Here is a 140,579-nt window from a genome sequence, read left to right as displayed (position 1 = left end):
TTCCTTTTAAACCTCTGTTCAACAGCTTTTCATTGGCACTTGATTAGAGCCTGGGGCAGCAGTGAGGCGCCTAATGAACCACTTCCAGGAAGGAGCGAGCTGGGATGTGCTCACCCTCCTGGTCGGGGTGAGAGGGTTTTCCCTGCCCTCTTGTAAATCAACTCTGCCAACATAGCAGCCCCACCGTGCAGGAATGGGGCCATGCTCCGGCAGGGGTTGGGTGGCTCCCGGGCCACCAGACCTGATGGGATGGGCTACAGGACACCAGGGAGTGATGTCACAGCTGTCAGAGAACACGTGCCCCATGGCGTGGCACGATTTTGGGGTGAAAAGAAGGAAAAAGCATCTGGGAATTCGCAGCCAGGCCATGCTGCTCGCTGTGGAAGCCACCACTCATCCCTGAACGGCTCTGCTCCATTCCCTGGGAATTTTACCTGTGGAAAGGTACTCGCATGAAAATCCTTGGTGAAAGGTCTCCCCAGAGTGCTGTCAGTCCGTCTTTATCCCATTTCTGTCCCTGCTGGATTCCATCCAGCCAGGGAGAGTGCACCTGTATTTTCTCTTCGGTTGGTTTTGCTCATGATTCCACCGCTTCTCCACCGACCCCTGACTCCCAAAGCTGACACCGCGCCCCAACCCCCCCTGCGCATCCTTCCACCCCATCCCCTCGCTTTTGGCACAGCAGCCACCCTCCAACGCGGTCATTGTCACCCGGCTCCCAACCCAGCATCTTTATTAGCAGGTGCTAAATTGCCGCTCCAGCTGCTGAATGGTAACAATTAACTCAATTAACATCTAAACAGATGCAATTTTTGAGGAAACGAACAACATTAATAACAACCAAAAGGGGAAAAAGCTGCAATTACAAATGTGGAAGGGAAAAAAAAATAAAAATAAAAAAAACCATCCGGCGCGGCTACAGACGAGCGTGCGGTGCTCTCGGTATCCTCTCTCTCGGAGGGCTGGCAGGACGTGCAGCTCGGAATACCCATCCTTCTTCCTGCCGCTGGATGTGTCAGGGATGCAGAACCACTCGAGCTCATCCAGGCTCCTCCGCAGCCTCTCCCGCTGGAAAGGCGATTCCTCGAAGGCAGGAGCTGCGAACCGCGATTAGAGCTCATCTCTGCCTTGCTCCTGCTCGGTGACCTTTGTCTGCCAGGAGTGACCTCCTGCCTGAGCTCCGTGTAGGACACAGGGACATCTAATGGCAGGAGAACAACACTGCGAACGGCGCAGCTTAAAAATCACGGAGGCGGCAGCTAAAAAAATTGGGTGGAAACCGCCAATTCCCAGCCTTGAGCTCGGGCTGTGTCCTTGCCTGCACCCCTCCAGCTCCCAGGTCCCAGGAATGGCTATGGAATGGGATGTTGCTGCCCCAAATCTTCATGGAAAGAAAGATTTGTCGCTTCCAAAAATGCCTTTATTTTGATATGCAGAGCTACTCCCTGTCAGCTCGAGCCTCCAGGCATGTTTGGGTTATCACAAAGCAGCTTCCATAGAACCATGGAATCACAGCGTGGTGTGGGTTGGAAGAGACCTTAAAAACCATCCCATTCTCACCCCTGCCATGGGCAGGGACATCTTCCACCATCCCAGGTGGCTCTAAGTCCCAATGTCCAACCCGGCCCTGGACACTCCCAGGGATCCAGGGGCAGCCACAGCTTCTCTGGGTACCCTGTGCCAGGGCCTGCCCACCCTCACAGGGAACAATTCCTGCCCAATATCTGTTCATGGACCCCTTTTCCCAGCCAGCTGTGCTCCCTACAAACCAGGGACAGGGCCCCTTTTCTGGGACCCTCTGCACCCCATAGAGAGCAGGGCCAGCAGCAGGCAGAGCCCTCAGCACAGCTCTCTGCTAGGGTTAATGTTCGGATTAAATTTTAAAGAGCATTTAATTGGCAATCACTCTGCTCTCTCCATTAATGCACATCTCCCTGGGCTGGTGCTTTTCCACGGGCAGAGGGAGAAGAACAGGGTTTGCAGAGAAACTGGGTAGGTCTCCCCTCAAAGCCAAACCCCTCCGCTCCGAGGCTGAGGAAGTTCTGTGTTGATTTGTGACAGATTTGCCTTGATTTTGTGGGTTTTGGAGATCAATTGTTTATGTGCATTTGCATCTTGTTCCAGATGTCAGCATGAGGGGAAGGCAAAACCCAGACTTGGGCTTTCCATGTTCATTTTCCTTGCATTCAGGAAGAAAATAAAATGTGCTGGGACAAGCAAGAACGTTCCCTTCTTTTCTTTTTCATTCCAGTCAATTATCAAAATTCTGCAATTACCATTTAGGTCAGGGGTTTCTAAAGAAAGCAACCCCCAAATTCCCGTGGAAGGGAGGACTGTGACATTTCGCTCTGTTTGCCAATAAAGCAGGAATTTGTCCCAATAATCCCTCCCCAAGAAAAGACTCCACTTTGGCTAAACAGCAAGAGACTTGGCTGGAAAATTTGGGGTTAAGGATACACAAACAAGCTAGATGGGGTCTATCCCCAGGTTATCCCTGTCCTTATTTTGGTGTAAATTTGATTTCCGGAGCGATGCTCTGAGTCCTGTAGCCCACGTCACAGCCAATTGTTGACAAATCTAACCCACTGCTCACTGCCATCCTCTCATTTAATTCTTCATTCACTGTAATTAAGAGCTCTACTGGAAACAAGGCAAATGTGGGGATAAAAACTGCTCAGGGCTTGGTGAGGCAGTACTTTCACCCACGATTTATCCTGGACAAGGCAACTAAAAGACACTCAAGACCTTTCCCGACGCAAATGGGAGCATCAGTCTCCATTTAATCTTTATTTAGTCTCCTACTCAGCTTAAGTGTTATAGACTGGACTGGCTGTTTGCAAAGTGCACTCCCAGACTGTGCTCCTGCTGCATCCTACATTCCAGGATCTTCAACAGCATCCCAGGATCAAGGGATCTTCGGCAGCATGCCATGATTCAGGGCTGCTGTGCAACTTTTTAGTTAGCACACATTACAAAACACACGTTGGCACCTGTGCTCCAGGTGATTTGGATTTGTTTTTTTTTTTCAGTGGCAGTGGGCAGTAACGTTTGTGCAGTTATTTATCTCCAGGCAAGGTTTGGGAAGGGCTTTGCAGGGCCACAGGTCCATCCTAATTTCCTTCTGGATGGGGGAGGTGGAGCCTTACACCAGGATTTCCCAGGGCAGGCATCAGCCTTCCCCTCCAGAGTGGCAAACCCCAGCCCTACCCGGTTCCCCTCCCACTGGAATATTGACTAAGGAGCTGCAGAACCCCACAAGGTAAGAAATGCTGCTTGGTGGGGGCTGAAAAAACCCAGGAAACACTGGGATTTGGATTCTCCAGAAGGAGGGGGGTCTCCCTGCTGGCCCTACAGGCAGGAGGTGCAGCAGCATCCTGGGCATTGCCTGGACACAGTGGATGAGTTCACCCCTGGGGCATCCCAAGCTCAGTCAACCTGCTGGAAATAAATCAGTAAGTGGAAAGGAGGGAAGACTTTTTGGCCGGATAACCCCACACACATCACCAGCTGGGTGTGGAGCTCCCCTAAAGCCTGTGGGCCTGATGGGGTCACTCTGCTGCTCACCCACTCCAAAACACATCAACTTCTGCATTTTCCCCCCAAAACCTGCTCCCAGTGGAACCCAGGAGTGCTGAGGAGCTGCTGGGTTAAAATCTGGATAATGCAGGGAGTCTCAGCACAGTGGTCTACACAAACACACTGGTAAAAATCAGGTGCTTTTTCAAGTAATCATGAAAGTTGTGCAGGATATGAGCCAATTCCCACCTCTTTTAGCATCCACTTACTCTCCACGACAAAGCTTTTTGGAAACCCTTAACTGATAGCTTTGAAGCATTTGGGGAAAAATTGGTTTCCCCTCTTCATTGATGTACTGTCTCTTTTTTCTGCCAAAACCCACTTTTTTTTTTGCCAAAATAAAAACCCACTAGTGTATGAAAGCAGAGCTCATCCCCCAGGGAGGGCAGAGCTAGCAAGAGCTGACAGAAATAGAAAAGCTTCCAGGAAATATCTTCAGTGCTGTTTTATCTGCTCCATCCTCCTGCAGTCGGGAGAGATTTTACCAGAGTCCAGATGAGCCCAATTAAAGCTTTCTAATTTTCACAGACCTCGCCAGAAAATATGTGGTGTACAGAAGTCATGCAGACCTCGTGGAGGCTGTGTTGGTGCTCACTCCCTCCTCTGGTGACAGTGACAAGCCTGGCTGTGCTTTGCTGTGCCACATACTGAGGTTTATCCCAGGACCCACATTGCCCTCAGGAGCATGGAGGTTTCCACCAGACCATCAAACATCTGCAAGAAATTAATCAGCTGTCTGTAGCTCCTTAGGGAGGGACAGCATACCTTTCCTGCCTGGTTTGCAGAGCAGGGCTGGTAGGATTGACCCTGTTTGGCTGGAATTTTTGAGGCTGAAAATCAAGCACACTATGGATATCCAGCTCTCCAAGGTCCAGCAGGGCTCACCAAGATTTTTTCACCAAGGGGGCAGAAGGGAAAACCCCAAAAGAAAGCCCCTTCCACAGGATCAGGGGGAATCACTTTCCTAGTGACTTGAGGGCTCCAAGCAATCACAGTCCTGGTTCCCCACAGTCCTGGATGCCCATCCCAGCACATCTGAGCTCTCCAGAGGAGACAGACAGGCAGATGCCTGGGAGGTGTTTGCCATCAGCTCCTTCCCAGAGGTATGGCACACCAGAGAGAGCTTTGCCTCAAGGCAAGAAGGGCCGGCTAAAAACCCCAAAACAGCCCCAGCCCAACTTCCTTTGAGCCCACAGCTTCCTGAGGGTACAGAGGCGACTTTGTGAGAAGGGGAATGGAGCCATGGGGACACTCACTGGCCTTCTGGCCCACTGTGGGTGTGCAGGAGGGTGGCACAAGCCTGGGGACACTCCAGTCAGCTCAGCACATCTCCCAGTCCCCTGACACCAGGGTGGGAAATCTCCCAGCCTCAGCTTTCAATTAACCTTTCCCACAGAGAAACCCAAAGGTTTCCAGCTTCTCCCTGAGCAGAGACTGGGAAAAAGCCTGGCAAGTCTGACTTAGAGATGCTGCTGGCCTGATTTCAGAGGGTGCCAAGTTTGCCCCTGTGCCTGGTGCCCAGGGGGACGCAGCCCCTCTCCATGGCAGCTTTCCATCCTGAGAGAGGCTCCTTGGGGACATGGGCAGCAGGTTGGGCTGGGAAAGTCCTGCTAGGACACACGTGCTCCTTTATGGCTCCAAAGGGAACATTTCTCATTATCTCTCCTCGCAAGTTAATTAATCTGCATTCAGTAATGAACCTTGAAATTTCAATTAAAAATATCATTACTAATCAGGACAGGATTCAAAGCAGTCAAGGGCTCTTGACAGCTTTGCAGTGGCAGGAAGTTTGGGTTGGTGTACTCGTATCTCTTCATTTTGGACACAGACCCATGGTGGTTTGCCTCTCCTCTGGCACTGGCAAACCCAGACACAGGAGGTACAGCTTGAGCTCCCTTTCTGCAGAAAACCACGAGGCTCCAGAATAAACCCACAAATGGGGGAGTCACCCAAAAAAATTAGCAGGACAAATAAGCAAATCGAGTCTCTCATCGTTGCCTGCACATTGTCCAGCCATTACAATCTGGTAAAAGGGAGATCTGCGTCTCCTCAGCCCATTAACGAGGCACTGGCAGCAAATCACAGCAGCAGCCCCGGGAATGTCAGAACAACCTGACCCGATCCAGGCATCCCTCCCCATGCCCCGCAAAGATCCTCCTCTGGCGGGGCTGGTCATGCCTGCTGCTCTCGAGTTTGTCCTTCCAGGGCCAGCACTGGAGCATCACTCCTGGAGCTGTAAATCCTGAGGAAATGTAGCCCTTCCCCTGGCTCCAGTAACAACTGGATCATGGTCATAAATCCTTGAGAAAAATAGCAAAAGTAAGCAAGGTAGGAAGGGGCAAAAGAGAAATGAGTCCTGTGTACCCCGAGTCGCCTGTGTTCTTTAGAATGGAAAAGAATAATAAATATATTCACTGGAAGAGAATAAAATTAATATTTTTGGTTGGTTTCAGAGGAAAGCTACACCTCCAGCAAGCTTGCAGAAGGATAAGGAAAGCTGGGGGGAGGGAGATGCAGGAATGCCAAATATCCTGGCAGTGCAACCTTCAAAGGGAAAACGAGACAGAGGAAAGCAAAGCTGGGTTTTTTATCAGCTCCCCCAACTTCTGGGCTGTGGTTTTCACTGCACTGCAGGTGTGTTATTTCCCAGACCCACAATCCCATGCTGACTGTAGCCCTCTGAATGATCCCACTCGGGAGGTGTCTGTGGGACAATGCTCCCCTGGTCTCTGGCACTGCACCAGCCCAAAGGCCCTTCTGACCACCGAACTCCCATGTGGGAGCACAAACACCGATTATTCCCTGAGGCCCTCCACAACCAGTTCAAAACTGTGAACATGGAGAGAGGAGGGAAGTTTGAGCACAGTTCTGTGATATGCAGGTGAAAGCCCCATCACCCCAGCTGCCTCTCAGAGGAAAAGGCAAATGGAAAAGGGTAAATGGCAACTCTGGGATAAAAACCCTGCTTATTCCCTGTGCTGTTTCCAAAGCCCGGCCAGTCTGCAGCTGGGATAATTAGATTTAAGCCACAGAAGTAAAATTCACAGAATAAATTATTCATCACAGGTTGTTTGCCCAGGATGGAGTGAGAAAGGAGGGAGTATTCCAAAAGCTCCATGAGGCAGCAGCTCAGCAGTGTTTGTGCTGCATCCCCAAAAGGTGAGGTGCAAGCACAGGCACCCACAGCGCCAGGATATTCTCCTCATTCCCTCCTCCCTGGGTTCACACTGGGGTGGGGAGATGTCCCCTCCGGGTTCAGGGGGCTCACATGCCCAGATAACAAGGGATGGAGTGACGGGACAAGGGGAATGGGTTGAAGAGAGGTTAAGGCTGGATTTTGGGAAGAAGGGTGGGCAGGCCCTGGCACAAGGTGCCCAGAGCAGCTGTGGCTGGCCCTGGATCCCTAGAACTGTCCAAGGCCAGGTTGGACACTGGGGCTTGGAGCAACCTGGGCTAGTGGAAGGTGTCCCTGCCCATGGCAGGGGTGGAATGGGATGGGCTTTGATGTCCCTTCCAACCCAAACCATTCCATGATGACCAGCACAGTAATGCCATGGCTATGGAGAGAACAGGTGCCTCCCAATCATCTCCCCAAAAACCCCAGCTGGCACACCCTGAGCATGGCCCTGGTGGGGGGAGGGTTGTCCTGTGCAAGAACCACTCTGGAGCCTCTGCAGTTGCTTTGTGCCTTTGGTTGTGGCCATGTTTCATTTCCCCACCCTTTTTGTGAGCCTGGCTGGGCTCAGGGCTGAGAGATGTTCCCTGGCACAGAGCGCTGGGGTAATTTTCAGTGGGGCCCACACCCAGGATTACAGCTTTGAAAAAAGAGGAAACACGGGAGCTTGACTCAAAGGAACACGCTAATTACCTGAGCAGGAAAAAAAAAAAAGAGCCTTTTCTTTCCTGGTAGAAAGCATCTGATAAAAACCTGAGACCAGTGGTATTTATATTAGCAGATTTTACATCCTCCTTGTGTGTACTTGGATTGTGAGATATAAATCAAAGCAGAGGCTCATTCCAAGAACAGTTTATTTTTATCAGAGAAGTATGTGCTGGCAAACCAGATATTGGTATGTTATTCTGTTGGTTAGGTGTGATTTATAATAGTTCCTATTGTTTTATGGTGTATTTCTCTTAATTTATCTGAGCCGTGGGTTTAGGGTTTTTTTGTTTTGCTCTATTTAATGTATATTTTCTTACGGGTGGTTTTGCATTTTAGCAGTTGGCTGCAGTGTTGGAGCACTTTAATGCAAAGGAAGAGCCTGAAATCATGAAAACAAATCCTAAATGGGTTTGCAATCAAACATCTCCCTCTCCAAATGGATCTGTGTGGGGTGGAGAGCAAAGCAGCACAGAGTCAGGAGCACTCAGCCTGTCAGTGCTCCTTAAGCAGGGCGAATCAGCAGCGTTTGGGAAGGAGCTGCATCCATGGGAGCATCCAGAGGCTGAGTTCCCAGGAGGCAACTGCAAGCAGGGGAGGTAAAACCACAGGATCACGGAATAGCCTGGGCTGGAAGGGCCACACAGGGATCATCAAGCCCAGCTCCTGGCCCTGCTCATCCCAAGAATCCTCTATGAATGACCAGCAAGGCAGCAGCTCAGAAAAAGGCTGGATTCACTCCACCCAGGTGTGACCAGCACCCCCTTAGCTCTCCCTGCAGCTTAGAACCAGGGTCCTTGGGAACCTCTGCAGTGGAATTTCCGGATTTCAGCAATTCCCTAAGCCTGGGCTCTGCTGGCAGCTCCATGGCATGGAGAGTGTGCCCTGTTCCTTAGCTCAGTGCCTGCGGCTGATAATTAAAGCAGGGAACGAGAGAGAAGATTAAAAAAAAAAAAAAAGGGCAAAATCACCTTCTTCAAGATTTATGAGAATATAAACTCAGAGCTGAGATGCTCCTATCACCACCTACGAGGCCCAAGGGACAGCTTTGCCTTAATGCAGAGTCAGATGTTTATCCCAGCGATGGATTTGGAAGGTGAGCAGGGAGAGCTCCAAGAGGAGCACACAGGAACCTCGGGGCTGCCAGGTTCTGATTTCCCCAGTGCCTATCCAGCTGATGGCAGGCAGTGAATGCCCCCCACCCCTGGCCAGGGGCAGGTGGCCCTGCTCTGATAAGGAATTTGTGCCTTAGGGAGAGAAAGGAAGAGCAATGCTTGGGGCTGTGCTGCCCCAAGAACCCCAAAGCCATGACCAGGAGGAATCCCATCGACAGGCACCCCAGAACCTTTTACCTCTGAATCAAAAAGAAAGGTTAAACAAACAAACAAACAAACAAACAAACAAACAAACAAATAAATAAAAACAGTGCCAAGGAGGAATTTTTCAGAACACATAAATGGAAACATACAACTTGAAGAGTCCGTATTCACTCCGGAGACAAAGCTTCTGTAAGCTGCTGCAAACTTCCTGTAAAAGCAAGGAGAGCCTTTCCCATTTCAGGTTTCCAACTCTCCACGGGGAGCCTGCCCACCCCTCGGAGTGAGCACCAACTTCACTGTGGAGGAAAGAGCCACATCCATTCCAGTTAAGGTAATCTCCTGCCTTAATAATTCATGGGCTACTTTCAGGAGAGCTCGAAGCTCCGAGGAAAGCTGAAAGCTTCTGTGCACATCTGTCAGCAGCACCAATCAGTGCCTGCCTCTAGAACAGAATAAAAATCAGTGAAAGCATTTTGATTAAGCGACAGGGTCATGTATTGGCTCATTCCAAGCTACAAAAGTCCCCCGGCAGTAGCAGCCATCAGAGTGGCACAGGCAGAGCAGCCTTTGAAGTTCATGGGAACTCCTCTGAGATCCTCCCAGGAGGTTTTCCCTGCCAAGATCCATCTCCCAGAGTCCCTGCCTGAGGACAAATGCCAAGCTCCTATGAATCTCCCAAGCTTCCAGAGACCTTGACTTGCTGTCTGCTAACCCCTGCTGTCCCAGCCAACGTGGGATTTCTGGCAGCACTGGGATAATTGTGTCTAATTACACCAAAAGCCTCCACAAACCTCTCGGTGTGGCTCTGACTCCATGTCACACTTGCAGACGCTGTACTTTTATTTCAGGCAGCAGAGAATCATCCTGCAGTCAATTACTCCCACTTTCGGCCTTTGTACACTGCCAGGTATTTCAGACAGCATGAAAGACACTCTTAAAATATTCTGAATGACTGCTCCAGGCTGTTGCGAGCAAGCACTTTAATACAATGCACAGGGGGAAAAAATAAATCTCTCTTTTCACTGAAGGAGTCAGTGGGCTGCATCTGTGATGAGGCAGGAGCTGATCCTGCCCAGCACTTGGGCTGGGGAATGAGGGGCTCAGCACAAGGGGTCAGTGCTGCTGGAACAACATCCACTGACATTGCACAGGTCAGGCTACACTGAACCAATCCAGTGATGATGCTCCTTTTTAATTTCACCTGCAGCAGAGGAAGAAAAGGAGCCAGGACAGGAACTAATAGCTCAGAGGCAGCCAGGGCCAGAGTGGGGAGGTGCAGAACCCTGTGGCAATAGCTCCCATAAACACTGATTTTTATTTTTCCAGGCAGCTAATATCACTGACTTCCTTTTCCAGCAAAGGCAAGGACACACATGGCCCCACACAGGATAAGCAAGTCACAAATGCAGAGGCACAAATGGCTTTTTTAGCAGAAGGTGCAGTGTTAGCTGGTTGTTTAGCACCTGTGTTCCAACCCCACTGCTGGGAGCCAGCAGAGATGGTGAGGCCACTGCTGTGCCACCAAATCAACCCATGCTGCACCAGCATCCCATCCAGTGCTCTCTCCATTGATCCCTACTGCTCCACCACCTGCTGCTGACACAGATGTTCCAAAGCTGGGCTGGGGATGCAGGAGAATGGGATTGGTCACACAGGAGCTGCCAAATCTCCCCTTTCAGACCTGACACCTTTTCCTATCTGCTCATGATGAGGAGAGGGACCAAACGTGTGGTGTCTTGAACCCCAGCCAGGAGCAGGCCTGACCCCAAATTATCCTTCAGCCCCCAGCCCCCCAAACACACAGGAGGAAACTCCAGAAAGTCAGCAGCAAACGAGGTCTTTGCTTTTGAAGGGAGGTGGGAAATTTCAGAGGCCTTTCAAAGCAAGCAGAAAATGTCTACTTTGAATGCCTCTTGCCATCACTTCAAAGAAAATATTGAAGTGTCAGCTCCACCGGCTGGGTGTGCAGATAACCTCTCTCACCATCAAAACCTTTTGACTCCCACTCGAGAATGCTATAAATAGCTGTGTGCACAATTAGCAGCTTTCACGGCAATCTACAGAAAATCATAATCCACATCAGATCAATAGGATCAGCTTTCCCAGCTGCAACAGCAAAGGTCAGGGGGAGATCCAAGCTGCAGGAGATGTGGCCCCTGGGACTGGTGGTGGTGGCAGCTCTGCAGCCTGGCAATGCTGCGGGGTGCCTCTGCTTCCACGGGGTGATGCCAAGGCTCTGGGTGCTGGGCAGCACCTCCCCAGAGCCTGCAGCACCCTGCTGCAGGGCACTCATGCTCCTCTGGTTAAAAATGCACAGCAACCTCCGTAGCCAGGGCTCCCCAGCCATGCATTTAATGTTCTATCCATGCTGGCTGCTGGACCAGAGAGGATCTGCTACTTGTCTCTCCAGCTCAGCTGCCCCAGAGCTGGGATGACACAATCTGACAAGGAGTGTTCTCCTTTCTCGCCCCTTCAGCATCCAGGACATGCAAAACTGACTTCACAAGCCAGAGCTTGCTTCAGGCTTTAAACAGCGTGGGGACCAAAAGCAGCCATGGAGGCTGAACTACAGAAACACAGAATGGTTTGGGTTGGAAGGGACCTTAAGCCTGTGATATATGTTATAAAGTATTTTGTGTTTTGTGAAAGATAAATCATGTTTGTAGAAATAAAGAATTTAATAAAAAAACTTTAGGAACGCTGAGCCGCAGAGAGGAGAAAGATTGCTTCACCGGATTCCAGCGCTGCAGATGCTGACAAAGCAACAATTAGCAAGTTAATACAACCAGCCCCAACGGAGGTGACTTGATTTGGGACAGGCCAGGAGACTCCCCTGCTGTGAAGACTTGATAATCACCACCAATCAAGATAACCAGGGTCCTGAGGAAAACCTACATTTCAATACCCAGTTCCAGTAAACCAAAATCTGCACACATCAAAATTCATCCGCTGTGCCGAAACTGTTTTTGTCCAGTCCACACAGTAATTTCACGATTATAAGCCGCACCATTTTGACTAAAAATTTGGTCCCAACCCAGAAGTTGGGACTTACACTCAGGAGCGGCCAATATATGAACAAATTTCGGAAATTTCCCAACCCGGAAGTGCAAGCCCGCAGCAGCCCCAAGCTGAGCCAGCAGGTTTAATAAAAGTGAGTGATTTTTCTCTGTATATTTTAGTTTTTAGGCTGCGTTTAAAGCCTACCCCGATCCATGAAAAATGTTTGCAAATTGAGCACCTGCCAGTAAACCCTGCGATTGTGCAATTGTTACTAATTCATTACTTTGTTGCACGCTGGTCCTCACTGCGAACAAAAGTGCAGTTTATAATCTGTTGCAGTTAATAACTGTGAAATTACTGTACATGAATATGGGAATCCACGGCAGAAACAAAGGGACTTTTGCCCCAGACCAGAAAAACTGTGTAAAAACAGACTGCCCAGGACAGGCATTTGTGAACACAGGGGGATCTGATGCGATAGAGGTCAGATCAATGTGTGTGTTCATCCAGCACCGAACCCGGGCTCAGTGTTGTCTTTTTGGTTGTGGCTTCCCAGGACTGTAATTTCGCTCACAAAAATAAAAATTGTTGTTTTAATATTTTTAATTCAGCTCGATTTGTTTATTACTTATAACAAGCCCATCTCATCCCACTCCTGCCATGGGCAGGGACACCTTCCACTGTGCCAGGCTGCTGCAAGCCCCAGTGTCCAACCTGGCCTTGGGCACTCCCAGGGATTCGGGGGCAGCCCCAGCTTGGCAGCCACAGCCACCCTGTGCCAGGGCCTCCCCACCCTCATAGGGAATAATTCCTGCCCAATATCCCATCCATCCCCATCCTCTGGCAGTGGGAAGCCATTCTCTGTGTCCTGTCCCTCCACCCTTTGTCCCCAGTCCCTTTCCAGCTCTCCTGGAGCCCCTTTAGGCACTGAGCTCTCCCTGGCACCTTCTCCTCTCCAGCCCCCTGTGCTGGAACATCTCAGTGCCTTCTCTGTACTCTCTCAAGCAGCTCATATCCTTCTGCTTTGATTCCAGGGCTGGAGCAGCTCTGTAGGCGGGGGGTCTCACCTGAGTGGAGCAGAGGGGCAGAATTCCCCCTCCCCTGCTGCCCACGCTGGGGAATCAGCCCAGGGCATGGTTGCTTTCTGGAGGTCAGCACATGTGGCCAGGACATGTCCAGTCTCTCATTCACCAGCACCCCCAGGTTCTTCCTGGCAGGGCTGCTCTCTATCCTTTCTTCCCCCATCTCCTACTGATCCCAGAGATTGCCCCAAACCCCTGAGGAACTCCCTGTCCATGGGAGAGACCAGTGCAGGCCCGGCCTACTCTTCCTCTTGAATCTTGGTTGGGATAGGGAGATGGAGCCTACAGTGTTGATCAGGAAGGAGAGGGAAGCACTCAGGCAGCTCCTGAGCAGCCTGTGGAGTGTGCTGGCTCGCTCTGGGGTGTGTGCTCCAGATAGGAGCACGTTCCCCACATGCCCAGCAAGGACTGTGGCTGTGCAGACCCAGGAGTGACGATGCCTCCAGGATCCAGGTCAGAGGGGCCAGACCTCAGCCCATGCTCTGCTCAAGGTCCATCAGAGCTGTTGTTCTGATTGAGAAATAGAAGACAATTATTCCAGAAATTCCTTCTCTCCCTCCCTGAGATGGCTGCCCATTGATTGCCCATTGATTTGAACGGCTCACTGCTCTTGGGGCCGTGCAGGAGCTCACCCTGCCAGCACTTCCCTCAGGGCAGAACTTCCCTTTACAAATGTCACTGAGGGAGTTGTTTCCCTGGGAGGTTTCCTGCTGATTTGACACAGAAAGCCCAGCGTGTTTTTTCAGAAGGGGACATTCGGCATTGGAAGACACTGGGGAACGGTTTGCAGAGGTGAAAGCCCAAATGTAGGAGAGAAAAGGCCCTATCCAGGCAACACATCAGGATGGGATGATTTCCATGGTAGGTTGTGATTCTTCAAGTTTACATTCCCCAAAAACCAGAGGACTTTGCTGTGTCACATTGGAGCATTTTGAAGGTAGTGGATGTTTGTGCAAAGAGCAATGCTGTGCACAGAACCTCTTGATAATCAGGTGCTTTATTTTGGGTGGGATGATCTCTTTTGTTGCTCCATATTCACGCCATATTCACCCTTGTCTTTCCACACCTTTCATCTTCTCACCCTTCCAAATAAGCTGTTTTCCCTTCAAGTGTCTCTATCCTCTTCCACCCAAAAATGTATCAACCTAAAGACTAATGAGCAATTAATGCTCATTGGACTGCCACAGTTGACTCTTTTCCTCAGAATCACTCAGGACAAAAGGCACTTTACCCTGTCCATTTGCAGGTTATTATATCTTCTGCAGTTTGCTGTTTTTTTCCGGGTGAACAGTACGAGCTCAGCCTCATTTCTGACCTCTGGTGCACACATCCCAGTGGAGCATTTCATGAAAAGAGTGACCCGCAATCACAGGGAGCAGATGCCTATTCCCTGGCCAGAGAGAATTACCAGGAGAGGCTTGAGCCTTTGATAGTTGGAATAAATTGTCACACAGAAAATTGAACGTGGAGAGGCTCATGGTGAGCAAAGAGCAGAATGCTTTCTTCTGGTGTCATGATGGGCACAGCCCTCTTGCCAGGAGATGCTGAGAAGCTCTGGTTGAATACAGGCTATGAGGAGGTGTTCAGACTTGTGATGGAAGGTTGGGAAGTGGAAAATGAGGTTCCCTTACTTGTCTGAGGTTTGTCTCATAATGGGAAGTCACAAACTTCCCAACGCTCTGGTGTTTCATGTGTCTCATGCTGGGAGAGGCAGCGTGGCAGACAACTAAGGTCACGACAGAAAACAGAGCTGGGTCATCCTCTTCCTAAACCAGACTTGCTCCAAGTCACCGTTTGGTATTCCCAGAATTTGGTTGCTCGCTGTTTAAGCCCCTTAGCAGAGTGACAATGAGCTTCACTTAGCACAACTTCTCCAAAGCACTGGCATCGTGGGAAGGTTCCATTTTGAAAACCACCAATGTGACTTTGGAGCTGCAACCTGGCATCGAAAAGCCTTTTAAACAATCAGCATATGGAGACATGGACACAACACTATTGGCCAGGTCCACCAGATGTGACACCTCCCTGTGAGCAACTCAGTGTCCCCTTGCTGAGGGGGTGACAGAGGCAATGCCTGCAATTCATGCAGCAGGGAAAAGGAGGATAGAGCTGTACATGTCTGCTCCTGTGCTCCTGAATCCCAGACTGGAAATGTTCACGACAACACAAGACAAACACAGCAGCAATAAATACATATTGCTGTACTGGGTACTGCACGGAGCAGGGAAAATGTGGACGTGGTGGCACTTTTCATCAGAGATTCATGAAATGCAGGAATTTTCCTGTGGATAGACTGGGAGCCTGCAAATCTAAAGACAATGGGGACAACTGCTGTGGGGTACAAATTCTAAGTGTTCATTTTGGGGAGGAGATTTGCCAATCTGTATATTCCTCCTATTCATCAGCTTGGAAAGATGACCTCTTAAGGGAAAACTTGGAAATGTGATTGCTTCTACATTTTTAAAATAGGGGAGGAAAGAAAAAAAAAAAAAAAAAAAAAAAAAAGGAGGGATGTGAGGAAAAAGAAAACACAACCAAAGGGAAACAAACAAAAAAAAAAATCATAGAACCATTTATTACCATGAGCCATATCTTCAAAATGTGGGTGTTCAGCACCTGGTAGCCTATTTTCCAAGGATATACAGCAGCACAAGGCAGGATTGGCTCCGGAGCCTCTCGAAGGGGAGTGTCAGGACCAGGCTGCTCTGCAAAAAAGGGAGAAGAGAAAGGAGAAAATGACAGGGAAGAATGGCAGGGCGTCTAACACTTTGCATCTAATGCCTCCACATGGCTGCAAGTGCCGTGGCAATTTGGCCCTGATAACACGGATGGAGGGATGTTGCTAACATATTGCTTCCTTGTCAAATGTCTCACTGGTTTTGCAGCCAAGTCTCCTGCCAGAGAGGCCGAGGCCGCAGCAGCGCCTCTCTGCTACTTTCATATGCAAAGAGGTTGTTAACTCAATTGCCAATAAAATTCTAGTGGGTGGAGAGGAGGACATCTGCCTGTCTAGTCCTGTGCTTGCCAACATGGTTCTTTTATTCCTCCAGAAGCCGCGAGCTCCGGCTCGAGCTGGTATTTTGACAAGCATTTCTGTTTTCCTGACACAATGGGCAAAGCGGGCATGGATCTCGCGTGCCACTCAGAATATGTTTTCAGCACATTCCGCAATTTGCATCCCTCCCCGGGTGCAGCAGCCTGGACAGTGGGGTTTGGTCTGACATGGAAATGTGCTGGCCATGTGAGGACAACGTGGGGACGATGCTCTGCAGGGGCCACGGGGCCCAGAGGGGCTTTTTTGGAGGAGGGAGGAGAAGGGACGGGATGGCGCTGAGGAAAATGAGTTGTCACATCAGGAACCACGCGATCCCGTTTGTGTTCATGACACAGCTTTGGGCTGCTGCAACCTCAGGGGCACAAATAAGCCAGGCTGCAGCCCCCTGAGGATGCTCCTCCAGAGAAAACGGGGCTGATGGGGCATCTGTGCTCTTGGTACAGCTGCAAATCTACCCTTGAGTGATGCTGCAGCCAAAAATGAAAAGTACCCAGTGACTGGAGGTGGCAGCCTGGTCACCAGGAGCGGGGTAGGTTGGCCTCATCCCCTGGGACTCATAGCCAGATTTTCCCAGTGCTTTCCATGGCCTAAATTCCAGGTAATCTCTACTTTCCTGGTGAAGGATGAGCCACTCCCTTTGTGGTGTGGTTCAACCTGCCAGAGGAGGCTGTGGAACCACAGGGATTTCTGTGGGAAAGGCTTAGGCACATCAGACTGTACAGATGGCCAGAGCCAGAGCCTCTCAGGTATCACACAGGGCACAGTCAGCTCTCCTCCACCCTGCTCTTCCCTCGGCTTGCCCTGTGTGCCAACCCTGCTGCCAAGCCTCATAAATTATCCCTCAGCTTTCCGAGCACCACTCCACGGAGGGTGAGGAACCATGGTCCAATTGCTCCTGCAGCTGCCCAAGGGCACAGCATCCACACTGCTGCTCTGCCTGCACCCCCAGAACCAGACTCCTCCCCTGGGGGGGACCACAGACCTAAAGGATGGCTAATTTCACGCCTTTTAAACCAGATTCCCTTTAGCACAAGAGAAAAATAACAGAGAAGTTTCTTATCTTCCTGAGGAATGTCTCGAGACTGGAGCTGTTTTATTATCTGGGTTAGTTTGACATCGGAGAGGAAAAGATTGTGATCTGAAATCTGCAATGAGAAGGGGGTTAGTCCTTCCCTGCGTTCATAAATAAATGACCAAAAAGAGATATGTGTCACTTTGTTTTCATTTATTGGGCTGAAGGTTCATCTCGAGAACAAAAGATCAGGAATTTATTGTCTTGTTAACTGTCTGGAGGCTTTCATTAAGGTGCTGTGTTACTCTGACCATCTTACCGTTCTGTAATTTGATTATCCAGACGTTCTGGTTCTTAATTGATAATTAATTTGAATAATGTGCAAAGAATTGAATGATTGAAGGGAGAAAGAGAAACAGATGGTTGGTCTATGAAGCTAGAAAACATTTAACAGGGAAAAAAAACATCGCATTTGGAGCATAACAATGTACTTTGTTCATCTCTGGGAAGAGACAATGGCATATGCTGTGGCTCATGTCTTCAAACTTCTGCCCTGATAACAGAAAGGAAGGGGAAGACATTGCCACTGCAGCACGAGAAGGTGGATAGCAAAATATGTGAGGCTGGAGAGCCGGCAGATGTGGAATCTGGCACTGCCATCCCTGGGAAGGAGAGACCCGGGCCAGGCGCTTTGTTGGATGTGGTGCTGGTGTGGACAGCCTCAGATTCCAGCTCTCCTTTAATGCCAAAGACTGCAAGACGTAAAGCTTCAGCATCGGGGGCTCTGTGTGATTGTTTGGAAGGGATCTGTGTATTTTATGTTCTCAGATTAATCCCTTGCCTCTGAGCGTGTTACAGAGAAGATGCAGCTCCAGGAAACAGAGAGCAGGGAAAATGGCACTGAAATGCCACCATTTTCCTTACTCCCTGCAACACCATTCCCGTAAAGCCTCACTGCCCCTCCCAGCCCCTTATTCCCACCTTCAAAATTCCCACCAAGGAGCTGTGGGCAGCTGCCCCTGACCTTCTCCCTTCACGCCCCAACATTCCAGGCTCCTGACTGGGTGGTTTTCAAGCCAGGGCCTCCAGAACTCTTCCTTCTGGGCTGAGGCTCTTTCCACATGGCCAAGGCTCCTACAGCTATGAGCTTTATGAAAGCATCTTATCCTGGAACACACACCTGCTTTTTTTTTTTTTCCCAGAAGGGATTTATTCATTCCTCCTTCAAGGGCAGACTATACTTATGGAGACAGCAAAGAGTTATGGCTGAAGGTAATTCAGATGCCAGAAGGGAAATAAGAACAAAAAAGCAATGTATTTTCTCCCATCCACCCACAGATGTCAAAGGCCTAAAGCCCTTACCTCACTGGAAAGATGAATCAGGAGCCCACAGACACATTTGCTTTATTCTATGGACAGTGCCACAGTGGTTCTGGGTCTGAAAGTAGCAAAGCTCCCTGCAGAGTGCTCTTCCCTGCCCTCCTCCAAGCTAAATCACATTTTGCATGTGGAAGATGTGCAGGAGAATTTATCCCCGCAGCCTTACATCCAAACCAGTGCCCAGTGCTCGGCCTCTGTTCATGAGCTGGAATTTCAAAAGGGGTCCAGTCGAGGTGAGCAGGATGGCAGGGGAACGCCCAAGGTCAAACATCAAACGCAATCCATTTTGGTAGGGCCTACAGAAATAATTTCTTCCATTTTTTTCTGGCTTTCCAATCCCTCCAGCAGAGTAAGGAACCAAAAAAACCTGATTAAAGAGGCTCTCATCAATGCAAATAGATTGCCACGGTTTTTAAAGGAGTTAAATTTGCAGCCTGAACTACTTGGCAAAATCTCCGAAATCATTATTCTTTTATTCATAGCAGTAATAAATAATAATAAACCTAAACATCCCAATGGTCCCCAGACCTCCTGCATCTCCCTAGCTGCAGATCTTGAACATGAATAATAATTACAGCTTATCAAATCAGCCCATGATTAGAGACAACAGAAAGACATTTCATATTGTTAACTTCCTTGCACAAGAGGGGAAAAAAAATCAGGTCATAGGGGTATTAAAAATTTATATCATAGCATTTGACTTGACTCATCTCTTAAAAAGGAAAAAAAAGCCAGCATGTATTATGTATTTGGGCAATTCCTTTTAAACCCTCTCCCGAATGAGCAAGAGACAGGCCAATAACTTGATAGATGGATGGCTCCATCCAGCCTGTGTGCATATTTTATACACACACAAGCACGTGCAGACACTTACCAGGCACTCACACCTATATAAAACATCATAGACATACACAGAGAGAGGTATAGATCTATTTATAGCACTCAGCTGAAGGCAGATGTAGAGTTAATATTTTCAAAAGAAAAAAAAAAAATCCCTATGCAGACATAGCATCTTATTTAAATCTGGCAGCTTTAGAAGAGCAACATTTTTGCCAATTTTTTGTGGTGTCGCAGCAACCTCAACAGAACTTGGTTCATTAGCTGCCTGATTCCTGTTTGTGTTTGCTGTTTGTGTTGGTTTTTTCTCTTTCCTTGGGCCATTTTTCTGGTTTTCGTGGTCCAGAAAATATCTTGACAAGTTAAAAAAGCAAGTCCTTGATGCCATGGAGCACAGAGGAAAAAAATCAAGCAAGAGGCTGAATTTTTGTCTCATCTCTCAGGAGACAGTGAGATGGAACTAGCTCCTGCTTGGATGATTTTCAGGACCCACATCGTGCCCTGTTCACCTGCTGGGGCTGCACATTTGCTCTGGGCAGGGGAGCCCTGCAGGGGTCCCTGTGGGCAGGTTCCATCCCATCCCATCCCATCCCACCCCCTGTCCTACCAAAGATGTGCTCGAGCACCTGCCCAGTTCAAGGGGAAAATGAGCAATTTCAGTCAAAGCTGCCCAAGGCGGCCTTGATCTTGGCTTCTGCTCTGGTTGATAGAAGAAGAAGCCTCCAAATCCCTCTGGATGCCTCCTGGTTCCTTAGAGCCTGGCTCAGAGTTTTCTCCAGCCCATTATAACTGTTCTAAAACCCGATCAGAATCCTCACACCACTCAGAGAAATCCTTCCATATGTTTCCATGCAAAAATTCCATTTTCATGAGAGATGCGGTTCCATGTCCAAGGGTGTCAGCACCACATCTCTCCAAAATGCTGCCAGAAATCTTGGAAAGGCAGAGCCCACAGAGTGCTGCAGCAAATGTCTCTGTGCACATGCCCTAGCACCAGCCTGCTCTTTTCAGGAGAGGTCAGCACATTTACATAGATGTTTTAATAGAGCAGCCACCAAAATCTCCTCTAAGATGTTTTGAAAGAAAAAAAAAAAAAAAACCACAGAAAAAAATCCTCAAATATATTTTTTTCAACATCTGCAGTCAATGAAAGGAGAGATGCAAATCTGCTGTCATTTGCATGCAAATTTTTTTACATCAAATCAGTGACAGAATGCACAATAAACACACTTTAAATTGAAATATTCCACGTTCACTTCCTCATAGCCTTGCCTGCAGCTGGGATTCAATTTTCATGCACAGCCCCACACAGGTGACCGTCCTCCAGCAGCTCTGAAGCCAGGAAGAGTGTGGGAAAGATGGAATTACAGTGGCAAAGTAATTGCAACCAGCCCATGACTCAAAACCCAGCTGTCATGAGAGAGAGTAAAGATGAAGGTTCTTCAGAAATAAATGCTGTTGAAAGAGTCTGTATCTGTCTCAAAGCCTAAAGCATCCTTTATGATAATCACTAACATTTTGATCACAGGGAAATATGATAATCGTTCGCCTCAGAGTCCACGCAATCAGGAATAATAGCAAAGATCTCTGTAAGGCTTGTTTGCTGCAGGCTTTGAGCAGCTCAGCCTGTGCAGGGGATGGCAGTGCTCCCAGCGTCACTGCAGGGCTGGGCCAGGGTAGGCAGCCAGGGAAGGGGCTGTCTTGGGCCCTGTGGGAAGAGCAGCGGGGCTGGAACACAGCTGGGCTCCCCCCAGGGCCCACAGCCACCCCTGTGTGTCCCATGGCCAGCCCAGTTCCAGCCCCAGGCTCATATATCCCCATTCCCCATCTATTTCCATCTTCATCCCCTTCCCTGTATCAAGCCACAACCCCATCTCCATCCTCGTGTCCATCTCCATTTTCATCCCCCTCCCTAACCCCATTCATGTCCGTTTCCATCGTTAACTCCATCTCCAGTCCTAGCTCCATCCTCATCCCCGTCCCCTTCACCACCCATACCCAATCCCATCTTCATCCCTATCTTCATCCCCATCCCCATACACTTTCCATCTCTATCTCCATCTCCATCCCCAAACTCATCTTCATCCCCATTCTTCATCCTCATGCACTTGCCCATCCATCCCTATCTCCATTCCCAACTCTATCCCCATCCCTGTCTTCATCCCCTTTCTCCACCCATCTTTACCCCTACCTCCATTCGCAAGCTCTTCTCCATCTCTGTTCCCATCTCTTTTCCTATCTCCATCCCCATCCACAACCTCATCCATCCCCATTCCCATCCCCATGTCCACCCTCATCCATCTCCTTCCTCCACTCCCTCTCCATCCCTTCTGGAGCTTGCTGGTTTCAGCAATGTTCTTCAAGGTCTAGCTGGTGCTTCACTTTTCCTACCAGCGAAAACCCTTCCTTCTGTCTGCCCAAACCCCTCCCTGCTGGAATTTAAACCCTCTCCTTCTTGTCGTGTGTGGCCAGCTGAATATTTGTCTCCAGCATCTCCCAGCTCCGCCCATCCCCATCCTGGCTTTCCTAGGGAGCGCCCATTCACCGGGAGGGCAAACCAAAGGAAATGCTGGGAAATCAATCCTCTGTGTTTTAACAGCCCAAGACCAGCTGGGAAACCTTTGGATGCCTCAGCGTGTTGCTGCCTGATGCTGTCAGAGCAGGGAGGATTGCCAGGGACCCGTGGCTGGAGGGGTGGGAATGTTTGGAGGTCACCTGGATCTGTCTCGGCCCCTCAGCAGCCACAGCAAAGCTTCACGGATGTTAAAAGCCACATTTTCTCCCAAATTGCTCTACCCCACTAAGGCTGCAAAGGCTTTGAAGGCCGGTTAGGGAGATGCCCCTGGAAGTTAAGCACAGAATCCAACTGCCTTTGAGGAACAGAAGCTTTGTGAAATCCAGCCTTGGGCACCTCTGACACAGGACAGCGCAACAGAACTGCACGAACCTTCCTGTGCTCACTTCTGCATGTGTCAAAGCCTCCGAGCCTGGGGAAGCATAGAGGGCACACACCGGAGAAATCCCAGAGCAATTCCCCCCAAAACCCCATTACTGGTGCCCACTTGTTGAGCCACTGCAGATGTATTTTGAAGGGAACTTCTCCATATTGTTGGAATTGCTGAAAAAAAACCCAGCCTTGAAAGGGTCCCAAATGTACCTGATTGCTGTTTTTGTGCAAGAGGAAATGTGCAGGATAGAGCAGTGGGGTGTGAAGGAGTCTCACCTGCCTCTGTGGGAATGAATGTGCTCTCCTGTGCAAATGCTATCCAAAGGCCATTTAAAATACAGAATGGTTGAACTGCTTCTTTTATCCTTTTTCTTTTTTTCTCCCAAGAAATTAAAAGTCCTGCTTGAGACACCCTTATCTGGCAGGTGAAGGGATAATTGGAAATGCCCTGGCAGAGCTACCACGTCCAGAGATACAGCAAGGAGCAGCAGGAACATCTTGGAGACATGCACAAACTTAATAAATGCTGGGAGGGGAAATCTAATAATCACTTTGCTGTCTCAACAGCTCCTGAGTTGATAGAAGAGACACTCATTTTTCACTGCATGTCCGCTGTTCTTTAACCCTGTGAAAGCTCCCATAAAACACCCACACTCCGACATGTCCTGAGTCAGCAGCACATCTGCCCAAGGTCTCCTTGGCAAACCTTGACAGCTGCCTCTGGAAAAGCCCAGACGCTGCTGGCTGCGGGTCAGCCAGAAAATATTTCCTCTGGCTTATGTGCCCAGAGGCTGGAAAATGCTATTTGTAGCCATCTCCCCGCTTCTCTGTTAAAAATAAAGCTGAGCACTACTCAGGACTTTCTGGAAAACCATCAGGAAAGCGCTGGCACTAAGAATTTGGAGGGAAGCAGGCAGTGTCCATCAGGTGCTTCACTCCCACTTCCATTTCCCCTAACATTTGTTGGGCAAGAGCCTCCAAGGCTGAAATCTAGCATCTGGGTGCAAGGACAGGTTCCCATCACACCTGTCCTTGCACCCAGATGCTGCCAGCACGGGCAGTTACTCTGGACGAGGCACCATAAAATCATTTCCAGCTCTATTTCCTTGTGCATGAGCAGGTTCCCCCGCCCTTTGACCTCCCATGGAGTCTGCATTTTTATGGTAAAGTTTTTGAAACACATGGTTGCACAATCTCGGGCATGGGCCCCTGGCTGGTTGGGGGTGGCGAGGCAGGTTATCCCACAGAGGCTGTGGACAACTTCTGGATGGATGTGTGGAGGATGGACACAGAGCCACACAGGCTCTCCCACCACTTATGGAGCCACCCTCCACGATGGATTTGGGGTCACCAGTGGAGATATTTTGGCTGAGAGGTCCCCAGCCTGTGCACAATGCAGGCTCATGGTGGGTGTGCTCCCATAGAATCATGGAATCATTGGTGTTGGAAAAGGCCTTGAGTCCCACCATGAACGAGCACCATGTTCACCAACAAACCGTGTTTCCAGGTGCCACATCTAATTCCTCCAGTGAGTGGTGACTCTATTCCTGGTCCTGCACCATGCCTGACTGCATAGCCCATGGACGATAGGGAAGAGGTGAACCCTGGAGTGGAGAAATCCAAGCAGCTGGAGCAGAGGAAAAATATTTGCCCTTTTCCAGGAAAGGGTTTGCAACCTGATTGCTCTTGCATTTGTTTATTAAACACAGGTTTGGGGAGGAAATACCTTGCTGCAGTAGCAGGCCGTGTTTCCAAGGTTATCGGAGCACAAGGCAAGACAAGAGCCATTTTTCATCCCCATAATTAGCAGGAGCATGTTAGCAGATTAGCATTAAGCAACATTTACATACTGTGATGTGGTCCTAACCAAATTAAGGGCTTTCTCTTCCACTCTGCACAGCACCTTGCAGCAGGCAGGACTGTGCTCACAGTCACCAGATTTCTGGAATTCACTTTCCCTGCTTCTCATCGTATCCAGTCTCTTCCCAGAGGTAAATTTAGGAACAACCTCCCTCCACCAGCCAGGTCTCCTTGGGTTGGCTCATCACTGGCAGCAGCTCAAATCCCAGGCTGGGATTCCTGGCAGGGACTGGGCATGGGATGGTCACAGAGCATTCCCAGGTTCCTCAAACCACCTTCCACGAAATGCTCCACCTCCCCTTCCCCCCCCCCCCCCCCCCCCCCCACCAAAATTCCAGCCTTGAGCCCAGCCACTCCCAGCTCCTCCACAGCTATTTCCCAGGTTCCCAGACTTAACTGCCGAGGCTGCAGACACATTTATTATCTTTTTTTGCCATGCCATCTGGCATTTGTGTATCAGAAGAAGATTATATCTATGTCAAACAGGGGGGAAAATATCTCTCCCTGTAACAGTTGTAGAAGCAGGGGGAGAAAAAAATACATTGAAAAAAAATTAAATCCCGTGGGCCATATGGAAGATTTTTTTCTTAAGTGATCTATCTTGAGCAATTAGGAGGTGTCACAGGGTATGTGCAGATCCTGGGCTCGCTGGGAGAGGAGCAGGGTGCCAGCGTGGGGCTACCTGAGTCACTGACACTGCCACTGCCTGAAATAGCCCGTGAACGTGAACTACCCGCCTCTCCTCTCCTCTCCTCTCCTCTCCTCTCCTCTCCTCTCCTCTCCTCTCCTCTCCTCTCCTCTCCTCTCCTCTCCTCTCCTCTCCTCTCCTCTCCTCTCCTCTCCTCTCCTCTCCTCTCCTCTCCTCTCCTCTCCTCTCCTCTCCTCTCCTCTCCTCTCCTCTCCTCTCCTCCCCTCCCCTCCCCTCCCCTCCCCTCCCCTCCCCTCCCCTCCCCTCCCCTCCCCTCTCCTCCCCTCCCTTCCCCTCCCCTCCCCTCCCCTCCCCTCCCCTCCCCTCCCCTCCCCTCCCCTCCCCTCCCCTCCCCTCCCCTCCCCTCCCCTCTCCCAAAACGGGGGCAGAGAGGCAAGCGAGAGAGGAGAGGGAACAAAGCAGAACAGCTTGCGGCACGCCGAGTGAATCAGAGCAATGGCCTTTCTTTGCCTTTCGGGCTTTTATCATCGCGCGTCTTGCGAAAGCGAGAGGTGTGAACCCGCCGTGGAGCCCGGCCAGGTTTGCAGTGCCTGCTCCGTGCCTCCCCGTGCAGGGGATAGTGGAAAATTACCGGCTTCTCCTCCCAGGGATGCCACACGTGCTTTGGCAGAGTGAAGGAACCAACCACTGGCACGGCCCAGTGGGCACCGAGAGGAGCCAGCGCTGCCACCGCATCCTGGGTGTGCCCGGGGGACTGGGGTGCACCATGAGGACTGGGATGTGCCGTGGGGACCGGGGTGTGCCCAGGGGACTGAGGTGTGCCATGGGGACTGGAGTGTGCCATGGGGACAGGGGTTTGCCCCGGGTGCCCTTGGCTCGGCAGCATGGGCACAGCCCCTTGTGGCTTGGCAAGGTGGCTCCATGGCCACCTCGTCACCAAGAGCATCCTCTGCAGCGCTCCGGCTGCATCCTCCAGCTGGGAGAGCACGGGGAGATGAAGCACAGCCAGCAGCACCCGGTAAAGTCCTGGGGGGAAGGTGGAAGTACCAGCAGGGGATGTGCAGGTCCCCCTTTCCCCGTTCGGTGCGCTGGGGAGCAGCTCCCGTCGGGGGAACGTGGGCACCGCCGTTTCCAGCCTGGAGCCGGGTGGGAAAGCGGCTCCTGCCACCCCCTGGCAAAGCAGACGGGCTCAGAGCGACACGGCACAGGCAGCCCGGCCCCATCCTGCTGGGACACGGGGTAAACAAAGGAAATACCACAAAATCAAATAGCATCACTGCCCAGGGCACAGCCCGTCTTCCCGCGCTCCTCTCGGGAAAGGCTCCTCACCTCCTCCCTTTCTTCCCCCTTCCACCATTGGTGCTCTTGCCTCTGGGAATCAGTTCGGCCCAGGATTTATTCTACCCCCACCCTCGCCCCCACATTCCCCCTGGGTTTTCGCAGAGCCAACCAGAGCCATTCCCTCCTTGCTGTGAGCCGCACTAGCCCAAGCAGATGTTTGCTGATGTGGTGGCGGGAGGGAGTGAAGCCCCAGCTGCTCTACACTCTTCCTGCTGTGAAAGTTTATGCCGTGGAGTTATTTTTATCAGGAAATCCAGCTGTGGTCAGAGCTCTTCTGTCAGCTGCCCAGCACTGGGGGTGAGGAGCACCAAAACCCACAGGGAGGTGCTGACCTGCCTGCCGGGTACCCTCCCTCTGCCCCCCACCTCCCCCACATCAGCATCACTGCAGAACATCCGATGGGGCAGGGACATTCCAGTGGCTGCCCCTAGAGCTGCTGTCCCTGCCCATCCCACTGCAAACAGACACAGTGGCACCTCTGTCCTGAGCCGTGTGCCACTGGCAGCAACCAGCAGGCCTGAGTCACCCAGTCTGTCTTGCTGGGGCTTGGCCGTGTCACTCCGGATTTTGGGGAGAGGGGGAAAGCAGCCAAGGGGCAGAGGGGCAGCTGAACAACATCAGGATCATTTAAAGGGCTCCAGCCTCCTCTGCTCTGTCCCAGGAACAAAGCAGCCCCACACTGAAGGGTATCTCCACCTCAGCCCACCGTGGCCCCTGTGCTTACAAGGACACAGAAGTCAGCCAAGTGGGGCAAAAATTCCCATCCTTGTCTTTTCATCGTAAAAATCCTTTTGGAAAGTAAGAAGAAGCATGAAAGTCCTACTACCAAGCCAAGACTGGTTGTGATCCATGCTGTACCCAGGGAGAGAAGATCCCTGCTGGGATGCACCCTGTTAGAACTGCTCCCTGCAGGTCTGGGGCTGAGGAAGGGGGGCTGCAAGGTTGGCTTAGCAAAGCTGATAAGAAAACCCTCAAAAACAATGTGACAGAAAACATGTCCCAGCAGAAATGTTTCTGAGGTTGCTCGTAGTTTGCTTGTTTAGGCTTCCCCATCCTCCCCAAGGATGCACCTGGAGCCTGCTCCATGCTCCAAAGCCCCCTCTTCAGGGTCACTTGCAAAGCTCTTACTGTGGGGAACAGGACACCCATTCCTGCCTTGACTTCTCTTCAGAGGCTTCTCCAAACTCTCTCATTCCTCTCTTGGGTTACCTCCACAGAAGTTTCTGACATTTCCCATCCCCAGTTTGCTCTGGCTGCCCCAGCAGTGAGTTTCCTGCCCTTCTGCATGCAGATTCACCTTCTCCCACCTGGCCTTTCATTAGAAAAGCCCTCTCCTCTGGAAAATCCCAGGCTTAAAAATCCCTGACTCCAGCTCCTCCAGAACCTCTCTATCTCTGCAGGTTTGGGCAGGAGGTCTCTTTCTCCACCAGCATCCTTGCTCTGCATTGGACCTCCCCATCCTGCACACCCAGGAACTGAACCCCAGACCTGTGAGTCCTTGCCCTGTGCAGCTGCTGTTCTGCAGGGATATAAGGGGATGAGAGAAATGAAGAGGGATGAGGTGAGGATGGATGTCAGCTCGGGGACATCTGAATGGAAATGAGAGCTGGCAGTGAGTGAGGTTCCCAGTTCTTTATCTGTTATCTGTTTCGTTAGATTTTATTTCTGGTCTGGGAAAACTGGGGTGGGGGGAAATGTATCTGAAGTCAAACAAAATGTTTTCTTTCGCTAAAAGGGAAGGACTTCATCTCTGCCTCAGCATTAGAATAATTTCCATTTCAAAAGTGGGCTGTGATTTTGAAATGAAAATTGAGACGGTCCCATCCCCAAAGGCTGAAGTGAAATGTTTTGACAGACCTTTTCTTTTTTTTTTTTTAAGCTCTAGGGTTCTTTTGCCTGGAATCAATATATCCATGCAGCGAGCTCTGCATTTGACAAGCAGCAACTTTTCACCAGCTAAACATCCCCTTCCCTTAAATCTTCATCAGTCGAGGACAAGGTGCAGAGGTGCAGCATCCTTTCCCTTGGATGCAGTTTCTTCCATCCTCACCAATTCCTCGAGGATGTCACCTGGCAATCCCCACAACTCATTGGCACTTAATACACAGTGAGAGGAGCTGGTACCTATTCCTCCCATCCAAAATGATCTCCCAATGTTTGGAAATAAACAGCAGAAATATGTCCCAGCAGGTGTTACCTCTTCAATGTTGTCTTGTTTGTAGCCAGTCACAAGACAACATTCCCATAACACCAGAGGTAAGCAGATGGCACTTATTAATTTACATCGTAAATACTCTCTAATGTGTATGCTGAGAAGCCACTGCTGTGGGAGGCAGCTCTACCTGGCTCACATGGAGCATCAGAGCCCCAACAATTCACCTGAGAGCGGGAGCAGAGCTCTGGTTCCCCTGGTTCTGCCTTTGCACAGCGGAACCATCGTGATTCTGGAGCAGCCACAGCGATCTGCAGCCCCCCTCTTCCCACAGCTGCCAACAGCAGCCCCAGGCACCAAACAGGAGAAAATTACACCCAAAGTTATTAGAGGCAGCAAGACTGCAGGCAGCATCAACACAGCATATGTCCCAAAGTAAACAGATTGCATGGAACGTTCCTGAACATGCTGAGGGGCCGGCAGTGCCCAAACTGCTCTTTCTGAAATGTGGAGCTGCCTGTGGGGCGAGGAAGGAACTGTGTGCTCCCCCCAGGCTCCAAACCTGCAGCTCCACTGCTGGCTGTCCCAAAGCATTGCTGACCCACCCCATGCTGGCATGAGCAGCTGGAAAATCATGGAAGGTTCTCTCCTGGCCAGGCCACCCAGCACAGCCAGTGATGATCGGGGCTGGATGGAGAATTATTGATGCAGATGGGTATGCACTAAAATAGCTTTGTCCCATCTCGCCCTCCCAGCCCTCCCCTCCTCTCTTCTGCAAAGTGACAAGGTGAAAATTGGTGATGTTTTAATTTTTTCAAGATTTCCTTTTTTTTTTTTTTTTTTTTTTTTTAATTCTGGAAAGAGGCACAAATGGGCAGCCAAGGGAGCCCAGCATCTACAAGAGATCTCACAGGTGTAACTTTTTTGCTGAAGGTGGTTCTGAGCTGGGGGAGCAGCAGCCCACCCTTCTTGCTGTGGAAACTGTGGCTGCAAAGGGCTTTGGCATGGGAGAAGGAAGGACACCTCAAGGACTGCAGCATAGCCTCCAACTCCAACCTGCCAAGAGCATCCAGCCTGCCTGGAAATCCCTGTCTGTGTTGCCTGGTGCAGGGGCTGATCTCAAATCCAGCTGCCACCCATCCTGCCTGGAGACCTTAGGAATGCTGCTCAGAGGCCTTGTCCCTGGTGTCACCTGCGCCCAGCAATGGCTGTGAGCACCGAGGGTAAAAGCCCAAGCAGAGCACATCAGAACGCTCTGATAAAAGGCCCACGGCATAATGTCAACCCTGCAGGACTTAAAATCTACATGCCATCAGATCTGAGCAAGGGGAGCCCCACATCTGGTGCGGCACCTGCCCAGTGCCCCCTTCTCCTGCAGCCACCCCAGAGCCCACGGTGAGGGCTGGATGCAAGGGAACATCACCCACACTGCAGAGTCTGCACTGGGGAGAGGAAATTTACTCCAGCTGCCAGGTCTGGCTGATAAGACAATCTCCTTTCATCTCTTATTGCCTCTCACTCCACCCCTTCATTCTTTTTTTGTTTTTTCTGGTTGCACCCAGGGGCCTCGCTGCCCTGGGTGCCCTGCGTCACACTGACGTCAGGGAGGCAGCCAGGGCCACGATCATGGGGCTTCTTTCACAACCTGCCTGCCCTGGGGACTCTCATTAATCAAGATCCGCAGATAAGGGCCCTGCAGATCTACTGCCAGCAGTCCCCAGGGAGCCCACACTGGTTTTTCCACACAGCCGCCCTGGCAGAGCGGAACGGGCAAACACGCTGGGGAAGGAGGCTGGGAAAGGGCAGCTACAGGGCTGGGGGGACTTCAGGTGTGTGCAGCACTGGGCTTGGAGAACCCAGGTCCTGTGGAAGGTGTCCCTGTCCGTGGCAGGGGTGGGAAATGAGATGAGCTTTAAGGTCCCTTCCAACCCAAACCCCTCTGTGATTGCTCTAGGGTTGGCACAGGACCTTCTGCATCCACCCTGGGGCAAAACAGTAATGGCTTTGGCCACAGGTCTCTGTCTTGGGCAGTCCTTATTTATCCATCCCATCCTGCTGGCTCAACACTTGGCTGTGGATATCGAGCATCAACCCCACCAGGAGACATCAGAGTCACCCCTCATCCACATGGCAGTGAGAGGAACAAGTCTTCAGGTTTTCCATTTTATCTTCTTAGAAATCTTTAAAAAAGAAAAGGAAAAAACAATGTAAGAGTTTCCCAGTCCTACCTCCTTCTCCTTTGTGCCTGCTCCCAGCTGAAAAACAAGGATTACCTTAGCTGCTGGATTTCTCTTGCTCAAGGATGGTTATTTGCAATCACTCCTGGTATGGCTTTGTGCTAAGTGCTGACGGAGCCCTGGTTTTGGGAAGAGGGCATGAATTTAGGGCTCATTTCAAGCCACAACCCTCATTTTCAGAATGTGACCCCTCCTTCCTGCATAATGAAAATCCATTCCTTGTCTTGGAGGGTTCATTATAGGCAGAGGAGACTAGCGTGGTTTGCACATGGAAAAGAATTACTATGAGACACTTCTTAAAACATTTTTTTTAATTGATGTGCTCCCAGTCTCCTGTTTGCTGGTGGGTAATTAAGTCAATTAACAAGCATCTGTTTATTTATTTCCCTCATTGATGGATGTAAGCAGTTTGGGTAGCAGTTTGTAACAAGGCCTGCTGCAGCTTGCCCGCCGATCCATGAATATTCAGGCAATCGCTGCACTCCATCTACAGGACCTGCTCCTCCACCTCCAGGAACCTGGGAATGAGCTCCAAGGTGGGCAGGGATGGCAGAGACTGTCAGCATGGGGCTTAGATCCTGCCCTTGGCTGGACAGGGCTTGGAGCAACCTGGTCTGGTGGAAGGTGTCCCTGCCCATGGCAAAGGGTGCAACCAGATGGGCTTTAAGATCCCTTCCATCCCAAACTAGTCTTCATGATTCTAAATTCCCTCCTAATCTGCACTTCGGCAAAGTCCCTCAGACACTCTTAAAGTCCTCTTGGGGCTGTTTTTGAAGACCAAGTCTTCAGGATCCTCAGAAAGCGCCAGAGGGCAGCTTGTGGAGGCTGGGAAACAGCCCCTGCCTGCCCTGGCCCACGGGGAGATGGTCAGATTTGACTCCTCATCCCCAGCGTGGCACTCCTCTCCTCCCCACATCCCTGTGCTTCCCAGAGGGCTGGGGAGGAAGCACCACCAGGACAGCAGCAGCTCCCTGGGAATTTGTCTGTCTTGGGATCATCCAGAGGGATCTCTGGATGGGCCTGCTGACCATCCCGGGAGTGTCCCCAGTACCTTTTTGGGGTCACCCAAGGCTCAGAGCACTTTGGGGTCGCACCCTGGACAGCACTGTCCCCATCCCTGTGTGAAACATGCTCTGCCCTCCCAGAGTCAAAGGCCAGCAACATTCCCACGTGGACCAAACAACTCCCAGCACCGCCTTCAAAGAGCTATTTAATGACAGGCAGCACAATTAGGGAGGCCTAGGAGCCAGAGAAAAAGGGATTAGCAGGCTCTGGGCAGAGCATTCATCACAGGAGCAGTTTTGCAGGGGCACATCTGCTGCTGACTCCTCTCCTGCAGACGCTCCGGTTTTCCTGCTGCATCAGCACCAGGCATGTTTGCTCCCTCCTGCAGCCAAAACTCTGCAGCGCTGAGCACGCTGCTTTTCTGCAAGCTGGGGGGAAAGGGGTGCTCCCAGACCATCAGGAGGCTGCACTAGAAGCAGTTCTGGGGCTCCCCACCTCTGCTTGTGTGCCTTGGAGAAGGGAGGGCAAGGCTTCTAAACACCCTTTCAAAATTTCTCATGTTTGGTAAATTAATTAGTTTAAACGAGCAATTAGAGCTCGATTTAGCACTAGCTCTTTGCAGCTCTGCTGGATGGCTGCATCTTCCCCTCTCCCACTCTTCAAATGAGAGTTTTGGGGTTTTACAGGAAAAATCATTAAAGCTGAAAGTGAAATCAGGCATGGAGGAAAACAGGGATGATAGTGGGTGAGGGAGGGCACAGGAGGGAGGGTCATCTCCAAGGTACAGGGAAATGGCCACATTTCTCCATGGCACTGGACACTTGGCCAAATCCTGGTGTTGGACATCTCCAGGATGCAGGTCGGCCTCATTTCAGAGCTCACAGAAATTTGCCATCCAGTTTTGAGACAACTCAAAAAAGCCCAATGAGAGTCTCAGGAACACCCTCCAATTTACAGCGGAGCAGGAGGCATCATAATAACAATAATAATAGTAATGATAATTGGATGAAAGTTTGCTGTAATGAACTGGCTGCAGCCCAAAGCTGCTTAATAGGCTCAGTTTCCGTGTGACAACTGAGTGAAAGCACCAGAGAAATTCACATCCCATGGCTTTGCTGATAAATAAAAGACCCCTTCAGGGCAGTGCAGAGCTGGCACCTTTCTTCCACCCACATTGACCCCAGAGAAGTCACTCTCAGTCGTTGGTGCCCCTGGATCCCTGGAAGTGATCCCCTGGATCCAGGCCAGGCTGGATGGGGCTTGGAGCAACCTGGGCTAGTGTAAGGTGTCCCTGCCTTTGGCTGGGGGTGGAATGGGATGGGCTTTGAGGTCCCTTCCCACCCAAACCAGTGTGGAATTCCAAAATTCCATAATAATTGCATGCTCTGAGCCCTCCTTTAATTCTTTTTAGAGCCTCTGGAATATAACAGATGAAGACATCATTTTCCTGGGCAAACGAAATTATGTGCTTCCCCCCCGAGGAAATAATTTCTGTTCTGCACCTTTTCCTTAATTCCACACAATTTGAGAGACAGTTGATTTATAGATTTTGGAGGCTCTCTTTTCTCCCACTACTGCCAGAAAGGAAACAGATCAGGCACATCCCACCCTGGCCGAGGTCTCAGTGCTGTGTCCCCCACAGACAGGGCATGCAGGGATGAGGCAGAGGAGGATTTCAAACAGCACCTGGGGCTCCAGAGGTGCATGGAGGGGGCATATCCTGACCACAGAAAGGGGTACTTGATCTGAATTCCAAGGAGGAGAAGGGAAAAACATGGATGGTTTTGAGGACCTTTACAATCCAGCCCAAACAGGGTCACTCTCACAGTTATTAATAATTACCTCTGCCTGATGTCCTCCTCTCCCAAGCCCTTTACACATGGAGCCAACACAGAGCAGTAGGGGAAGGATCCAGCAAGGATGAGAATCCTGGAAAACACAGAGGAAGGCAGAGAGAGGGGGTGAGATATCTCATCACTGCATCTGTGCCAAACCCCACTCCCTGAAGGTGCAGAGCTGCATCCTGGTATTCCTGGGGAGAGAAACAAACCTCAACCAACCTACCAAAACAAACAAACAAACAAAACGCCTGCTCCCCCAGACAAAACAAATAATTAAAAACCCCTAAGTCTCCCCCTACAAAAAAACCCCCAAACTCTAGCCCCCTCAAAAGACAGTACTGGCAAAGAAACAAACAAACAAAACCCCAAAACAAATGAAAAACAAACAAACACAACCCCCTCCCCCAGAAAACCAGCCCTCCCCCCCAAAAAAAAAATTTAAAAACCAACACCTCCCAATAAAAAATCCCCAAAAAAGAAACCCCCTCCCCAAAAATGAAGCAAAAAACCCAACCCCTCCCAAAGACCCAAAAAACCCTAGAAACAAATAAACAACTGCAAAATGAAACCAAACTCGACCCCAAAACCCCCTCAAAAATAAAAAACCTCCTCCAGAAACAACCCCACTCCCCAAGACCTCAAAAAAACCTTCAACACCCTGACAAAACAGGTTTTGGGTTGAACATGGAAAACTCCCTGCCGGGAAGGGAGATGCTGCTATCCACATCCATCCTGAAATTCCCAACAAACTATCCTCAGCTCTTGCCACGGCTTTGGGGCAAACTCACATTCCATTGTGGACAGTGAAGACCTTTAGGACTAAATGGAAAGCATAAAATCATGGAATACCTTAGGTTGGAAAGGATCTTAAGGCATCATCTTGTTCCACCCCTGCCATGGGGAGGGACACCTTCCGTTATCCCAGGTGTCCATAACCCCATCCAAACTGGCCTTGGACATTTCCAGGGATGAGGAATCCCCAGCCTGGACTTGCTCCCTGCTTCCTTGGTGCCCATAAATTCTCTCACAGAAAGTACAGACTTTCACTTTGAATCAGCACTGCCATGGACACTCCTCTCCCAGAGAATTCCACCAAATCTGCTTCTGCTGCAAAAGGTTCTGAGGCTGGGCTGGCAAACACACTGAGCACTGACATGGGTGAGCTCAGAAAGGGGAGAGCAGAACTGTTGGCTTTCAGGGTTCAACAAACAGAAATTCCTCTGATATTCATATGTTCCCTAAGGCAAAAAAAAAAAAAGAAAAAGATGTTGAGAATGCCCCATGTCAGCACAGAACTTCCAGAACAGCCCTTGCAGTGACTCTGGCAGGGATGGTAGGTGGGAGTATCAGCCTCCAAACATCCTTCCCAATTCAGTGCAGACCTGATTACAGGAGTATCTGGGACACATTCCTGGAGGTTTTGAGGTCTTGTCTCTTCTTACCTCTGCACTTTGTGGGGAGGGATCTCCCAGCACTCCTTCCTTCTCCTCTAGCTGGGAGCAGGGGCTGATGCATCTCTTCAGTACACTGGGTGCTCCAAGCTCTCTTCTTCATCCTCACAGGTGAGCTTTGTGTCTGGTTGCAGCCTTCAGTGCTTCGGGGTTGGGTCACAGATCAAAGAATCCCAGAACAGTTTGGGTTGGAAGAGATCTTAAATCCCATCTTGTTCCAACCTTCTTCCACTGATCCAGGTGGAGTACAACACTGTCATGGTCCTTCCTCACACCAGTCCCTGCAAATGGCGAGGGATGGCCCAGCCAAAACTCAGGGAGAAAGGGAAAACCTCCCAGGAGTGCTGCCAGGCCTGTAGTGCCCAGAGCAGGGCAGCCATACAGTGGAGGGATTACAATAAACCCATAGATCAATCCATGGAAAGCAGGGACCATAAACACCCCCATGATACCTGAATACACAGGGAAGCGGACTCATAAGCAGAGGCAGGAGTTTTAATAAACACCCATTCCTGGGGAAACTCTGCCTCTGGCACCAGCAGAGTGGAAGCAGTGGGATGACTGGTGCCCCATGGTCACGGAGAAAGGATGGGACCTGTGACCACCTGCCTGGCACTGGGGATGTGGCTGATGTGACTTGGAGGAGCCTGGGATAGTGGAAGGTGTTCCTGGCCATAGCAGGGGGTGGGACTGGATGGTCTTTAAAGGCCCTTCCAACCCAAACCCTTCATGCACGAACACGTGTTTTTGGAACTATGCCCACTTCACTGTCCTCCCTCCCACCCCACGCTGGATTTAAGCCAGAACAGCACCTGAAATGATTGCCCTGAACCTCCCTCCCAGCTGCAAGCTACATTTTCTGGGCCACAAGCCCCTGACAGCCCACTTCCTGAAGGATGCAAGGAAATCTTCAAATGTGATGAGACAGCCTTTCCTTCCTTTTTTACAGGCAGCACTTCCTCAGGGATGAACCATGTATTTATGCCCTTGGCTAGAGGATGTTCGAGCAGGCTCCAGCTTCAGGGGGACAGGCAGCATCTGACTCCATTCTCCATCTCCCTAAATCCCTGACTCTTCCAAATGCCCCATGCCTCCAAACCACCCTGCAGGGAAGCAGGCCCAGGGTGAACTCCAGCCCCCTATGGCCACAGAGGCAGCTCTTCCCCTGCAGCTTTCTGCTTGCTTAAGCATTGCTTCTGCTATTAAATTCAGAAAAGCAATAACATCCCCAGCAACAGATGCCACTCACGATAGCTCAGGGAGCAGATAAGGCTCCCAGAAATGTGTTATTCCTGTTCAAAGCCTTGGTCACAGTGACCTCCACAGACACTTTAAACTCAAGCTGGTTCAGATTTGGTTCTTTGTTTGTTTGTCACTGCATCCACTTTTTAAGGGAATTTTCAGTGATCCTAAGCCCTGCTCATATCTGCTGTGCTCTGATTTCTTTCTTCATTTAATGAGGCAAAGGCTAGTTAATTAAAAAAAAGATCTCCATCTCCCAGCTGACAGATTGCCCTTGGCTGGAGCAATCGTGCTCCCACCCCTCTCCCTCCTCCCAGGAGATGGGAACCAGCCCTTTGATGGGATGTGCTGACACCTCACAGAGACCCAGTAAATTAAAAAAAAAAAAATTAAAAAATAAAGAAACAGAGTCAGTTTGCTTTGAACTGAACCCCAAAGCTGGGGCACATTGCTGCCTTAGGATGCAGCACGGCGCCGCGGCATTCCCACACTGCATCCCTGTGCTGGCCCTGCAGAGGATGGGACCTGCGCCTCTCCCACTTCTTCTGCTGAGGTGTCCATCACCAGCAGGAGATGGAGGCAGCTCCAGGCCCCGACCCTGCCCCACAAACCTCTGCTTCAGGCTCCTGAGGCTCGGGTAGGAATAAAATGGGTTTTTTCCCAAAAAGACTCCTTCCTCCTCTCGGATGACAAGGCTTGTTTGGCACCCCCAGGTCTGCATGGGCACAGCTGTCTCCTACCAGGGGCAGAGACCAGAACAGCCAAAGTCAGGCAGGCTGGGCAGCTGAAGGCACAGGGGATCGGGTGGTTCCATGGAGCCCCACATGGAACAGCTCCCCTATCCCTGTCCCCACACCATTTTCAACGCAGAAGCTGCAGACACACGTGGCTGCATCCCAAACTCCCTCTGTAATTACAGATCCACTGTTTCTTCTGGGCTTCCACTTATTTAATCATCTTTCTCATCTGCCTCTAATACCCTGAGCTCTGTCAGAGGGCAAAAACTCAGCCTTTACATCCAGAAGGACAAGAGTTCCCTGCAACAGCTGCTATATTTAACAGAAAAAATACACTGGGTTGCCACAGCAACCCTGGTTTCTATAAATAGCCCTGCCATCTCCAGCCCAGCCCAGAGCACTCAGTGCTGACGGAAGCTGCTTTCCCCGAGCACTGGGGAATGCAAGTAAACTTTTATTCCTCGCTGGAATCACCATGGAGCAAATCGTGCAGAGAGGAAAAAAAAAAATTAATTGCTAATTAAAGCCTGGGGCGAAGGATCCCCACTTCCCTCAGCTTGAGGATTGGTCTCTGGGATCAAAAGGGTGCTTTGGGAATGGGGGGCAGGGCTGGAGCCAGCGGGATGGAGCTGGAGTGATGGTGCTGGATGTGGCTGGTTCTCCTGCTGGCACCAACACACTGGGGCTCGGAGCGGCCAAGTGCCCACGGCTCTGGCATCAGGGTCACCCCCAGCCAGCAGATCTGGCTTTGGACACTCACAGGGGCACCCAGCCTCGCCTCACACGTTTTAAATGACCTGCAGAGAGCGTTGGTGGGGACACACAGCTTTCCAAAAGCCTTTTCCCCCTGTTCCACCAACAAAACCAGTTCTCTGGGCATTGAGTCAGGAGCCTCCTCCTTCCCCACTGGAGCACAGACCCTGTCACCCAAATACACCCCGAGCTCCCTACAGCCAGAGGCAGCTGAGCATCTCCCCAGATCTGATTAGCAAGGCTCAGTAGTCACAGCCTGCCCAGGAACAGCAGTTGCTTCCCATCGCGCTCCAAGCCTCCAGTCATCTCCCTAATTCTCCTTGACATTTCATGCTCCGAGTGGAGGGCGTGCCTCTGAGAGCTCACAGCCCCCAGCCTGGGATGGCAGTGCCCTCCAGAGCTCTCCCCAGCAGCCCTGGCTTCCAGGAACCCTTGAGCACGGAGGTGGAGGGCTGAGTGCCTGCTGGAGGAGGCATGGCGCTGCTTGACTCCTGCTCTGCTCCCGGCAGGAAGGACTCTTCAAGAGGAAAACACTTCACGCTGTTGTAGCAGACAGTGTGTGTGTGTGTCTCTGAGTGTTCTTGTCTTTTTCTTTTCTATCCCGCACTTAAGGAAAACCAGATTGCCAGACCTGATGTAAACCTAGGGCAATCTAGTGCAATATTTCCTCTGGTTCATGGTGGGTACCAGCAGCCTCAAAGCAGAGTCCAGAGGAGGATGTCCTTGAGGATGCTCAGGGAGCCAGGCTGGGAGAGCTGGGAGTGCTCACCTGGAGAGGAGAAGGATCCAGGGACACCTCAGGGCAGTTCCCCAGTGCCTAAAGGGGCTCCAGAAGAGCTGGAGAGGGACTGGGGACAAGGGATGGAGGGACAGACACGGGGAATGGCTTCACTGCCAGAGAGCAGAGATGGATGGGATATTGGGAAGGAATTGTTGCCTGTGAGGGTGGGCAGGCCCTGGCACAGGGCCAGAGAAGCTGTGACCAGTCTGGGCTCTCTTGACTCATCTCTCACCCGTGGTGGTCACAGTGACATTGCCTCCCCTGCAGCAGCTGCGCCTCTGGGCTTGCCAAAGACACTGGCAGGGCACAGGAGATGCCCCAGCACAGCCTGTGACCCCAAGCTGGACAAGATGGAAATGCTGGAGCAGGACACTCGGCTGAGAAAAAATAAAATAAAACAATAAAATATAAATATAAAATAAAATAAAATAAAATAAAATGAAATAAAATAAAATAAAATAAAATAAAATAAAATAAAATAAAATAAAATAAAATAAAATAAGCACCACTCTGCCCTTGTGCCCTCAGCGGGCTGGGCTTGCATGAGCATCCAGCTCTCTGAGGGGCTGGCAGGAGAGTGCTGGAGCAGGGAAAAGTCTGAGAGCATCGGCACAGGCTCGGCAGAGGGGGAAGGGGCCTCGCTCAAGGACTTCAGGTTCTGTTTGCTTCATCCCACTTCATCCTGACCCAGTTCCTGGCCAATCCCAACTGTTCATGAGCTCACTGCAGAGAGGACATAAACACTGGGTGTTTCTCTGGCTCCCTCCACCACCTGTGATGTCCTGCCACAGCTCCTGCTCAGCACTTTCCCCAGCCTCTGGAAGCAGAGCACACTGATCCTCCTCTATTTTATGTCATGCCTGGCCCACTTTTACACCTGGCCCACTTTTACACCTGCCCTGAATCCCTTTCCCCCCTGCAGTGCCCGGAATGGTGTTTCTGCAGCTGATGGCAGTGTCAGCATCACAGCAGCACCTCCTTGTCACTGACAAGGGCAGTAAATTCGTGCCCAAATACACCTCTACCTTTGCAACAACGTGTGAAAGGAAAGGCTTCAATGGTGAATAAACTCCCAAACTGGCCAAATGGAAAGGGGAGTGGATGAGATTCACACTCAGTGCCTCAGGGTGATGACAGGGAGTGCAGCTCCTCTGGCTCAGCTCCGAGAGGATGGAAGGAGGGATGTGTGCTGCTGGGGCTGCTGCTTTTAGAGCAGGGCAGGGAGTTCAGTGCATGGAGCCTGTTGCTGCTAACAGTGTTTGTGTTTAGAGCCTAAACTCAGACCATGAGAAGATGATTTAGAAGGAAATTCTTTAATATAAGGGCAGTGAGGCCCTGGTACAGGGTGCCCAGGGAAGCTGTGACTGCCCCTGGATCCCTGGAAGTGTCCAAGGCCAGGCTGGACACTGGGGCTTGGAGCAACCTGGGATTATGGAATGTGTTCCTGCTCATGGCAGGGGGTGGAACTGGGTGAGTTTAAGGTCCCTTCCACCCCAAACCATTCTGAGATTTTATGAAATAGATTTCACCAGGGCATCCTTCCCTTCCCAGGAGAGTTTCCACCACTCCATGAGGCCAGACCAGGTGCAGATGTAACAGCAGCCTGCATGCCCAGACCCAGCCACACCGTGCTCATGTCCAGGTGGGTGCTTTCCCAAGGAAACCTGCCTCCTGACAGCTCTGTCCCAGCCCCAACCCGCTGCCATGGGCCACAGGAATGCAACAACAGCCCTTCACAAGCCCACACAGACAGGTGGAGCACGTGGTCCCCACACGGGCTGCACCCTAAAAGTTAAATGTGAGAGAGGTCATGGAAGGTGCTCAGGACTTACAAGAGATAAGGCAGAACAAACACAGTAAGATGCTTAATTTCATGTGGATTTTAACAGATTTACCTCAAAGGTTTGCTGGGACTCCTGGGAAAAACTTTGTAGGTAGAATGTTCCCAGACCCAAAAAGAGTGAGACACATCCCAGCAGAGCCAGAACAGCAGCACATCCAGGCTGCAAATGACTGCAAACAGGAGGTGAGATCCCAGAATCCTGCATCCCTGGATGTCCCCCCATCACAGAGCCTCAACTCGCTCCTGGTTTCATGCACAGGTTTGTATTCTGTCCTTGCAGATATCCCTGATCCTACACCCTCACTTCTAGCAGGATATAAATGAGAAAAATCACAGCAGGACATGTGTTTGATCAGAAATCCATGGAGAGCCAATATTACAAGCCAAGGGACACCTTGGCTACATTCAGTCTGCTGGAAATTCTGGTTCTTGGCTCCACTGCTGTCCCAGACCATAGAATCCCACACTGGTTTGGGTTGGAAGGGCCTTAAAGCCCATCCTGCTCCCCCCACCCAGCCATGATCAGGGACACCTTCCATTGTCCCAGGTTGCTCCAAGCCCCAATGTCCAGCCTGGCCTTGGACACTTCCAGGGATCCAGGGGCAGCCACAGCTTCTCTGGGCACCCTGTGCCAAGGCCTCATGGTGGCTTGTCCAGCCTTTCCTCCAACAAAACCTGATAAAACCATGTTGAATTTTGCCTCAGGTTTCCTTTCTTTGCTCCAAGTCCGGCTGGCGCTCTCTCCAGGAGCCAGGAATTAGGTAGCACAGCTATTCCAAAGTAAATTGCCCTACAATTGCTTTTCCATAGCAAGAGGGCTTTTTTCTTAGGGCAAACCACTTTTCTTCTTGAGGAAAGTGTCAGCAGGAGGAATAGCCAGGGAAAACTTGGCCATGCTGCTATCCTGGAGTTACTATCAGGTAAATAAAGGCCAGTGAGTTTCCCCTCTACAGTTTTTGTGGCCAAGTTCTTTAACTTTCTCTCAGCTTAGCTGAGGATGTCAGAGCTGGGGTTCCCTAGAAATGCTCTTAGCCTGGGCTGGGGAGAACAAACTGAAAGGGCACAGAAACCATGGAGCTACTCCAGCCAGGGAGAAACGTCTGTAATTAATGTAGTGGGAAAATTACACATTTATATGGCCCCCCCAAACACAAGAGCAGACATCATTTCCTGCAGGGCCGTGGATGCCTGCCAGCCCGCAAATAAATCACAAAGCCACAAAGCCAACAAGGAGGAAAAGAAAGGGGAATTATCACAGAGGATGCAGCAGCCTTTTGTACCAGGAAAATCATCAGCATCTCCACCAGACATCTATTGTTTATCAATAATATTCCCTGATGCTTCTCACCATTTGGGACTGAGATGGGGAGGGATATTCAAGCAGAATGAGAGAGGTCTCCTTGCATTTTGCAAGCTCCAAAGGCACAGCCAAAGGTTGGCTTGGGAGATGGATTGACCTGCCCTGGAGGCATTTGTGGACCAAATCCAAACAAACCTACGGCAAACCTGATATTTAATAGGCTTTGGCATGGGTGAAAAAATGGAATAGACCCAAAGTTGCTGACTTTCCTCCAGGAAGAGAGTGTCTGGAGGCAGGGATGGAGCACTCAATGGTCTGGCAGCAGCTCCAGAGGGACTGTGTCCAGTGATGCTGGAGATTAAAAATAAGAGAACAAACAGTTTCAGTGAGGACTTGTAGTCCTGCTGCCATGCATTTTCCCTCCCCTTGCCTGTCCCCGTAGAGGTTTGATGGTCTGGAGCACCCTGGAGTCACTGAGAGCCTCTCCATTGTCCATTGCCTTCCAGCTGCCCTTGGCTCCAGCACTGGGATCATGACAGCAGCTTTACAGCTTCACCCACGGCCCATGAAGCTTTGTCAGCATCAGGAGACGGTTCCATCAGCGGGGTTCTGAGGGGCAGTTCCTGTTTCCTGCACTATCCAGGGCTTGTAAATGAACCATGGGTGATGCCATGCTTCCCAGGATATATTGTGGCCACAGCAACCCTGGCCAATGCATCATCAGTGGGTTTTTCTTCCTTTTCCACTTTGAGCTGAAGTGCTTTAGGGGGCCGTTGAAACCATCCTGTGCTGCTCACAGAGAAGCTTCTCCACCATCTTTTCCCCGCCACAGGAATCTCACGGATTGCCAGGGACCCTAAAGGCCATTCAGTTCCAAGTAGACCAGGTCGCTCCCAGCCCCTTTCCACCTGGATGAAGTGGGTTATCTCCCTGAACCCCTGATTTCACTGCCTGGCCACCAAACCTCCACCACAACCAGGGACATCTGTGATGAAATTCCTCCCCTGTTCCAGGCTTGCCCATCCCAAATGCTCAGCCCTCCTGCTCATACCCTGCAGTGGGGAAACACAACTGGCACTTTAGCAAAGCCAGGGAACAGAGCAAAATGCTTCCCTGCACCTCAGGCACTTCAGCTCACCTCAGGCACTTCAGCTTTTCCTCCTTTTCCTCGGCTTGTTTAACAGGAAAAAAAAAAAAAAAAAGTGACAGAGAAATTGATTGCATTTATTCACACACACAACAGTGAAACATTTGTTTTGGAGAAAATCTCACTGATTCTGGCTATTAATCCAGAGGCAGAGAGAACAGCAGCCTTTAATGTCTGCCTGTTCCTCAGTGATTTGTGCTTTTGTGCTTTGAGCAACATTCCCAATTCTGATAAAGGTATTAGTGCATTTCTTGGGGTGAATTATAAATTATGAGGCACAAAGCCTTCAATTTATGCACTTCAGTGCTGAGAACTTACATGCAAAACAAGATACTGAAGCTCTCCATGTCCCCACAGCAGCTCTCTCCACTCTGCACAGGCAAAGCACCCAAATTATTTGGCTGTGTTTATGAGAGACACATTTCAGGGATTAGGGCAGGAATAGACATCCCCTGGATGTTTTCACAATACTTTGCTCGGAGCAGTGGCTCCTGCAGCAATATCCTCTGTCCAAGGCAAGCTCCCTCTTTGAGCTCGGCATGACCAAATGGTACACAGGATAAGGACATTCAGGATAAAGACATCTGGAAGTGGCTCTCTACTGGCAAAGAAATGCTTATTAACACACTTTCTTCAGATTAAAAATGGAGCAAAACTAAAATGCGGCAAGCACAGATCTGAGTTTTTGTCTGGGGAAGGAGGGCAGGGGAAAGCTGTCCCCAAACCGGAGCACACCCAGCATTGCAAACAGCAGATTAATCCTTTTTTATTTGTGTTTCCACTTCCTTTTAACCAAAAGAATCACAGAATCATTAAGGCTGGGAAAGACCTCCAAGATCATCAACTCTGACCATGAATTCAAGAGCACTAAACCATTTTCCTGAGCACCACATCCACATGCCTTTTGAACATTTCCAAGGATGGTGCCTCTGAGCAGCCTGGTCCAATGCCTGACCAACCTCCCAGCGGGGAGATTTCCCCCAGTTTCCACTCTAAACCTCATCAGGCACAACTTGGGGCCATTCCCTCTTGTCCTATCCCTTGAGCTCCAGAGCTTTGCCCAGCTGTGTTCCCTTCTTAGGACACTCATCCCAGGAGGAAAAAACTGAGAGGGAGCTGCACCACCCCAGGGCAGAGCTTTTTCCCTTCATTTTTTCGAACAGGAAGAAAAAAACCACTTTGAAAAAAAAAAGGAAAAGCTAGTTTAGGCTACTCCTAAACCAAAAGTTTATATTCCTTAGTTAGATTTTGAAAAAAAGTTTGCTTGACCCAAAGTGTTTCATTTGACCTAAAAGCTTTTGCTTTGCTTTAAGTTTCTTGGAAACCTAGAAATCAGAGGACTGAATAGCTCATTAAAAAAGGGGGGAAAAAATAAAGCACTCTCCCCATCAGGGTTTGAGGAAGGTGGCAACAATAAACAGTGATAAAAGAGTAGCAGTCTGTATTCACAGAAAATGTCTCAGCTTGCCCATGTGCCCACAAGGATGCATCAGTTCATGTTGTCAAAACCGAATATAATTTCACGATTATAAGCCGCACCATTTTGACTAAAATTTTGGTGCGAACCTAGAAGTTCTTATAATCAGATGCGGCCAATATATCGACAAAGAACGAAAAGTTGCTGTTTTAGTTTGGAGGACAGGTGTCTGCTGAGAAAGGCAGGAACTTCTCTTTGAAATGGAGAATGTAAACCCCCTCCCTCTAAATCATTATAATTTTGAAATCAAACGGCTCTCAGGCAAAGATATGGGAATTAGGAATAACAGTTCTTTACTAGGGAAATTAAAATAAAAATACAATACTACAAAGAAACAAACTCCAAACCCTGACAAAGTCAGAGTACAACCTGACACCCCGTCAGGCAGGGTGATGGTAGCAGTCCCATTAAATGGTGGCTGCATCCTCCTGCAGTGACAGATGTGGCTCAGTTGGAGCAGTGCTCCTGCAGAAGGTGCAATTTCCCTCTAAAGGTCCAGTGGTGATGTGGAGAAATCCGGTTTTCCTCTGGAGTCCAGTGGAGAAAGGGGTTCCCTTAGTGTCCCCAAACCTCTGTTTTTATCTTGGTAAGAAATGTTGGGCCCTTCCCCCTGGCTGGAGCAACTTCCAATGGGATGAAGTAATTTTATCAGTCATACAGTGGGACTCAATGGGCCATTAGCAGAAAATGACTGGCTGGAGGAAGGATGGGGTGTGAAAAGATAAATAACAATGCCCTGCCTGGTTTCAGTGGATGGCCCATTAGCAGAATATCTGCCGTTGAGATAAGGATCACTGTCCCCACCCTCAACAGATGGTGATAGAATAGATACCTTTTATCACACTCTGTATTGTAACCCAAGGTAGTTGCCGACACCCCGACTTGCGGCTTATAATCAGGTGCGTCTTATAATCATGAAATTACTGTAATTAAATATTCCCTTGGCCAAATAGAAAGAGGGGGTGATGTCTGGGCAGGAAATGGAGCCAAGTGTCCCAGCCAGGACTGCTGAGGTGTCCTGGTGAGGGGAGGCAGACCCATGTTCTGCTCTTGCCCTGCACCACCAAGTGTGTGCTGTGGCCCCTGGGAGCTCACACTGAGCCCTGCGCCGTGCAGTCACAGCAGCCCTGACCCAGAGGGCAGAGCCATGACTGTTTTTTCAGGAGAAGTCTCTGCTCTCATAGCTCTGCTTCATCTCCCACGCTGCAGTTTGCTTTCAAGCCCTTGCAGCACCCCGGACATCAGCTCCTCGCTTCCCCTGTTCCCTACCCATCAGTATTACTCAGAAACTGCTGTGGGTGCATGCATCTGCCTGCAGCTCCAGCTGGCAGGAGCAGCTCCTTGTGCTTGGGTTTAGGAACGCTTCAGGAGGGCCCAGAGCCCGTCCCCCATCCATTTCATACAATCACAGAACCACTAAACTCAAGACCTCCATCAAGCCCAAAACAGTGTGTATCCTTCCTTGTCCTCTTTCCGAGGACTGAAATATCCTTCCATTTGAGATTTCTCTAACAAACCCAGAACATGTATTCACCCTCATTAGCAGTTTCCTGGGGTGTTTTTCTAGGCCTCCAGTGGCTTCAGGAGTAGGCTCTGGGCAATAGAATTTTTGTCTGACACACAGACAAAATTGTGGGGGCAGCTGCCTGAGCCTGCTGTGTCTGAGACCATTGCCCTAAATTCTTGCTGCTCCTCTCCATTTTCCCAGCCACCATCTGATCCCGGGGGGAATTCCACATTCCCTGCAGCTTCCTCCAGTGCCCAGCAAAGCCTCGAGAGAACAGCAGCTTTTTTTGTATTGCTACCCTCTGGATCTGAAGGATACCCCTGAACTTTAGCCTGGCTCTTGCTCCTGGCCCCTCTCCGAGGCCTTTGATCCAAGGAAGCCTCTTGGCACATTCCCCAGTTCAGCACTGCAGCATCTTGCATTGCAGATTATTTTTAGGGATGATCCAATCGAGACAGATAAAAATAAGAAAGGAGCTGGAGAATCTTTGCTGGAGCTGACTGTGAAGTGCTGTGGCTTACCAGAGCCTTGTGAGGCTCATCCCAGAGTGGGATTCCTGATCCAAGATCACATCCCAGAACAGGTCAAGGGCACACCCACAGGGCTTGATGGCCCAGCTGTGCTGCTACCAGTGCCCGACAGGACAGAAAACAGGGATCACCACAGATACCTGCATGTCAAAATATCCAAATCACATCCAAATTTTGTTTCAAAGTTGAGGAAACACCACCCATAGCTGCCAAGAACATCCTAGTGAGCAGTGGCCAGCCAGATTGATGATGCACTCTGAATTTCACTGAAAGCCCTTAATAAATTACCAGACCTTTAATAAAATCAGCTGGGCTGTGGAACCACAGCCCTCACCGTGGGGCTCTTCACTGAAAAGAAGAGCAGAAAGCAGTGAGACATCTCCCTGTGGCATATGCCCAGACTCCAGAAAATGTTTGAGGTGAAATTCCAGAGCACAGTAAAGGACAAAAACTGATTTTTTAAATTTTTCTTCCCCCACAGATGTGAAGAAACAGGATTTGCTCTCAACTGGTCAGTATTGCCTGGGGAAAGAAAGTTAAAAAAAAAAAATTAAAAATCACCCCTGAGAGACGGCAAGTCTAAACCAGTCACTTAGAGGTACTTATTTTTTTAAGAAGGGAAATTTTCCCTTTTTTTTTTTTGGTCAGGGTGATTATTGCCAACAGTATTTTAGCATCTGCTGTGCCTGCTGACCTACCACATTTAGCCTACTTACACCAATTAAACTTTAATTAAGCTTATTAGATGCTCCTCTAACATCAAAAGTAAGGCAAAGGCTCTGCAAAGCGAAGGTCTTGGCATGGCCAGGCAGTTTGGGTTTACATAATTTTATTTATACATTCATAACAAAGGGGAGGGGTTTGAAGTGCAGGTCACTTCTGACCTACTCACCTGACCCTTCCAACACCTGCTCTGCAGTTTTATTCTGAGCCAGCCTCATGAAGACCAGCACTTCTTGGGGTATCAGACAGCTCAAGGGACTGATGAAAATTTTGGGATGCTCCCATGAGTCCAGGCCCTCAGGCACCTGAGATTTCTCCTCCCAGGCTGCCAATCAGGTCTGGAAAAAAAAAATTAAAATAGATTAAAAAAAAAATTTTAAAAAGGACTTTGCTGCCAGCCCACCCTGGCAGTGCAGGGTGCAGTCTCTGCACAGCTATTTTCCAGTCAGCCTCGCTCAAACAGCTCCAGCCAAGATTTCCGACAAGCCAGTTTTCCTCTGCTCTCCGCCTCCAAAATAAATTCCCTCCCATCCCAGCAAAGGTGCTGCCACCGAAGGCTTGGGAAGGGAGGGAGAGGCAGCACCAGGAGCTGCTTGTGGCACCTGGAGCATGGGTGATTAAAAACAAAACCAAACAGCGGGAATTAATAACAAACCCTGAGTTCTCCTCACCTCAAAAGATCCACAGAATCCTTAGGCTTGGAAAACACCTCGGAGATCTCTGAGTCCAACTGTTAACCCAGCACTGTTTTCCCTAATTTCAGCAGAATCAGCTGGGAAAGCAAAAGCCAGCTACACGTGCTCGCTTGAAGGATCAGCAGTCGCATTGTTGGCATCCAGAATTGTCCTCACTCCATTCTCACCTTCAGCAAAATGGCTCTGCCTTTGATCCTGGGAAAGCCACTGATTTTAGAGCTATTCCTCTAAAACTGCTTGAGCAAGACTCCCAGGCTCCCTCTTTTTTTTTTTTTTTTTTTTTTTTTTTTTTTTTTTTTTTTTGTCAAAGCAAGCAGGAACTTTAAAAAGATGGTTTTTGGAAAAGGGTATTTTGGCAACAAACCTCTCAGTTCAGTGTTTGGTAGGCACCAAGCATTTAAGCTTTGAAAAATAAAAACTTGTTCAGAGCTTCGGAGTTTTGCTATTTTTTTGGCCTTTCTAAATGAAAGTACAGGTTGGCGCTGTGAATAGGGAGGTTCTGACGCACACAAAAAAAACCCCCAAATCCCTCAACACTCAGGGATTTCCAGTGATCTTTGCATAAAAAAGGTCTGAGTCCAAGTCCAAATTCCCAGGAGGACCACACATGGATGCATGGAGTGATTTCCCTGGAATGACAGCTCCCAGGTAGCATTGAAGGGTGTTGGAATCATGGAATGGTTTGGATTGGAAATGACCTTAAAACTCTTCTTTCCCCCTCCTTTCCATGGGCAGGGACAACTTCCACTGGACCAAGTTGCTCCAGCCTGGCCTGGAACACTCCCAGGGATGATCCAGGGGCAGCCTGTTTGAGGGTGTAAGGGAATATTTATTGTTCCAAACAATAAACCACCTATTTGTGGGGGTTTGTTTTCAGTCAGTCCAAGGAAAAATGCTGCTGGTGAGTGTTCTGTGCACAAGCAGGGGCACAAACAGATGCACATCCTGGATCTATCTCAGCAGCCCTGCAAAGCCTGCAGCCAGCCTCCTTTCCTGGGATCCTGAAATGGCTTCGCTTCCAAACTCTTTTGCTTCACGGCACAAAAAAAAATAAAAATTAAAATTAAAATTAAAAAAAAAAGCAGAGAGGTAAGAAGAGAAACATTGAGGAGTGTTTGGTAAATGTGTATTAAACTTCACACAACAAACCTATTAGTTCAGGCCACCCCATCTCTATGGTAACCAAACAGCACAAAAACAAGGCATTAACACCTAAATTTATTAGTGGGCAAGTGCTTAGCTTTTATGGTTCCAGGGGTGTATTCCCTCCCCAGCTCACTGGGGTTCCCAAAGAAGACAGTTTTGGTTCAAATGCCAAGGAAAACATTGGAACACCATTTACAGAAGCCGAGCCGAAGCTTTCATAGTTTCAATCACAGTTTGAAAAACAAACAACAAAACAAAACCGAGGAAAAAGAGGCTGTGTGTAGGGGAGTTACCCAATTTCCACTCTGCTCTGCGAAATTGTTAAAGGTTTGCAAGTCACTGGTAAGGGGCGAAAAAAGTATTATCCATCCTATCCTAACAGCTCTGTGAGGATCTTCATCAGGAGGAGGAATGGGGGGTATAAACTGGTTCTCCCAAAATAATTTCCATTTTAAATGGATATTATGAGCCCTAGGAAAACGTGAAAGCCAATCTCCACTGTGCCACAGGCTCTGGAGGAGAAATGGGGCTGTTTGGATATGTTCACTCCAGGAATACACAAGGGCTTGGGGATAAAGATGTTGGAAATTCAAATTTAAATGCTTCCCATTGAAACCATCTTCCCCTTCTGAGGGCCCTGGGTAAACTTCAGTAGCCCCAAGAGCATAGGCCATGCTGGGATACCTTGGAGAAGATACCAAGGTGTCACATCTCTCTCTGCAAGTATGAGTGAGGCAGGAGAACCAAGGATGTGTCTCAGCCCAAGGCTTCACATTTTCCTAAGTGCTCACTGAACCTCCCCTTTTATCTTTGCTCCAGGGTTTAGAACAGCCTTCACTAGGAATGAGGATCTGGCTTTCTTGGGATGGATAGTCTTAAAGAACTTAATCCTGCTCATTGTCAGAGACAGGAAATCTCTGCCCAGATAGCCTGTGGCTGCCCCTGGATCCCTGGAATTGTCCAAGGCCAGGATGGACATTGAGTCTTGGAGCAGCCTGAGTCAGTGGGGAGGTGTCCCTGCCTGTGGCAGGGGGTGGCACAGGATGAGCTTTGAGGCTCTTTCCAACCCAAAGCCATTCCCCCTTCTGTCATGCACAGCTGTTTCCCGGTGAGAGGAACCTTGTCCTGGGGCTAATTCAGACCTAATCACTAAACTTTCTGTGTCTCCACACAATGATGAGCAAGGAGAATCCAGTCTACACACTCAGAAAAAACATTCCTTGGGAAAAGCAACACTGCACCAGGAAACAATGCCTTAAAGAAATGTCAAACCCATCTTCTCCTCCAGCATCCCCGAGGCTGAATGGGAAGATCACCTCTGTTGCCACCAGGCAGATTTAGCCCATCACAGTGCAGAAGGTCTGATGGCCAATTCCTTGTCACCTGATTTCAGCCATGAGACCAGCAAGTGCTTAACACAGGGGCTGGGATCCACTCACCACACTGCCATCAGCAGCAGCACAGCCCAGCACTAATATCCATCCCTCCTGAAAGCACACTGCCAGCATTTCAGCTGACCAGGGCCCTGCTTCCCAAGCCCTTCAGGCAGCTTGGAAGAAAGAAAATTAACAGGTTGAAACCCTGACAATTTGCTTCTGAAACAAGGTCACAAATCCCTAAATCCTTAACTGGCTGGCTTGCTATCAGCTCAAAGGCATTTCAAGAACATAACCACCAGTGCCAAAAATATCTGCGGCAGGGGCAGGAGGAGGATGGGATGTGATTGCAGTGTCTGAACAAGCAGGAGGATGGGGGGGCAGAGATGTCTGGGAGCTGGTTTTTGAGGTGTCTCCACCATTGGGAAAGAGTTTTAAAGTCTCCTGATAGCCAGAAGTAACTCCACCAACATGAGGACCTGATGGTTCATAGCTGGACTCAAGGCTCTCAAAGCTCATTTCCCACCTTAATGATTCCACATTTACCTCTGGGAATAGATCTCAGCGCACAGCAGCAAAGACAACTGGAAACAAACCTTCAGAATGCCCGGTTCCCTACAAAAGATGCTACAAAAAATGCTTGCCGACATCAACTCAGTGGTTTTCCTCTACTGGAAATTTTTTTTGCCATCTCCAGTCTTGCCTTACAGTCTTCTCAAAATGAGAGGCTTTTGGGCTTTACCAGTGAAATCATTGCCATGAAACAAAATTCAGTAATCAGAACAACATTCAGCAATTGTAACAAGAACCATACCTGCAAGCTTCAGTACAAACTCAGCTCCAGATGGACCTGCAATAAGAGATCTCATAACCCTCTTTCACAGCATTCACCATTTTATTTTTGGATTTGTTGTATAAATTAATAATTTAAAGGCCTCCATGCTGAGTCTTGGGGCTTTTCCCCCCAAAGTCCTTCTGGTTGATATATCCTTGGATCAAGGTGCATGCTCTGCTCCTTGTCCATGTGAGCACAGACCAGCTCTGACTGCTCTTGTCAAACACAGCAGCATATCTGGGCACAGAGGCAAATGGATCTGGCAGAAGGTGCCCAGAGAAGCTGTGGCTACCCCTGGATCCCTTGAAGTGTCCAGGGCCATGTTGGACACTGGGGCTTGGAGCACCCTGGGATAGTGGAAGGTGCTGGCAGGGGTTTGGGACAAATGAATGTTAAAGGTCCCTTCCAGCCAACCCATTCTGTGACCTGACCCCTGAAATTCACATCACCAGACCTCTGTCTGATGGGCAAAGCCACCCTGGGGCAGATGCAGATCCCTGGGAGCAGCTCCTGGTCGCTGCTGCCCTCGTGGCACACACGGAGCTGCAGATTGTGCAAGAGCTCCGAAAGCCGTGTGGGCCCCGCGGGGCCAGTGCCATGCTGAACACATTAGCTGTGCTAGGAACAAATGAATGAACCCAAGCCAGTTTTGTTTCTGTGCTGGGGGCAGAGGAGCGAGGCACGGAGCGGCAGAGCGCGGTGACACTGCTGTCGCGAGGGGTACAGACCAGCCCCACACACCACCCAGAGGTGCCCAGAGCCAGACCTGAAGGCTGTGGCTGCTGGAGCGTGGTTTTTTCAGCCCTGCTTCCCTGCCTGCATGTTCCCAGCAGGAGGGGACATAAACTGGCCCAGCCATGCCTGCCCAGACCTCCATCCCCTGCCACGCGCCAAAACTCTTCTGCTCACGCTCGTGCGAAGTCACAATTCTTGGCAGGGAGCTCAGCTCCTTCTCCCTTCTCCCTTCCCCCATGCTCCTGGTGAAATATGAAAACAGCCTGCCACCTGCCATTTGCCTGGCCTGCTTCTCTCTGTCTGCCAAAAATTAGCAACCATGCCCCAAAGTATAATTGGAAACACTGCACTGCACTGCAGGGGTCCCATCACTGTTGCATAGAAGAGGCTTGACAAAAAGCCAATTTAATTTCCAGATTCCCTGGGCTACGTGTAGCTGCTAAGTGAGGAGGTTTAAAAAAAAATAAAAATCCCTTTTATCAGGCCAATTCCTATTAGTAGATTCAGATCTTTTAACAAGCCATGCCTTAGGAATCAGTGAACTGCCACTGCCAGCAGATTTAGGGCATCATTTCTTGTAACTGGAGTCATGTGGGAGGTCAAGAGGTAGAAGCTGGCATTCCCAAACTTCAGAGCCAGCAGCTGGGGTGTGCCAGGTGCAGCTGGAAGTGGCAGAGGGTTCATGAGGGCTGATTTCAATCCTGAGAAGGAAACTGCCCCACTCCCCCTCCTCCCCAGCAGAACCTGCAGAAGTCCCAGGGGTATCCTCGCAGGAGGCATTTGGGTATGACTCGCATACCTCAGCGCTCAGGGCAGCTCTGACAGCAAAGCACAGCACCAGTGGTGCTGCCCAGGCTGCAGGCCAGCCCTGCAGAGCCAGCAGTTATCTCCTTTCTGCAGGAAAAGGGCAGGACAGGCCAGTAAGAAAATATAGGGCACCTCATTCACACCACACCTTGGCAGAGAGCTCGGCCAGCAGATTTGTGAAACCGAAAAGCAACATTTCACCCCAAAAGAGCTGTTTATGTTGTCAGGGTTGACTTGCCAGGCTCAGAAAAGAGCTGTGCCAAACTGGCTTATTATTATCTCCCTTCCCCAAAACACTCAGGGCCTGCTTCTTTGTTACAGGATGTCTGCATCCATGGAGCTGTACTGAAATCCAGGTGCCTCGGGGACACCTGGACACACAGACACAGGGCACTCAGCCACTCTGCCAGCAATAAAGATGGATACTGGGAAGTAATTGTTCACTCTGAGGGTGGGCAGGCCCTGGCACAGGGTGCCTAGAGAAGGTGTGGAGCCCCTGGATCCCTGGGAGTGCCCAAGGCCAGGCTGGATACTGGAGTGACCTAGGACAGTGGAAGGTGTCCCTGGCCGTGGCAGGGGGTGGAATGGGTGAGCTTTAAGGTCCCTTCCAACCCAAACCATTCTGGGGAATGAATTACCAGGCTGGAGCCAGAGCCCACTGACCTTACATTTCCCCTGGAATTGTGCTCCCTCCTCGAGCTCACGCCGAGGCTGTACAGTACACTCAGGGGATCCAAACAGGAACAATCCTTCCAGAATCCCACCCTGTGCCTAAGAATGCTGTGTTTAGGACTGGGACTCAGATACCCAAACCCCCTCACAGATCTGCTGCCATCTGGGACTGTGGGTTGCCTTAATTTTAGCCTCAGAAGGGCAGGGCAAGAGGGGGCCCTGAGGAAACTCCACATTCCTTCTCATCAGGCTGATTACTGAATAGGCTTTAACAGAGCACGGAATGAAGAATTTGGTTAAGTCTAAATAACTGCTTTGAAATTCTTCAAAAATAGATTTCTTTTTTCTCTATAGCGAGCATGCTATGGACTAATAGGGAGATGACCCCACGTTTCCAAAAACTAAAACAAAAAAAGTCATCACAAAATCCACAGCTGCTCCCCATTTGCAATAAGCTGTTTAAAACAAAATAAACCAATATATTTTGCTCCAAGAAACACCCATTGGGCACTGGCAGCTTGCTTCCCTCATTCCTCTATCCCCAAACACTTTGAATGGAAGGAGAGGGAAATCTTGAAGTGATACTTGTGTGAGAAGCCCTGAGAATAACAGCTGCTCCCCAGTTGACTCCAGAGCTGTTATAAAACTCAAGGTTCCCGTGCAGGTGGAACACAGCTGGAGCAGCACCACCATCGGGCTCTGAGAACAGCAGCAAAGGCCAGATTTCCACCTACAAATTCCTGGAAGTTTGCAGCCCAAAGAGCAAAACAGCCTAGATCCACATGGGCAGGCTCAGAGGGATGGCATCACAGAGACCTCCTCTCCAAGAGGAAAGTACCAGCAGGCTAACCCTCAGATCAGGGGGAGGGAAGCCTGCTTGGAGTCCAGCATCCCCATTGTGTTTTTAAACTGAATTTTACTCACAACGAGGTGCAGTCAGTACAAAGTTTTGTCACAGTACAAAGTACAGCAGGTTTGTCACACCACGGTGTATGGAAGCAGCAGGGTAGAGGAAGCTGAGAGTTGTTTGCAACGAGCTCACAGCTCTTGTCCCTTCTGAAAATGAGGGGAAGAATGGGAGGGTGCATCCTGCACTGGGGGTGGCTCTGAAGGTCCCTTTTCCTAGGCTTTGGAAAATGAAGCTTCTCGTGACACCCACAGCATGCAGCTGTTCCCTCTGCTTCCCCAGACATGGAGCTGACCCATGGGAAATAATGCCACCAAAGTTTCCTCTGAGCTCAGAAGCTCAGAGATGTCTCTGAAGCACTGCCTTCAAATGACGCCTTCACCAAGGGACACCACAAGGGGAAGGAGCAGCCCAGCCCCACTATCCAAGAGAGCCTCGCCCTGGGCAAAAACCAGAGATGAGGGAAGAGCTGAGGGAGGGCTGAACCACTCTGTTCAAAATCAGCTCTTCCTCAGGCATCAGGGACTCAGAAAAGCAGGTGAAGGAAGGTTTCAAAGGCTGCCAGAGACACACTTGCAGCCCTCAGCAGGCTGTAGCTCTGTGCCCACATCAATCTCCTTTCAAAGGACACACACAGGGGACATCTCACAGCATTCACAGCAGATCTCACCTGGGCCGTGCATCAAACACCTCTCAGCTGCCACTGGATTCCAGTGCCTGGTTCCCAGAGACCCCTGACAAACTCCCAGCCCTGCATTAACGACATCAAGCCCAGCAGTAGGATCTCTCCAATACAACAATACCCCCACTCCAAGATTTACCTGGAGGCACATTGCTCTGAGTCACCTCTTCTCCAACCTGATGTTCCCAGAATGGTTGGGGAAGGGACCTTAAAATTCCAACCCTGTGCCATGGAGTGGGACACCTCCCACTGTTCCAGGTTGCTCCAAACCCTATCCAGCCTAGCCTTGGACATGTCCAGGGATTGGGGAGCATGGGAGACTTCCCAGGAGTTTCAGATGTGAGGAAGCATCCAGGTTCTCCACTGAGTGCAGGGATGCTAACACATCTGTCCAGGAAACTTTTCATCCCAGATGTTCTGGATTTGGGTCTTGGGCTGGTGCAGTCTGACCTGTCCAACAGAGAGAGCCAGGCTTGGCATCTGCCACTCCTCTGACTTTTGTCACAGGTAAGTGGAAGCATTTGAAATTTAGAGTAGGGATAAAATGATCCATCAGCATTCCTGCACAAAGGCAGAGGGGAGCCACCCTCCCTTTCCACAGGCTCTCAGAGCCAGTGGTCTGCAAACAGCCTGGTGACAACACTGCAAGCAACATACACAGGGTATGAAGAGCCAATTAAAGATTCATTAAGAGAAGGTGTGCAGGAGATGCTGACCTGGATCCAGCTGCACCCTTCTGGGGGGACAAGTCAATTGGAGCTTTCAGACCTTCCACAGGGAGACCAGAAACTAACAGTCCAATCAAACATGAGGATGTGGTGTCTCACAAACCCCTCTCCCTGCCAGCTGTACTCCAGCCCCCCAGATGCATCCCATCCTTTGCTGCTAAGGACATCCATCACAAAAGCTCATTGCACTTTGTGGAGACCTGAGAGAGAGACACCTGAACTGGCTGAAGCCAAGGTGTGAATAATACAAATCAACTGCCAAGACCAGGCTGTAAATCCCCTGAGAGTTCTGTTGGAGCCCAAACTGGAAAATCTTTTGATTTTTGCTGCTTGGGTTGGATCAAAAACATTTAAAGAGGCAAATGCAACATCTGAAGGGAGCTTCAGGAGAAACCCTTGTCACTCCAAGGAGTTCCGTTCTCTCAGGCAGAAATTCTTCCCTGCAGAGGTGCCCAGAGAAGTTGTGGCTGCCCCTGGAAGTATCCAAGGGCAGGTTGGACATTGGGGCTTGGAGCAGCCTGGGATAGTGGAAGGTGTCCCTGCCCATGGCAGGGGGTGGCACAGGATGGGCTTTGAGGTCCCTTCCAACCTCAGCCATTCTGTGATTCTCTCATTTGGGTGGGGTTTGATTCTGTACAAGGTCTGCATGCAATTCTCTTGTTCTCCCTGCCCTCCCTCCTGCAGCTGAGCTCTGACATGTGGAGACGACTCTGTGCCTTCCCAGATGGCTGTGCAGCACCTGGCACAGGACTTCTCCTAAGCCAGAGAACCTTCAACCTGGAACTGTTCTGGAGACCTTGGAGCAGGGTGATACCTCTGCTGATGCAGACAATATGGAGAGGCTCAGAGCTGACTTAGGTACCACAAGTACCTGTGCCCTGCCATCCTAACCCTGCTGGAAGGCAAAAATCCCAGGAGCTCTGCTGCCAGCGAGAGCAAGAACCTTTTCCACCGGCATCCCAGCAAAGCTGCTTTCACAGGCAGACTTGCCAGGCCTTCTGCAACATTTCCTCCAGCCAGGCCTGTCCCCTGCCTTCCCCAGGAAGGAACATTTTGTTCAAAGACAGCTAATGACCCATTTACAAGTGCCTATAAAATGATGTTGGGTTGTTTGTCCCTCCCCTCCCGCCTGCTGGCCTGCAGAGCTTGTCAGGGCAAATTATGTTGGCTTCTCCATGGATGGAGTTTTCCTCTTCCCATGTGTTTTGTGTTCAAGGCATAGCAATGTTTCAACAGGTTTTTGAAGCTGTTGTTGTTGTTGTTCCTGACAAGAACTGCTGTTATGAAACACATCCTCAAGGCCCCAGCCAAGGCAGAACCAGCTCCCTCTGACGCAGGAGCAAATTGAGACCATTTGGTACTGGGGGGCACTGGACATCTTACTCCATCTGCAAGGGAGCTGCGAGAAGCACTGAGCTTCTCCTCCCTCCCCTTCCCTTTCAGTACACTCATTTATCCCTGCTGAAACGCACAGTTTCCCTTCCCTAATTGTATCCACATGCCATCGGGTGGACATGGAAAATCACCTGCCTGTCACTCCCAGCACACCCCTGGGACAAGCCCTGAGCCCTGGGGACACGGTGCTGTCCCTTGCGCCCTTTAGCCAGGGGTGAAGCTCCGGGGATGGCAGAGCAGCTGGGGTCACAGCCCAGGGCAGGAACCCGGGAGGGATGCAGGGAGGTGCTGATGGAGCCAAGCTGTGCAGGAGCTGCACAGGGGGACCTTCTCCCCGACACCGAGGGCCCCACGCTCCCTGCTCCCCAGCCTTTGTCAGGGAGAGGTGCCAGCAGCAGCCGGGGAGGTGGGAGAACTGGAGCACAGCTGTGCTCCCAGCAGCCTCTCCTAGCACCATCCCAGCACCACTGAGGATGCAGAGGTACCTGGGCAGATCCCACCTGATGGGACAGAAGGGATGCTCTGTGCTGCCAGCTGCAGGGAGGGAGGTGACCACAAACCAGCCCTGCACAGAGGGTGACAGGGTCCACCAGCGGGCCCTGGTGCGAGGGATGGAAGCACAGCCTCCCCTCCACCTCCTACCATCTGGGACACCTCAGGGCATTGCCCCAGCAGAGAGGCTGCTCCCGGCAGGATTGCCTCACAACCAGCCTGGATCACTGTGCCTTTGTCCAGCCCTCAGCACTGCAGGGCTCTGAGCTACTCCTGGACACCACAGAGTGGCCCTGAGGAGCCCTTGCAGCCCACAGGAGTGCAGGCACTGGTTTGATTAGGGAAGAGACCCTGTTTTACCACTCACACTGTCCTGCCAGTCCCAGAAATGACAAGCCATCCACTCAGGAGATGGCGGCAGCAGCACCTTCACGCCTCTTGGCCTTGCCTGCAGAAGACACCAGTGCAAAGGCTGGGTTGTAAATCATTTTCACACGTTAATCCAACTGGTTTTGCCAGGAAAGAAGGGAACTACATGTATCATGCTTTTAAACACCACATAATGGCTTCAGACTGAAATGTAGTAACTTAAATTGTATTTTGGGAAGAAATTGTCCCCTGTGAGAGTGGGGAGGCACTGGCACTGCCTAGAGCAGTGCCACCCCTGGATCCCTGGAAGAGTCCAAGGCCAGGTTGGACATTGGGCTTGGGAGCTCTGTGGGACAGTAGAAAGTGTCCCTGCCCATGGCAGAGGTGGAATGGGGTGGGCTTTGAAGTCCCTCCCACCCAAACCCTTTTGTGGTTCTTTGTTTCTATGATAAAGGAGCTCCAGGAGCCCTTCCTTTCCAGGCAGGATCTGGATGTGCCTGTTGCTTCCTCCTGCCATGGATGGGAGCAGCTTTCCTTGGACAAAGGTCTCCAAGGATGCCCACTAGCACGGCTGCCCTGCTCTCCCTCAGCCAGGAAGCTGGCCTGGCCTTTCAGGGGAAGGCTCATTAAGGAGGAGGTAGAGTTAAGTGACAAAGCAATCAGGCTTATCAAGGTCCAGCTCAGGGTTTGGGAGGAAATGCAGCTGCCAGAGCACATGCCAATATTGTTAATGCCTTTTGGGGCTGCAACTGAGGCTGGGTTTGTTTTGGCAGCTGCAAAGCCTGATATAAAAACATGTCCTTGCTGCACAGACAGGTGGAGAGAGCCAAGGCTGCTGAGCAGGGCAGCACAGGGATGCTCCTGCAGCATAACCAGAGCCTCAACTGGCAGGAACCCCCCTGGCTCCAGCCAATCCATTCACACCAACAGAGCAGCTGGACCCAGTTGTGTTTGTTTGTTTGTTTGTTTGTTTGACATCTCCTTGGGGCTTCTCCTGCTGAATCTCCGGAATGGTGGGGTTTAGATGCCTCAGGGCTGTCATCAAACCATGTCCTGCAGTAGTTCAGCAAGGTGTGACGGGCTCTCCCAGAGCCAAACCTTCCTTATAGCATCAGGATGGCTTCCTCAGCTCGGACACCCCCAAAACTCAGCAGGGATAAGGCAGTTCAAACAGTTCCAAGAGCAAAAACTGGGAAGTGAGAGGTGTCTGTTTGTCAACAACCATGCAAGTGAGTTTTTCCCCCTCTCCTGGCACTTATTCCACAAAAACATGGGTTTAGAGGGCTAAAATCAGAACTAAGGGGGTCTCTCCTGGTTCTTGGGCAGCAGGTGACAGTGACTCCTTGATTAGTCAGTACAATTAGAGACTTGGGTTGATGACCAAATCTGAAGCTCATTTGCATCCTGCAGGCCAGAGAGGGATGGGCCCAGTCCTTGAGCCATCAGTGCTGGCATCTCAGAGGTGTGCTCTTCAGCAGGATAATGGATCACAGGATGATACCTGTGCCTTCCCTGATGCCACCTGAGGCCGTTCCCTCTCCTCCTGTCCCTGTTCCCTGGAGCAGAGCCTGACCCCTCCGGCTGTCCCCTCCTGTCAGGGAGTTGTGCAGAGCCACAGGGACCCCCTGAGCCTCCTTTTCTCCAGGCTGAGCCCCTTTCCCCGCCACTGCCCATCGGCTTTGAGCATCCCGGGGTTTTTTATTTCAGCAGCAGAGCTGCACCCACCGTGCTACCATTGGTCGCTCTCTCCGAGCTCCCTCCACTTTTTCCTCCTGCCGCCCCCACTTCGTTCCACATTTTTCACATTACTGGGGATTGTTTTTCACCTCCCAGCGCTTTCTGGAGCACGCCCAACAGAAATAAACGCAGCCTGACCATCGCTGGTGGGGCGAGGGGCAGGGGGTTACACTCTTGGTAAATTTAGCCCCTCACTGACAGATTTATCTTCCTTAATCAGAACCAGGCGTAGTTAGCGAGGTTTGTTTTTGTAGACTGAACTTCCCCAAAGTCAGCACGCACTCACCTCCCCCTCCCTGCCTCCCCAATTACATAAATGCTTTTAGTTAAGAGCTAATTTCCTGGAGTGTGTGCCAGTGCTCTCTCCGAGCAAACAAAGCAAAGACGACACTGCAAAGAGCCCGCGTTTGGCATTGAAAAGGAAGATTATCCTCACAAAAGGTGAGGAATGGGGTCGCAGGGTCTCTTGCCGTTTCTCCTCTGTTTGCGACAAACCGCAGGTGGGGAGCACCTTCCCAGCCTGGAAACTCGGGAGGGCTCTGGCAGACCAAGGTTTGGCCAGAAGCTCAAACGCGCCTGCAGATCCATCCATCAGCTGTGCCATTTCCATGCAGGCTGCCTGCTCCCGTCCTGTGCTCACCCCAAACCCCCAGGCTGGCACCGGAGCATCTCATCCTGCCGCAGCTCGGGGGCTGAGCCACGTCTGGCTCCCGCATCCCCTCTAGGGAGCAATCCTGGAGTCTGTGTGGTTGGAGAGACTTTGGGGACATCTTCCCTGACGGGCTCCTCCTCTGCATCTGTCCACGGTCTTGCTTTAACATTCCCCTTTCCTTTTGCTTCCTGCCACGCCATTAATTAAGAACATTCCTAGCACGTGCTAGCCTGGAATGTGTTGTGATGACCATTTATTTTCTTCTGTTTCAGCTTAAAGAATTCTTTTTACAGAGTTCAGTCGCTTTCCCAGAGATTAGGAGCCAGGATGGATTTTGGGAAGGAATTCCTTCCTGTGAGAGTGGGGAGGCCCTGGCACTGCCCAGAGAAGCTATGGCTGCCCCTGGATCCCTGGGAGTGTCCAAGGCCAGTGGGATGGAATGTTGGGATTTGGAGCAGCCTGGGATAGTGGAAGGTGTCCCTGCCCATGGCAGGGGTGGAATGAGATGAGTTTTAAGGTCCTTCCCAACCCAAACCATTCTGTGGTTCCATGTTTCTATGACAAAGGAGCTCCAGGAGCCCTTCCTCTTCGGGCAGGGTTTGGATCTGCCTCCTGCCATGGATGGAAGCAGCTTTCCCTGGACTAAGCTCCAAAAGGATGTCCACTCACAGCCCCAGCAGCCTGGGAGAAGCCCCACACATCCCAGGGCACAGACAAATTTCAGTGGATTTGGGTTTCCTGGTAATACCATTAACACTTTCCTCCCATTGATGTAATCAGGGTGAATCCTTCTGTTGCCTTGCACTTAAGTCAGCCCTGAGGTATTGCTGAAGCACCAAGAGCTGAGCTGGGCAGAAAGGAGAGAAATTCCCTTTGCTAAGAGAAATTGCAGGAGAGGGAGGCAGCAAGGCAGAGGGGAGAGGTCCACTGACACATTTTGTGGATTAGCACAAGCTGATATGGAGACCCAACCCCGTGACATCACTGATCCACTTCTCTCCCCCCTGCCTGGACACAGGTCCTGTTTTCCAGAGGGTGAGCTGGGAAAATAAATTTCCGTTTCTTTATTTTATTTTTTTTCCTTTCCCTTCAGATGAAAATTCCCCTCATTTCCCCTCTAAAGCGAGCACACGTGGGACTATTTTTACCCAGGTTTATTTTTAGCTTCTCTTGCCTGCGCTGCCTCTCACATGGCTGCATGGGGAGGGATAGCAGCAGCTGCAAGGACACGTTCTCCCTCTACAGCACAGCATGGCTGGGGGCAAGCACGCCGAGAGTAATTACAGCACAGCCTCGGTAATCAATCCCTCCTCCCAGCCCTGCTCGGGGTGCAGCCAGCGAGCTCCCACCCCTGTTGTTAGAGACATCCCCACCCAGGCACGTCTCCATCCCGCTGGTGCTGCCCCAAGGGACCCAGTTCCTGCTGGACCCACAGGAAGGCAATCAGGGGCTGGAGCAAGCTGAAAACCCTGGGGTGGGAGTCGAGCCCTGGCCACAGCCACCAGCAGGGCAGGAACGGGGGCACTGCGGGGCCCCTCTGGGACAGAGTTTTCTGTGCCTGGCCCTGCCTTCCAAGTGAACCTGGCAGGCAGGCAGCTGGGGAAAGGGGGTTGAAGTGCTCAGGAGCTACTGTGACCAGGGAGAAGGCTGTGGGTGCTGGCCCAGGGGAGGCTGCAGGGCATTGGATGTGTTTGGTTGGGATGAGCAACGTACCAAGGTCTGGGTAGCACTCTTTAGGAATTCCAGCACAGCCTGAGCCCCTGTGGTTTTCCCCAGAGGGGCAGCATGCCCCATGGCTCGTGTGCTCCATCCAGGCCGGGAGCAGCGCAGGGGCTGTGGACACGGGGGCACAGGTGAGGCCCAGGAGGCTGCATCCTGCTCAGGAGATTCCCGTGTCCCACAGCTGCTTCTCTCTCACCCTGCCACCGGCTTCCGCAGCATCTTCCTAAGGCCTCTGCTGACTTCCAGAAGGGAAAGTGCAGCCTCTCCATGGCACCAGCCCTCTCCATGCTGGATCACAGCGTGCCCTGGTGCCCACAGTGCCATGCTGCCAGTGCCAGGTTGCAGCAGGTCCCCGTTACCATGGCAATGCTGTCAAGGTTCACATCTCCCGAATCCCGATTTATCCTGCTGCTTTATCTCCCCTCCACTCTCCACATCTCAGGAAGGGTCAGGGTGCAGCTCTGCCATCAGGGCTGTGGTCATATTGCATGAAGCCCTTGCTCAGCAGTAACAGCCTTGGATCTCCTGACAGCACAGAGGAAAAGCTGGAATCAGGGAGCAGATACTGATAAATCCTCTGCTGTCTCTTCTTATTAGACTTAGTCAAAAGGCCTGAAATGCTTTTGTTAAGTGACAGGGATTTTTTTCTGGTCATTATTTTAAAAGAAAAGCTCCCTGTGCAGAGGAGACAGCCGTGGATGCAGATCCTTATCAGTGCTGGTCCCCCCACCAACCTGGCCCTGCCCTGGGCATCCAGCCCATCCCAGTGTCCAGCATCAACCACCTGGGCAAGCAGGAACCTCCCCTGGAACATCTCCCTGGGGCCACAGTCCCTGCCCACCCACGTGCTGTTTCATGGAATCATAGCATCATTAGGGCTGCAAAAGACCTTCAAGATCCTTGAGCCCAACCCCAGCACCACCAAGGCCACCACCAAACCCCAGGTGCCACATCTTTCAAACGTTTGCAGGGATGGGACTCTACCGTTGCCCTGCCCAGCCTGGCCCAGTGCCTGACCACCCTTTTGGTAAAGGAATTTTTCCCACATCTCCAATCTAAACCTGCCCTGGCCCAGCCTGAGGCCGTTCCCTCTCCTCCTGTCCCTGTTCCCTGGAGCAGAGCCTGACCCCTCCTGGCTGTCTCCTCCTGGCAGGGAGTTGTGCAGAGCCACAACGTCCCCCCTGAGCCTCCTTTTCTCCTGGTGGCCTCCATCCAGCTTCTCCATAGCAACATCCAGACATTCAGTATAGATCCCAAAACTGCCTTTGCTAAATGCCGCCTCTCCCTACCACAAAGAAGCATTTTCAGGGAAAATCCCAGCTTGATTCCAGCCTCATGCAATGGCAGCAGCTCACCTTTAGCTGATCTTTCCAGCCTCCTTCCTACACTGACATTGTCCCTTGTGCACCCGACTCCTTTTAGCCTGTGGTGTAACAGGACAGGAAAGAAAGACCTAAAGGGGCTTCTGGAGAGCTGAAGAGGGACTTTGGACAAGGGCCTGGAGTCACAGGACAAGGGGGTATGGCCTCACACTGACAGAGGGCAGGGATAGATGGGACATTGGGAAGAAATTCCTCCCTGAACTGAACAGAGAGCTTAGTACTTGGAATGATCCTTTATAGCACTGAACCTTGTGGAATTGAGGAGCTGGGGCTTGGATTGCCATCCTGCCCTGCTTGGGGCTTTTCTCCTCACCATCCTTGATTTACAGGCACTGTGGCTGTGGTTGACAGTGAGCTGATGTTGGGACACAGTCCCAGGAAAGGCAAATCTATTTATCAAAGTGCTCATGGCTCCCAGTTCAAGGCAGGCGAGGCACCAATAAATATCAAACAAATCAAGGGGATCAGACTCCAAAGTAGCTTTATAAACAAAAGGCTATTAAATAAATAAATAAATAAATAAATAAATAAACATATATATGCTCATGCCAACCTCTCCAGAGTCACAGCCCAGGCCTGAATCACAGCTATCACAGCTGAGAGTGCCTGGCTGGGTCCTCCTGAGCTGACATCCCAGAGGAGAAAGATCCAAGGCACATCTCAGCTGCACAGACTGGGGTCACTGGGAAGTGCTGTCTGGCAAAGGAACAAGCTGCTAATTTATTGAAATGCTTTGGAAAATAATTGCATTTGGAAGCCTTCAGCTCTCCTGGGTTTGTGCCTTCATGCAGGACTGGAATTTCAAGAGATGGGGCATAAAAGGGAGTGGAAAAGGAAAGAGAGCTTTGAAGCTGGGACAGGAGAGCACTCCATCCAATGGAGTGAAATTCCCAGCTCCCACCCCACGCAGGCGAAGCTCTGCAGCTCTCACGGACCAGCAGATAGGGAACAAATCAGCCCTGTTTGTTTTCACAGAGATGAGAAACACCTCCAAACCTGGAAGCACCTTCTGCTCCTTCAGACAGCTCCAGGGGTGGGGAACAGATCCAGCACGAAGAAAAGCAAAGGGCAGACAGCAGCCCTGGCAAGAGCCGAGGAGGGAATGAATATGGAATGAGCACAATGCCAGCCCTGCCATCCCCAGGTCCTGCTCTGCCAGGGGCTTCCAGGCACTTTTACAGCACTTGCACCGAGGCAAGGGGATGGACGGGGTCACTGCTCCAGCAGCGCAAAGAGGGGTTCAGAGCTGTTCCCAATGGATTTGGCTGGCCTTCCTCCCTGCTCCCAGGGTTGGCTCACTGCCACCATCCCCACCTTCCTCTTGGGCCATCTTCTGGAGGAAGCATCACACACAGCCACAGCAATGGCCCTGCCTTGGAGGGCTGCTCTGAAAATCAGAAATTGAGGGAAAAGCCTCCTTGGGGTCCTCTGGTGCCCAGTGGATGGGACCATGCTGGTTCTGGGATAGAGCTTGTATTCAGGCTCTGCAAACAACAGGCCTTTCAGAGGGAATGAAGGGACAGTAAATCCAGAAGTGATGAACCAAAATAAAAAAGCATCTTTTCACACAATTTGCCTTGAGGAATTCCGTGTCATATAACACAGCCAAGGGCAGAGACTTGTGGGATCAAACAGCTGCTGAGCCAGCCCTGGGTATTGCTATTTTTTGAACCAAAAAATAAATTATGTTAAAAATGGGGGAAACTCATTGAGAGTTTCTGAGCAGCAGAAATCACTCAGGCCACGCTCGTGAAGACTTCCCAAGGACAGGACATCTTTGCTGAGAACAGGTCCTGGATGAAGGACTTCCTGGATGAAGTTTGCAGGACACCCTGCAGCTTTCCCTGAGGTTCCTGGCACCAGCTGCTGAGCCAATAAAATCCCTTTGCTAGCCACAGTGGCAAACAGCCCTCTCACCACAAGGATTCTGTCCTTCCAGCCACTCCTGGAAGATTTTCCTTGCACCTAGCTTGCCCCTCTTCTTAATTTCTGCACCTGCTGTGCAGGGAGCTACATCCACTGCTCAACCACAGAATCATGGAGTATGGGTTGAGTCCAATGGGACCTTAAAACACACCTCAACCCACCCCTGCCATAGGCAGGAACTCCCTCCACTGTCCCAGGGTGCTCCAAGCCCTGTCCAGCCTGCCCTGGACACTTCCAGGGATGGAGATTCCACAACCTCTCTGTGAACAGAGACTTGCCCTGGGAACTTAGAATAAAGCATGTTGCTTCCCTTCTAAACTGAGGAAGGGAAAGGTTTAGAGCAGAGAAAGAGCTGCTACAGTAAAACATTACCTCCAAAAGCAAGTATGCCAACATAAGCCTTCAATTACTGAAGTTTCCCTATTAGCACTCACAGCATGTTTATTGTCCCCTTGGGTATCGGTGATGCAGACATGAGAGCACAGACTGGAAAGGATTTGGGATGCTGTTGGAGCTTTCCTTGCTGGATTGAGCCATCCCAGCACATTCCCAGGCTGAGGCTTTTTGAGCTGCAGAGATGGGGAAGAGAGTGAGGAGGTCTCATAACCCAACTCTGCAGCTCAGGTTTTCTGGTGTTCTGTTTTTTTTTAAGCCAGTCAGATAAATGCTTTGAGAAGACACTCTGAAGCTGTGGCTGCTCTCTCCAGGGAATTATCAGGCTGATTTCCTTTGGCCAGAGCACGGTACCAGGGTCAAGGCCATCAGCTTCTATTAAGATTTGGTTGTGTGTTACGGAATGGAGAGCACTTGGCTCTATTGCTGCTCATTAGATGGCTGTATGATAAATCTCATCATTAACCTACTCCACTTGGCCCAGCTGAAGGTGATAAGGCTGGTGCTGCAGCCAGCCCAGGGGAATCCAAACCAAATGGCTTGCCCAGGAAGGGCAGCTCCACCATGGCCGTGCGAGGTCTCCCTGTTCCTGTGTCCCAGTGGGATGCACCTGCCCCAGACTTGAACCCATGTGGATGGGTTTGGGTAATTAGGGTAATTAAAGCTTGGCCATGTGTCACTGCTTCACATCTCCTGCAGCCCCAGCAGGGCATGGGGCTGGGCTCCAGCACTGCTCCTTGGGCATCACTGGGAATAGAGGTGAAAGCTTTTCGCTCCTTTTTTTAAAGCTCACCCATGGATCAAGCTCCGTTTGACTCCTCCTGTGCCACATTCAGGGGTTGGAGTCCTGCTGCAGGTGGTACCCACAGGGTAACAAGGCTGCTGGGGACACAGGCTGGGACTGAGCCATGTCTGCGTGCCACAGCAGGGTCTGGGCCAGTGGCTTTCTCCCTGGAGATCTGGGCTGAAGGTTTGTCTGCTCCTCAGGCTTTAACACATCCAGAGCAGGGACTCACATCCCCCATCATAATAATCATTTAAGAAAGTGAGCAGCTCTTCGAACTCCCCTGACTACCTCCTCTGTGGGCACATGGGTGGGCAGAAAGGCTCAGAGCAGCCACAGCTCCCTCCTCCTCTCCCAAGGGCACCAATAAGGACAGCCAGCCCTTCCCCAGGGCACAGGAGCATCCTGAGACCTCTGACCATGGCAGACAGAGGAGTGGTGCTGCAGCTCCCATGGAATGCTTCCCATCTTCCTCTGGTTGCAGGAGCTCATGAAGTCATCAAAGGGAATTAAGCTGCCCCTGTCTGAGGCATCCCAGAGAAGCTGCTGGAGTCCTTCTGCTCTTCCAGAGCAGCGTGGAAAGAGCTTGGCACCATCAGACCAGGCAGAGCCTCTGCCTGGAAATCTGGCAGCAGCCAGGCCATGTGTGGTGGGAGCCTGTGCTACCTTCCCAGGCCTGGGCTGCCCAGGCCCATCTCCATGGATCCTGCTGGAGATGGGAGATGGAAAGTAAACACAAGCAAGCGTATTCTCCAAGGAATTTAGGGAGCTGGAGCAGGAGGGCTTCTGCTTGGAAATGCAGAGCTGTGTTTTTAGCCACTCAGTGGCTCCCAAAAACCATCAGATCATCAAGCCTTAGCTGAAGGAGGCTGCTGCCTTCTAGCAGCTGAGCTGAATTTTTTTCTCCAACAAGCTTGCTGAAATTTCAGGCCCTGGAATTAACTTGCCCACAGTATTTTGGGAAGATCTTGGGATGGCAGCATGCATTTAAAGCCTTGGGTGCAGCAGGATCCATCCCAGCAGAGAAGACTCTCCAGGCGGAGCCAGGGCTCTCTCGGGATGCTGTGGTAGTTCCTCACACCCGGGGCTGTCCCTGGCAGGGCTGATGCCAGCCCCAGCACTCCTGCCTATGTTGGCATGGCAGCCCAGCCGGGGGCTGGTCCCAAACCACACATGGAGCTGCGGCCACAGACAGCAGGAGCGGCCGTCCTGCTCCCTCCTGGGCACCCAGGGCTGCGGAGACAGTTCAAAGTTATCCTGGGTACAAAAACAGACTTTGAGGGTAATTTGTTGCAGCTTGAAAGCAGCTGAAGTTAATTACAGAGCAATGAAATATCGCACTTGAATATTTCTTCATTCCCCTTGGCTGGGCCATGGTGGAACGCTGCTCCACGCCCAGATTGGGAGCCGAGCACCCCAGGTGCCATCCCAGTTAAACCAGGGAGAGGCAGGCTGAGCTCAAGACAACGGGGACAAGGCAGGATGGAGGGGCTGCACCCGGGGGCTCCCAGTGGGCTGGTGCTGGTCAGTGCATCCCTAACCCAGCCAGGGCACCCATGGAGCCCCTGGGCTGTGCCCTCAGCCCAGCCCCCGTTTGGGGTGCAGGCCTGTTCTCCCCAGGCACAGGGCACTCCCGCAGGAGCTGGTGCCGCTGCCTGGCCCAGCGGCCAGCCTGGGAAGCCCCTGGCTGCAGGCCAGCCCTGGCCAGGCAGGTGAGCTCCTGAGTCACGGCTCTGCAGCAAGAGCTGGATCACCGTGGCCGAGGGCAGCGCAGATGTCTGCATCCTCTACAGGCCTGGGAAAGGCTGCCTGGAGCTCGATGAGCAGGAGTTGTCCTGCTCGCTGGTCACCCCAGAGAAGATGCCAAGTGTCCCCCTTGCCCTGGTGCCACTTGGGTGCTTGGAAATGACACGGAATAAAGCAACAGGGAACAAAGCACATGCAAACAAAACCTGTGTAACCCAGGCAAGGGATAGACCTGGCCTGAGCACGGCCACAGCCACCACTAAATGATACAGGGCACCCCAAAGCCAGAAGGATGGGAATCCCAGCATCCTTCTTAGTGCCAGCAGCCAAAATAGAGTTGAAAGCACAGATCTGAGAGCCCTTTGCTCACACTGAAAAGCCTCGGCCACCCCAGCCCACCCCAGCCCACCCCACAGAGGCTGCAGCCCCCTTCTCAGTGCTGCCAGAGGAGTAGGCTGCATTGCCACCTAATGGGATGGATGGGAAAAGCCAAGCATCCTGCTGGAAAACAGCGAGACCCTGAGGGCTCTGCAGGTGCCTCTTGCCCCCTGCACCGGCAGCTCTGTGACACGAACCAGCACTGGGGCACACACCAGGGGGGCAGGCAGGGTGAGAGAGGGGTTGGTGTGCTCAGACCCATGCCAGAGCACAAGGCAGCCGCTGGTGACCCAGCACTATCAGCACCCACATCTGGACACACCAGAAAAAGGCTTTACTGGGTCTCAAAGTCGTTTTCCCCTCACTGCCTCCCGCAGCTCATAAAAGCTCCTGCCAGCAGAGCCCATTGAACATTAAGCTCCCCGAGGAAGCAGATGTTGTCCAGTTCAAGCTGCCTCCTTGCCAAAATGTTCCATGCAGGCAGACACTGAAGGGAAAACCAGCTTCACAGGGACTCCAGAGATGGAGGTGGGATGGAAAGCAGCATGGCTAGGAGAAACAGGGGTGGCTGTGCCAGGACAGCACAGGGACTGATGCACTGTGCCAAACCCACAGCACTGAACAGAGGCTTTCACCCCACTCCTCTCCACTGCCACCTGGAGAGCACCACCTTCCATGGGACATCATGGGGACTGCTGGGAGCAGCAATTCAACTTCTCAATTACTGCACTGACAAAGTCACAAATGCACTGCTGGGAGGATCTGCTCAAAGCCCAGCTCCTCCCTGAAGCACCAGTTCACAATCCAGCCTGTGCCCAGGGAGCAGCAAGCAGAGCAGCAGCATTGATGCCTCGCTCATCTCCCTGCAGAGTTCTCTTGGCTCACAACAAACACCTCAGGGAGAAGTCAGAGGGGACTGGAGACCACTTAGAGCCCGTGGGGGCTTTGCTTTCCCTTCCTCATTGAAGGTACAGTCTCTGCCCATGCCAGCCTGACTTCCAGGACTGCTTCAGCTGCCCACTGAAGGCAATAGGAATCTGATTTTTACCTGTATCCAAAGATAAAAGTGGAGATGTATTTCATCAAGTTTCCCCCTCCTTCAGCCTTGAGTTGCTCCTGTAAGCAGAGAAACCAAAACCCAAAAAGCAGCAAATGGAGTCTGTGTCCTAATGGCAAATCCCAGCCCAGTTTCTGACACCCTCACCTTTTGTGACATAAAACCAACCAACCTTGTCCCTCAAAACACCCAGAGGCAAAGGGAACATCCTGGGAGCTGCCACAGACCCTGCCACGGCTGATCCTACTTCTCTCTAGCACCATTTTATGCTTTTATTTTTTTTTTTTTGGCATGCATCAACTCCTTTTAGACACCAGAAACTCTCCTGGGAGCTTTCTGTTTGGTTCTCAAAAAGGAAATCTGCTTCCACAGCAAGCAGCAATGTTTGGAGCAGCCACCCTGTCATAGGCAGGAGGAGAAGCAGAAAAGAGCACACCTGTGCATCAGCAGCTGGATAAATCCCAGTTATCTGCAGAGGGGCACTGCTGTGCCACCCGGCACTGTAGCATGGCCCCAGGAGCTGGTTCCCTAGCTGTGCTCCCTGCTCCAGGAACAGACAGCAGGATGAGGAGCAGTACCTGCCTCTCCAGGAGGGAAGCGCAGTGCCTGCTGCCAATTGCAGCCCTGGCTGCCTTTGAAGGCGCTCAGCACTGAGCTGAGACAAGGCTTTCCCAAGCACAGAACACTGCAGTCTCATTTGTAGCTGCAGATTTCGCTTGGGAGGGTACAGAGCACAGCGGGAGTGATCCCATCAGATAGCAGCAGCCAGGCTGGGCTCCAGCACCTGCAGAGAGATTACACAGCCCTGGGAGGCAACGTGCTGGGCTGGGTCTCGCTGGGAAGGAGTATTTGGCAGAAAACAGGGCTTAGAGCTGGGAACTAGAGCAAGTTCCATGGCATCCTGCCACCCATGGTGCCAGGTGTGAGAGCTCAGCAGGATCACAGGGAGCCACGTTGTCAGATGGGATCAGTGTTGACCAACATGGATGGGAGCTCCCAGGGCCAGGCACTCCCAAGGAGCTTTGGCCATATTCAGGGAATGGTTTGAGGTGGGAGCCACCTTAAAGCTCTGCTCCAACGCAGCTGCAGGGACACATCCCACTATCCCAGGCTGCTCCAAGCCTTGCCTTCCAGGGATGGGGCAGCCACTCTAGGAAGCCTGTGCCAGGGCCTCACCTCCCTCATGATGTCCTCTCCTGTCACTGTCACATCAAATGCAAGTCAACAGAAGGCCACCCAAAGGAGGAGAGTACATCCTTTTCCTTGATTTCCAGAGCTCCTTTTCCTCCAAGTCTTCCCTGAGCACAGATGGCTTCTGGGGGTCTCCATAAAGACTCAGCTCACACTAAACCTGTGCAGACACGTTTTTGGGAAGCAGCCCATCAGGTCATCCCACCTCCCCTCTGCTTTAGTTGCTTCCACTCACTTCTGCACAACTGATTCATTTTGCTTTGGTGAACAGCACTGGAAGCCAGCTGGGATGTGTTGTGCACCTAAATTCCACTTGCTCAGCAGGCTCTTCCAGAGAAGGGATTAATTCCAGCCTTTTTCTGTGATAGGGGCACAACAGAACTGAGGCAGCAGGGATAATATTGAAACCTCACTGCTCTTGTGGTGCCCACAGAAGCTCTGAATTCCTCTGGGACTCTGGAAGTGTTCCAGGCCAGGTTGGACAGAGCTTGGAGCAACCTGGGATAGTGGAAAATGTCCCTGTCCATGGCAGGGGGTGGGACAGCATGGGCTTTAACGTCCCTTCCAGCCCAATCCCCTTCTGCGGTTCTGTTATTAAAACGCCTAAGTTTCACTGTGAAGTAGGAGAAGAAACTTGCTGGATCTCACAAGTGCAGCCCTGGGCTTGATGGCACTGCTGAGGAGGTAATTCCTCATGTAGCAGCTCAGTCATGCACAAGTATCTCAACAGCCTGGATAGCTCCAGCCTGCCCCAGCTGAGGGGGAGCTAGTCAGGGACATGCTGGGATAGCACAGACAAGCATCCGTCACTCACGTCCTCGCTTTCTCCCCTCCTGTGCAAAGTGGAGCCAAGGGGGAGGTTGTTGCTGAACTGGAGTGAGCACAGGGAAAGCTGGTGGTTTTGCCCATAAATGTGACCTTCCCCAGGGAATCTGCCCTGGGAAAGCAGGCAGAGGCAAGCACGGGACATGACAGGCAAGAGGCAAACCCCAGGCAATGGGAATTTGGGATAAGGGGACAGACTGCAGATGGTTTCACACATGCACCTACACAGAAGCATGGAGAGGACTTGAGCTGTGTTATCTTCCCCAATCTAAGTAAGAACTGGAGATGGATTCATCCAACTGGCATAGCATAGCCTCTAAAACCCAAATCTTTACAGCTGGTTTGCTAGGAGATTTTTTTGACTGTTGGAGTGGGAAGGAGGGAAGAGAAAAACAGCTAGCACTTCTTCCTACAGCAAGGGGAGAAAAAGTTATTTCCTTCACAGATTTAGCTTATAAACAGTTTTAAAGCAGAGTTAAAGCCTGAACAAAATTTAAAAACTGTGCTTGAGATGCATGTTGTCATGCCACAGGGCTCACCACCATTGTTTTTCCTGACTGGAATGAAAGTCTTTTATATCCAAGGCTCAGCTGTCCATTCTGTCGGAGCGGGTGGGGAAGGCTCCTAAAGCTGCTCTGCACCCCAGTGACCCCCCAGTGTCCCACAGCAGGATCCCCAGCTCCACCCACAGCACCAAACCAGATCTGGCATTGGTGCAAGTGCATTTCAGCACCCAGAGAAATCGGCAGCACTGGGATTGAGTACACATGTACAAACAGAGCTGCACCCTCCAGTGGGATCCCAAAACCACAGCAGGTGCTCCTTTCATCCCCACAGCCCTCAGAGCTGGAAGATGGTGCCCTGGGCAGGTGCAGGGGAGGCTCACACTGCTCAGGATTTCATGGCACTGGCTGGGAGTCCTGAGAGATTCAAGCCTCCCTTCCCAGAGGACACATGGATCAGGCACAAAACATGGAAACAAAGAGCTACAGGAGCAGCAAAAAGAGGCACATTTCTGTCCCACTTGCTCCTTCATCCAGTGTCTCAACAGGTCCCAAGGCTTTCGTTAAGGGGCTCTTTTCATCCTGGGTTTGATATGAGAAGGGGCACAAGCCAGACTTGGCTGCTTAACTCTGAGGCACTGCCCTAAATTCTGGAATGCCTGGCAGCACTTATCCTCAGACTGAAGCAATAAGCCCCATGTTGGAAATGCAAAATTAACTGCAGCCTAAATCTGGACAGTGGTGCTCGAACCAATGCCAAGGTACCTCATTTCTGTGACTAATACCAAATGAATCATTTATTTTTAAAAAACCCTCCAACTTGGACTTTCAGGGACTTGCAAAAATGATAATTACACTTGTCATTTATACCTAACAAACATTTGGCTCTATAGTGGAATCAAAGCAAGAAGCTGTGAGTACAGCTGCTGGCAATAATTTTGACTATATTTAATAATTTTAAGCAGAGATTTTTGCTCTATGAATTGAGATCACTTATTTCCATCTCTCAATGAATTTCTTATGCTTTGCTGAGGTCCAGTCAGTGCCTTTCAGAACACACTGGCTCTTCTAATGAACCTCATAAAACACCACGCATGACAGAGCAAGAAATTAACTTTGTGAGAGCCAAGAGGGTACAGGTTTAATTTCTCTTGAATCAGCAGTACAACAATAACCCTGGATAATAATAGGCCACAGTCTTGAGGAAGAGAAAGTTCAGCTCTGATGTTGAGTCTGCCCCAGCTCACTTGGCTATCCCACACTGACCATCCAACACCCCTGAGTTTCTCAGGGAAAAACAATGAAGAATGGTTTTCCTTCTGGGAGTCTACTCCCCTCTGCTGGGGATGGAAAATGAATTAAGCAGCGTTTCCTTGGTGCCATACAAGTGACATACAAGTGGAACAGGTGCACTGAACGTGGTTCCTCTTCCCTGAGGTCCCATGGTCCATCCTTGCCAGGGTTCTAGCAGGAACAGATTTCATTTCAGCCAGATCCACTTGTCCCCAGCGTCAGCGTTGTAGCCGGGCCTGTACTTGCGCCCAGGGAGCTAAAGAAAGCAGAAAGCTCAGTCAGAACTCTGGGTACTCCACACAGAAAGTTCTGAAGTGCCTCGTGGGATCTACAGAACATGAAATACTATTTTTACATTGCAATGATAAAATTTACAGAAAAATCAATCTCTCAGAAAAGACTGAGCCGTGCAGCTGAAGAAGGGACTGCAAAAACCACGATACAAAACCCGTAATGTATGTATGGAAACGAAGCCATTGATCTCAGCACCACATTCCACCTAGATTCATCCAGCTCCACCTAGCCTGAGATGGCTCCCCTAACTGTATCATGGAGGAGAGGAACTGAATCTCATTCCAAAATAGGCACACACATTATTAAATATATGAAATGCTTAATGCATGAGATACTGAGTTAATTACCACATTAAATTAAACTGTTCAAATGAAACTGCAGATTTAGCCTTCAAGAGCTGAACTTAACTTCATTAAAGCAAAAGCAGTATCTGCCTGCCTTCATCAGCAAAGCCAGGAACCACTTTTGGATAGAAAAATCTAAAGATTTTTGAAGCCTTTACCCAAATTTCCAGGGAAGCCTGGGACTAAGTAGCAGCCTGTGAGTCTCAGTGCTGAAGTAGCACACTTTGGAAGGCACTGACCACAACCTGGAATGCCAGAAATGGTGAGCCCTGGTTCCAAAAGCAGAATCCATCTCCAGAACATCCATTCCTACCTCCAGGAATGAAAAAGAAATGGAACAGAACACCTTTGAGCTCCAATACTGCACCCCAGAAGCAAAGCACCAGAAAAAAAGCCAATGAGTTTGGTGAGAAAGACCAAAGCCAGCAAGGATGCTGTAATAAAACTCTTCCTTTAAAAATAAGCTGTCTGCTGGCAGGCTCTCCAAATAATTAAGCACAGATCATCTGCTCTGTCTCTACACAAACACTGGTTTCACACTAGACCCCAGACTTGTCCTGAGGATTTTTCCTTTCCAAAAAAACCTGTAAGAGGATCTTGTTGGGGTGAGCTGCCCCTGCAGAGAAGCAAGATGCAGTCTTGGTAAGATCTGTATTCAGGCCACAAAAATAAGCTATTTAATAAAAGATTAAGCCTGTTGTTTGGAGGAAGGGTAGTTGTTTATATTCACTTGAATGTCAAAAAACAAGACGCTTCTTTCCCTAAAAATCAAGCTGACAAAAGACCTGACCTCATCCACGAGACAGTCCCCACTCCCTGCCTTGTCACAAACCATTTGTGATCAGTTTTTCTGAGATCTTTCAATTAATATCTTGTCTAAACATCAGCAGAAACCACACAGTCCTGTTGAGAGTTCCCCCTATTGAGCAAAGAGGAGATGAGAGATGAAAATAAATGATTACTATCTCTGCCCCACAGATTTCCAGCAGTGAGCCAGGGAGGACATGAGACCTCCTGTGACCAGCCTGTGACACAAAAACAGCTCTCCATGGTCCTCTCCAGGCAGCACATAATTGGTCCTTTGATACTTGAATAGATTCCCAGATAAGTAGATTATTAAAGCAATGGGAGATCTCTGGGAAAATACAGCAGTTTACAGTTTTGTTTCTGGCTACATCTGCCCTCTTTAAAAAGCTACAACATCAACCCAAACATAATTCAAATTCATCGTCCAAAACAAATTCCCTTTGTGCCTTTGGTTAAAGGCATGCAAGACATCAAAGCAAGTGTTATAATAAGTATTCATCTATAACTCCATCATTCACAGTGGGCCTTGGCAAAGGCAGGAGAGTTTGGGGATTTGTTACAGCTAAGCTTTCAAAATAGCCAAAAACGAAAAAAAAAAAAAAAAAAAAAAAAAAAAAAAAACCAAAAGGGAAGCAGAGTAAACAAACCCCATATTACCTAGGAAGCAGGAGGATGGGAATTGATGTTCTGTGCAAGAGTTGCACAAGTGACACAGACCACTTCCCCAAAGCATGCACTTCAAATCCCACCTTTCCCAGCCGTGACTGCAGTAAAGGAGCTGCACACTTTGGAACAGGCAGGGCAGGAGCACCAGGGAAGGTGTGGGGATACAGGGCTAGGGGTAGGATGTGCTGGTTCTGGTTAGGCTGGTGCCCCAAAGTGCACCCAACTGAAATTCCCAGGCTGCTCTTGGCCAGCACAAGGGCAGGGATAGGAATCAGAGACCAGCCCTGAGGCTGCTGGGTTTGTCTAGGCTGGGCAGCCTGGCTGCAAGAGATGATGGAAAGGAGATAGCAAAAAGCTCTATGGGATTTGCCAGCAGCTAAGACAACAGAGAAGGACTGAATAGTCACCTTCTCTTGCAGTACAGGTTCCCTGGAAGTGTCCCAGGCCAGGTTGGAGCACCTGGGACAGTGAAAGGTGTCTCTACCCATGGCAGGGGGGGTGATATTAGTTTTAAGGTCCCTTCCAACCCAAACCATTCCCTGATGTTATGAGCACAGAGATCCTACCAGGCAGCCTCAAGAGCTCCCTCACATCCCTGCAGCAGCAGACAAGGCTGAGCTCCTGCCAGGTCACCAAGGAACAGATTTTTCCACTCCATGGAAACTGAGTAAGAATGAAGCACTGGCCTGCTGCATTACACTGCACAGAGCCCAAAAGCTGGCAGTGAGGATTATTTCCAGAGGGACGGGATAAAATCTATTACACAGAGCATGAAACTCCTGAAATTAGCTGTACTCAAAGGTAGAGTCAGCTCAAAGGCATCAAACTGCTCAATTTTAAAAGAGCATTAGGAAAAGAGATGAAAACAAAACCGTTTCATCAGTTAAATTAAGAACCTGCCACAGAAGTGCCTGTCAAAACTATAAACATGATGAAAAACCCCATAAAGTGGCAGAGGTTGTAGAAGAGCAACAAGCAGCTCCAGCCAGCTGCTTGCACTGGATCATTCTGCAGCAGGCATGTGCAGGTAGAGCACTGGAGAGCTCTAACCACCTGGAAAGGTTGTTGAGGAGCCTGCCTTGTTTTCCAGTCTTTGGGGAACAACCAGAATTGCCATTTTTACCTTGTATTGCTGCACTGCTCTGTGCTGATAGCTGGGCTCCACAGCTCCAGGAGCTCTATAAATAGCCTGTTTGGAGCAGCACTGATCAAAGAGCACTTAAAAGCAGAGTCATTACTCTGGGAGTTCAGGCTCATTCATCAATATCTCTACCTCAACCTTCAGTGGCTGTTTAGAACAGCCACAATAATAGCCCCTTCCATCACTGCTAGGAGCAGATGACTGCTGATTACAGGAGAAATCCTTGCTTCCAAAGGGTTGGCAGTGTTGTAGGCACACAGCTAAAATCTGAGAGAATCTAGGAACATGGAGCTGCAGATATTAGCTGGATTCTGAGACTGTTTGGCTCCTGACTGTTTCTTACTATTCCCCCTTTGGCTACTCTCTGCAGCTGCACAAAAGGAGGTTGTAGCCAGTTGGGGTTGGTCTCTCCTCCCAAGTGACAAGAGGAAACAGTCTCAAGATGCATGAGGGGACACTGGAATCAATATTAGGGAAAAATTCTCCATGGAAAGAACTGTCACACTTGGCACAGACTGCCAAGAGTCCCCATCCCTGGGGGTATTTAAAAGCCATGTGGATATGGCACCTGGGGACATAGGCTGGTGGTGACCTTGGCACTGCTGGGTTTAAGTTGGGCTCAATGATCCTCTCCAACTCCACAGATGCTGAGCTCCAGAGCAGCAGTTAAAGCAGGGAAGGGGAGTGGTTCCCCCCCAAACATACATCTGAGGTGTGCATGGCTCGGTTCCCAAAGGCCTGGCACAGACAGCCTCACTCCTATAAAACCCTCAATGCTGTTAACATCCATCACAGACCAGAAAACAAGAGCACTCAAATGTTTCACTGAATTGAGGCTAAAACAATTCCAGTTTGCTGGAACTGTTCAGTGGCTGCTGTCCTACCCTTCACTCACTCATTAGAAAAACAGTCAATAAAAATCCTTTGGAAAGAGGATCACTTATCCACCAGATAGTGCAGGGAAAAGCCAAGGAAGTAATTCAAGCCACACAGCACAGTTAAACACCTCTAACTGACTCTATTTCACACTGTAAGATCCACGGAGATGTTACCCCACTATTAAATTATATTCCAATTAATTTTAATTTAACAGAGATCTACCCTGGGGATCACATCCCTGCACAGGTACAGTATTGAGAGGGGTTTGGGAAAGGGGGATGTGCTCCCACATAAAAAAGCGTTTCTTTCACAGGGAAGACTATCAAGTTAAAAATTGATTAGTCAAATCTCACTGGCATTAAAGTGTCTTTTTAATTTACAGAGGTAGCCAGTGCCTGGGACAGCAGGGGCCATCATCTAAAATGAAACAGACACAACCACCAAGCCCAAGACTGGAGACAGTTCCAAGGTCTGTCAGGCTTACTCCCTAGTATTCCTGGGATAGATATCTCTGCCAATTGTCCATGATACTTTTCAGGGGGAGCAGGGTGGAGAAGTTGCCTGTCCTTAAAGAGGGGCTCTCACACTCTCCCCATATGGACAGGATTGGCAAAAGCAGAGGAAAAGTGGGAAGTTGGGAAGGGGAGAACATCCAGGTATCCTTGAGCAACAACTGTCATTCCTAGGTTTTTGTTATTCCTCAGGTTCTTTTGGTCTTACTGATACCTAGCCAGGCAACATCTTGTTACTTTAGAAAGGGCTAAAAATACTTTTGCAGAGATAAAACAGAAAAAGAAAAAAAACTTAAATGAAGCCTTTTCTAATTTATTGTATGTCTGATCTCATTCCTTCCTGGATTCAAGAGGAGACAGGGCTGGGCATTACAGATGTCAAACACCTCCTTTAAAACAGAATTAGGAAAGGAGATCTTGATCCTAAAAAGAATGAAAGCTTCATCAAGCCAAGAAAAAAAATGGCAGGAGAGAAAAACCAGAAGGTTCTATCAAAGGCAGCAGCTATGGCAACGATCACAAACACGGAGAAGGAAAGATATCCTAAGCTCCCTGCTCCTGCAAAGGCAAGACTTATTCCTGTTGTTGATCCAGACTCTGGCTTTCTGAAAGCTCAAGTATTCCTTCTGTAGCTCTTTTAGGAGATTTTTATGTGAGGAGCTCTCTGCACTCTCAGTAGAGATGAGGAACTAAGGGCCCTGCCAGCAGCCACCTTTAGCCCCACGGCTGCCAAAAAGGGCTAAGGCTGCTCTCAGGCCCCTCAAACCTGGGGAGTCTTCCCTTAATGTCCTCCCTCTGGGGTTGGCTGTGATTTTCCACTGCAAACACAAGCTCATCCATCCAGCACTCTCAGTACTGGGCTGTGGGACAGAGCTGACTCGTGCTGCAGGCTCACCTTCCACCCCTCAAAGCTACTGCCCTGCAACCACCTCAAACCTGGAGGCACAGCAGACATTGGAGGATTCCTCCTCCTAAGGCTGCACCCTTATGGAAAAGAGTGAAGAAAAGCCTGGGAAAAGTGTGGGATTCCCCTCTGCTCTGCTTGCTGCTACACAGGACTGCAGGGCCCTGCCAACCCCACATTCCCAAGCCCGAGGGCAGGAGGGAGGAGGATGAGGAGCACGGCACAAAGATGAAGTCTGGCAAGGCACCTGAGCTGTGGAAGGAGCTGCACTGCAACTCACAGCAGTAGCCAGGACTTTGATCTGCTCAAGCTTTCCTTGCCTCATGCTCAGCATCCCTGTATTCCAAAAGCAATCTTCCACCAAGAAAAACAGGGAGGGAAATAAAATGAGAGCCTTCTCTTATCTTTCCAGGCACAGGTCAAGGCAAAATTGCCTCACTGCCAGAGGGCAGGGATGGATAGGATATTGGGAAGGAATTGTTCCCTGTGAGGGTGGGCAGGCCCTGGCACAGGGTGCCCAGAGAAGCTGTGGCTGCCCCTGGATCCCTGGCAGTGTCCCAGGCCAGGTTGGACCTTGGAGTTTGGAGCACCCTGGGACAGTGGAAGGTGGCAGGGGGTGGGAATGAGATGTGCTTTAAGGTCCCTTTCAACTCAAAGCATTCTGTGATTCTTTGATTCTCTGAATTCCAGCAAGCAGCTGCACTTTTATGTACACAGAAAAGCAAACACGTCAAAGAAGCCGTTTTTCTCCACTCCAGGAGATGCAGCAGGAGTGTGAAGTACATCAGCACATTATTTAAGTACACTGATTCCATTAAACAGAGCCATTTGTTTTCATCTTCACTGCAAACACATCTGCCTAAGTGCACCAGCTTTGCAGGGCGCACACAGCACACTGCGTTTGGAGCATTATCCCCGGGGATTGTGTGCACTTGGAAGAAAGGCAGAGACATACAGCAGTTGTTAAGGGGGAAAAAAAAAAAGGGCAGTCAAGCCTTTACTAGTCTGACAGTTCCTAAAATAATGTTGCTTCCCTGAAGAATGAACATGCTTATCTCTGATCTACAGAACCTGACTGAAAGGTTGCTTCTCCCTTGCCAGAAAAGCATCCTTAGAAGTTTCTGAATCCCTGAGCAGAACTGATGGACCCTGTCAGAGGGCTTCATGGTGTAAGAAGGTTAAAGAAAGCCACCTCCTCACACATGAAAAGAACCCTTACAGAAGAAATTTAGAGGATATACATTAAAAAAAAAAGGTGAGTTTTGAGTATTCAGAACTGTATGTGGCCACCTCATTATTTCATGGAAAAGTATACATACTAAAATCTCAAACTCTGAAGAATGCTCCCTCCTCCTTCTTAGCTGCTTCTAATAAATATTTTTAACAAAACACAGCTTCTGCCTGGAATTTGCAAATCCCTGAAAACCACCATTATTAGGCAGCATGAATTGTGTGCATGGAGCTCTGAAAAGCACAGCAGTTTGCTGCCTATTGGAAAGATCAAGGATTTAGGAGTAGTTGGGGGAGGTGAGGGGGAACCCCTATGCAAATCATTGTATTTATGTGGTAAACATCATTACATCAACTTTAAAAGCACGTGTTTCCCACAAGGAAAAGTTAAACTTCTGTAATTATCCCATAATTAAGCCTTTACTTACAAGTCCTCTAAACTTTACTTACAAGTGAGCCCAAACATTTTATCCTCAAATGCCAAAGTGGTAGCACAGCTGTGACCATCCCTGCACAGACATGGGCAAGGCAGGGGCCTGTGATGCCCTCTTTATAGACCCAACAACCTCCCAGCCCAAATCTGGGTGTCTGGAAGCTCATCTGCTCTCTGTGCCTGTGCTGGTTGACCTCTGCACAGGAGCCTTGACTGAGAAAAAAAAATACAGCCCTTCATTTGCTAATCAAAGTTGGAGGGGGGAAAAAACAAAACAAAACCCAGCTCTTCAAAGTTTCCGCACAAAGAATGCAATCCTCAGAACATAAAACAGCAGGTGGGGTTGGCTCTGTGCTTCTCTTTCCAGTGGCTGACGGAAAACAGGAAAACTCAGCATCTTTTGCATTGTGCACTATCCCAGTATGCCCACCACACCACCAAAGGATGACAAGTATCCAAGCACTCAGAAGAGAGAAAAAGAATATTAATGCAGCCTAAATTTAACAGAATACTTCCTGAAACTAGCAACTCCTCCTGATTCCAAAGGATATTATCACTTTCCACAGCACTTTCCTGAATCAGGGCCTACAAACAAGGCTGCAGAAGGGAGATTATAGTTTGGCAATGTTTTTTTTTCACTCAGCTTCAGCTGTCAACTAACTGGCATGGAGCAGAGCAATCCAAGAGCACAGCTTTCCTTCCCAGGTATCCATATTCTTACTCCTAAGCATCCCTCTGCTACATCTGCAAGGCAAGTCACCAATTTCTCCTGGCAGCCAGTTCCTGGATGAGCCAGGACATTCTGAGTTTCCTGCCAGCACAAAGAGGGATGTGCTGCTGTACAGCCAGAGGAAAAAAGGCTTTCAGAAGTCTCACCCCTGGCTCTCAGCACACAGCACTGAGGTCACATCTAGCTGTGTGTCAGGCAGCCTCAGTAATTCCCAGCTCCACTGCAAAGGGACATCTCAGCCCAAAAAAAGCCCTCTCATCTCGGGGAAGAAAGGCACTGGCAGTGCAGAGGGATGCTGTGTGCTAGAGACAAGGCAGGTAGCAGATCCTGCCCAAATCTGTGCTGCACAGCACAGGCAGCCTCAGAGGGAAGGGCTCCAAAAATTCTGAGCGTGACCTTCAAGTTTTGGATTTAAAGAATGTGACAGCAAGGAGAAGGAAATCCTGAGAGCAATTTCTCAGCTGGACCAGGGAGTTTTCAAACCCATTAGACAACCTCAGATGCTTTCCAATGCTTTAAACTTTAGCTTTAACCCCTTTGACAAGCTGGAAAGGTCACATCTCAAATGAGGCAGAACAGTGTGAGCCCAGGAGCCTCTCCACTACACAGTCAGCCAAGGAGGAACAAATTATGTGGACTATTCTGCCTATTCCAGAAGAAAACATTGGTAGTTCAGTTTTCAAACAAGTCCACAAATCTGTAGTTTACATGTTAATCTCAGTAAGAGACTGTATACTATCAGGAAAAGAAAAATGATAGTGCTTGGATTATGCAAACCACAGTTTCTAACAATTTATATTGTATATTCCTTCCTTTGTATTCAAGATTGCTTGGAAAATAATAAGATGCAGTGGTAGAGAAGATTTCAACCCAGCTGGAAAACAGAGGCTCAACCGTAACTTTGGCCATTCAGTATTATCATCAGTTCCACAACTTCTCCAAGGAGTTTTTCCAAAACCTGGCCCTTAGGCAAAGCCCTGTGTGCAGGGGGAGAGGCCCCCATGCCAGAGACCCATGGAGCAGCACCAGGGCAGAGCTCTGGGGATACTGGAAGCTGCTGTCTCCAGAAGCAGCAAGGCAGGAGCTAATTAAAACCCTGTGTGGGAAGCCTGCATGAGGTGTGCGAGAATGCTGGGCACAACAGGCTTTGGATGCATGCCCACGTGCAGAAACACTCTATTTAAAGCAACAGCACTTTGGGGAAGCGAGGCAGCATTCATTCCTCCTCAGAAAAAACACCCCCTCCCTCAGCATTCGATAAGGAGTCACCATGGGTTTCCAATTTTCTTGTTTGACTTAAGGGATTATTTCAGATTTCAGAGGTCACAGACTCATCATGGCACAAGAAACAGAAACAAATTAAAGCCATTTATCCTCTAGTCCACATCAAAAGATCAAAACAAAAAGGAAAATAAAACCAGCTTATGAAATAAACCATTTGCTTGGTTATTCCTCTTGGGGGGAAGCCGAACTTCAAAAAAGGTGGGGATTTGGGCAAAATGAAGAAGTTCCCAGTAGCAATGGGGGCGAGGTAGGGTGTACCCAGCAGTGAGGAGCACCCTGGCCATGTCCCCTGGCTGTCCTCAATAGTGAGGAGCACCCTGGCTGTGTCCCCAGCAGCCAGGAGAGCACTCTGGCCATGTCCCCTGGCTGCCCCAACAGCCAGGAGCACCCTGGCTGTGTCCCCCAGCTTTCCCCAGCAGCACTCACCGCTCGGTACTCGTAGTAGATCTTGTCGTACTGGGAGCCGCCAATGGTGATCTCGGGGACGAAGCTCGGGACGGACACAGAATCCAGCACTGCAGACTTGTCCTGCACACTGAGGGGAAAAGAAGCACTCAGTTCAAACCCTGCCTCAACAACAGCCAGGTGTTGTACCCAGAGAAGCTGTGGCTTGCCCATCTCTGGAAATGTTCTGAGCCAAACTGGATGCAGCTTGGATGGAGCAACCTGATCCAGTGGAAGGTGTCCCTGCCCACAGGAGGGGGTGGGACTGCGTGGGCTTTAACCTAAACCATTCTAGGATTCATAATCATCATTCTATGATTAAAGAATACTTTTCTGTTCAATATAGCTTCCAGAGGTTTGGGCTGTTTTCCAAACATTCATCCTTCTCCTCACAAATCCATGATGTATTGCCCCTCATCCTTGCCTGCAGTCCGCCCCGGCTCCAGCTTTCTGCTTCTCCATTTCCCCTCCCAGGTTCTTCCTCCTTGGAGATGCTCCATCATTGCTGGGACCCCTCTCCATTAATCCCCTCTGGCTTGTGTGCTTTCTATAAAAGCAGTGTAAAAACCAGTGGTTTTATTGAATGCCACACACCACCTTGCTAAATTCCCATCCTACATGTACTGAGACAGTGAGAGGGTCTAGAGGCAGTGCCTCCAGGATCCTGCCTGGGAACACCTGGAGGAAGCTGCAGAGCTACAGTGATGGATCTCAGGATCCACCACCAATCCACTCTGCACAGCACCAGCACTTTCAGATATGCTGAATTTAAAATGCCCGAGAAACTGCTAGAAAGCCTCCTGCTGCCTGTGGCTGTCCACAGGCCGACAGTGCCACCTGCACGTGGCTGGTAAAAACACATCCCTTCCCAGTCAGCACTGGCCAAACCCTAAATCAAACACCAGAAACTCTGCACATTGGGTTGTTTTCAGTGAATTCCATTTCTCAACAAATACCAACATGCACATCAAGCACATGCCCTGAGCAAAGCTCCTCATCTTCAAGCAATTATTTTTACCCCTGAATCATAAATTTTGGGACCTTTCCTCTCAGCAATGAAGGGTTCCAACAAGTGAACTGGTTTGTTTGCTAACATACCCTGATATTCACACTGTAAATTATCCCACTACAGACACATTTGTAAGGAAATCCAGTTGAAGTTCAGATGGGAAAAGGTGAGGATAAATGCCCCTTTCCAAGATCAGGATTCACCACCAAAGATGCTTCCTATAAACTGTAACATTTTTCAACTTCAACAACATTAAATGTCTATTTCCCATGCTGGAAGGCACAAAAGGGAGTCCAGGCACATATAAAGCATAACATTACACATGGAAATAAGGTTTTGCAGTCACCCAATCTGCAGTGAATCCATTCCTTCCTGAATCTCAGCCAAGTCGCCATTTGGAGAGGACAACTCCCAGGCACAATTAATTTTAGTTAAGGGCCAAATGACAAACCTGCTGCTCCCAAAACTTCTTTGCACAAAAAAATAATGAAAGCTACTGATGGCTTCTCCATGTTCTCTGCACCTTTAGAAATGATTTGGAATACTAAGCAAAAGCACACCCAAAGACACCTGCCACAACAATGCCTGACCACAAAACCACAGCCACTTGCCAGGACTAATTCCCTGCTCAGCAGGAAGCATTTACAGGCACCTTTTTATGTTTCTTTCATTTTTTCTCTCTCCCCCAGCAGAAAATGATAACTATTTATTCTTTTCTGACACTCTACCAGACTTTCCTGAAGGAGCTCTCAGCATATAGCACTGTTACCTTCCAGATTAAGTCATACTTGAAAAGAAACTGAGAGCATGAAGTGATTGTGTGCACCCAAAACTTTAGGAACATCAAATTTTAGCTCATATAACCTTCTTAACTATGCTTCTTCCACAGTAATCACCCTAGAGCAATGGATAACTCATCTCTTCTCCAAAAACACTTATTACACACTCATTCATACACTTTATCCAGCACAACTGCATAAGCAGAAGGATCAGGACTGACACATTCCTGCTTCTTTTTAGAAGAGGAACTCCTGCTTGCCTCACAGGCAGCTCACAACAGGACACACACCACGAGCTTCAGAGTCTGATGAAGCTTGCCAAAGGTGCAAAGTGGGATAAAGACAGGAGACTGGTTAGAAAAAAATAAACCAGGCAACCCAACAAAAAACCCCTGAGTTTGCATAGCCTGGGCTGTGATTTCTCAACACCCGATACTGGCATAGTCACAAAAACTCGCGTGACAAGAGAAACTTAAAAGCACTCACTGGCCTAAAAGCCAACACCACAAAACCATTCCAGCTAAGCTGTGTTGAAAGATGAAATTAATATCCTCCTTCTGCCAAAGGGACTCCAGTTCCCTCATCTGGCCAGGCAAAACAGGTATAGCATGGCCAAGGTGAAGCACAGCCACTGCCTTGGTGAGCAAACACTCACCATCAACACCAAGAACAAAAACTATTTTCCAAAATGTTCTGCAAGAAAAGGGGAGAAGATGCAACAACAGCTCTTCAAACCTAGACAAGCCACTGCAAAGAGGAAATCACAAAATAAGTGTTTCAATTGCAGCAATGAGATAGGGTGGACAGGGCCTGGAACAGCCTGGGATAGGGGAAGATGTCTCTGCCCATGGCAGGGGGAGTGATGAGATGGGCTTTAAGGTCCTTTCCACCCAAATCTTTCTGGGATTCTATGATTTTGTGATGAAGAGAGAAGCAAGGTACTAAAGAAAACACAGTGCCAGAAGTTTCACAATTAACAGTTCAGGAAGTTTTTGGAGTCTCCACGACAGAAGTTCCAAAGCCAGCCCCTCTAGTCCTGCTTTTTGTAATCAGACATTACAACAGGGACACTTCTTCCCTTTGCTAAGCCAAGTTACACTGCCAAGCAAAGCTGCAGGGTCTCTGTCCCTCATTCCCAGGTTCTGAAGGAGCTTCAGGAGCATACCAGATTTAGCTGTGCAGCTGTCTAATGCAACAAGCTGGGTGCAACAGCAAGTTGCCCCCACAAGCTGACCAAGTAAGACAGGCAAGGTTACACAGCCTGCAGCTCCTCATCCCAAACGTGATTCATTTTGCAGTAAGTGTGGACAGACATGTGTCACTGGGAAGGGTCCAGATAAAAACATGCCTAGACAGTGCAGAGGCAGCAGAGGAGCTCCCTGAGGCACTTAAAAAGCCAGAACGATTTCTGTTGGAGAGGAAGAGAAGATGTGAAGAACATCCTCTGGAAGACCCCTCCAGCTTCCAAGCCACAAAGACAGCCCTTTTCCACCATTTACCAAGACCCCACAAGCATGCTGCCAGGGCAAGGGAGAGCACTTAAGGGCAGGCAGGAAGATAAAAGGGATCATTATGCAGCTGATTGCCCATGGGTGTGGCTCACCGGTGTGATTAGCTGGCTAATTTGCATTAATCACTCCGAGGCCCTGCTGGGGATTCCATGCATTAGATGAAAGCTCTCCTCAGCTCTGCTCACCCATCCAGGTCCCCCAGGAACGCTGGTACAACCTGAGGGTGGAAGGGAACGGCAGGGCTGACACAGCACCAAGAGCAAAGAAAGCAACTGCAGGTGGAAAACCAAGCAGAGCAAAACTTGGATTGGGTACCAGGGGGAATTTCCTCACGGGAAGGGTGGTCAAGCATTGGGAACAGGCAGTGGTGCAATCACGGTCTCTGGAAGTGTTCCAGAGCCATGCAGGTGTAGCACCTGGGGCCACAGGCTCATGGTGGGCTTGGCAGTGCTGAGGGAATGGTGAGCTCCATGATCTCAGAGGGCTTTTCCCACCCAAACGATCCTGAGGAGCTGCTGGAGCCTGCCAGAACACCCGGGAGAGGGCAGCATGTGCCAGCACACAAGCAGGCACCTGCAGGAAAAATGCTTTCCAAAGGACAAACTCCAAACTCATACAGGCACAGGACACCTGCACACCTTTGGGGACCACAGGTTCTTTGCTTCTCAGGCGCTGGAAAAAGTGAGAAAAGCATCAACTTAAGGTTCATTGACTCACACCTGGGTTGATTGAATCCAGCATGCAATTCCAACATGGCCAGCCTGCAGCAGGCTCCCTGCATTTCTGGAGTTACCATGGGGAAAGACCATGTTCAAACACACACAATTTTTCAAAGAGGCTCTTCCCAGACTGCCCCAGGGTTCCCTCACTCAGCTGAATGAGGCATGAGCTCAAGATGGGAACAGGATGTGATGTCACCCCTTTATCAATGCCCTGACAGCCCAGCACAAAGAAAGATTCAAAAGCAAACCCCAGAATCAATGTTCACTGTGGGTCCCTTACATGCAGGATATTTCATGATTCTGTGGTTTAAATAAGCAGCTTATTACTTTCTGGGATCTTCAAACAGCCCCATGTTTTTGCCAAAAGAACAAATTATTTCATATTACCAACAGTGACAAGAGCCTTGTGCAGAAGACTCTTTCACCCTCCTCCAGGGTTCCATGAAAATTTGAGTCCTTAAAGCAACTTATTCCCTTCTAAAACTGTGAAATATAATTTTCATACAGTATCTTAACACACTACTGTAATTGTAAGGTCAGCTCCCTCCTACTCAGCATAATTAATAATCCTTTCTCAATACCTGCACTAGTGTGGAGCCACAGGAAAACAAGCAACTTCTTTCCACTTTCAAAGGAAGTCTGACTGTGATCATTCTTTAGGGCCTAAGTCACCAGATGTTATCCTCCAATTATTACACGAAGCAACCTCATCTTTGATACATACAAAGTACCCAAATCATGACTTGTTCCTCTCCGATACCACCCAGCACTGCTCTTCTGCAATCCACCTTCATTACCCGATAGAAAAACCATACAATAGGAGCATTATCTCTATTTTTAGGAAGTATTTGAAGTAACAGCACAGAAAAATAAAATGCAAGAAAGTCCGCAAAAAAAGTTTAATTTACTAATCCAATACCTGTAACAAAGACACAAACTTAGGAGCAGACAGTCAATTTAAAAATCTGTGTTTTTACCAACCTGTGAGACAAACAGAAAATAATGTATCTCTTGAATTTTGTTTTAAAAATGTAACTATACTAAAATTTCCACCTGCACATTCAATCTGAAGTTGCAGCAAAATGGGGATTCTGTCTCACTTCTGGTATTAACAACCTTACAAGTGCAGCTATAGTCTTTATATAAAATGCAAAGATATCTAGATAAACAAAAGTGACAAATCAAAAATGGTGCACTTGCAAAGAATTATTTAAAATCAAACTGAATTCTATTCCAACAAGTCACTTTCCACTGTCTGAGTCTGATCTCTTCCAACTGGGCAGACAAGGATCTTTGACAAAAACCACTCTTAAATTTTTCTGGAGCCTCTAGTCTCATCAATCAGCAGCAAATATGCCACACCACCTTCCAGTGCCAAGCACCAATATTACAAAATACACCACCTTTAAAAACTCATGGCTTTGACCACTTTCCCTGGGATTTGATGCCAAGAACTGCTCAGTGGCTGGATGACATCACACTTACTAAAGTCTCAAGTGATGGAAAGAAACATCATCTTGCTCCACCCATGGCCCCTTGTCAAACTTCAGGTACTCGATGTCTTCAATTACCTGGAATCAGAAAAGAAAGCTCACTGAGGGGTGGTTTGAGCCACAAACCCATTAAATAAATAAAATAGGTTATTAAACAAATGCAAAATGCTTCACTGCTAAAGCTGTAGTAACAAGGCACATGTCTAGAGATAAAATTATCATCTCCCAGTTCTATTTCTGGAGGCTGCTAGGAGCTTTGGGCACACACATGGGGTAATCTCCTAACCTCCTGTGCTTTCAGCTTTGGATGGCAGGGAATGAATAGGCCGAGAGGTGCCTTGCTGCCACATTGTTACCTGATCCAAGACATTCTTCCTTAATCTTCCACTAGGGCTGAGAATCGAAGAAGGTACAACCTCATCCCTGAGGGAGAATGAGGAGGAAATGGAGAGAAGTCTAAACTGAGTGCCTTTTTGTTACAAAGCCAGAGTTTGGTCTGTTTTATTCCCAGAGAGGCTCAGTAATACATTCCCTGAGACAGGCAGGGCAGCAGGTGTAGCATCTGCCTCGGTGCACAGAAACTTTGAAGGCATGTTTCAGGCTGGAAAACTCAGGCCTGCAGGAACTGCAGCCATGAGTCCAAGGGCTCAGGATTTCATCAGCCATCAGCACCCACCCATGCATGAAAGGAACGGTAACACTTACAACTCAGAGCTCTTCAAAGAAGCAATGCCAGCTCAGCAATTCCTTCAGCATCCCCAAACTTATTAACCCCGGGTTTTATTTACAGCCTGGCTTCACCAGAAAACAGATCTCTGCAGCTCCAGGAGGTAATTGCTCATCACACCTGGCTGCCTGGAGCTGAGAGAAACCTGCCCTGGTGTCAGAAGGATGCACTTCAAGTGCCTGATAAGGTGGAGACAGCACCTTGGAGAAATGTGGGAAAGAGTGGATTGTTACAGCTCCAAGCAACCCTCTTTAGAGACCTTTTCTATAGGGAAAGGATAAAGCTGAGGTCACGACTAAAGTCCTGATTGCACATTGTCAACCCACCAAGAGAGCACATGTCAGCAATGAAGGGACAGAACGCTAAATGAAAAATCCTTGTTTTCTTTACATTCAATCCACTGCAATTATTCCCTGCAAACACTAAATTCCAGCCATTACCACTTTAAAAATGATAACCGAGTGCTAATACAAAGTAGCCTCAACTATAAAGATCCATTCCTACCAGAATTATGTTTTCATAGCGAGAAATAATGGTTTGGACATGATTGAATAAACACTTTTGAGGCACAAACTGCTGCAACATAACTCCAAGATGAGAGGAAGAAAGGTGTAAGGTAAGTTCAAACAGCCATTATTTCTTTGAATTATTTAATTGACAAGCTGAACAAAAGCAGTTCCTTCTCCAATCCACTGCAAAGCTTTGGAAACTCTCTGCACCTGATAACAGCACTAATCACAGAGTTGCTGCAATAGAGCTCACAATGTATTACAGGGGAAGAAGAATCTGTATCCAAATTAGTTTTGCTCACTGTTATCATGATGTCAGAAGATCTCTCCCAGCGGCTCCCTAACAATGGCATCAGTTTTGCAACCAGGACAAAACTTCTTAATTTACAAGGAATACCCTAGCATCCCCCAGGAATTAGCAACAAATATCCAAGGCTTTAAAAGAAATTAAACATACAGCTAACTTTGTATTCCCAGTTTTACCCTCATGCTACGCAGCTACAAAACACCCTAATGAAGCTCATTTCAGCACTCATTACCCCTTCAGCCACCACAACCAAAGTTAATTACAACAGGAAACCCCAAATGACCTTTCTAGGATATGCAAAAAATCATAGCTAAGCTGTGTTTGTGTGCTCTGAGCAAACCAAAAGTTATTAAACTGTAAGGCATAAAAAAATTCAGCTCCCAAATCCCCAACCAAACAGCTTGGAGTGGGCTAATGAACACTGCTGCCTGTCAAAAGGACACACCTGTGTAAACACACGCCAAAGCCCTCCTGCCAACCCTTATTTCCAAATTTCTCTTGTGTCATCCCAAAGAGAAAATGAATCTGAACAGCAAAGGGAGAAAAAACAACTGAATTCTTCCACGTACCAATATCTATCACCAACACCCAACAACGACAATGACAACATCATGGGCTGGATAATCTTATAGGGTCTTTTCCACCCTTAATCAGTCTGTGGCATTGTACTTTAACTTCCAAATGATAATCCTTCCCCTAATCCAGATTTGTCCAAACAAATTAAGGATTCCTCTGGTGCATCTGATGACCCTATTTAGAGCAATGACAAGATTGCTGACCTCGGGAGAGTCACTCCTTGAACAGTAAGAGCTTTAGACTGACTTTAAACCCCGATTTAAAGGATTAAAATCAAATCTCTAGCAATGGGGTTTACTACAAAAAATCTAGGGAGGAAACTACCTGCTTTATTCTGACCACTTGGAGATGTGTCCAGAGAGAAGGACAGGGAAAAAACAGGAATTTAACCCCCATCCCAACTTTCCTTTAATTCACCAAGTACCCATCATGAAACACCACAGCTCTTAACTCCTATCCATGCTTGTATGTTGTTGTCCAGAAAAAAACCACTGTAATTGCTCTAGATTCTCTGTAGGCACACCACAACCTCAGCTTCACACAGTCACATAACCAGAACTTGGAAGGACACCTCGGGCAAAAAAAGTAATTTTAGTCTGATTAAGGGTCATTTGAATATTAAAATGAATGCTTTGAATATGCTAATAAGCTTAATGAGGTACAGGCTACTACATACAGATATATATACATATATAAAACTCAACTCTCTGCCAAGATCGCACTGCACATAACATAGGAGGAGAGGGAGTTTGGGCTGTGTTTAAGTAGGGTAGAAATTTCACCTCATTAGGATGAAGACCCAAAAAGCCCTTGGTGACACTGCCCATAAGCAATTCTCCTCTCCTCTTCCCAAGTGGGGACGACTCCTTGGCAAGCTTCCATACAGGATTAATATTATTATGCAGTTAATATCATATTACTGTTATTAATAGATCTATCCCTAGAACTGAAATGGAACCCAAAAACCTGTCCAGAATCTCAAAAACCTTGTTCCTCAAGGAACAGCAGCTAGAGAGAAAAGTTAATGATGGTGAAACAAAAGGCTTCTGTCATCCTGCTAATAACCCTCCATGAGGGATAAAGTTCACTGAAACAAGGGAAATCTATTAAACTTACTCCCAGAAAAGCAAAACTTACCTTCTCCACGTCCTCAGCTGCAGTTGCTGAGTACTGCAGAACTTCACTGCTCTCACTGCAAGGAACACAGAAATTGAATTCCCCTGATAAAATTGCTCTACCCAAACTCCCCCCAAAAAGAGAGCAAAACTGAAGTTAAAAAGCATAAACACTGAACCAGAATCATTGCAATTTTTAAGACTGCTCCCAGCTGTTGCAATAGAATTCCTGCTGCACCTGTGAGCTGCTTCTTTGCTGGTGGACAGTTGCTTTTAAAGGGTAAATGGCCTGGATATCTACATAACTTCAGTTGAAAAAAAATTTTAAAACAACACATATTAATTTGCTTTCATTTAATTGATGAAATCGATGACCATGTTAATGGATGATACTTGCCCCATTAGAGCTGCTCAATCTACCTGAAAATAAGTGAAATTTTCAGTCCAACCCAGAACTTCAGTAGACTTTTTCCAAGTGTATGACTAGCTGTGAGTCATTTCAGGAGAAGAATGTATTCATTTATCACTATTTACTCAGGTTGAGCTAGCTGAATGAATACAAATGCAGGGAGCAGGATCTGTAAGTGTAAAATAATTTTCAAAAGGTAATGTTTCCTGGTTTTAAGATTGTTTTCTTCATCAGCCAGCGGCCTTCAGAGAAAAAGCACTTGCAGAGCAGAGCCACAACAGGAGTTCCTACATGAACCTTTCATTCTACACATCTTCAGAAACATTCACCAATAGCTGTTTGCAGCTGAAAAACCTGGAAGGCCCTGGAATAGCTGCCCAATGTGGACATTATATCAAACATCACACAGCAAAGTTTAGGAGCACAGAGGAAAATTCCTAGAATCCTAGATGGTTTGGGTGGGACAGGAGCTTAAAATTCATCCTATTCCACCTCCTGCCATGGACAGGGACACCTTCCTCTATCCCAGGTTGTTCCAAGCCCTGTAGGACCTGGCCTTGGACACTTCCAGGAATGGGACAGACTTCTGGAATAAGAGATTCTCCTCATTATCAGCCCAAGGGGGAGGTCAGGCTTCAGCAGAGCTTGACACTGGCAATTGCATTAAGGACAATGATCAAATCACTTGATTCCATCTCTTGATTTGACTCGGCAGATTATCAGGGCTTCATTAAGAGAAAACAGCTGCTCAGTGACTCTGCAGATTACCAGAGCTTTCCTTAAGAGAAAACAGCTGCTCAGTGGAAGCAGTGTTGGATAGGAAAGAGAACATGACCAATCTTAAGGCTCTGCTCCAGGAAAAGAGATAAATGAAACAGAACCCAAACACTCTGTTCCAAATCATCAGGCAGTACCTGTCTCAGCACCCAGCTTAGAAATCACTACCAATAAAAACATTAAAAGACATTCATAACAAGTCAGCTAGAAAAAAAGCATCACTTTTAAAGCAAAAATCCACTCTAAACTACTTTAGGCTGATCCAGTTAAACAGTACAAGGTAACAGGAGTTTTGCCCAGTAACAAACTGCTTTTCAAGGAACAAGCAAACAAACTTCAGCATGGAAAGCATGCAGGAGTTTGCTCAGCAGTCTATAACAACTCTTTTTAGCTAGTCTGTTTGGGCTAGATTTAGAGCATACCCAGGAGTCAGGGAGTCAAACCAGGCAGACCAAGAGGTAGCAGCCAAGTGTGAACACAGCTCCCTGCATCACTGCCAGCAAACAGACAGTTAAAGGCAGCTGTGGCTTCTGCATCTATCCCAGATGGGAACCACCCTGCGGTACACAGAGCTGGATTCAGGGGCCAGGGACACAGAGCAGTGTGACAGGTTGTGACAGGAGCCCATCCACTGCCAGGCTGCCGAGCAGAGGGGGGTGGTCTGACAGGGGCACTGACCAGGTACATACAAAGAGAGGGCCAAGAGGTGAAATCCCAGCAGGATTTAGCCTCACTGACCACCATGAGATGTATGTGCGATCTGATGCAGAGAACAAGCAGCAGGTGTCTCTCCACCAGTGACTGCAGCAGTTTGCCCTCAGGGGGATGACATTCCCAAGGTTTCCCATTCCTTTTCAGGAGCTGGCTAGGGGGACACACAGGGAGGCTGCTGGCCCTCCCTGATACCAACAGCCCCTGCCTGCATGAGTGACAAGCTCAATATCGAGTTATCCACTTCAGTAGCTGGCAGAGCCATCACACTGACCCGCCCGGGGAGATGGACTAAACACCACAGGGGTACACACAGGCTACAAAACACCTAGGAATCTACTCTGATTTCCATCAGCCTCCTGCACACACCAGGACTTACACACTTAATTCATCTGATACCCTTTGAGTTTCCCTTCCAGAATTATAAGGGACCAGAATCCTGCTTTTAGATTTTTAGGAGGATTTTAATTTCCTTAGAGCTCTTTTATAGAAACTGGGAGAGCTGACAAGCTCTGTTTCATCCCAGGTTTACAGGGCACATACTTTTGCTTCCCAGACAGAGGAAGACAGGGGAGCCCAGAGAGAGATAGTACCCAGGGAATGGCTTCCCATTGCCAGAGGGCAGGGATAGATGGGATATTGGGAAGGAATCCTCTGTGAAGGTGGACAGGCCCCGGCACAGGGTGCCCAGAGAAGCTGTGGCTGCCCCTGGATCCCTGGAACTGTCCAAGGCCAGGTTGGACAGGGCTTGGAGCAGCCTGGGATATTGGAAGGTGTCCCTACCCATGGCAGGGGTGGCACTGGATGAGCTTTAAGGTCCCTCCAACCCAAACCATTCTGGATTCTGTAACAACTGACAGGACTTTTTGAGGAGAGAGAAGCCCTAAAGCTTTCCAAAAAGGCCTAAGAAAAGCTTGTATAACATCACTCTCTTCTCAGGCTGTACAAGTACACACAGCCATAGCTGTGGCATTCTGCTCATCACTCATGAACCCATTTTAATCTTCTAATGCTGGCATGGCAGAGGTAACTACACTCATACAGTTCTTGTGCTGTGAATGCAGCACTCCTTCATTAAGGCACAATACTGTATCCTGTAGCACAAGGAGGACTTTTGCACATGATTTGTTGATATTGGCAGAGATTTTAAGGTTTTTTTCCTCAAAGACCTAAGAGACAAAACATTTTGCTTTGCTAACCTGATCTCTGGTAGGAAGGTCCTCTTGTAAGCATCCTCAATGCTCTGGAGATAGGAAGGAGACACCTTTTTCTCATATGGCTACAAACAAACAAACATAAAACACTGTGGAATTAACTTCCTTTCTTTTCCCACCAGCACAGACTCCAAGGGCTCACTCTGGAATAAGCAGTCAAACATCTAAGTGAACCACATGCACATCAGTGGAAGTTTCAAAGAATTAAGGCAATTGGAGGGTTTGGAATTGCTTACGTGCCATGAAATATCTAGAGCAGCCCTCAGGTTTCCAAGGACTGATTCATCCCTGCTAATTCCACATTCCAGGGAGCTGTAACAATCACCCAGAAAACAGGAGAAGACTGAGTCTACCTTTTCCATAAGGAGGCCAAATTTGCATCTATTTCTACAGTTTCAGACAAGTGCATGGGCAAACACCACTCCAATTTTGTGAAATTTCATGGCTATCACCCCTGCTGTTAACCAGCTTGCTTTTCCACACAGTGTACTTTCAATGCCACGTTTGCAAAACACCAGGAATTTCTCTGATCCACCATGTGTTCCCCAAAGAAGCCCTACAGAGCTCAGCGCTGCCACAAAAAGGCACAAATTGCTATGTCAGCAATTTCTGTCCAAAGGTTTCCAAAATACCATTGATTTTCATGCTCAACAAGGGCTAAGAACTCCTTAACTGCTATTTTTTTTCTAATAAATCAAAGTTTTCTTTTAATCTACCAGGTTTTCCAGAGTTAAACTGCATTTCCCACAGCCTTTGAACAAGGCAAGACAAACATCTTTTAATCCTCATAACAGATCTCCAAACAGTTACAAGAACATATCTAAATATCAAAGGTGGGGGAAAAAACCCCAAATTACAAACCCTACTTAGATTAGTCATTCCCTAAAAGCACCCTACAGCTTTCCTGAGCCAAGACAAGTTAAAGAACACAGTCATCCAGCAGTGATTTGCTGGATTTCAGGGAGTTCAGTGAACCTGCTGATCCCAGGTGACACACACATGAACCACAGCACAGGTGTGAGGAAGCAGTCAACTGGCAAGCAGGAGCTAGAGAGCCCAGCTGGGCTCCTGCCACTCAGGAATAAGAAATGTATCAGGTCTAAGTGCATTGCAAGCAACACAGCACTTGCCCACAGCTCCTGAAGTGGCAGCTACTAAAGCCTGGTATAAAACTGATCTGCTCTTACAACAATTTCTCATTCCACAAATGACAACATATCGATGCAGTCACAAAAACAAAGTTGATTCTTGCTTTTTTTAAAGCAAGCATATGAGAATACCCACAGAGTCACCACCACCACCCAGATCTCACACCTCAGAGGACAAGAAGCTCCTCCAAAGCAGAATTCAGAAGCAAACCCCACAGGACTGGCACATAAGGTGCGATTACAGCAGAGATTAGCAGGCAGCAGTTTTGAGAGACAAGTAATAATAAAAGTAAGAGATAAACGGGCAATAATCAGGGGTCAAATTACCTTGCCTTTCTCTTGAATCCTCTTCTGCACCTCTGGGACAGGCACATCTACATAAATGACCAGGTGAGGTGGCAGCAACTCAGAAATGCTGATCTCCTTGATCTCTTTGTAGTGATCGAGGCCTGTGTAAAACAAATGAATCACATTCCCCACCTCTGTATTTGCAGTCTCTTCTTCTGGGCTCATAGAGAACGTTTAGGGTAGACCTTTCCTCAAACAGAATTCAGGAAGTTCGCAGAATAAACTATCTCCAGAGAAATTCCATGCACCAAGATCCAAGAACCTAAACCCAGTTATATCAAAGAGGGACTTTATTCCTGACTCGGGTTTAGAGGAATCTCAGCTTTTCCTCCACCATTTAGAGACAGTAAGCAGCATCATCTCTGATCAAAACATTTGTTCCCTAAGGATTCCAGTACAATCTAAACTGGGATTCTGTATTTGCTGGGTTGCTGGGTTTTGCTGCCCCAGCAATGCAGAGCAGCAAGACACACAGATCATTATAACCAGCTCTCAAAGTCACCCAGCAACTTACAGCAGGTGGTAAAAAACAAATAGACACCTCTTAAATGCAAAAGTGAAAACAGGAGGCACTCAAGAAAACAGTTATCTCCACCTCAGGAGCAGTCAAAAGAACAGATTTACTCAGTGCCCATAACTCCAAACCAAACCACTCAGGTTGGGAGGAACATCCTCAAATCCCCTAGTTCAACCTCTCTGCTGAGAACTCCACCCACAGCATTCTAAGTATCTCCAGGGGGGAGATCCCAGGTGATTTGCTCCAGGGTTTGACTCCCTTCACAGTGAAAAAGGGTTTTTCCCTTAAAAATGAAACATTTTGCATTTCAATTTATGCTCTTTATCTTTCATCCTCTCAATGCCATTAAGACCAGACTGGCTCCACCCAACAACACATGGACACCGAATATTTAAAGGAATCCCTCCTTCCAAGCAGGAATGTTTTTGTTTCTTTTTTAAAGTGAAGTGAACTACCAGACTTCAGAGATTATGGCACAACAGCTTCCTTTTGCTGGCAGGAACTCACATCTCCTGTGGACATATCCCTGCTTTAACATGGCATCCAGGAACACAAAGTCGCTGTAGGGAGAGCGCTCCAGCACCACACCTTGACCTGCAAGGGAAAACAGACTCCAGGTTGGAACAAAAGGAGCTGCAAGGTCCCTTCCAGCCCCAAGCATTCCTAACTCCCCAACCTGTGCTGAGCAGGTGCTCCAATGCGTCGGCATACTGCAGGACACGGCTCCCAAAGATCCAGGACTGCAAGCGGTATGAGTGCCCATCGGGAGACCTGGGGTCTGTGTAGAACTTCTCCAGGTTACAGAAACCATTGAACTTCTCAGGCAGCAGCTGCCCATCCCCTGAGATCCTGTCCTGGTAGTGGATGTCTGCCTCAGGGAAGTGCTTCATTCCTGACAAAGAGAGGAACCCCACAGCAGAAATAAGTAGCAAACACCTCCTCAGCTACTGAATACACAGCTGTTCCCTTTTCCTATTCCCAAACAGCTCTGACCCCTCTAGGCAGTGAACCCAATCCCTGAGCACTGCCCAGGGAGAGCTGGGCTGCTCTAAGCACATCCACGTAGAAAATCCAAGCTCTCCAGGAGCACAGTGAGCACACTGACTCTATGAGTGAGACATACCCAGTTTTTCTGCTATTTGCTGGGCCAGTTTGCCCTTCCCAGAGGACAGATTGCCCTCCACTGTGAAGACTTTGCTGTGCTCTGTGAACTTCTTGCTGGCCCTTTCTCCCAACATATAGGCCAGCCACCCATACTGCAGGCTCTGCTCAGGGCTCGTGTGGATTCTTGCCTGGAAGAAAACACATGGAAATCAGCAAATGTGGAGGGGTTTTTAACTGAAAACACAACTTTTTCAGACACGCACACAGGACACACCCTTACACATCCAATACAAGGAATTTTTACTCAGTAACCTTAGTACTGTCATTTCAGCTTAGCAACTGCAGCAGTAGTTAGGCTAGGAAGCTGTTCATGAAATTAAAGGCCGAGAGGACAGAAAGCATTAAACAATTTTCAGTCTGAAGGCCAGGCACACAATACACCCAAAGTTCCAAGAGAGACATCACATTCAACTTTCGTGTGGTTTTGGGCACATAATAATACCAAACCCACTCTCAGGAGAATTACACCTTTATTTCAATATGGCTTAGTGGGCAAAAGCCTGGACTTGGTAACCTCGGACGTCTTTTTCAGCCTTAACTATTCCGCGATCTCGGAGAGGTGGCAAGAAGGACCCCCTGGGCTGTGGGGTTGAAGGCAGGGCCTTTCTGAGCCCTGCTCAGAGCCTGACACAGACTTGGGTAAACACTGTAGAAATGTCATTCTGAGCGGTGCAGTGACCTCCCCTACACACAGGGGCATTCATTTTTACTGAGCGCCTTTCTCCGCACCATAACTGACCACAGCCACAACCGAAGGTCGCTGCACCCCACTCTCCCGCATTTGCTCCAGTCTGCCTCACATTTCGCCGCCTTTCCCAGATCTCTGCCGGGAGTATCCCTTCCCAAGGGAGAGGCATCCCCGGGCCCAGGTTATCTCCGCTCATCCACCCCCAGCAGAACGGAGCTCTGGACAGAGCCCAGTCCATCCACCTCCACTCACCCCCAGCAGGACGGAGCCCAGCGCACTCACCCCGGGCCGGACGGAGCTCAGCGCGGCGCTGCCCAGCCCGGAGCTCCTCGCCCAGCCCCGCGCGGCCGCGGCCCGGCCGAGCCGGGACACCAACAAGGACATGGTGGTGTCGGGCGCAGGGCGGTGGCGCGGGGTGATGACGTCAGGCTGGGAGGCGGTGCCCCAGGTGACGAAGGCGCAGCGGGATCACGCGGTCCCTCCCCTCACACAAGGCCACGCCCACGGCCTGTGTGGGCTCTGGCGGGAGAGGGTGCGGGGGACAGCGGGGATGGGGACAACGGTGGGGACCGGGAACCGCCGGGATAGGGAGCAGGCGGAATAGGGAGCTGCCCGGGCTAGGAAGCAGGCGGAATAAGGGACAGCCGGGTTAGGAAGCAGGTATAAAGCACAGACAGGATGCCGGCACTTTGTCTGCCAGCAGGTCCCCGCAGGATGGAGCCTGGGATACGTCTGCTTTCAATACCTGCACATCCAGTTGTCCCAATTCCCTCTGCTGCCTGCTTCAGGTGCTTGACCAACATGTCCAAGCTTTTAGGCTTGGAACACGTGGAGTAATCCTAGCCTTTGTTTTAAAGCACTGTTAAATTACTGGGCCTGGGAAGGTCATATCCAAACGTTTCACACGTTTCCCATCACAGTGACATCAACTCTGCTGACCTGGCACATTTGTGACACCATTAGTGGCTTCTGCTTTGCCCTCGGCAAGAAGCAATCAAGTTGCATTTCAAGGATTTATCCCTAGAATTTGCAAACAGCTTGAAAAACCCGACCAAACAATCCACCAAGGTTAGGTTGGGGTTTCCTTCGCAGCTCTGTCTGCAGCCAGACCCGTTGGATGCTCCAAGCCCTGTCCATCGTGGACTTGAGGCCTTTCAGGGATGGGGAACCACAGCTTCCCTGGATAACCTGTGCCAGGGCCTCACCACAGCAGCTGGAGCTGGTTTTTGGGGAAGAGCAAAAGCTTTGGGCAGCATTAACTCAGGGAAAGGCAAAGTGACAGAGAACAGGCTGGCTTTTCCTGTAAGGCCACCAGCGAGGATGTCAGGCTCTGGAATGGCGGCCCACAGACACGGTGTTTCCCACAACCCAATGTTCCCTGAGGATCATGGCCCACGGATAAGTGTCCCAGGATTCAGTGTCACCTGTACATAGGACGGTGGTCTAGAGTCATGGTGTTTCCCAAGATTTGGTGGCCCTTGGGCATTTGGTGGCCCCTGGGAAGAACGGCTTGTGGGCACAGTGTTTTGCAGGATTTAATGTCCTCTGAGGACTGTTGCCCGGGTGCATGGTGTTTCCTAGGATCTGGTCTCCTCTGCGGATGGTGGCCCATAGGCACAGTGTTCTCTAGGATTTGGTGTCCCATGGCACAATGTTCCCTAGGATTCGGTGTCCCCTTGAGAGGGTGGCCCTAGGGACTCAGTGTTCCCAGGACTAGAGTGTCATCTGGGGACAGTGAGCCACGGGCACAGCGTTTCCCATGATTTAGTGCCCGCTGTGGAGGGTGCCCCACGGACGCAGCGTTCCCCAGGATTTGGCGTCCCGGAGGCGTGGCCAGTGCCCCCCGGGCGCGGTGGCCACCCAAGGGCGTGGCCGGGGCGTGGCCGGGGCGTGGGCGGTGACCCGCAGCCCCGCCCCGGGCGCGGTGCCGGGGCCGGGGCCGGTGCCGCGGTGGGTGCTGCCGCTGCCCGGGATGTACGCCGGCAGGAAGAGGAAGAAGCCGGTGCCCAAGAGGTGGGTGCAGCGAGGGGGCTTCCCCCGGTCACCCTGGGCAGGGCGAGCGAAAGCCGGGCAGCGGGAGCCCAGCTGGTTCTGGGGAAGCGCTTGGAGTCGCTCTGATGCGAGCGCTGGGGGAGCGAAAGGGAGCAGAATGCATGGGTTACTCGGTGTTAATCAGGGTTAATTGGAGCTAACGCTGTGTCGGCTCTGGCACGCCGATGGGAGAACAGAAATCCCAAAGATGCTTGTCCTGCATCTCGGTGAGGAAGCTCGCCGGAGAGTTTGAGCTGAGCTGCTCAGCAGCGATTTGCGGACTATATTTTCGTGCCTGCCTAAATCAAACGTACGGCGATTAGTAATTACCAAAACATCTCGATTTCTTAATTATTAATCACTACACTGCTCAGTAGCTGTTGCATAACATCCCCCTCGGTGTGACCCCGATGTGTCCTGCCTCCCTCGTGCCTTCACCAGCTCCCGAGTCCCACCAGCCTCTTTAACCTCAGCTTTTCCAGGTGTATAGGATATCTGTTTCTGGGAGGCTGTGGGGGAGGACGTGGATTAGCTGAATCCAAGCCCGAGATGAAGGAGGGAGCATCAACGCTTTAAACCTGTGGTGAGGTGACCCCGAGCCTCTCTTGGGTATTCGTTTGAGAGTCGTCTTGTGGAAACTTGAGTGGTTGTTTTGCCACAAACCTGTTCATTCTGGAGCGGTGATTCCAGCCCTCTGGCATACCAACCTGAGGGTTTGGGCTAGGTTGGTGTGGCTCAGGGTGCAGGAGAAGGTGTCTCTTTGGAACCGAAGGGTCCTCGTTCCCTTGAGCCAACCTTGGGAATGAGAAGAGATTCTTTTTCTCTGTGATGGGTCAGATCTCGGAGCAGGATCCTGCTGAGAGAGGCCAGGCAGAGTAGGGCTGGTGGCAGCGGGATGTGCAGCCAGCCAGAGGGGACGGGGAGGATGGGCTGAGAGGTTTCTTCTGCCTCTTTGCAGTTGGCTTTTTACTTACTAAAACCAGACTATTAACAAGAATTAGGAGACAACCGATCAGTTCAGGCAAATTCCACTGTCAGGAATAATCTCCCTTGGTACTTGCCAGCTTGCAGAAGGAATACACTTCCTATAGGGTTCCTGTTCAAAGAGCAGCTGGGGAAAAACAAACCCCAGCAGCGGCACAGCCTTTGCCCCGCTGGGAACTGAGCTTTCCCTTGGCACGGGGGCCACCAGCTTCACCATAAAGTCCATGGCACAGCGTGCTTCATGACGACTGGGCCAAAGGGAAGGGAGCTGGAACAGGTTTTAAATGTCGAGAGCGAGCTTCACTGTTTCCATGAGGCATTTTCCTCACTGGCATCCCCCTTGTTCAAGGCTGGCCACGGAGAACCCTGCATGCTGCAGCTGGGACATGCAGGAATAGAGGTGTTGGGGTGTCCTCCTTGGGCTGTGGGGTGACTTGCTGCTGGCTGTGTCACCCTGCGTGCCTCAGCCAGAGGATTTTCAGTGTTTGGCCAGGCTGTCCCAGTGGTTCTGTTATACCTCAGTGTTTTACCCACTGTAGTGCTCATCTGCAGTCTCATTTTCACTTCTGTCTGGGGCTGGATTTGGATGGTGAGTGGCCAGAAAACTTTAAAGGATATCTGAGGAATTTCACACAAATTTTCTTCACCCCCTTTTTCTGTTTTTAAATCAAAGAAAAACTATTCTAGTTTTTCTCCTTCCTGAAGCGTGACTGATTTCAAGAGTTGTTTAAACTTTTAAAAGCCCTGTTACCAGCATGTTTTACCCAGCTTTTGTGGACTAGTTTGGAGCTGGGTTGTGCCAGCCTCCCTGTGAGAGGGGATATCCCTCCTGATGCTGCTCTTACAACCTAGCAGGCTTGAGTCGCAATTTTCCATTCAGCCTTAAAAGACCCCTCAACCTCTCTCTGAGCTGCAAATTCAACAGGCACCTCAGTGCATTTCATTTAATGCTCATTTCCTCCCATGTCACACATGCGAGCAGCCCTGCCAGATGAGATTGGAGAGTGGTGGTAGAGGAGAGAGCTTCAATTGCTGCTAAACACTGGTAGATCTTGTTATCCAAAGCTCCCTCCTGAAGCGAGGATGCCTGCAGAGAGGGAGTTTGTGGTTAGACAAATCACATCAAACTAAATGAGATGCCTGTTGGGGGATGCAGCCAAGTGAGATACAGAGCTGAGGGGGACTGAAGGGTTTGTCTTTGAGCTACGAAATTCAGACTGGCATTAAAAAAAAAAAGGACCCAGGGTGACATCCAGGACTCGTTAGTAATTAACTGAGCTCTTAGTGCTGGGGTTTCGACTGGGGTGGGTGAAATAACTGCAGCTCAAAGATGGGACCTTGTGTAGGCTTCAGGCTGCTCTCCTGGACACTGTTCCTTCTGCAGGCTGAGGGTTGCCCCCAAGTTTGGCATCAAATGCTGGTTTAATTTGGAAATGCCCATCTGAAAGGGTCAGAAATCAGAATATTGGAAGAAAACAAAACTTTTTGCATCAACTTTTTTTTTTTGTTTAAAGAGAGGCTTTTTTCCAAGTGCAGTGCCCCAAACCACCCTATGAGATATCCCTTTGTTTAAGTAATAGAATCCCAGAATGGTTTGGGCTGAAAGGGACCTTAAGGCTCATCTCATTCTGCCCCATGGCTGCCCCATCCCTGGGAGTGTTCAGGGCCATGTTGGATAGGGCTTGTAGCAACCTGGGATAGTGGAAGATGTCCCTGCCCATGGCAGGGGGTGGAACAAGATGAGCTTAAAGTCTCTTCCAACCCAAAGCAGTCAGTGATTCTATGATTTCTAAGAGGAGCAGGATGTGTATGTAAAAATCTTAACCATTTACTCTTGTGGCTGCACCAAAGCCAGTGCTGGGTTTGAAGATGGACAATCCCAGTTTGATCAACCTCTCCTCTGCCTCTTCCAGCCCCAAACCACCCCCACCCGAGGGTGTGAAGTCCAACCCCTCCAAGCGGCACCGGGACCGGCTGAACCAGGAGCTGAACACGCTGACAGGGCTGCTGCCCTTCCCTGAGGATGTGCGCTCCAGGCTGGATAAACTCTCCATCCTCCGCCTGACCGTGGGCTACCTGAAGGTGAAGAGCTACCTGAGTGGTGAGTGTCCATGCTGGGACGGGGGAAGAACCCCTGGGATCAATCCCCACGACACAGCTTGTGTCCCACCCCAAGCTCTGCCCAGCGGCTGAGACCTCCTGCAAAGTTCTTCCATATCATTAGCAGCCATCCTTTATGTCCAAAACCCCTCCTGTGTTGCACTCCCAGTACCCTGCGGAGAAGGAGAGGTGGGTAAAACAGTGTGTCTTGTTTAGCAGCAACATTGCCCTCATCTAACTGGAATGGCAATTTAAAATTAATTTAGTAGTTCATAATATAATACATGTTACATATTCTCTTTTATTATATTTCATGTTCTGTATTTCCTTATTTATTCCATATTTGATATTCTTATATTTATTCCATATTCCTTCTTCCTCCCTTCCTATTCTTCAACTCATTATTATTATTATTACAATTACAGTATATTTAATTAATATACTGGCTGGGGGGGATCACCACATTCTCAGGAGTCACCAGGCCATGTCCCCTCTCCAGTGACTTGGGCCTGATGGAATGGGTGATGGAGCCTGGGGAAGGCAGAGCATGCAGGGCAGGAAGACAGCAGCAGCTTTTTATATTTAGAGGCTCCTATTGTGTCTTCTCCCCACTGCAAACTTGGCTCCCTTGGCTTTTCCCTCATGCCCACTCCTTTGGGCTCTCCCAGGCCCTCTCCAGCTGGGATGCTGGGCTCCAGGAGGAGACTCCTGTGCCAGACTCTCCAGAAGAGACCTGTGTCTCTGAGCAGAAGCTGGTTCTCACTCGATGTGCTCAGTGCTGGCTGTGCTCAGCATATGTTTCCCAGCCTGAGAGCTGATCTGGAAAAGCATTTGGCACTGCAGGGGTTCTGGACCCCCATTCTGCCAGGCCAATTATTCCCATCTGGCCACTTGCCTGTGATTTCCAGCTCCTTCCCCTTGCTCTGCCCTGAAGTTCATCTTATTTGACTTCAGATCATCCCAGACTCATCAGGCATGATCAGGCATGCCTGATCAAGACCCCTGCCAGCGGCACATCACTGTTGGGCATTTTGGGGGGCACATGGTGGCACCCCTTGTGCTCTGCTTTCTGCCTCAGCTTTGCTGTCCTGTGCTTTGTGCAGGCTCCTCTCCTGCAGCAGGAGAGCATGGCATCACCTGGTGAGTATCCCTGTCCTCTCTGCAACCACAGCCCAAGCCGGCCTTGTCTCCAGGCAGGAGAGAGGTGGATGTTTTGATAGAGTGGTAATTGTCTTATCTCCAGGCAATTGAGAGACCAATTGCACAGTGGGCTCAGGGTGATGCCCTGAGGCTCCATTTTCCTTTGTGCTGCATTTCTCCAGCCCTAGAGTGGAGCTTCCTGATGTTGTCTGCATCTTGTCCGGCTGCTAACACCAGCAGAAATCTGAGAAGAGGCTTCCAGCCTTCACCACCTTCTGTGATATTTCTGAGGTGTGGGTAGGGTGTGCCTCTGGCTTGGGAACAGATCTGTTCAGTGTAGGAAGCCAGGCATCAGGGTCTGCGGCAGTGTTTGGGATGGGACAGAACAGAGGACAACCACAGTGGGTTTGGGTGCTGGTATCAGTGCCCGCTTCCACAGTGGATATAAGGAGAGGGACTTGTCATCTGTGTGGGATCCTGGCTTCCATGGCAGGCTGGTGACTCACTGCATTATCCTTTGAATCTGCTTTGCTTTTAAATGTTCTTCTCTGTCTTTTAACGAGAAACCTGACTAATTAATAGTTTGCTGGAAATGCCAAGCTTTGGGCCTAGAGAGGGAAGCTCTTGGAGCTCCCTCTGTGCCTCCATGGCTGATTCAGGGTGTGCACATTTGTAACTCCCCTGTGCTCCGGGGCAAACGCTGTGCGTGTTGCACAGCTCTCTGCTACCTGGGATCTCAGTCTTCTCTGTGCAAAATCAGGAGGCTCAGGGCTTGGTCTCCCCAAGCTTTGCCCATCATGCCCAGCCTGTGCACAGCACTGGGTAGAGCTCTGGTGCTATCACAGCTTGCCTTAAAGGCACTTTAAAGGTTTTGTCACTCATAAACAGTGACTGAACCTCACTGCCAGACTTGTGCTGAGCTCTGTCTGCAAACCAATTTGCAGTGGTTGCCACTTGGACCTGTGTCTGACAGTCTCTCAGACAAATCTGGAGTGACTTTGCTGATCCCTGTCTCTTTGAAACCAAGTGCCCAAGGAGAAAAGCTTGTGTCTGTGTTGCTGACTGCCATGATGCTCTGGGCTCTCTGTGATTTGACAGGACCCCCACTTGCTGCAAAGAGGAAGACCTTATGAAAGCTTGGATGGCTCTGGGAGGGGCCCTGTGGACTATTTTCTAGTAGGCCTGTTGGCCTCCTCAGATTTTGGTGCTGGAGAGCTGTGCTCGGGTTTGCTTCCTATGGTTCCAGTAACAAAGGAAGCGGATGTTGGGATTGCAGATGTGACTCTGCCAAGGGTGAGTAAGAAAATGGGGCTTAAAATGCTCTCTGAGGTGGAGAGGGTGTGATTAGGGAACGAGCTGCCATGCCTTCTTCCTAGGCCACCAGACAGGGAGGTCTGCAAGAGAGAGGATCACAAAGTCCCAGGCTGGTTTGGGTTGGAAGGAAGTTTGTCCAGTGCCACCCCCTGGCATGGGCAGGACACTTCCCACTATCCCAGGGTGCTCCAAGCCCCGATGTCCAACCTGGCACGGAACTCTTCCAGGGATGGAGTACCCACAGCTACTCTGGTAATCTGTGCCAGGACCTCCCCACCCTCACAGGGAAGAATTCTTTCCCAACATCCAACCAAACCCAGTCTCTTTCAGAACTCCTGGAAAACCCTGTTGTGGTGTGAGACCACACTGTGGAGTCTGGCAAAGCTTGAGATATCTAATGGCTGCTAGCAAACAGTGAACCGTGGGCTGCCTCCCCATCCAGCTGACCTGGCTGAGGCAGGGGCTGGGCTTAGGAGGTCTCGCCAGGTCCTTCCCCACCTCTGATGCTGGTCTCACCAGTTCTCTCCCCAGTGCTCCTCTGCAGCTGGCAGCAGGTCTCCCTGGGGTAATCTCACTGCCACCAGCACTAAATTAGCTTTTTTATTCATCTCCTTGTTTGTTGTTACCATGGGCCAGAGCTGCAGGAGTAACTGAGTAACTGAAGTAACTGAGACAGTGAAAGGAGTCAAGTTCAAATCTGTCCCTGGGCAAGATCCTGCAGGACTGTGTGGGATGAAGGGTTTGGAGAGGCTGGTGTGGACTTGGGAATGCCAGTGCTCCCCAGGGCATTTCTGTGCTCCTTGGAAAACGCGGAGTGACTTTTCCAAATAGTTTATAATCTGTGGGTTTGGCATTTGTCTGTTTCACTTGGATGGCACGAGCCTGCTCTGCTTGGCACCCTGCCTCTATTAAATACCTGAGGCAAAGGTTGGTGCTAATTTGGCAGGGTTTGGGATCAGATCCAAGAGGAAAATGGTTGTGTGTGGTTTGGTGTTGCTGGAAGCTGGGAGCTCCTGGTTTTTGGATGCCAGACACCTCTGGAGCCTGTTCAAAGAGCAGTATTTGCCGTGGGTGAAGCTTGTCAACTCCCCCCAGTGTAACCCAGTCTGTGAGAGCAGATCTGGCACTGGGGTTGTTACCAATAGCCTTTTATTTTCAATGCCAAATCCAAATCCATGCCAGAGGCATGTTTTAGCCTCCATGGCTGCCTTGTAATGCTTTTCTTTCGGAAGGTGATGGGCGAAAAAAGTGAAGAGATTAGATGACTTTGGTCTTTTTTCCTTCTTTCTCCTGCTGGAAGTTTTTCCTCCATTGCAGGGCTTAGGAACCTTCTTACAGAGGCAAGAAAGCTGACCCGTAGGGGGATGCTCTTGGGGATGTATGGGGCACATCCTGATTCATTGATTCTGGAAACTCTGCTGATCCTGTCTGGCATCTTCCCTGGCTGAGGGAAAGCCCAGCAGTCTTTGATGATCACACCAGCAGCAGGAAACCTGCAGTGCTCTGGCTGATGTTTGGGTTCAGGACAGAGCTGGATTTCCCCCTCCTGTCTTAAAAATTACACACAGCCTCTGTCCCAGCACTTTGAAAATGTAAGTGATCACCGCACTGCTCCAACAGATGCCTGGATCTTACCTGGTAACTGCAGATGGCTTTTGCCATGGTCTTTTTCATAGAATTATGGAATCATTAAGCTTGGAAAAGACCCATATGATCATCAAGTCCAACCATTAACTCAGCAATGCCAAGCCCACCGCTAACCCATGTCCCTAAGCACATCCACGTGTTAATTCCCACTAATTGTCCAAGATGTACTGCAGGAGAGTGGGAAAACTGGGCACATACAGCAAAAGTGCATTGTCCTTTTACCCATTTACTTCTGTGATTGTGGGCATATTATAGCTTGCATACACATTATGCCTGTTTCTTTTATCCCATTAATTCGTGGTCTCAGCTGCTTTGTGTAGGATTCTCAAGGGCTCCATTAGAAGGAGTGTGTTGAATGGGATGAATTAGCCAGCTTTTAATACAGCTCATCACCTGCTTTGTCCTGCGTGGCAGCCAGTGGGGGTCTCTTCCTCTTGCCAGCCACTGTTTCCAATCCATTTTAGCCGCTGGAGTCATGGCTTCAGCAGCCTGAGGGATCCATGGCTCCGGGTGGGATTCCAGAGGGTGCCATCTTCCCATCTTGTCTCAAGCAAGGGGGATATTTCAGGAGTGTTCCCTCCCTCCCATGAGGTGTCTGTGTTGTAAATGGGCTGGGATATCATTAAAATGTTGGGTTTTCCTTTCCAAGTCAAAAAGTGACTGGGAATGGCCTCTGTACCCCTGCTGGTCACATGGGCCTGGAGTCCTCTGCCTGGAAGTGCTTGGGTTTCTCTTGGTATTGTTCCCAATCCCGATGGTTCTTGGCAGTTTGAGTGAAGATGAGTTCAGAGACCTGTTTGGAGGTGGGGAACCACAGGAACACCACAGCCTCTGGCTGTGGATGGTGAGGACTGGGCTGGATGTGAGCACCAGCCACTCCACCCCACCAATATTTTGGTGGCAGACATCATCTCTGAGCTTCCTCCCCTCTCTCCATGCTCCAGACCTTCTCCCCAGGTCAGGTGTGTCCCATGGGAGACAGATTCTGGAGGATTTTTGAGCTCAGCTGCACAGAAATTGATTGCTCTGTGTTTGAGAGAAGGGGAAGCGAGCACTTTTGGTGGGAGATTAAAAGCCCCTTGCTAAGAACTATCTTAGTTCTTAGGAGAGGTGAAGAAATTTTGCTGGAAATCGCAAAATGGGTATTTTCTGCTGGACTCTGAAAGCCACAGCAGCTCTCCCTGCATGGGATACTGCACCAGATGCTGCTGGTGGACACTGAGAGAGCTGGAGACCAGATGCTGTCAGGATGTGCATGCTCTCAAAAAGTTCTGTGCCCTTTTGGAGCTGTATTTTGGAAGAACTTATTTCTTTCTGAAATCCCCTGCCAGCCTGCCTCATTTCAATGCTTTAGAGAGCAGTCAGCCCTTCAAAAGAAATCCAGTTTTAAATGAGAAGCGATGTTTCATTTTGAAACTATTAAGCTCCATGAAGTGCAAATTGAAGCCATGTGGTCCAGAGGGGATGCTTTTCCTTGGGAATCAAAAGGCAATCATGTGAGGAGGCTTTTTGCTTGGTGTCTCCCTGTTGAATCTCATCTTTCCCAACCTTTCCCAGAGGCCTCACATCCCCTGAGCAGGCTGGTCTGACAGCAGAGGATGGAAAAGAGCAGAAGCTGTGGCTGGTGGAGAAGGTAGAGATGCTGCATGAGCATCTCCAAGGAGTTTGCAGGAGGAAGAAGTATCCCAGCTCTGCCAACGATGGAGATGGAGGCTGGCTCTGCTCCAGAGCACCCTCTCCACTGCTATTTGTGTCACCTTATGCAAGACCTGCAGCTAATTACCCTAACCCTGCTGTATCCATGCCCTGGCTGCTGACAGCCTTTGTGGGTGGGTGCTTGTTGGCACACAGGCTCCAGGTGTAAATACATCCCAGGGATGCCTTGACTCCAGATTTGTTTTGAATTCAAACGTGCCAATCCATCAGGGAAAAAGCTTTTGCATGTTGATGGTTTGCTGCAGAGTAAAATGTCCCAGCTCAGCAGTTGCACATGAAACTTCTTCAGATTCCAAATTGTTTTGGCTTTGAACTGGGTGTTACCAGGCAAGAAACCAAACAAACTTTCAAAACATTTCAGTGGAGAAGCGAGAGCTTCTGCCATGGAGAAAATTAAATGTATGGTCAGATGTGGGATGGTTTGAGGTTCTTCTTCGTTTCCAACATTCAGATGATCTTTTCCCTTTGGATCCAGCACCACCTGACACCCAGGGCTGAGAAGGGGCAGGCAGTGCTCTCTGCTGGGATGTGAAGTACACAGGCTACACAGGATACGTGAGCTCTGTCACACCTCAAGGAGCTGCAGGAGCTGGAGATGGTGGCAGAAGTGGGGTGGTTCCTACACGGGAGCTGCTTTGAACTTTTCTGTGATTTTTTTTGTGAGCTGGCACAAAAATATGCCTTGAAAACCATCCTTTTGCTGGCAGCTGAGCTTGGATTGAGTTTTGTCAGTGATAATCAGCAGATAAAGGATCATGTTGGGAATGTCCCTGGGAGTCTCTGTCCTCATTCCTGTCCCCTGAACAATGAGATCTGTGGGAGTCCCATGAAGCTCGAGGTCCCACGAGCAGGGCAGCAGCAGGTTTCATGCTGGCTGCACCCAGGGATATTGCTTTGAAGGCATCCAGTGCTAAAGCATGAGGCAATTCCTGAATCAGCCTGGGAAGGGTCCTGTCAGTGAGTGTTGGGGGCTGAGAGCTCTCAGGTGTCACTGGGAGTGCCACGGCCACCAGCTCTTGATCTGCTTCCAAGCAGCCAAAGATGGAAGGGAGAAAACAAGTATGGGTGCTTTGATGGCATCTCAAGTGCTTTGGGAAGGTTTGCCTGTGTCTTTCTCCAACCCTGAAGGGCAGCAGAGCAGACAGAGCACCCCAGTGGGGTGGATGGAAGCCAACTCCAGCTCTGCCAGGCTCTAACCAGAAGCCTCCTGGCTGTGTTGGATGGTGTTCCCCAGCCTGGGCAGTGCAGAAGCACTCAGCCTCCTTCTGTCCTTTGCATCTCTGCCTCACATCCTGGCAGGAGTGAGGTTTCCCAGAAATGGGATCAAGCAGGGGAAAGAGTCTCTTGGAGGAAGCCCTGGGCAAGCTGGGCATGGCTCTGCAAGTAGGCCCTGTGCCAGTTCCCACTGATGATCTCACCTTCCTCCATGCTGGGTCCATGGGCATCCAATTGTTGCATGAGCAGCCCTTACCTGGGGTGGGGAGGAGGAGCAGCAGGCTCCTGGCTTGTCCCTTCCACACTGATTTCTTACCTTCTCACTTGCAGCTACAGCTCCAAAGATTGGCAACTGTGTGGATCAGCTCAGAGCCCCAGGAGGGGACAGATGGACAGAACCGCAGGGTGACAGGGAGCTGTTTCCTGAGGGGGAGCTGCTGCTCCAGGTATGGTCTTTGGTCATTTGTGATCTCCCCAAGCAACTCTGGAGCTTGTGGTCCCATTTATGAAGCAAGAGGAGACCCTGCCCTACCCAATGCTGCTTCACTGTGATTCCTGCAGGCACTGAGTTTCTGGGGACAGAGACCAGTGACACTGCCTGGCTGGGACATGTCCAGATCCCCATTTCCTCTTATCCCACTGCAGTTTGCTGCCCCTTTGATTATGTTACAGCTCATGGACACAGGCTCCATCCCAACCAAGAGGTTCAGAGATATCAAATGGTGGTGTAGGGATTGATCCCTGAGTAGTTCCCAGGGTTCTGGGTTGGTTCCTTATCTTTAGCAGGCCAAGAAGAGAATGCTGAGAGCTGTGGGACAAAACATCCCCCAGGAACTCCTTGCTCTCCTGGGGCATTGATGAGCTCCATAGGGTTGAGTTCACAGCTTGCCTGGGATGGGAAAAACCCAGATTCAGTTTGTAGGTTGTGGGGAAGAAAAGAAGAGCAGTTGGATGTTGGAAAACAGTAGTGGACAAAACCAGTGGGAAATGAGAGCTTTGCTTTGTAGAAAGACCATGTTTCATGTTTCTCATGAAACAGCTGACAGTGAAGCTCAGAGCATGAGGAGCTGGTGAATCAGCTTCCCACAATGCTGTTGGTTTGGACTGCCATTATAAATGTGAGCTGGGAGGAACTGGCGTGGAAAGGTCATGTGGAAGGGCTGATTGATAAACAAGCATCTGGGCATGTCAGCTGAGGAATATGCTGCTCCTTGGGGCTGCAGGGTGAGTCTGTGCAAGACCTTCAATTGTTCCGTGTTCTTGGCATCTCCTGTGCCTGGGCTTTCCCAGAATCCCAGAATGGTTTGGGTGGGAAGGGACCTTAGAGCTCATCTTGTGATGAGCTGCCTTGGGCAGGGACACCTTTCAGTATCCCAAAGTGCTCCAAGCCCCAATGTCCAGCCTGGACTGGGACACTTCCAGGAATCCAGGGGCAGCCACAGCTTCTCTGGGCACCCTGTGGTGGGCCACCCCTGGGGTGGGCCTCCCCACCCTCCCAGGGAATAATTCCTTCCCAATAACCCATCCCTCTGGCAGCATGAAGCCCCCTTGTCTGGTCCATCCATGCCCTCTCCATCTCACTAGTAGCCTTTTTGGGCCTTTAGTCCTCCCACCTCTCCAAATACCAGCAGATGGACGCTTGGCTTGCCTTGAGGCTGACTTTGGCCACTTCAGCCCTGCTCCTGCAGAGCCCTCCAGGCAGCAGGCAGTGTGAGCAGACCCCCAGCAAGAGCCTCCATGTGGGATTTTGGCAAGGCAGTGACTCCTGGGAGCTCAGTGTGACTTCTGGCAGTGAGTCCTGGACCACACAAGGTCCCCTATGGTCCCAGCTGTGTGCAAGTGTCCCAGTCAGGGAGGAGCAGCTGGATACCAGGAGGGAGCCCGTGACTGCCCCAGCTCCAGCATGGAACTGCTCCTGAGCACTCCCCAGGGCTTTGGACTCAGACCATGTGATGGCAATTTGTTGAGTCACCAGAACACTGGCAGCCTGGGATGACTGAAAGCATCTGGAGAGCTTATGAGGTGTTACTGTGGCAGAAAATCTCCCTGCTGAGCTGGCTGGTGGCTTTTTTTTCCTCCCCACAAAGATCATTTCAAGCATAAAGTGTGATTTGAAGACATGACTGACTCGTGGTCCCTCAGGGGGCTGCAGCACACAAAGGGAAGGGATTGGTCCCTCAGGAAGCTGGATCTGTACCCCAGGCTTCCATTTAGGGTGTTCTTTTCCTAATTTCTGTCCTTCTATTCACAAATAAATTAAACATGTCACAACCAAGAGCAGGGGGCATGAGTTATTGTATAGTGCTGTAACTAGCACTTTGCTTTTGGGGAAAATCAGCCTGAAATGGTCACCAGAATCACAGAATATCCAGAGCTGGAAAGGACCCACAAGGATCATTGTGTCCCAAAGCAGAGCCCCAGGAGAGTGTAGCTATTCCCAGCTGGAAAGGAGGAAACCAACTCCAGATCCTCCAAGAAACCTCTCCTTAGCTGGTCCCTCCTGATGCAGGAGCTGCCCTGCAGTGAGAGGGGCTTCCATGGGGGGGGTTTGGATCCAGCTTGGATCACTGCTCATGTTAGGAACAAAAAACTCCCCAGAACTGAGTTACCAGGTGTTGTCCTTCTTTGTGGGGCTCCTTGTTGAGGAAGAAGGTCCTCCCTTCCTGTCTGTGAATGCTGAAGAAACAGCTGGGGGATTTTATTGTTCAGCAGCTGGATTGAAGCTGGGGAGGTAACTTTGGTCTGAACTTTTGCTTTCAGGCACTCAATGGATTTGTCATCGCTGTGACTGGAGATGGCTACATCTTCTACATCTCCCCTACTGTGCAGGACTACCTGGGCTTCCACCAGGTGAGCACCACATTTTCCTGACTGGAAACAGATGGATGCAGTCCTGGTGTGGGAAGGAGGTGCAGATGGGGTGCAAAGCTTCCCAAAGGGCAGCAGCTCCTGTGGCAGGGGAAGGAGCTGGAGTTTGCCCATTCTTTACACTCAACCCCTGCACTTTTAGTGCCCAGGAGGGGAAACCTTCTGCTGCGTCCTCCTCCCGACACCTCTGCCAGGCTGTCCAGGAGCAGACACTGTTCTCTTGTGTCATTCCAGTCGGATCTCATCTACCAGAGCGTGTACGAGCTGATCCATGCGGACGACAGGGCCACCTTCCGCCGCCAGCTGCACAGGACCCTCCTGCACGCTGCTGACAGTGAGTGCCAGGGTGATCCCTGCAGGGTTCACTTGAGCAGCTCTGAACCATGAGCTCAGGGTGTGCAGAACAGCTTGGAAAGCTTCCTTTTCCCTTTGCTTTTCCAGCCTTTCCCCCTGAGCAGCCGCTGCTGGCAGGACATGGCGCCATGTCCAGCCCCCAGCACCTCCGTGCTGAGAAGCAATCCTACGTGGAGAGGAGCTTCACCTGCCGCTTCCGCTGCCTGCTGGATAATTCCTCGGGATTCCTGGTAATGCTGGGAGACCCCTCTGCTCCCCCTGTGCCCACAGGGCGTTCGCCCAGAGCCACTTGTGTTCTGTAGGGATGAGAGCACAGCCAGTTCCCACCACCCTGTTTCCTTCACACCTGCATTTTCTAATCCCTGTAAGGCCTTGAATTTCCATGGGCGCCTGAAGTTCCTTCTTGGGCAGCAAAAGTCAGCAGCAGACAAGTCCCCAGTTGCTCTCTTTGCCATTGCCACACTCCTCCAGCCTCTTTCCATCCTGGAGCTCCGGACCAAGACGCTGATCTTCCAGACAAAGCACAAGCTGGATTTCACTCCCATGGCCTGTGATTCCCAGTAAGGCATCTCACTTTCCCATGGCAAAATCCCTGGTGCTGGGCAGAAAATTAGATGGGGTGGGGACAAGGAACACCTGACCCAGCTCCCACAGCCTGATGTTTTTGTCCCTCTGCTGCAGGCCCACAATAACACAGGGAGCAGGTTAATGGGTGACCAACATTTCTTGTCTGCTGTTTGAGTGGTTTATGGAACAGGGGATGCAGCTCAGCCTGGAGTGGAGTGTTGCACCACCCAAAGTGGGGATCTGGCCAGAGGGGTGCAACTGTGGGGGCTGCATCTCTGGAACTGCATTCCTATGCTGTTCCCAGGGGGAAGGTTGTCCTGGGATACACGGAGGTGGAGCTGTGCAGGAGGGGGTCCGGATACCAGTTTGTGCACGCAGCCGACATGATGCACTGCGCAGAGCGCCACGTGAGAAGTGAGTGCTGGGGAACTGCTTTCTGGGGGGTGTTTTTGGGGACCCTCCAGGCTCTGACCTGGCTGTAGTATTGCTCCTTGGTGCTGTCTGTCCTGGGGCTGGAGTAGCTGTGATAAAGGCTCTTCCTTCTGGATGAGCTCAGGGAGCTGGCTGAGAGACAGCATCCTGCATCTCCTGCCCCCATAGCACAGCCATGAGGTGATGCTGAACCTCATGGCATCTTGCACGTGTCATTTGTCTACCTCTGTGGAGGAGCTCTGTCAGTGGCGCTTCTTTTGTGTCCCTGCCCCAGTGATGAAGACGGGGGAGAGCGGGCTGACGGTGTTCCGGCTGCTGACCAAGAGGGGTGGCTGGGTGTGGGTGCAGGCCAATGCACGGCTGGTGTACAAAGGGGACAAGCCTGACTGCATCATCGCCCGCCAGCGAGCCCTGTCGTGAGTATTGCTGTCCTCCTTCAGCTGCTCTGGGCTTGGGGGGCTGCCCGAGGCACGCAGCAGCCATGAGGGTGCAGGAAAGGGTAGGTAGGGTGGCACTTTGCAGCATCTCCTGTAGTGTGAGTGGAACGGCTCTGAGAAGGTGTTTGTGGACATGCTCCTGCCTGGGAGCAGCAGCCCTTCCCTGAGCCATGCAGACCTTCCTGTGGGCTCCCCAGAGCCCTCTTGTAGCCACCCAATCCAGCCCCTTTTCCTCCAGAAAAGCCAGGGCAGGACTGTGAGTTCCCCTTTTGCTGTAAGAAGGGTGGCCTGGAGGAGCTGCTCATACTGTTTCCATCCCTTTTTTCCTCCACACCGAAGGAATGAAGAAGGGGAAGAACATCTCCGGAAAAGAAACCTGCAGCTGCCTTTCAGCTTTGCCACAGGAGAAGCAGTCTTGTATGGCAACAATGTTCCCGGGTTCTTGGACTCATTCCAAGCCAAGGAGGAGTTGCAGGTGCAAGCAAATTTCATCCCAGAGCAGCACTTGGTAGACCCCAACTCTCTGCTTGGGGCTGTGATGAAGCAGGATGCATCCACATACAATTGCCACGCTGATAATGTGCTTCAGTTCTCCCTGCCAGGTTTCTCCCCTGAGCCAGATGGGCTGAGCCAGAATGAGGACACCAGCAGTGCCAAGGAGGACAGTGACCCTCTCCTGGTGGTCATCCAGACGCTCTTTGAGAAGAGGGAGGTGGCTGGAAATGTCTGCCCAAGCCTCGGTGAGGACAGCACAGAGCTGCAGCAGTGGGAGGAGGCTCTGCTCAGCCTGGGGGCAGAGCAGGAGCCGCCAGCTCAGGGGCCCGGCCAGAGGCCGGCCACCAAGGTGACATCCTGTGTGGAGCAGACGATGTGGAGCAGCACCGTCAGGGAGGGTGCTGGGAAGAGCCTGGACTTCCCACCCTGCCATGAGGAAAACAGTGTTGTGGCTTGCTTCCAGCGCTGCTGGGCAGCTGGCTCAGCGTTCCCAGCGCAAACCTGGGCAGCAGGCACACGCGGAGGTCAGGGGGCTGTGGGCTCTGTAGCCTCTGTTGCCTCTGATGGCAGCTCTGCCCAGCCAGAGCAGCAGGGCCCGTTTAACCCAGCTGGGCTGGTGGCAGGGACTGTGCTGGGTGTCCCCATCTCCAGCAGCACATCCTCTGCACCACTTCAGCTGTCAAACCAAGCGATTCAAGCAGAAGCTACAACCTCTGCTCCTGTTGATAACACTACTCCTACTGCTCAGAGCCAGCCTGGATGCCAGCTGGTGGGCTCAAACACATTGGTGACTCTGTGGCACAATGTCCCTGTCCAGGCAAACCCAGCCACTTGCCCGTCAGAGGCTTGGCTGGCCATAGCTCTGAAACAGCTGGAAGCTGCAGGAGCACAGGTGGAGTCCCAAACTCTGCCAGCTGGCAGCCCTGAGAGCCCTCTGGGGACCGAGCTGTTGTTGCCATCACCCTCTCAATCTATTCCTTGCCCTACCCAGGGCTTGCATGACTCCCTGTACTCTGGGGATGGGAAGCTCTGTAATGTGGAGGCTACTCTCCCTGCACCCTTAGGAGCCAGCGCACTACCAGGGCATGGTGGCTTCCCCAGACAGCCCCTGGCAGTGCCCAGCTTTTCCTGGGAAGGGGAGCAGGCAGTGCTCCGAGAGGACAAGTGGTTCTCACAGCTGTGGCTCCCGCAGGCTGGGGCAGCTTCTCAGAGGAGCCATGGGGCAGGACCAGCACACTCCAGCCTCAGCACAGATCCCAGTGCCCATCAGATGGACTGCGTCGTGCTGCCTGAGTGCCAGTATGGAAACAGCCTCTTCAGGCATGAGAGCAACTTCCTGAGGGATGCTGCTGAAGTACTCCTTCCCCAGCAGCCAGGTGCTTTGCCTTGCCCTGTTGAGAGCCACCCTGGTGCACCCTGCTCTTCTCTGGGCTTGGTCTCAAGGCACTCAGCAGCTCTGCCTGTGAAGGTGGATGCAGGAACACCCCCATGCTCTGGGCAGGGCCCTGGCTGCCCATCAGTTCCTTTCTCAGCTGTGGGCTGAGAGGTCCAGCTCAAAGTGAGGTGTGAGGGCTGCAGGACCTGAGGGGTGCCCAGCTCCTGTGGAGGGAGCAAGGGGTCTGCCAGGGTGCCCACACCATCCTTTGTGGGCAGCCTGGTTTGGAGCTCGCTGTGAACCAAGAGCCCTGGAAAGCCACCAGCAGCTGTGAGCTCTTCTCATACCTGCCAGTGGTGCCCCATTCTCCTGGTCTCTCAGGATTTTGTCTTCCAATGTTATCAGGCAGTCTAAGATGAAGTGGTTTGGACTTGTTGTTCCATGAAAAGTCTTTCAGGGAGATGCAGCTGTGCCACTGGGGAGGCTTGCAGGCTCCGGAGGTCCAAGGCAGGACACTGCTGGCTGGCACATCCATGTTCTTGGGGCAGCCTCTTGCAGATGGAGCTGCTGCCTCACAGGCATGTAGCACTGAACCGCTGTTTCTCAACAGAACAGCATGGTCTCCTCATCTCCTGTGTTGGACCACCCTTGTCATGTTGCTCTTTGGTCCCCTGCATTACCTCTGCCTGTGCCTCTTTTCCTCCTGGGCTCTCCACCTCCTCCAGTGACCACCCAAATTCTTTGGAAAAAGTGTTATCAAGCACTTGAAGAAGCTGAGCATCATTGAAGGGTCTCAGTGGGAGGTGGAGTTGGTGGGAGTGCAGGTACCTCGGAGGTTTGGGCTCTTCCCAGCAGCCTTCCAGGGGAATTTGGGAGAGGTGGACCAAGCCATTGTGACCTTTCTGGGATGCAGGGTGGGGAAGGTCCAGCCAAGCTCCCCTTTGGTTTGTCATTGGCTCATCCTTGTCTTCTTCTCTGCTCCATAGTGCCATGGGACAGCAACAATGGGGGTTCCCCTGTGGTTTTGCCAAAACAGTGAGAAAGAAAAGCAGGGAGGGATGCAGTGACTACTGGCTGTCTATTCAGACCCACTTGGTTGCCCTCAAACCATTGTCCTGCAGCCCAGCACAACCACTTTGGTGAATTCTCTTTTCTATATCTGTAACCTTGGTGAATTCTCTTCCTTTTCTATATCTGTAACCTAAGATGTGAATGAATTGTTTTTTCCCCATGGAGCAAAGTCTTGCAGATCCATCAAGGAAACACACAAAAAAGCAACGACTGGGGAGGGTGGGGATGATTCGAGACCACACTGGCTTGCAACATTAGGTCAGAGAGATCAGAGTGCTTGGGGACACTCACACCTTCCCCTCATGCCCCCATCACCCTGAGTATCACATCTACCTTGCGCACCAGTGTTAAGCATTTATCAAGCAAGTTAAATCAGGTAATTAGCACAGAGCGAGCAGCAAGCCCATGTGTCCTGGTGTGGAGTGTCCTCGTCTCCCTGGGTGTCTTCCTTCATGCCCAGCGTTGCCTCAGCTGATGGGGCCCGGGAAAGGCCAAGCTCCTGTCTGCAGGCTGGGAGCAGAGTAATGCTGAAATCTGCTGGGACCATTCTAAGGTGGCTTCAAGGAGCACCTAAGACAGGGCAAGGAGTTGACTGGCAATGATCTGGGTCCAAAAAGCAGCAGGATGGACTCTGCTCAGCAGCCTCTTGTTCTGGGCACCCGTGAGAAGGTGCCAGGGCATGCCAGGGGCTCCCAGTGCTGCAAGAGGTGGGCCTTGGGCTGGGGGCATTGCTGCCTGGGGCCACGACAGACTACCTTGTGCTCTGTCACTGGGGTCTGATCTCTCTGTACCTCGTGGCTGTGCAGATAAAGTCTGTTCTGGTGGCAGCATCTCATTTTCCACTCCGTGATTCCTTTGTGTTGCTGGCAGCAGCTGGGAGGTGCTGAGAAGAAAAGAGCTGTCCAGAGCCTCACCCCTGTGTTTGGTGATGTATTAAAAGCGATTTGCTTTGTACGCTGCTGATGTTTGTATTGACCCAAAACCACGTCTCTCCATTTCCTCCTTGAGTGAGCAAGTGCTGGGAAAAGCCTGGCCCTGGTGCTGGGTACACGACACACTCGTTGTCACTGTCCCCAGCTACTGTGGGTGCATACAGCAGCAGAGGTGATAATGTCCCCCCTTTGCACCTCCGAAATGCCCTATAGGGTTATGGGACATGGTTGTTAGTATCCGACTATTAAAAATTATTAGAGATGCCTCTGCCCGAAATAAGGTGTAAACAATACCATGTGCCAATGCCAATAGTATGGATTCTCATTTAACAGTAAACGTGAGGAGGAGAGAGGGAAAAGATAGGAGGGTGGAGAGAAAGTGAGATAAACAGACTGCAGAAGAAAATACCACCACGCTGTAGATTTCAGTGACCTGCCGGTGGTCCTCCTCGAGTCCTCTCGTGTCTTGCCGAGTGGTGAAGGGAAAGAGTCTAACAAACACCGTGTCCATGGAGTTTATATTCTGCTGAAGCTATGTGGGAACATCCCCTGGGGCAGGGCGCTTTACACTGGAGAATATTGTAGGACACTTGGAGACCCTTGACACCTTCTCAGCTGTTGCAGCTGGCTCCAAGTGAGCGTATTGAATTAATTATAGCCCATCAGTCGAGATGAGAACTTCAGCTTATGTGTGGATGTCCCCGTACTTGGGAGCGGAATTTTCATAGCTGAGCCATTACGTGAGGAAGGTCATTGGCATGATAAAGACTTACTCCACATCGCAGGATTTACCTCTCACCAGCCTCTTCCCTTACCACCCACCCGTTCTGTACCTGGCAGGTCGCTGTATGTATCACTGACAAAGCACCAGGTGGATTGTTCGAGCCACTAGCACCCGTGGTGCGGCCCCCACCTCCCCAGGGACACCCTCACATCCCCACCCACAGCCCTCTCACGCCTTCACCTCCTCCTTAGCCCCACCCATCATCTCTCCATCAGCTCCCGGTGCCCCCTCAACTCCCAGAGTCCTTCTCAGCTCCCTCACACACCAATTCCCCGCTGCTCCCAATCCTCCCACACCCCCAGATCCCCGTCCATCCCCTATCACCGGAGGTGGGCCGCTCCCATTCCCATCTCCTTTCGCTGCCTCTCTCTCTCGCAGAGGGAGCGGCGTCGGGCGCTGGCGGCCCGGCCATGTACGCGGGGCGTAGGCGGAGGAAGCCGGTGCAGCGGGCGTGAGTGGGGGCTAGGGGGCTGAGGGGGCCGGGACGAGAGGGTTCCCCTTCCCTATTAATGCGGCTGTGCCCGGCAGAACAGAGGCTGAGGGGGCCGGGACGAGAGGGTTCCCCTTCCCTCATAATGTGGCTGTTCCCGACAGGACAGGGGCTGAGGGGGCCGGGATGAGGGGGTTCCCCTTCCCTATTAATGCGGCTGTGCCCGGCAGGACAGGGGATGAGGGGTCTCCCCTTCCCTGCTAACGCGGCTGTTCCCGGCAGGACAGGGGCTGAGGGGACCGGGATGAGGGGTCTCCCCTTCCCCGCTAACGCGGCTGTTCCCGGCAGGACGGGGGCTGAGGAGGCTGGGATGAGGAGGTTCCCCTTCCCTGCTAACGCGGCTGTTCCCGGCAGGACAGGGGCTGAGGGGGCAGGAACGAGGGGGTTCCCCTTCCCTAATAATGCGGCTGTGCCCGGCAGGACGGGGCCCGGCCTGGCTGAAGGCGGCGGCTCCAACCCGTCCAAGCGGCACCGGGAGCGGCTGAACCGGGAGCTGGAGCGGCTGGCAGGGCTGCTGCCCTTCCCGCCCGACGTGGTGGCCGGGCTGGACAAGCTCTCGGTGCTCCGCCTCAGCGCCGGCTTCCTGCGCGCCAGGAGCTGCTTGGGCGGTAAGGGACCTTCACGGCATCCCCCGCTCGCCATTCCAGCCTGGAACTGCCCCTTGTCCCTGTCCTGCACCTGTGTCACCCTCTCCTGCAATTCCTTACCCACCCCGCCCTCCAAAATGCTTCGTGTATTTGTTTTCCTCCACAGAGTATTTTTCGCTTAGACGTTTTAGTGGTTTTTTTCGTCCCTAAGTTTTGTGGTGTTTCCCTCACCAAGAGCTTCTTTTCCTTCCCTCCCACATTCGTGCTTCCCCCCTCTGCTTTCAGGAATTTCATGTTAGTCCCTCCTCGAATTTTTGTGGCAGTCCCCCTCCTCCCCCCATCTTGTGTTCTCCTCCTCGAATTTTGCCGGGTTTCTTTCCCCCACTTGAATTGTGTGGGTTTTCTGCCCTCGAATGTTTCTGTCTCTAACAGCGTCGCTATTTTTTTGTTTGTTTGTTTGGGTTGGTTTTTTTTCCCCTTGAAATTGATTCCCTCCTTCTGCCTCAAATTTTGTGGGATTTCCCTCCCCCCCCACCCGCCCCCGAGTTTGATGATATTTTTTTTGTGGATTTTTTCTCCTCGAATTTTGGGTTTGGTTTCTTCCTCAGCCTTGGATTTTGGGGCTCCCTGCCACATGATTTTTTTTGTTGTTGTTGTTGTTTTTTGTTGAGTTTTATCCCTTCGTATTTTGTCTTTCCTGTCTTTACTCCCCTGGAATTTTGCCGTGTATCCCTGGAATTTTGTTCCCCCCCGCCCCCAATATTTTGTTCTTTATCTGCCCTAGAATTTGCTCTTTTTGCCACCCCAATTTTGGTTTCTTCCCCCCAAAACTACTTTTTTCCCCTTGTCTCGCCCGCATTTCCTTTCTGTGCCGTCTCCAGCTGCCAGGCTGGGGCTGCGTCCGGCACTGCCGTGGGGTCAGAGGAATCTGGAGGGATGAAGTTGATTTTTGTTTGTGGGTTCCACTGAGGTAGAAAACTCCGGTTTATGCAGAAGGGTTGAGGCAGAGCCTTTTGCGTCCCAGCTGGGGAGATTCCCCATGGAAGCGACTTTTTTCCCGTGTTCTGATAGACTTGCTGTGCTGGCAGTGAGCAGAAATTCCTTGTGATGTGCTTAAAGTTTATCTGAGAGCCTTTTATTTCTGGGAATCTTTTATTTTTGGGAGCTGTTCTGCCACGCTGTAGTTGTGATTAAGAGGAGCCCTCAGGAGGGCATTGAGGCATCCTTGGATTTTCATGGTGGAGTAGCAGTGTCTCGAAAATGTTGCGTTTTCAGGCCACAGACACACCACAATTTCTCATTGAATATATTTAATGCTTTTCCCCTCCCCCCCACTTAAAAGAATTGGCAAGTGGGTGAGCTGGGAAAGGAATGGTCTGGGAGAGTTGTTTGCCTTGCTGAACCAGGTCATCAGGAAATTTACTGTTCTGAGATTGTCTCATTTGTTTAGGGTCCCCCTCACCCCCCCCCTTGCTGTCATTCCATCTGGTTTAATTCCATGGCACCGATTTCCCATTTGTCCTGGGTTGTGGGATGGCTTTGAGGTTAGGTGTGGCAGGGAAGGAGAAAAGCTCCTTAAATGGAACTCTGGGCAAGCTTATCAACAAAATCATTGATTTTAAGTTACTTTATTTTTCTATCCACCTTGCTTGAGCATTCCCTGAAGGATGATCATGGGAAAGCAAGGACAAAATTTGGGATGTGCTGCCATGGATTGTGAGGAGAGACAGCTGGAGCAGGTCTTGGATGTTGCCTGTGATTGCTGACAGCAATTCACCCAGCAAGTTTATGCTAGCCCATCCCCTGCCAGAATAAATAATTGTGAGTTTATTAATTATTAATCAGTTTTAATGTCACTTCACCATCTTGATTTATGCATAGCTGATATATGGGGAAGTTTGTATGGGCTTAAAGGCTTTTGATTTTTATAAGGATATGTTTTTCCTGGAGGAGTGAGGATTTTTATTCTTTGTACAGTCCAAAGGGAAGCTGTCCCTGCTGCCTCTCTGCTTGTGTGGGGGCATCACTGAGGGCCTGCAGTTCAGTGGCAGGAGTCGGAAGATTTAAGGCTGCTCAGTCTTCTGTTGTTTAGTCTTTGGAGTGGTTTAGGGATCATCAAGAGCTGCCTTTGCATAGGGTTATTTACCCAAACAAGCCCTTCCTCAGGCTGATGTGCTGGGTTGGTGCCTCTGCTGCCACCCTGGTGTCAGGCAGTGGCTTTCCGCAGGGCTTTGGAAGAGCAGAGGACAAGAGCATCCTGTGTGTCTTTGTGGACTGATTCCACTCAAATCTCTCCAGTTTAACAAAGCAGGAAGCAGCTCTGGGGGAGGAGGGATTTCAGCCCAAGGTCTCCTTCTGATCCATGGCAGGTGAAGAGGCTCCCTTTGTGATGGGGCAGCTCCTCTGTGAGGAGCTCCTTCCCCCATTGCCTGACTTTGCAATTCTAAGTTCACAAAAGTGCTTCCTTACCGTGAAAGAGGGGAGCAGGATCATGGGAGGGATGGAGACACTGGCAGAGGTATCCTGACAGGGAGCAGGATACCCAGCCCATCTGACATCCAGCCTTCTGGAGAAGCAGCACCACCCAGAACCCAGCACGTGGACCAAGAGGGCCAAAAGGAGCTGAGGTCGACTTCAAGCTAACCAAACATCAGTGCTGATTTAAAGGCTTGTACCTCCTCCTTTCTCATCCAGGTCTCTTCCCCTACAACAGTCTTCCCAAATGCCTTATTTCTTATCTGCCTTGTTGAACAAATATTTGTAATTCTCATTCACTACCCTTGTCTTCCCTGCTTTGCTGGAGGCTCTTTCAGCTCATGGGATTCAGTAGAGGTGGCGCTGTGTCACAGGGACCCCAGCTCATGTGCTGCTGTCCTGGGGGGTGCACAGCATGTCACACCAGCTGTGTGCCAGCAGCTTATCTCTGCTGGTGCCTGGCAGGGCTGTTCCCCTCTAATCCCTCCCTGTTCTGCCCCTCGGAGTGAGGGCCAGCTACTTGGAGGGGAGGAGGTGTCCTGTCTCTTCTGCCTCCCTCACCTTCTGGAAAGGGAGAAGATGCTCCAGGGGAACGTTTGCTGTCTTGCTCTGCAGGAGGATTTTTTATGAAAAAAAAGATGCCTCAAAGGCATCTTGTCACATGGCTGTCAGGTGCCATCTGTGTAGTTTGGGCCACTTAAACCTCCTGGTGGGAGGTCAACTGGCAGATGTTACAACAGGCAAGGAGAAGTGTCTCTCGTGGTTTGTCCCTGCAGCGTGATGAGAAGGTCATCCCAGCTTTACTTCTCATCCTACAGCAAGCCTGGCCCTTCTGGTGTATGAGCCCCTCCAGGGCACTCACTTGCCCCTAGGGGCCAGCTGGCCCCCCAGGGTGCCGTATGCCTGTCAGAGTCCTGTGCCTGATGTTCATTGAGGACCTGTGAGATTCCTCTTGATGCTCTGAATCAAGTCTAGGGTTTATGAATTGTAGGAAAGAGTCAGTCAGCGGTGCCAGGAACTGCACATTTGAACCCACAGCAGTGGGCTAAGCCTGCCTTGAAGTGGGAATCCTCAGAGATGCAGATGTACCTCTGCCTGTGTGCAGCTTCCTGCCTGGCTCTCTGGGCAACTCAGATGCGTTGCTTGCTGAGAGGAGAGGGGGAAGCACCCTGGCACATGCTGTGGCCTTAAAAACTGTTGGCTGCAGTCTGTGACGGTGGATCAGAGAATTTTTCTGGGCTCTGTGTGGGTTAGAGCACTGCATGGGTCTGTTTTCTACAGAAGCTTAAGGTTACATGTCCAAAACTTAAGCAGTTTTTCTCTCCTGTGTTTCTTTAAAAGACAACACTCGTATGGATGTCGGGGGCTTGGGGATTTTCCCAGAATCTTAAAATTGTTGGTGGCTGCTGTAGGATGAATGTGCAGCCTCAAGGCTGAGCCTCACCCTTTGAACTATGATATTAACCCAGATTGTTATTGCTGGAGCTGTGGTGGCCCAAAAAGTGTCTGAGCTGCAGTCATGTCAGGCTGGAAATGTGCTATTAATTATATCATTATTATAGACTATATAACTGTGCCCCTGAAACATCTGCTTAGGGATGAGTGGGATCTCTTGAGATGGGGTGTGTGAGGCTAACGCTGATCATCCCTTCGCTTGTGAAGCTCCTTCCTCCTGAGCTCTTTGTCAAGCGCTGCAGAGAGCTGTAGCAGTGAAGCCTAAGGGTTTAAGAAAAGCAAAGTGTGGTCCTGTCATCACTGTGCTCTCTGCCTAGGTAATGATTTGACCTCAGAAGAGTAATTTCAGGTGGGGAACTCTTGTGACTTCTCTTAGGTAGGCAGTTTTCCTTGGCATGCTTTCCTTGCCGAATGCTTTTCCCTGACTCTCAGGAAACCAGCTGGTGGGATGCTGTCAGAGCTCCATGGGGCTACCTGCTCTCCTGTCTACAAGTAACTGGGCTGTATCAGGGCTCCTGCAGAGGCAGGCAGGGCTGGGAAGAAATTCCAGGCTGAGGCTTTGGGCTGGGATGATCCTTCCTGGGCTGGTGGAAGGTGTCCCTGTCCACAGTAGGGAGTGGAACTAGGTGGTGTTTAAGATCCCTTCCAACCAAAACCATTCTATGATGGACACTAAAGCTCCTGAGGGAGGAGCAGTGGGACAGGGAGGCTTCAAACAATTGATGATGCTACAGGAAGGAGAAAAATGTGACAGGTCCTTGTCTAAACTCCTTCATGTGCTCCTCCCTTTGAGACCCAAGTGACACAATCAAAAGATACATGTAGTCAAGGCTGCCTTGCTTCTAAAAGTGCAGTAAGATCTTCTAAGAGGCCATCCATTATTAACCACAAGTGTTCTTGGGTATCCACACCATTCAGGCAGGCATAAATAATTAGTCTGTTTAATGAAATTTTTGCCAATAGGGGGCTGTGGCAGGTACAAAGTTAAGTAAAACTGTGCTATCCATTATGAATTAACAAATGGGAAGTCAGGAAATATTTGCCAGTGGCTGGAAAATGGGCTTTGAACAGTGTTGATGAGAACCCAACAAGGCGGGGAGAATGTGGGTCTCTGGCCTGGTGTCAGCAAATCTGTGCCTACTTCATTCACCATTTACATGTTTTCTAAATTTCCAGTACTTTCACTCTTACTAGCAATAAAATGTAGGAAAAAGCAATGCTGAGTGTTTTTTTGATGTGGGGGGGTGGGTATACTGAGCAGCAGAGCTGTGGGTCCCTCTGCCTGTAAGCAAGGAGGAGCTGGAGAAGTGGATGGGAAAGGGATATCTGGAGATCCACTCACAGGAGTAAAGACTTATACCATGCGGTAAGACCAGCTCTTCAGGGGATTGGCACAAATGGTGGAGAGAGAGGTGGATTTATTTTGTTAAGAAATCGGTCAATCGATCCTTCCCCAGAGTGGCTGGTACGTGCTGGGGTGTTTGGCAGGAGGCTTCTAGGGAGCACCGTTAGCAAAGTCCTTTTCTCTCCCCTCACCACGACCTGCTCAGACTGAGAGTGGCCTTGCAGATGGCCCAGCCCTCTTGAAGAGTCAGTTCTTGAAGAGTCAGGAAGCAGTTTGGTTTTCTTCTCCTTCACTGACACCTCTGGAGCAGGTTTGGGGTAGAGTTGTTTTATTTTTTCCTTTGCAGTCAGTGGCTGATGGAAACTCTGCTCCCACCAGGAGCTTCTTTTTTGCTGTGTGGAGAGAAGGGGGCTGGGAGATATCTTCTCAAAACCCGGCAGGAGCAGCGCTACGCGGCCCTGCTGGCTCCCCTCGCGGCTCACACTTCCGGGTTGGCAAATTTCCGAACTTTGTCCATATATAAGGCACGCCACGCTATAAGGCACACTTATGAGTTCGGGCCAGAATTTTAGTCAAAAGGGTGCGCCTTATAGTCGTGAAATTACTGTACTCAGTGAGGGCAAAGGCTGCACCTAGGTCTTGCTGCCCTAGGTGAAGGAGAGTGCTGTGCCTGGAGTGCATCCCACCTTTCCCGGTGCCCAGCTCCAGGCGGAATGTGGGATCCACACAGCAGGGAGCGTTCCCTGGCTTGTTCTGCTCCATCAGCCCGATGTGCTGTGACAGTTGTGCTGAATTGCTGACCCCAGGGGCTGCACGGGGCTATTTATGGACACACAAAGCTGGGGGACACCGGGCGAGATGCCAAACTGGCGTGGCCACAGCCAAGAGCCCGTCCTCTTTGGGGATCTTTGGTGACTTGGGTGGAAAAGGCACTGTTTGATGTGGGGAAACCTCGGTGGGAATTCTGGTTTACCCCTCACACCCCGGTGGTTGGATCCTGTTTGGTGGCAGACATCCCCAAGGAGGACAGCAGGCTGCCCTCTGCTGTTAATGTGTCTCCTCTGGCCCCACAGCCCAGATGCTGATAGCAAAGCCTGGTTTTAGACAGCAGATGGGATCAAGATTTCTGTTTGCAGGGGCATTAAACCGTTAAACCAGAGCCCTGAGCAGAGGGCAGCACCTTTTGGCTGCTCTCCTGTCAGCCAGGTTTATTTTTATCTCTAACCTCCAGCACAGTGGGCTGGGAGCTCACAGAGGAAAACTGGGGACCCTGAATAATTCATAGCTCCTGCATTTGGCTCCCAGCAATCAGAAAAGCGAGTTGCTGGAAGGACACTGGCACAAACCTGTTCTGTCCACACCACAGAGCCCCGCCTGGGTGTTGTGGCCTCTCTTGCTGTTCTGCCTGACAGCCTGTCCCTCTCCGAGGTTTTGTTTGAGCTCCAGTCTGGATAGGGGACCTCAGGTACGAATGTGTGTGTCCACCCCAGCTGGCTTGGGCCTGACCCTCAGCTGTACAAATAACTGCTGTAACCTCAGTCCTGGTGTCAGCCCATCGCTGGCCAGCTCCTGAACAGTCTGGGCAGGCTGACCTTCGGGAATTCCTCAGGGCTCCCAGAAGCAGTGGGAGCGCTGCCGTATCAGGGGTTTTTCTCTAAGTATTAGAGAAATGGAGTGTGCTTTGCCTTTAGTAATGGAGAAAAGTTATTTTTGGGATGGTCCTGTGCCTGGGGGAAGAACTTTGTCCCCAGAGCCTGATTCTGGAACATCTACCTTTTGCAGCATCTGAGATCCTTCAGGATCAGCTCTATGCAGATGGAAGAGTTGAGTTTCAGCAGCGGCTTTGGCAAAGCAGAGGGAGCACAGAGCCGGTTACAGAGCCTGGCTTTGTTTATGTGCTGGTGGCTGTGGCCTTCTGGCTTGCTGTCCAATTGCTTCTAGAGTCCACTTGATGCTCCCATTGCCTCTGAGCCTGGCAGCCCTGCAGTCCAGGGGCTGGGAAAGATCCAAGAGAGCTCTTGCTCCCTCTGTGTGCTGGCAGACCACAGTGGTGCTGCAGCTGGTGTTTCACACCTTTCCTCCCTGATCCCAGCAAGAGCAGCTGGTTTACCAGTGGCAAAATGCTGTCCTTTGTCCTCATGGTGCTGGCAAGAGCCTCCCCAGCTTTCCTATGGGCACCTCTGTTCTCTGGACAGGCCTGTCATGCACAGGCTTGTTGTCATCTTACCCTTTAATTATTATCCACACTAATATATCCCCAGGAATAGTTCTCTTGAGGAGCACAGAACAAAATTTAGGGGTACATCCTTCAGCTTACCTGAGTAACAAATTCCCTCATGCGTGTGGATCATGCATTGACCATTCTTGGATCTTGGGTGTCTGTGTCTGGATCCGTGTGTTTTCCATGTTGTTTTTATCCCACTGTGAGCTGTGGCTTGCCTTTAATTTGGTTGAGTAAACCCACTGTGTTGCTGAACTGTAATGAGGCATCAGTGACTGAGCTGTGTCCTTCAAAATGGCACATTCCTGATCCTGGGATTTGCTGTAATGCCTCCTGGGTCGGGGAGACTGCTGCTGCTGTTGCCAGCATCTGTCAGGTGGTCAGGAATGCCATAGTGTGCCCACAAGGCCAGGGCAATGACTGTCCCCTGTGCTGGGCGTTGCTGGGGCCACACCTTAAATCCTCTGATCAATTTTGGCCCCTCACAAAAAGAAAGACATTGAGGGGCTGGAGCGTGGCCAGGGAAGGGAGCAGAGCTGGAGAAGGGTCTGGAGCACAAATCTGATGAGGAACAGCTGAGGGAGCTGGGAAGGGATGGCAGCCTGGAGAAAAGGAGGCTCAGAAGGGGCCTTCTTGTTGTCCACAACTCCCTGAGGGGAGAGGGATGGGCTCTGCTTCTAGGGACTAAGGAATAGGACAAGAGGAAATGGCCTCAAGTTGTGCCCTGGGCAGGTTTAGCTTGGGTATTGGGAAAAATTTCTCACAAAAGCAGTCAGGCATTAGACCAGGCTCCCCAGAGCAGTAGTGGATTCACTGTCCTGGGAAATGTTCAGAAGACCTGTCGGTGCGGCAGTTGGAGACATGGTTTGGTGGTGGTCTTGGCAGTGCTGGGGAATGGTGGGGCTCTATGATTTTTCTCCAATTTTAATGTTCCATAATTCATTGATTCTGATGCCTACCTGCTTTAAGCATTCCTGGCTTTAACTGCTTTTTACTTACAGGTTATTAAAAGGGGGGCAAAAACAGTGGGAGAAAAAAAAAATCCCAGGCCAAAACATTTCAGGGTGTTGGAGGGATGGGGAAACATCCTCTTAAAATCGGTTCTTGTGAGGGGCAAAGCAAAGGGCTGTGGCCATGTGATGGCTTCCCCTGCACTGTCCAGCTTGCAGCATTCCAGCTGTTGTGGCACTGTGTTCCTGCAGCACTGATGTCCCTTCCCCTTCCTTGGTGCAGTTGCTCTGAAGAATCCTGGTGCCAAAGAAGGACAGAGGGATGGAGCCTGTGGCACCGGACCAGCTCTGGGCTTGGCAGCGGTTCCAGAGGGTGAGCTGCTCCTACAGGTTAGTGCTCCTCACAAATGCCTTCATGGGATCTTCCTCTTGTCCCTTCCAGCTCCTGTGAGTTTTACCTCAAAACCAGGCTGTTCTGTTGCTGATGGCAGGTGATTTGTGATTTTATGTGGTGTAGCTCACAGTGCTTCTCAGTGGGCAGAAGTTTAAGATCTCCAAAGGTCCCTGGGGCAAAAATGGTGTTGCTTCTTCCCTGCTTTTCCCATTATTACTGGAAAAAATTGCCATTTGTAAATAGCCTGTATGTAGGGAACATCTTGGGATTTCTGAGCATGGAGATTGATATTTTCTGCTTCTCTGCCCTCATGTCTAAGTGTGCCAGAGGTGTAACATAGGAACCAGACTGAACAAGGTGTTTGAGTGCAGTTTTCAGCATGGGCACACTGATTCTGACTGAAGAATATTGTCCAAATGGTGGTGAAAACAGGGAGAAAAACATTGTGGGAATCTTCCCTAATTCTGAGGAAGTGATGTGTGACACTGAGCACATGGACAGGTGCTGATGGGCTGTGTGCTCATTCCTTAAACACAGGGTCGGGGTGAGGGGGGCAGGGTGGATGTATCCCAGGAGCTCTGTTTTTCCCAAGTGGTCTTCTTTGGTGATGCTGGAGATGAAGCTGGTAATGCTGGTTTGTTCAGAGGGGCTAGGAAGTCACCTTCTGTCCCCTCTGTGCAGAGAATGGGAAGAGGTCAGGCTCTGGCAGCATGAGATCCTGCAAGGACACAGGTCTGCTGTGTCCTGCCTGCCTGGCACAGGCTGTGGCTCTGTTCCCTGGCTGTCCTCCACCATGAGCTGAGTGTGCTGGGCAGCCCCAGCTGCTGTCCAAACGCTCACTCAGCATGGAGTGTAATTACTGTCCTGTCTGAGAGCTGAGGGTCTCTGTGTCTGGTGGGAGAAGTGCTAAAGCCAGGCTGGTTAATAAACAGAAACCTGAGGGTTTTCCCTCAGAATATAACAAATCTGCTCAGCAGGGCTTGCTGGGGGTTGATGTCCTGCCTCATCAGCTCCTCCCACAGTTGGGTACCATCCTTTTAGAGGTACCAAACTGGGTCTGAAAAGCTGCTTCTGCTCTGTCTCTGTGTGACCCTGGGTGTGGCAGGAGCTCAGACTCTGTGCCCCCAGGGAAACATTCCTTCATACTTACAAACATACTTCCACCTGGTCTGTCACCTCTGATGGCCAAGCTTCCTTTGTCTCAGTCTGCTCTGATTCTTCCCCTCTCCCCCTCTGAAGCTGCTCAAAGGGTTAAAGTGCATTTGGCAACGCAAATTAACCTCTGCAGCAGATTGCCACACACTGAGATCCACTCGAGTAAATAAGAGAGCATTTGTGCCTGGAATAAAGGGAGGGGAGAGGGGGGAGAAACTCTGACCTGGACAATGAAACAGGAGTTGGCAGCAACAATAGCTGGACTTGGCTGAGGCTACATGCCAGGCCCTAATTAATGCTGATGTCTGTACATTATGAAGTAGGGGAAGCAGACCAGGTCTGGCTGCTGTGGTTTCCCTGACAGGTTAGTGGTACAGGATGGTTTTGGCCCTGAAAAACCCACAGGGCCCACACTGCAGGCCACACCTGCCTTCCAGAGAGGTCCTGCTTCGTGCTGCCACAGTGCCCCCATGGTGATCTGTTGCCCCTAGGGGAGGGGTGGCCATGTGGTGGTGTCAGGGCGTTGAAAGCTCTTCAGCTTCTGGGAAGATAAACCAATGATTTTCATGAAGTTTCACTGCCCTTGCTCTTGGGCAGCACTATGGGCTTGATGGTGTATGCTGGCTGACTCAGGATTTTTAGACTTGGGGACACTGAGCCACAGAGTGATTCTGCCAGCTGGGCTCAGGGAGTACTGCTATGGGGCTTCTCTCAGCCCTGGCAGGAGGGATGACAATGTCTCCAAAGCCCTGGGCTCTTGTGCCACAGAGGCTTGCAAGGGTTGGTGCTGTGCCTTGAGGGTGCTTCCCTTGATCCTGCCAGTGCCTGTGTCAGCAGTGTTCTGCCTGTGAGCTCCTGCCTGCTGCCAGAGAGCAAGGATGGAAAACCAGGGCTCTTGAAAGGGAGCTGCACTCCCAAACTGGTAGAGAAGTTCCTTTGCCCCTTCTAGTCTTCTCTAGGTGTAAAGGACATTGTCAGCCAGCACCCTGGTCCTTACTCATGTGTCCTGTCCTGCCAGCAGTGGGGTTTTTAAAAGCTGTGGGGAAAACACCCAAATTACTTCCCGAATTTATTAAACTGGTAGCAATGAGTCCCTCTTGAGTAAGACTGAGGCTCTGATTAGCACAGCCCATTCCTGCCAGGAAGCCCAGTGCTCCCTTGAACATTGACTTTGCAATCCTGCGGCTTGAGGGGTGGATGGAAGGACCTGTGAAATGTCTAAGTGTATAACATTAAAAATGCAATGGAAAGTTCAGATTGATGCCTGCATTTGCTCTTCTCTTTGGGGGAGGGTATGATGCTTCATACCTACACAGGCACAGCAGCTTTGGGTATTTATTTTGTGAAAGCGGAGTGCAGCATTCGGCCCTAAGAGGTGTGGGGTGTGCATGAACCAGGTAGTGCTCCAGAGGAAGTGATCTTGGAGGTGGTGATCTTAGAGGAATTCTCCAGCCTAAGTGATTCTGCAATGTATTGGCTGTAAGGAAAAGGTGCTCTGGGGTTACCCAGAGATCCTGTGGCTTTCCCCCAAGTTCAGGCACCAGACCCAGCCTGAGTTCCCTTGCTGCTTTGGAAGAAACTGGCTTTTCAAAAATCACATTGGTTTTGCTGCAGTTTTAAATCCAAAGTCTTATGCTTTAGCTTTTGGCTTTTCTATTTCCACTGGTTAAGGCCCTTTCAGCACTGGCTACCTTGAGGAGAGTGGGCAGTGGAGACAACACCTTCCTTGGCCTTGCTCCTTGCCCATGAACAGTGGCCTTCTCCAGGCCACTCCTCTGGAACCTGGGAAGGCCACACACAGCTGTTAAAGCTGTGAAGGCTGTTGAAAACATCTTGTTTCCACCAGAATGGACCAGTTCCTGATGATGTCTGCTTTCATCCTGCAAGAAGTTCAGAGGTTTTTATCGGCTCCCTGCACAGGATGAGATAAATGTCCAAAGCTGAGTCTGAGTAAATGCTCCCAGGATGGAAGTGCAGTTTTCCATCAGTCTGGGTTAGGGTATGCTTGGGCCAGCTGTATGGAAGAGCTGCATGACCTCAGAGAGGCCATCTGTGGTGGCTCAGCTGCCTGCTGGCACGCTTTGGGTGACCAGTATCATGCTGGCAAAGTGATGTGATCGTGACCTGTACCTGCTGATCTCCTCTCTCCTACAGGCTCTTAATGGCTTTGTGCTGGTGGTGACATCAGAAGGGCTGATATTTTACTCCTCACATACAATCCAGGACTATCTGGGATTTCATCAGGTTGGTGGGACTCTGACTTGCTGTTGAGAGTTGCTTTTTCCTTGGTGGTGGAGAATAGCCCTAAGTTCACTGCAGGGAGGAGGCTCTGCAGGGTTCACAGGGTTTCAGGGAGCAGTTTGGGGTTTTTCTTTGGTCTTGGGAACTTGGACTGTGGCTGTGCCAGGCTGTTTCCAGGTGGGACATGAAACCTGGCGCTGAGGACAGGCTGCAGAGCTCACAAGGTGGCGTGTCCCCTCTAGACAGATGTTATGCACCAGAGCATCTTCGAGCTGATCCACACCGAGGACCAGCCAGAGTTCAGGCGCAACCTCCACTGGGCCTTGGACCCACCAGGCACTCCCAAGGGTGAGCCTTCTCCAGCAGGTAAAGGCAGGCTGCCATCCTGGGTGACGTAAGGTGTGTGGCTCCCCAGGGGTGCTGGGAGCCCAGGTTGCTCTCACCACTGCACCCATTTTGCTCAGACCACAGATTCATCCAAGTGTTGTGGTTTTCCCCCAGTTTCTGTTGTTGTGCTTTGCAAACTGCTGCAGTGCCCAGTGCTGGGGACTTCCAACCCAGCTGGGGTGAATCCTTGCTTGATCCTCTCTCTGTCCTTCTCTTCTACAGCAGGGAAGAGTCTTGGTTCTTCTGCTGCCATTTACAAGCCAGAGCAGCTGCCCCCAGAAAACTCTTCCTTCCTGGAGAGAAGCTTTGTGTGCCGCTTTCGCTGCCTCCTGGATAATTCCTCTGGTTTCCTGGTGAGTACAGACTCTCCCCAGCAGAAGAGTGGCAGGCTCAGCACAGGGGTTCATGCTGTCACTGAAACTACGCACTGGGAAGATCCCATGCTCCTTTCTGCCATGTGAAGCACCTGCCTCTCTCAGCAAGAGACTTTCCCTGTACCTACATACAGCCTCTCCTCTCAGAAATGCTGAATCTTGAACAAAAGTGCTTTTCTGCCCCGCGTTTTGATTGTTAAAAGCATGTCTTAAGATCAAGTACATGGGGGACATCCCTCCTCCTCTCTGCATTGGGAGAGCACAGAGTGCCCAGAGAAGCTGAGGCTACATCCTTGAAAGTGTCCAAGGCCAGATTAAACAGGGCCTGGAGAAACCTGGGATAGTGGAAGGTGTCCTGGCCAGTGGCAGGGGGATTAGAATGAGATGATCCTTAAGGTCATTCCAAACCCAAACCATGCTGTGATTCCATGATTCTGTTTACACTAACTCTGCAGACAGATGTCTTGCTTTCTGTGCAGCTCACTTCTCACTTTTCTGCATAACACTGAGCTTTTCTTCCTAGGCTTTAAACCTTCAAGGCAGGCTAAAATTCCTTCATGGGCAGACCAAAAGGTCTGAAGATGGCTCAGCCATGCCCCGCCAGCTCGCTCTGTTTGCCATCTCCACGCCCCTGCAGCCCCCATCCCTCCTGCAGATCCGAACCAAGAACATGATCTTCAGGACCAAGCATAAGCTGGACTTCACCCCCTTGGCGTGCGATGCCAAGTAAGCAGCAGAGCTTCTAGTCCTCCATTCCAGACATCCCACCCCCACGCCCTGCCTCTGAGCTGGGTGTGCTGTCTCTCACAGGGGGAAGACCGTCCTGGGCTACACTGAGGCAGAGCTGCGGACATGTGGCACTGGATACCAGTTTGTCCATGTTGCTGACATGCTGTACTGTGCTGAGAACCACGTCAGGAGTAAGAGTCCCCTCCCTGGTCACTTGTGCTGATGAGTGGGCTGGGACTGGGGCAACTCTGTGTTCTGCTCTGTCAAGCCTAGTGGCTCTTTCCCCACAGGGTGCTTTGCTGTGCTGCTCCTGTTACTGCAGGAAGCTTGGGGAGGAGTGCAGCAAGGGATGTTCAGCTGGATAGTGCATGCCAGCTGTGCTGCTGCTGTTTTCAGCTGGCAAGGGCAGTGTGCCTTGGTGACAGCCCTTGTGCTTCCTCCCGGCAGTGATGAGGACAGGGGAGAGCGGCCTGACAGTGTTCCGGCTGCTGACCAAGGACAACTGCTGGAAGTGGGTGCAGGCCAACGCACGGCTCGTCTACAAGAACGGCAAACCTGAGTACATCATGGTCACACAGAGACCCCTCGTGTACGTGCTGGGGCTGGCATGGGCACAGTCTGGCTTTTTCCATGGCTCTGGGATGTCTTGAGCAGGGCAGGATGTCATTTGGCGTTGCTGCTTGTGCCTTTTAAAGGAGCAACTGTGGGATTCTGGGCTTGGTGCTGTTCAGCCACACGCCATCTCCAAGGCTACCCCTCAGTAGGGGTAATGTTTGGTTGTGCTGTAGATGTTTGGGTTTTGTGTGTGTGTATTTGTGTGAATGCATGCTGGCTGCAGCAAAGGGACATTGGCTTGCAGGGATCACAGTTGCCCATTGTGGAAGCACTTGTGGGGTGGGTTTGTGCATGTGTCAGCCACAGTGTCCTCTTCCTGCCCTACAGAGATGAAGAAGGAGGAGAGCACCTTCGGAAGCGGTCCACGCATCTTCCCTTTACCTTTGCTACAGGAGAGGCGCTTCTATACCAAAGCACTCACCCTCTCCCGGGCCTCCCTGACCTTTTCCAGAGCAAAGGGAAGCCCTGCAAGTCCAAGAAGCCCTCCTGCAGCCATGTAGAGCGTTCCCAGAAGAATGGTATTGATCCCAGGTCCCTGCTGGGCAGTGTGATGCAACAGGATAAGGCAGTGTATGCCTCCCATCCATCTCCCACCCTGAATCCTTCCTTCAGCACTTTCCAGCTTGGGGGTGTGTCCTTGCCAGGTGCAGGAGGGGGTGCCTGGAGTATGGGCACAGCTCCAGCTTCTTTAAGTGGCAACAGCCTCCAAGAGAAGCTGCTGGATTTGCAGCAGGAGGACCCTCTCTTGGCCACCATGAACTTGCTCTCAATTAAAAGTGATGAGAGCTGTTCCAACGAGCTCTTCAGTGTTTTGGATGGCCTGGGCTTGAATGCTGAGGACTTGAAGCTCCTGCTGCCGGATGAGAAAATGGTGATGGTCAATATGGACTCAGAGCAGTGTCCGTCCCTGAACAACAGCCTGACCAGCGAGCAGATTCTCTCCTACGTCCCCAGCCATCCAGTTAATGAGCATGAGGGAGGGCAGCAGGTCTGTCCCCTGCCAGGCACATCCCCCAGCCCACAGGGAGGCACTGCTCTGTGCTGCACAGAGAGCAAGGACTCAAGGTGTCACTTGGCACAGCATGCAGGGAAGCCCAGCACTGCTCTGGGCCAGCCCCACATCCTGCCGTGGGAGCAGCCCCTCAGTGCTGTGCCAGGGCTGGTCCTGGAGCTGGCTGAGCAGGAAGAGCCCTCCAGTGGCTCCCAGTGGAGACCAGCTGGGGAAGAGACTGTGCCCCACTTCCTCCAGCCAGGGCAGGGCACCCCATGGGACAGGGCCCCCAGCTCAGCACCAAGAGCCCCCTGCCCGCAGGAGTCACCCGGGGCCCAGCAGCTAAAGAGAGACTTGCCAGCTGTGCAGCCCCTCCAGGAGGATGCCCGCCAGTCCTTCTCCCTCCCCAGCCAGTGCCAGGACCGGCTGAAACACACTCACTTGCTAATGAATGGAGTGTGTGACCACAGCCCCAGCTCCTCTCCACACCCCAGCCTATGGCAGGACTATGCTTGCCCAGTACTGGGGTCTCCACCTCAGCCTGGTGTTCATGGCCTCGGCCAAGAGGTGATCTCCCAGCCTCAGGGCTGTTTGGGTATGTCCCCAGAGCACTTCAACCTGAAAGGATTATGTAGCGTGGAAGGTGCTGGCAGTGGGGACTCCTGGGAGGAGATGGCTCCACACCCCAGCTTTTTTACCCCTTCTTACCAACTTACTCCTGAAAAGCAGCTGAGTTCTGTTCCCTCTGTGCCCCAGCACCCTTTCCCCAGCACAGCTGCAGGGCATGTTGGGAGCATCAGCAGCTCTTTGGAGACTGAATTCCTATGGGACACACGCCTCTGCACCGAGCCAGGAGGGCAGGCGTAAGGTAAAGCCTTTCTCTGATCTGGGGCTCAGTGTTTTTTGTGCTGGGAATCTACCCAGCCAGTGCTGATAACCCCCTGCAGAGTGCCTCACCACTGTTCTGTCTCTCTCCTAGCCCCACAGCACCTGTGCTTTGCCCAGCTCTCCCATGGGACTGCCCCAAGACTACTCAGTGCTGGGGCAAAGTGTGGCACTGCCCTGCCAGCCTCAGCCCCAGGCAGAAGTTCTGCCACCTCCACCTCACACCTCCACGGAGAACTTTTGTTTCTAGGAGAGAGAGGAGTGGACAAAGCAGGACTGTTCTCTGGAGAAGGAGCCACCTTCAAGCTGGAGAGAAAAAACCTTCCTCACTGCTGTGCACATCTGGCCAGTGCTATTGATGTCGGTCACTTTGGCTCACCTGGGGCTTTTTGCCCTTTTCTCAACTTCCCACCATCATGCTCCCTGTGCTGTTTCCCATGTTGGTGTCCCTGGCCTGGGGAGGGACAGCAGCAGGGCTGGAGGACATTTCCCAGGGCACTGGAGCAAGCTGAGTTGTGATTGCAAGTCAGCTCATGAATGCAACCAAAGCTTTGTATTTATGTGCATGATCCAGCATCAATACAAACCTCACTAAAGCCTGTCCTAAAGAAAGAGACAGAAGTTTTTACCTCTGGTATTAAGTTTTCTGCCATTCCAGCCAGGTACCTGTGGTTGTGGCCCCATTGTACAGATATTGTCTATTTTATAAGGAAAATGAGCCTTGCGTGGTATTCTTGTGTTGCTCGGGTCCTTCCCCAGCCCAGCTTTCCCTGTGTCCCAGGTGTTTATGGTGTTTGGGATCCAGGTTAGAGCTCCTCTAGCAAACACCCTGGGCCTTGCTATACTTTACAAGACATGCCCAGATTGGCTGCTAAACTGGTTCTCTCTTGGTGCTGACCTCTCAGGTACCCTCAGCCTTCAAGTCTCAAAGTTTCCAGTTAAAAAACAGAAATGCCAGTCATATAATCAGTATAATGCTACTTAATCATAAATACTGAGAGATGATATTTTCCCACAGAAAGAAACCCCACAGCCCATATACGTGTCTAATATGAGTTGACAAATTTATTTTTATGCCACTCCAGTAGAAGGAAGAAACAACCTCTTACCATCCTAAAGCAGTATCCTGTGGAATGGGATGAAAGGTTGTTTAAAAGATCAGGAACACAGTGACCCTTTAAGAAACCTGACAAAGCAGGAGGAGGGATGAGCTTACCCAGCTTTGGATTCATGTTAATTCCTATTGGTTTTGTTTCAATAAATAGTTTTGGAGCTTCTCTCTGATCTTTCCCTTGCTGGTTGTGACTCTTCCCAATCTGGAGCATGTCAGGGTGTGCTGGCTTGCAGCATTGGAGCCCTGGGACACAATGGGTTGGGTTGGGAGGGATCCTGAAGAGCACTTGGAACCTTTGGGATGCACACAGTCCATCTGCCAGCTCCTGCTACGGATGTTTGAAATGTGACAGAGATGGGTGAGTGTCTAGAAAACCATGTACAACGTTTGTGTAATAATATATATTATGGGTATGTAAAGTTGCATATAAATATATTGAAGCATGAAGTATTTGTATTTATATAAAGTCTCTATACATAGTTTCTAGTATGTAATAGAAAATACCTTTTCAGATAAATGAGCTGATTTTTTCCTGCACTGTAGTTTTTCAATCCAGAAATTAGAAAAAACACAGGTTTGTTTTCTCTGACTGCTGAGTTTTCCAACATTCCCACCTCTACCTGCCACCTGCTTTTCCTTAGCAAAACAAGGCAGTTTTGAGTTTTTGATGGAGGTGTGCTGGAATGTTTGATCTTTTGTGGTTTCTGTGCCCTACTCTGCTTTTTCCTGTTCCTTCAGAGGAATTAGCTCTGGGGAAGGGGAATGGAGGGGTGGCACCAGAGGGCACCAGTGTATCTCTGGGTCTGCAGCTCGGTGACTTCCAGATGAGTCCCAGGTACTGAGCACAACCTGACCGCTGCCAAACTTCCTCCTTGAGCCAGGTCCTGTGTGTGGGCAGCCATTCCATGACCAGCTGCCCTGAAGGGTTTTCCTCCTCTTTGCCATGCATCCCCACAGCACCGTGAGTTTCCGTGCAACCCCAGTGACCTCGGGAAGACTGCAGCCCTGCTGGCTGTGTCTCCAGGGCTCTGTTTTAGTGAGCATAGTGTGGATTTGTCCAGCACTGTGTCTGTGAGGCCTGTGGAGCACAAGCCATCGTTTCTGTGGAGGGAGGTGCTCTCTGCTGTCAAAGTAGGCCAGCACATCCATAATTCATGCCCATCCTCACACCAGCTGCTGCCTGTCCTCCCCTGGGCCTTGTGGCATTGATTCTTGACACACTGGGCTGGCCCAGGGAACCTGGCTGGAGCAAGGGAGATGCCTCTATTCATTACCCCAGCATCTGCAGCCTGCCCTGAGCTGTGGTGGTAAGAAAGAGGAGTTGGGCAACTGTGCTGTTGTGCTCCGGTTTGCACAGCTGGAGGGAGTGATGCCTTGGGTTTAAGTTTTTATATTTTTCCAGAATCTCTGCTGCTTAGTCTGTATCTCTGAAACTTTATATTAGGTGTTAGTAAGTTCACAGGGCAGTTAGACACTAGCTAGAGAATCAAGGAATCAAGGACAACTGGTACCCAAAAAGCAGAAACAAGGGCGAGGGAAAGAGGGCACACTAGGGGGCTGAGACTTTGTACCCTGGAGCTGTGGCTGGGTAATTGACCCCAATATGTAAATGAAGCAAAACTTATAGAAGTGTCAAGACTTTGTGACCAAGATTCATCTTGGATTTGATTTGATTTGGGTAGCCCCAGCTGGGGTCTTACACTGCCCAAAGTGTATTCTTTCAATAAATACCTGCTTCATTCCTCTTGCTCTGTCTAGTCTCTGTTCCAGGTTAGCCTTTCTATGCATCAGTTCTGGCACCCCAGATGGGACATGAACCCACAATACCTGGCTTAGGGATTGTGCTCCCATGGGGCACATTGATCCCTGAGAGCTAGATGAGGCCAAGGAAGGTGTGAGGAAAGAGTTTGGAGAGATACAGAGCCATAGAAGAGCCTGAAGACCTGGCCCTGCACAGGACAGCTCCAAGAATCCCACCTTGTGCTTGGGTTTAGGGATGTTTGTGTAGCTGTAGGCTCAGCTCCATGCAGGAAAGGGCAGGAATAGCTGTGGTGCTCCCTGCAGCAGGGTAAGATGCACACATGGAGGAGCAGGAGGAGGAGAGCAGGGGACATTTACTGTTAGCCTCTTTTCCCTTTCGCTTCCTGCCTGCTATGTTCCCAAATGGCAGCCAGGATAAGGACACAGTCTGCAGCAAAAGAAGGCTCCTGCCTTGAGCCAGCTGG

At 50.4% G+C, this 140,579-nt stretch overlaps 3 protein-coding genes and 1 long non-coding RNA gene across 9 annotated transcripts; 2 read left to right on the top strand and 2 right to left on the bottom strand.

Moving 5' to 3' along the window:
• Positions 1–41,065: 41,065 nt before the first annotated feature.
• LOC116999072 lies at positions 41,066–42,453 on the bottom strand. Its single transcript, XR_004418517.1, has 2 exons — positions 42,419–42,453; positions 41,066–41,631 (listed from the first exon to the last, which is right to left on the bottom strand). It is a non-coding gene; the product is annotated as an uncharacterized LOC116999072 (long non-coding RNA).
• A 30,456-nt stretch (positions 42,454–72,909) lies between these two features.
• NDUFA10 (NADH:ubiquinone oxidoreductase subunit A10) lies at positions 72,910–98,883 on the bottom strand. 2 transcript variants are annotated; one of them, XM_033065148.1, is made up of 10 exons: positions 98,737–98,883; positions 97,756–97,924; positions 97,309–97,524; positions 97,140–97,226; positions 96,095–96,216; positions 94,605–94,684; positions 91,531–91,585; positions 88,267–88,352; positions 82,743–82,851; positions 72,910–73,348 (listed from the first exon to the last, which is right to left on the bottom strand). In XM_033065148.1, exons 1-10 carry the CDS (start codon positions 98,866–98,868, stop codon positions 73,280–73,282), a joined length of 1,125 nt encoding a protein of 374 aa, XP_032921039.1. In that variant the 5' UTR covers positions 98,869–98,883; the 3' UTR covers positions 72,910–73,279. The 2 variants fall into 2 exon arrangements, with proteins under 2 accessions (XP_032921039.1, XP_032921040.1); XM_033065149.1 differs by having other exon boundaries at positions 98,767–98,883.
• A 1,573-nt stretch (positions 98,884–100,456) lies between these two features.
• Positions 100,457–119,184, top strand: LOC116998796 (aryl hydrocarbon receptor-like). Of its 3 annotated transcripts, XM_033064908.1 has the most exons (11): positions 100,457–100,497; positions 103,413–103,600; positions 110,962–111,077; positions 113,392–113,481; positions 113,734–113,833; positions 113,941–114,083; positions 114,223–114,413; positions 114,725–114,834; positions 115,127–115,268; positions 115,629–115,764; positions 115,879–119,184. In XM_033064908.1, the coding sequence occupies exons 1-11, from the start codon at positions 100,457–100,459 to the stop codon at positions 117,325–117,327; spliced, it is 2,706 nt and encodes a 901-aa protein (XP_032920799.1). In that variant the 3' UTR covers positions 117,328–119,184. The 3 variants fall into 3 exon arrangements, with proteins under 3 accessions (XP_032920799.1, XP_032920798.1, XP_032920800.1); XM_033064907.1 differs by having other exon boundaries at positions 115,629–119,184; XM_033064909.2 differs by lacking the exons at positions 100,457–100,497; positions 103,413–103,600; positions 110,962–111,077 and adding an exon at positions 111,616–111,855 and having other exon boundaries at positions 115,629–119,184.
• A 1,279-nt stretch (positions 119,185–120,463) lies between these two features.
• LOC116998795 (aryl hydrocarbon receptor-like) lies at positions 120,464–139,963 on the top strand. 3 transcript variants are annotated; one of them, XM_033064905.1, is made up of 10 exons: positions 120,464–121,044; positions 129,753–129,859; positions 133,173–133,262; positions 133,502–133,607; positions 133,872–133,999; positions 134,544–134,746; positions 134,831–134,940; positions 135,197–135,338; positions 135,692–137,223; positions 137,335–139,963. In XM_033064905.1, exons 1-9 carry the CDS (start codon positions 120,588–120,590, stop codon positions 137,220–137,222), a joined length of 2,874 nt encoding a protein of 957 aa, XP_032920796.1. In that variant the 5' UTR covers positions 120,464–120,587; the 3' UTR covers position 137,223; positions 137,335–139,963. The 3 variants fall into 3 exon arrangements, with proteins under 3 accessions (XP_032920796.1, XP_032920795.1, XP_032920794.1); XM_033064904.1 differs by having other exon boundaries at positions 133,869–133,999; XM_033064903.1 differs by having other exon boundaries at positions 133,502–133,625; positions 133,869–133,999.
• Positions 139,964–140,579: the final 616 nt, after the last annotated feature.

The sequence above is a fragment of the Catharus ustulatus genome, chromosome 7, assembly GCF_009819885.2.
Source record: "Catharus ustulatus isolate bCatUst1 chromosome 7, bCatUst1.pri.v2, whole genome shotgun sequence".
Lineage (NCBI taxonomy): Eukaryota > Metazoa > Chordata > Aves > Passeriformes > Turdidae > Catharus > Catharus ustulatus.
Note: the sequence above shows the minus strand (reverse complement) of the source record. Positions and strands in the feature narration are given on the sequence as shown.

Bases quoted from the DNA above. Each gene is read 5' to 3' on its own strand.
- LOC116998796 (XM_033064907.1), top strand. From the start codon at position 100,457: ATGTACGCCGGCAGGAAGAGGAAGAAGCCGGTGCCCAAGAG. The intron at 100,498-103,412 runs GTGGGTGCAGCG...TGCCTCTTCCAG, and splicing joins AAGAAGCCGGTGCCCAAGAG to CCCCAAACCACCCCCACCCG. The intron at 114,414-114,724 runs GTAAGGCATCTC...TGCTGTTCCCAG, and splicing joins CCCATGGCCTGTGATTCCCA to GGGGAAGGTTGTCCTGGGAT.
- NDUFA10 (XM_033065148.1), bottom strand. From the start codon at position 98,868: ATGTCCTTGTTGGTGTCCCGGCTCGGCCGGGCCGCGGCCGCGCGGGGC. The intron at 88,353-91,530 runs GTAAGTTTTGCT...TTCTGATTCCAG, and splicing joins CAGCTGAGGACGTGGAGAAG to GTAATTGAAGACATCGAGTA. The intron at 73,349-82,742 runs GTGAGTGCTGCT...TGCTTTCTTTAG, and splicing joins TCTACTACGAGTACCGAGCG to CTCCCTGGGCGCAAGTACAG.
- LOC116998795 (XM_033064903.1), top strand. From the start codon at position 120,588: ATGCGGCTGTGCCCGGCAGGACAGGGGATGAGGGGTCTCCCCTTCCCT. The intron at 133,626-133,868 runs GTAAAGGCAGGC...TCTCTTCTACAG, and splicing joins GGGTGAGCCTTCTCCAGCAG to CAGGGAAGAGTCTTGGTTCT. The intron at 134,747-134,830 runs GTAAGCAGCAGA...TGTCTCTCACAG, and splicing joins CCCTTGGCGTGCGATGCCAA to GGGGAAGACCGTCCTGGGCT.